General features: G+C 41.3%; 4 protein-coding genes, 2 long non-coding RNA genes and 2 pseudogenes across 7 annotated transcripts in view; 3 read left to right on the forward strand and 5 right to left on the reverse strand.

The window, feature by feature from the left end:
- Positions 1-6,290: 6,290 nt before the first annotated feature.
- LOC118538221 (peptidyl-prolyl cis-trans isomerase A pseudogene) lies at positions 6,291-6,840 on the reverse strand (annotated as a pseudogene).
- A 552-nt stretch (positions 6,841-7,392) lies between these two features.
- Positions 7,393-9,766, reverse strand: LOC118538240 (suppressor of cytokine signaling 5-like; annotated as a pseudogene).
- Positions 9,767-18,155: 8,389 nt separating this feature from the next.
- Positions 18,156-99,769, forward strand: SRPK1 (SRSF protein kinase 1). Of its 2 annotated transcripts, XM_036096696.2 has the most exons (16): positions 18,156-18,292; positions 18,821-18,881; positions 63,225-63,343; positions 64,852-64,960; positions 65,892-65,979; positions 67,709-67,796; positions 74,772-74,878; positions 75,723-75,888; positions 77,372-77,397; positions 77,818-78,031; positions 78,409-78,828; positions 79,225-79,325; positions 86,879-86,986; positions 91,647-91,716; positions 95,764-95,856; positions 97,294-99,769. In XM_036096696.2, the coding sequence occupies exons 1-16, from the start codon at positions 18,280-18,282 to the stop codon at positions 97,476-97,478; spliced, it is 1,968 nt and encodes a 655-aa protein (XP_035952589.1). In that variant the 5' UTR covers positions 18,156-18,279; the 3' UTR covers positions 97,479-99,769. The 2 variants fall into 2 exon arrangements, with proteins under 2 accessions (XP_035952589.1, XP_077911537.1); XM_078055411.1 differs by lacking the exons at positions 86,879-86,986; positions 91,647-91,716; positions 95,764-95,856; positions 97,294-99,769 and adding an exon at positions 86,292-86,450.
- Positions 18,892-22,653, forward strand: LOC144379089 (uncharacterized). Its single transcript, XR_013441280.1, has 2 exons — positions 18,892-21,267; positions 22,155-22,653. It is a non-coding gene; the product is annotated as an uncharacterized LOC144379089 (long non-coding RNA).
- Positions 99,770-103,813: 4,044 nt separating the features above from the next.
- LHFPL5 (LHFPL tetraspan subfamily member 5) lies at positions 103,814-118,253 on the reverse strand. The gene is made up of 4 exons (XM_036096879.2): positions 117,508-118,253; positions 111,887-112,123; positions 105,918-105,943; positions 103,814-104,883 (listed from the first exon to the last, which is right to left on the reverse strand). Exons 1-3 carry the CDS (start codon positions 117,917-117,919, stop codon positions 105,933-105,935), a joined length of 660 nt encoding a protein of 219 aa, XP_035952772.1. The 5' UTR covers positions 117,920-118,253; the 3' UTR covers positions 103,814-104,883; positions 105,918-105,932.
- A 6,470-nt stretch (positions 118,254-124,723) lies between these two features.
- On the reverse strand, positions 124,724-137,092 carry LOC144378992 (uncharacterized). The gene is made up of 4 exons (XR_013440957.1): positions 137,033-137,092; positions 128,799-128,916; positions 127,383-127,503; positions 124,724-126,345 (listed from the first exon to the last, which is right to left on the reverse strand). It is a non-coding gene; the product is annotated as an uncharacterized LOC144378992 (long non-coding RNA).
- CLPS (colipase) lies at positions 128,836-130,791 on the forward strand. The gene is made up of 3 exons (XM_036096889.2): positions 128,836-128,919; positions 129,980-130,102; positions 130,552-130,791. Exons 1-3 carry the CDS (start codon positions 128,836-128,838, stop codon positions 130,681-130,683), a joined length of 339 nt encoding a protein of 112 aa, XP_035952782.2. The 3' UTR covers positions 130,684-130,791.
- A 4,784-nt stretch (positions 137,093-141,876) lies between the features above and the next one.
- CLPSL2 (colipase like 2) overlaps positions 141,877-143,862 on the reverse strand; it is a 2,315-nt gene continuing 329 nt past the window's right edge. The window contains exons 2-3 of the mRNA XM_036096102.2: positions 143,331-143,453; positions 141,877-141,990 (exon numbers count right to left, since the gene is read on the reverse strand). Of these exons, the coding sequence (XP_035951995.1) occupies positions 141,895-141,990; positions 143,331-143,453 (219 nt within the window). The 3' untranslated portion in view covers positions 141,877-141,894. The remainder of the gene's footprint in view (positions 141,991-143,330; positions 143,454-143,862) is intronic.

Consider the following 143,862-nt stretch of genomic DNA (forward strand, 5'->3'; position numbering starts at 1 on the left):
CATAAATGGAATAATACAATATGTGCTTTTTCTGGCAAGGTGGGTGAGCTGGCTTCTTTCACTCAGCATAATTACTTTAAGATTCATGCATGTTGCCGCATGAACCAAAGATTCATCTCTTTTTATTGTTAGTTTTCCATTGTACAGAGAACTCACATTCTGTTTATCCATTCATCTGCTTATGGACATGAGTTGTTTCCAATTGGGGCTATTACAAATAAGGTTGCTATAAACAATAATGCAGAAGTCTTTGTATGAACATATAGTTTCACTTGCCTTAGGAATAGAGTGGCTGAGTCATATGGTAAGTGTGTGATTAACATTTTAAGAATTTTCCAAAATGTTTGTACTATTTTATATTTCCACCAGCAGTGTATGAGAATTCAGTTGCTCCCTATCCTCATCAACACTAGTTATGTTCAGTCTTTTTAATTTAAGACTTTCTAATAGCTATCTAGTTACATCTCACTGTGCTTTTAATTTGCTTTTCTCTAATGACCAATAATGTTGAAAATTCTTTCATATGCTTGTTTTATATTCATGTATCTTTTAGTTTTATTGATTTGCTCTATGGTTTTTCTGTTTTTTTATTTCATTGATTTCTACTCTGATCTTTATTTCTTTTCTTTGCTTATTTGGGGTCTCATTTGCCCTTCTTTTATTAGATTCTTTTTTTTTTAATATTTTATTTATTTATTTGACAGAGGGAGACACAGTGAGAGAGGGAACACAAGCAGGGGGAGTGGGAGAGGGAGAAGCGGACTTCCCGTGGAGCAGGGAGCCCAATGCGGGGCTTGATCCCAGGACCCCGGGATCATGACCTGAGCCGAAGGCAGATGCCCAACGACTGAGCCACCCAGGCGCCCCCTTTTATTAGATTCTTAATGTGGAAGCTGAGGTCATTGATTTGAGACCTTTCTTCTTTTTAATACTGGTGTTAGAATGCTATAAATTTCCATCTGCATACTGCTTTTGCGACATTCCACAAATTTTAATGTTATGTTTTTATTCAGTTCAAAATACTTTATGATTTCACTCTTGATTTCTCCTTTGACCCTGGATTATTTAGAAGTATGTTATTTAGTTTCCAGATATTTGGGGGATTTTCTAGATACCTTTATTTCTAACTTAATTCCTTTGTGGTGAGAGAACATACTTTGCATGTTTTGATTCCTTTAAAATTCTTTGAGACTTGTTCTATGATACAAAAAAGGTCCATCTTGGCAAATGGTCCAAGTGCACTTAAAAAGAATGTGTATTCTGCTGTTGTTGGGAAGTCTATTTTATAAATGTCAATAAGGTCAAGTTGGTTGATGGTGTTGTTCAAATCTTTTAAATCATTACTGATTTCCTGTCCACTTGTTCTATCAATATTAAGAGAGGGGTATTGAAAACTCCAACTACTGGGGCACCTGGCTGGCTCAGTTGGAAGAGCATTTGACTCTTGATCTCAGAGTTGTAAGTTCAAGCCCCACGTTGGATGTAGAGATTACTTAAAGTAATATAAATAAAATCTTAAAAAAAAAGACAAAGAAAACTCTGACTATAATTATAGGTTGGTCTATTTCTCTGCCTTCTGTTAATTTTGTTTAACATGTATTTTGACGCTCTATTCTTAGGGGCTTAATATTTAGCTTTGTTTGTTATGTCTTCTTGATGAATAGACCCATTCATTCCTTATGAAATGGCACTCTTTGTGCCTGGTGATATTTTTGCTCTGTAATTTACTTTGTCTAATATTATTATTGCCATTACAGCTTTCTTTAGAATAGTGTTACCATGGTAAATCTTTTCTCTATCCTTATATTTTTAACATATTTGTATATTTAAATTTTTAAAGTGGATTTCTTGTCAGTGGCATATAATTTGGTCTTGTTCTTTTCTCTGTCTGAAAATCTTACATCTTTATTTGGGATATCTAGACTATTTGCATTTAATGTGATTATTGATATGGTTAGGTTTGAGTCTATCATCTTGCTATTTGTTTTTATTTGTATCATTTGTTCTTTTTTTTCCCCATTTTTCCTTTTTTCTGCTTTCTTCTGGATTAAGTGAATATTTTTATTGATTCAATTTTATCCTTTTTGTTGGGCTGTTAGCTACAACTCTTTGTTGGGTTGTTTTAGAAGTTGCTGTAAGGTTTATAGTATGCATATTTAACTTATCACAGTCTACCTTCAAGTAATACTGTGATTTCATCTATAAGAACCTTACAACTATATACTTCCATATCTTCCCTTCCAGGCTTCGTGCATTTTACTTCCATGTATGTTAGAAGCCCCCAAATATATTGCTATTACTTTTACTTTAAACAGTCACTTATCTTTAAGAAGATTTAAATAAGAAAAAAAAAATTACCATTTACCCACATTGCATTCTATTGTTCTTCATTCCTAGGTATAGATCCATATTTCCACCTGGAATTGTTTTTCTTCTGCTTGAAGGATTTCCTTGAACACTTCTTGTTGTGCAGGTCTTTCAGATTTTTTATGTCCGAAGAAGTCTGTATTTCATCTTTGTGGTTGAAAGACAGTGTTACTAAGTAGAACCTAGGTTTGACAGTATTTTAAAGAGGTTGTTCCACTCTTCTGTGGCTTGAATGGTTTCTAAAGAGAAATCTGCTGTCATCTTTTCCTTGTTTCCCTGTATTTAATGTGTCTTTATCTCCCACTGCTTTTAAGATTTGTTCTTTTGTTTGTTTTCAAGGACTACCAGAACTTTTATTTTTGCTTTGTTTTATTAAGGATTTGTTCTTTATTGCTGGTTTTAAGCAATTTGATTATAATGTGCTTTGGAATAGTTTTTATGTTCTTTTTTTTTTAAAGATTTTATTTTTAAGTAATCTCTACACCCACTGTGGGCTTGAACTCACATCGCAGAGATCAAGAGTCACATGCTCTACCAACTGAGCCAGCCAGGCATCCCTGGTGTAGTTTTCTTCATGTTTTTTTCTGCTTGTGGTTCATTGAGCTTCAGGGATCTTTTGGTTTATAGTTTTCATCAAATTTATAAAATTTTTGCCATTCTTCTTCAAATATTTACTGTCCCTCTCCCTTCTTCTCCAGGAATTCCACTAACATGTGTTATTAGTCCACTTGAAGTCATCCTATAACAAACTGATACTCTAGATTTCTGGTTTTGGTTTTCCCCTTTTCTATTTATTTTCTTCATTCTTTCTTTCTGTGTTTCATTTTGGATAGCTTCTGTAGTTATATCTTTGGGTTCACAGTTTTTTTTTTTTTCTTCTACAATGTTTACTCAGCTGTTAATCCCATACAGCAAATTTTTTCATCTCAGATATTGTTGTTTTCTTTTCTAGAATTTCAATGTTGGTCTTTTTCATATCTTCCACATCTCTACTTAACATATTTAACATTTCCTCTAGTGTCTTAAGCATACTGAATATAGTTACAGTTGTTTTTGTGTTCTTTTCTACTAATCCTATCAAGGAACTTTCTGGTTTGGTGTCAGTTGATTGATTTTCCTTCTCATTAAGGGTCATATTTTTCTGCCTCTTTGCATATGAATTAACTTTTATTGGATAGTGTACTAATCATGTTAAATATTGTAAATTTTACCTTTTGGGACATGAGATGTAATTGTATTCCTCTAAATATTCTTGAGCTTTGTTCTGGGATGTGGTTAAATGACTCAGAAACATTTTGATCACTTTAAGTATTACTTATTTATGCTTTGTTAGGTGAGACCAGAGCAGCATTTAGTCTAGGGCTAATTTTCCCCCTAATATGAGACAAAGTCTTTCTAAACATACCCAATGCTCTGAACATCGGATTTAACATAGTCAAAGGAGCCCCGTGCTTTAATTAATTTCTGTTATTTTATAAATCTGCAAATGGAGACTTTTTTGAGCTCATGATATAAGTTTGTTAAAATAAAGTTTTTCATTATAAGCATAATACTTACTTTTATTTTATTTTTAAAAAGATTTTATTTATTTATTTGACAGAGAGAGACACAGTGAGAGAGGGAATACAAGCAGGGGGAGTAGGAGAGGGAGAAGCAGGCTTCCCGCGGAGCAGGGAGCCCAATGTGGGGCTTGATCCCAGGACTCTGGGATCATGACCTGAGTCGAAGGCAGACACTTAATGACTGAGACACCCAGGTGCCCCCATATAATACTTACTTTTAAACAAAAATCTACAAAATACTGAAAAGCAGGAAAAAAAATCCTTTGGACTTCTACTCCCTAGAGATAAATTCTGTTAACATTCTGGGGTGCTTCCTTTTCTTTACTAGAGAGCTTGGGCATTCTCATGGTAATGGAAGGATTCTCCCCTCCCAAAGTTATAGAACTTTCTAAAATCTCAGCAAATTAGGGAGTACTTTGATTAAACCTAAAAGAGAATAACCCATGCTAACATGCATTTCTTGTTCTCAGGTTGGCTGATTGATAAACAACCTGGGAAGTGCTGCTGGCTGCCCACATCTGGCCCCAGCCCTCCAGGCAGCTCCCAGGCCTGCAAGTTTGTTTCTAGCTCCCTTTCTTCAGATTTAATAAGCTCAAGGAACTACCAGCCAGTAGACAGACACTATGACCATGACCATTCTCTGACTCTCTTTTTTAGGAAGCCTTGGGTCATGTCTGCTCCTCCAGTCTCAGGGCAAGTTGTCCTGGGCCAACCAGGGATGTCAGCAGTTTATCTCCAGATTTTTTTCACTTAGGGAACATTTGAGTGCTTGCCAATTGCTGAGCCTTATGCTTGTCTGGGTTTTTACAGAATGACTCTCTGCTCTGGAGGAAATCATAGGCGAAAGGAGAAGACAGCATATAACCCAAGGACTGTAACGCTAAATACTCTGATACCCTGTTTGAAATTGCTGCTGGGCAAAGCATGAGGCAGGACTCTAAGTCGCCCTCTGCTGGGAGCATCGGGAAAGAATTTTAGTTTTGGTCGGTTGGTTGGTTTCTGTTTCTTACAAGAACACCAAACATACTTCACTGGTACAAAAGTACAGCCATTACAAGGCCCATTAAGTAGGAACATACATTAGCAGTGATAGAGTTAGTGTTATATACAAATATAGCTTTTCTCTTTTGTAGCCTTGGCAATAACCATAGGGATGTAAAATAACATTTTGCAGCAGCAAGTTAGGAAACTGAGAAGCACCCACCAGTGGTTTTGAGCACATTAACAAAAACACACAGGAATGGATTCAACAACTTCAGTGAAAAATGTCTAGGACAGAACTGTAAATTCAATTCAATACTAAGAAGCAAACACTAGAACTCGGTATTACTTCCAAAATAGCTCACTCAAGTAGTATTGCATACTATTCTAAGTGACAAAAATGTGCTAAGTAAACTAATTTACAGATACAATGACTATACAGTACCTTTTTTTTTTTTAAGATTTTATTTATTTATTTGACAGAGAGAGCGATAATGAGAGCAGGAACACAAGCAGGGGAAATGGGAGAGGGAGAAGCAGACTTCCCACCTGAGCAGGGAGCCCGATGCGGGACTCGATCCCAGGGCCCTGGGATCATGACCTGAGCCGAAGGCAGACGCTTAACGACTGAGCCACCCAGGCACCCCTATACAGTACCTTTTAAATCTGCAATTTAGGTTTCAGATTTTCCGTGAAAAATTAACTGTACTGAAATTCTATAGATTGTACTTAAGCAACTCAGCTATGAGAGTTTACAAGCAAAGAGAAATACTGCCATCCAGATTATTAATTACAGTTTAACAATAATCTCAACATCAGTGGCCACTGTCGTTACTATTATCTGACTTGTTTGGGCATCTTCTAGTCTCACTTCCTTCATGGTTCACAAACTCATCATGGGAATAGGAGCTCAGCATGGGAATCAATGATTAGACTGCACATGTCAACTTAAAAGTCATACACCCGGAGCACCTGGGTGGTACAGTCAATTGATCGTCTGACTCTCGATTTGGCTCAGGTCATGATCCCTGAGTCGGGCTCTGTGCTCAGTCGGGCTCTGTGCTCAGTCGGGCTCTGTGCTCAACGCAGAGTCTGCTTGTCCCTCTCCTTCTGTTCCTATCCCCCACTCCCGATCGCTCTCTCTCTCTCATAAATAAATACAATCTTAAAAAAAAAATCACACACAGGATTACATTGCAGCAGCTATTCCAAATGTCTGGGTTTTTTGTGTGTTTTGTTGCTGTTGTTTAGTTTTTATTTCATAATCATAAACTTAACTCTATAATCCAGCTAGACTTGGAGGGGAGTAAGGAAAATATGGAACCCATAGAACTGCAGTGAGAGCACAAAGATTATAGGATATTTCAAGCAGATGGGGGTGAAGGGTGCTCTCCTGAGCTACAGAAGGAATGGTCTGGTAGTTAAGAGAAAACACAAGTCAAATGTATTAGATTTGTCCACAGTCTGCAATGGTGATCTTCTTGCTGGTCTTGCCATTCCTGGACCCAAAGCTCTCCATGGCTTCCACAATATTCATGCCCTCTTCCACCTTGCCAAAGATCACGCACTTGCCATCCAACCACTCAGTGTTGGCAGTGCAGATGAAAAACTGGGAAGCGTTTGTGTGGGGTCCAGCAATTGCCATGGACAAGATGCCAGGACCCATGTGCTTCGGGATGAAATTCTCATCATCAAATTTTCCCCCATATATGGACTCGCTGCCAGTGCCATGATGGCACGTGAAGTCACCACCCTGGCACGTAAATCCCAGAATAATCCTGTGAAAGCAGGAAACTTTATAACCAAATCCTTTCTCCCCAGTGCTCAGAGCATGAAAGTTCTCTGCTGTCTTTGGAACTTTGTCCCCCGACAGCTCAAAGGAGACGGGGCCCAAGGGCTCGCCCTCACCAGCGATGTCAAGGAACACCATGATGGGGTTGACGGAGGCCGGCTGGTGTGGGTGGCTCCGGGGCAGTAGCGTCTACAGGGCCCCAAACGTCTGTTTTAAGTTAAAGCACTCATTACACTCATTAATACCTAACCTATCAATAAAATTTTACTACCAACCTTTTAAATCTGGAATTTTAGAACTATTATTTATAAAACCTGGTTTACAAACAGTACCTTTTGCAGAAGAGACAAGGAGACTGAACATAAACTATATCAACACGTAAGGGAACGCCACTATGCCCTTGTGGCCAGAAAATTGCATTTTTTTTCTAAAAGGAAGACAGTCATTATTTTTTGGACTTTCAAATCTTAATTTACATAACTACAAGCATCGCTGCTTTCAGAAGTTTATAGAAAAATTCTTTAAAAAAAACTTAAATATTAAAGTTGAAATACTCATCCAATCTTAGTAATTCACTCTTCGGTAAGAAATAGAATTCTTCATAGCAAATGCCCCAGAGTTGTCTCACTCAATTACCGAAGACGTTAAAAACCAAATTGTTAGTTAAATCGGCAAAATATTTTTGTAGCCTTACCGAACACCTGTACCCGTAGCTTTATTCTCTGTATTCTCAATAGGCACCACACTTAGGTCAGTAACCGCAGATCGCATCTGACAGATACTAACACCAAGCTTATATACTGTACTGAAAAAAGCCTAAAGGGACATGTGTGCTTATTATAGGTGGACTCTCTGATGCACATAAAAGCAGATCTAGTTAATGCCCTTTGAGAACAGAAGAGTTCTCTCTTAACTTTTTGTTTATAATGATACCTTTTTTTTTTTTAAGATTTATTTATTTAAGAGTGAGCGCAAGCAGGGGAGGGGCACAGAGAGGGAGAGAGAATCCCCGGCAGACACCACACTCAGCTCAGAGCCTGACGTGGGGCTCAATCTCAGCACCCTGAGATCAGGACCTGAGCCAAAACCAAGAGTCTGACACCCAACCGACCAGGCCCCCCAGGCCCCCCATGTAATGATATTCTTTTAAAAAATTCTGTAACATTGATGGTAAAGGAAGTCCATCAATTCCATTTCATGTAGTGCATCTGCAGATTACTGCATGGCAGATACATTGCAGGCTAAAAGGGAAATTCCTGTGATATGGGAAGCAGTGGTTCAAAACACATGCAAGAACTGGGATTGTTTTAATGTTCCAAAAGTCCTGTTACAGCGGAGGAGTGAAATACACACAGGTCATGAACATCAAAACCAAGGTTGTGGTTCAGCTGTTCGGTTTGGGCATGCAGGGATCCGCTGTAGGGACAGAAGCTTACAGAGAAGAGGTAGTCCTCTTGTGCAGAGTCCCTGAGCAAAAATATGCCTGCAGCTTTCCCTTCAAGAAGGGCTTCTGCTTTGTAACGGCCCATCACTCCCCAGTAACAGGGATCACCTGTAATCCGAAGCAAGTCCGACATGAGGCAGTGTATGTAATCAATCTGTGGATAGACTTCCCAAGCTCCCAGTAGGTTAACGTGGGCACAGGTGCCTCCAGATACCTGACGTTGTTTCTGCCTACATGACCGCAAAACAGGGTGGTTGTGTCCTCTTCTGAGTCACAATTAGCTTGTGAAATGGCAAAATTGTCCCCACTTATTTCAGGCATTCCATGAGCTAACTTTGGTCCCAGTTAATATATTGAACTAACCTGTGCAATGGCTTCAGTGTATGTATTTGGGCATTGGGAGGGGTGTCAACCCCTTCCGTAATATTAGGCACCTTCTCTCTCTAAGCTTATCTTTATCCTCTGTAGAAGCCAAATATAGATCAAATGTTTCAAATAATGTTGAATGTGGTTTCATAGAGCCTTCATGCTACGTAATCAAATGCCATTTTGGAGCTAAATCTGAGCCAGCAGATTAATTCAGACAGGTGTATTTTTCTTTTACTAGAAAAGAAGGGCTTAAATTATGGAAAGAGCCAAGATGTCCATCAACAGATGAATGGATAAAGAAGATGTGGTGTATATATATACAATGGAATATTATGCAGCCATAAAAAAGAAATCCTGCCATTTGCAATGACATGGATGGAACTAGAGAGTATTATGCTAAGCAAAATAAGTCAATCAGAGAAAGACAAGTATCATATGATCTGATATGAGGAATTTGAGAAACAAGACAGAGGATCATAGGGAAAAGGAAGAAAAAATGAAACAAGATGAAACCAGAGAGCGAGACAAACCATAAGAGACTCTTAATCTCAGGAAATATACTGAGGGTTGCTGGAGTGGTGGGGGGTGGGAGGGATGGGGTGGCTGGGTGATGGACATTGGGGAGGGTATGTGCTATGGTGAGTGCTGTGAATTGTGTAAGACTGTTGAATCACAGACCTGTACCTCTGAAACAAATAATACATTATATGTTAAAAAAAAAAAAAAGAAGAAGATAGTAGGAAGGGAGAAATGAAGGGGGGAAATCGGAGGGGGAGATGAACCACGAGAGATTATGAACTCTGAGAAACAAACTGAGGGTTTTAGAGGGGAGGGGGGTGGGGGGATGGGTTGGCCTGGTGATGGGTATTAAGGAGGGCATGTATTGCATGGAGCACTGGGTATTATACGAAAACAATGAATCATGGAACACTACATCAAAAACTAATGATGTAATGTATGGTGACTAACATAACATAATAAAATAAAATTAAAAAAAGAAAAAGAAAAGAAGGGCTTTAACTATGTGTTGTAAATTCTCATGGAAAAACACAAGCCCATAGTATCTGGCAACTTTTGCCCCGAGACTGAATTCCTTTCAGGGGTCCAAACAAAGGGACATATTGAAATACTGGTGTCTGGATTGAGAAAGTAAATAACTTGAATGACTTGAATGAACACATCTTTTTGCAAGTCAGATGGTTTCCCATTATTTGATTTTGACAAAATTGAATAAGGACCTCCTGGAATCATCAGCTGATAAATGATTACAATAATCTGAGAATTATATTACTATAGCAAAACCCTTACTATTCCCATCTACTTGTTTTATATGGGCCAGTTTTCTTGGCCACTACTAAAAAAAATTAGAAATGGAATGACACAGGACTCTTTGAGAAAAATCACCTACCATTCTACTGAGATGCATTTGCAATAAAATTTCATTTATCAAAAAATGATGCTATACATTATTTTGATTAATCCTGCAATAAGAATACTTGTAACAACAGGTAAGAAAGTTTTTAGAAGATTATGATCTCAGGAAATGTGTTTTTTTTAAGATTTTATTTATTTATTTGCAGAGAGAGACACAGTGAGAGAGGGAACACAAGCAGGGGGAGCGGGAGAGGGAGAAGCAGGCTTCCCACTGGGACCCTGGGATCACCACCTGAGCCGAAGGCAGACGCTTAATGACCGAGCCACCCAGGCACCCAGAAAATGTTTTTAAATTAAATTTCAGGGGTGCCTGGGTGGCTCAGTAGGTTAAGTGTCCAACTCTTGGTTTCGGCTCAGGTCATGATCGCGAGGTTGTGGGATCAATCCTGCATCGGGCTCTGCACTCAGCGCAGAGTCTGCTTCAGATTCTCTCTTCCTCTCCCTCTTGCTCATGCTCTCTCTCTCTCTCTCAAATAAATAAATAAAATATTTTAAAATTTTTTAAAATTAAATTTCAATGTAAACGCACATTTATGTGGTAGAGAAGTATGATAGGATGATCAATAAAGACTTTTTTTCTCCATTGTAAATCATTTGGATTTTATTTCCAATTCCAGTATTTTGCAGTTATTTTCTTGCCCAGGTGAGATTTTATTCCTGTTTCATACCTCCTTTTTTTAAATTTAAATTCAATTAATTAACATACAGTTTTTTATTAGTTTAAGAAGTGGAGTTCAGTGATTCATCAGTCTTATATAATACCCAGTGTTCATTACATCACGTGCCCTCCTTAATGCCTATCACCCAGTTGCCCCATCCTCCCACCCACCACCCCTCCAGCAACCCAGTTTGTTCCCTATAGCTAAGAGTCTCTTATGGTTTGTCTCCCTCTCTGATTTCATCTCGTTTTATTTTTCCCTCCCTTCCCCTATGATCCTCGGCCTTGTTTCTTAAATTCTGCCTATGAGTGATATCATATGATAATTGTTTCTCTGATTGACTTATTTCACTTAGCATAATACCCTCTAGTTCCAGCCACATCGTTGCAAATGGCAAGATTTCATTTTTTTGATGGCTGAGTAGTATACCATTGTATATATATACCACATCTTCTTTATCCATTCACCTGTTGATGGACATCTGGGCTCTTTCCATAGTTTGGCTATTGTGGACATTGCTGCTATAAACATTGGGGTGCAGGTACCCCTTCGGATCACTGCATTTGTATCTTTGGGGTAAATACCCAGTAGTGCAATTGCTGGGTCATAGGGTAGCTCGATTTTCAACTTTCAGTAAAGACTTTAAAGCATAACATTATATCACTTGAGGATAAATTTCTGTGACAGTAAAATGGACTAGAAACACAAGTTCAAGGAGAAAAAGGAGTAATGTAAACTTTCATGTAGTTAACAAAGTGATTTTACTTTTTTTTTTTACATATATTAATGGATGATGGTGGGTATCAAATTGGCATTCAAAGCTGATGTAACACTTTTATTTCAAAGTGTCAATTTCCTTCCCAGTTTGTATGCTTTTATTTAATTTTCTTGCCTAGTGACCCTGGCTGGTATTTCCAGTACACTACTGAATAGAAGCAGTGAGAATGGACATCCTTGTCTTATCCCTGATTTAGGGGGAAGGCATTCAATCTCTTACCATTAAATATGATGTTAGCTGTCGGGTTTTCATAGATGCCCTTTGTCAGATTGATGAAGTACGCGTTTGCTTCTAGTTCGTTGAATGTTTTGCATGGTGGTAGTTTAAAAGTTATTTCAGCAGGTAAGGGAGCAAAATGTTGGAAGTTTCAAGTTCAAGCTCCTTAGATGCTCTAGCCCTGCTATAGTCCTGCACATAGAAGAGGCCCAACAAACACGTGAGAAGCCAACTCTCTCCCATCCACCCCCTTGCATTTTATTCTCCAGTGGTTCTGTGGTGCCTATGCCCTCCCCCGCCCCACTCCCCAGTACCATGCTGTCTTATCTGGCTGGCGTTTCCTTTCCACTCTCTTCTATTCCCAGCTCCCACCTCTTCATGCTTCCCAACGCTGTCCAGGTGTCATCTCATTCCAGAGAGACATCCTTCCTCAGATCCTGAGCTAAGTGGGCCTCTTTTTTGTGCTCCCATGGTACCTTGCGCTTCTACCATCATGCACTGTGTGAACTATTTATATGTCCATCCCCCACTAAACGAGATAGGTGATATGGTGTGTGGCCAAGAGTGTGGATTCAAGAGTCCGATGGCCCGGATTCAAAACCCTGCCTCTTACTAGCTTGGGTGACCTTGGTTGTGCCTCCGTTTCCTCATCTCTCAGAGATGATGATAATAGCACCAATTTGGTAGTGTTGTTTGACAGCTGAGGGACAACAGTGTCTAGTAAACAGTAATTATTATATGAGTTAGCTATTAAGTCCCATAGGGCAAAGCGTTGGTTTTTTCCCTCCTCCGCTTCTCACAGCCCTGGCCTGCAGCTGGATGCTCAATAAATGTTTGTCACGAGGGTAAGCATGGTGGAAAGTATCTGAAAGAAGGAAAAGTAAAATGGATTCAACATTGCGCAGCAGGTAGAAATCAGAATTCAAGTGCATAAGCCATTTCTATGTATTTCCTACCACTGTTTTTGCTCTGACCCTAAGATTGCCAAGCTGGAGAAATTAAATCCCTGACATTATGTACTTCCTCTACCTGGGGTCCCATGAGAGCCGGGGAGGTTTATGCACTGCTCAGAAAATAGGGAAAATACTTTTGATCTTCAGTCCATTATTTTTCTTGTCCAAGTCTGCACAGCCCCTTGAACATATTTAGTATAGCAGAACATCTTGGCCTGGCCTCCACCTCATGAAGTTTATAATTTGCCTTAAAATATTTTGGGATTCCCCCCTGGAATCAAGGTAAGATTGATCCTCTAGATCATTCTACAGATAGATCCTCTAGGTGAGGATGTTCTTCTGGTACTTACAGAATCTTAGAGAGGATTCGATGTGTCCTTGTTTTGGCAACTCATCTAGAGGGGATGTGCTATGAACTTTTTTAACCATTCCCCTAGTGTTGGACTCCTGTGTTTTTGTTTTTTTTTTTAATTGGCATTTTTCAAGAAACGAATCCACCTTTTCCAAAATAAAATACTTGGGCATATTAAAACTTCTGGCAAAGACCGGATAACATCTGTAGGTGCTCGTTACTTATACTTACACCCAGGTGCAGCTTGCACTCTAATCTGTGATTCCTGTGCCAGGAGGGGCTTGCGAACATTCTAATCGGAAGGTGGCTTTGACAAAGGGGTTCAGAGTCATTGATTACCGCAAATTCTGCCAACGGCCACTTTTTTTTTTTTTTAAATAACATCCATTACACAAATTAATAGGCAACTCATTTCACGAGTCTGATGACACCTCGTGTTGATCAGGTTTGGAACAGCATAAGGAATTATAAAGGAGACTCCATCTCTGGTTCCCTGATGCTGCCTCTGTGGGTGACGGAGTCCTGCCTCTGTGATCTGTTACCCCACCTTGAGTAAAGCAGGAAAGCATTCACGCAGTGGCCAGAGTATCCAAAAGGACAGAGAGACCTCAAAGAACTTAGAGGCATAGGAGTTGTTTTGTGCCCGCCTGCTAATGAATGCTTAACAAAGGTTGTTGGGGGGGGAGGGCAGATTTTAGTCTGCAACATTTTTCTTCATATTCTGGGAGTGAGGATGAGGAGCAGGCAACTCCTCACCGCTTCAAACTTCTCGGGCGGGTATGGTTACCAACAAAAAAGAACGCAGAGTTGGACATGATCAGCTCATTTCAGTTTGCAACATCTTGCTGTCTCCCCGAGCACTTGCAGGGAGCAGAGCAAGGGCTCTACCTGCCTCTGGAACCACCAACTTCTGTCACCTCCTCATTGCTAGAGAATCTCCTCTCCCCTCCAACTTTCCTGCTGTGGGCAGAGCACCCAAAAGGACAGAGTTGAGACCTCAAAGAACTTACTTAGCTTCCCATTCCACCAAGTCAAGGTTTTTATTCTTTTCCCTACCCTCCCCAACCCTTCACTCCAGCACAATTTCCTTGTGAAGCTTAAGCTTTTATAGAAAGAAAAAAAAAAAAAAGGCAGAAAGGGGGTTATCTCCGAGCAGCTTCTGTTCTCAAGCCTCTGCAGGGTCCAGGGAGCCCAAAAGGCTGACTTACTTGCTTGGAAAGTGCTAGGCACTTTGGGTGTATCCTCTAGACTGCCCAGACAGGCTGTGCTGGATATTGTTTGCCCCTCCAGATGAGCCCTCCACCCTTCTCCACCCTCTCTGTGCCCTGGGAGGCTGGCTTGCACTCTTGCCTTCTAACTTCCAGTTGATTCAGTCAGTGGGAGGTGCTAGCCTGAGAGGATGAGGAGTAAGAAGTTGGGCATTGAATTCCCTGCTGGGCAGTGGTTATCCTTTTACCAAAGAGTACAGCTGCCCTCCGGCAGATCTTTCTTATCACTACAATTCTGATATGGGTTGAATTGTGTCCCCCCTCAAAAGAGAAGATATATTGGCGTCTTAACCCCCAGTACCTCAGAAAGTGATCTTATTTGGAGATGGGATCTTTACAGAGGTTAAAGTTAAAGAGGAGTTAGAAGTAAAGAGATCATTAGAATAAGTCCTAATCCAGTGTGACTGATGTCCTTATGAAAAGGGGAAATTTGGACACAGACTGAGACACACATAGAAGGAAGAAAATATAAAGAGACACAGAATCCTCTACAAGCCAAGGATAGAGGACAGATCCTTCCCTCAGAGTCCCCAGAAGGAACCAACCCTGCTGACACCTGGATTTCTAGCCTCCAGAACGATGAGACAATACATTTCTGTTAAGCACCCAATTTGTGGTACTTTGTTATGGCAGCCCTAAGCAGACTAATATATAAGGGATTATTGGGTTCTGGTTAACACCTCCACCCCTTGTCCCTTCAGGCCTAGGGGTGGTGAAGACTCCCACTGTTGCTAGTCCTCGGATGCCTCACCATTCCCTCTTGGTTTCCCTTAACCCTACCCACACCTCAATCCTTTCATTCAATTCTCTTCAATTCTTCTGTTGAACGTGCCATGTGATTCCTGAAACTCCAGCCTAGAATATAATTATTTTCCCAATATACTTCACAAAACTATATAAAATTCTGTCGGGGTTCTCCAATTATGCAGACATCTACTGGGAATCTGCAAAATTAAGCATCTGATATATTTTCACTTTGTTCTGTTGTCCATTTCATCTCACAAGACAAAGGAGAAGCTATAAAGGGAAATGATATTTTGGATTTAATTCAGATCAACACTTTGGATAAAGTGTAGGAGTTTGTGGTAACCAAAGTAGGGAATGTTGGGTTTGATGAAATGTGTGTCCTAAACTTTACGTGATCACATTTCAAAAACTTCAAAGAAGCATTAGGGAAGATCCCAGGGAAGTCTTAATAAATTAGCTCACGGGGAATGGGATGTTTTCAGAAAATAAATTCTGACACTGCTCCTGAACAGTTCTCCGAATAATTCTACTTTTAAAAGAACTTGAGAAACACAGTTGTGCAAGAGGGGTATGCATGCAAGAATGCTGCCACTTGAAGAGGAAGGGTGAAATCCAGAATAGGACAAGCCCTGTGAAATTGGGGATGAGAGGGTGGGGAGAGATTTTTAAAGTTACATTTACAGCAAGAAGCACAAAAAAGGCACAAGCTTTATTTTTTTTTTTTTTAATTTTTTCAAGTTTGTTTTTTTTTTTAATTCCAGTTCATTAACATACAGTGTTATATCAGTTTCAGGTGTAGAATTCAGTGGTTCATCACTTACATACAACACCCAGTGCTCTTCACAAGTGCCCTTCTTATTACCCATCACCCACCTAATCCATCCCCCTGCCCACCTCCCCTTCAGTAACCTTGTTTGTTCTCTATAGTTAAGAGTCTGTTTCCTGGTTTGCCTTTCTTTCTTTTTTCCCCCTATGTTCATCTGTTTTGTTTCTTAAAGGCATAGGCTTTAGAAAGGGGGGAAACAAACTAGCTCATATGAACAACTATACAGATTTTAGAAAAAGTGTGGAGAACTGAACATGCTGAGAGAATGGGGGAAAAAAAGGGAGAAAGGGTCAATTCAGGGAACTCAATCCAGTGAACTTGACATTGACTCTGGAAAAATTCTCAAATGAGTTATTAACAGTAAGCTCTTAGAGAAAGAAGCAGTATCAGTCAGAGCCAGAATAGGTGTGACAAAATCATGCTAAGTTAAACTTATTTCTTTTTTGATGAATCTGCAGTAACCCATTTGGGTGTTAGCACAGCTTCACATTGTCCCACTCAGTGTTTTCTCTCTCTCGTCCAGAATTTCTCATAAACTGCACATCATTTATTCTTTGATCAGACAATATTTAAGCACCTCCTAAGTGCTGGATACTATCCTAGGCACTGAGGACACCTCAAGGAAAATCCAAACAGAGTCCCTACCCTCATAGAGTTTACTTTCTGGTGGAAGAGTACTTTGCCAATTCTGGGACTTTTCATCAGCCACCACAGCTCTCCTGTCTTTTCTAAATCACGCGAGGTTTTCCTGAGCTAGTAGAATCCTCAGGCTCCAGGGCCTCACTATCTGTCCCAACTCTCCTTTTGTTCTCAAGTAGAGTGGGGAGGAAACTGGGACGCAGTTTTCCTTGGCCAACAGGTGCTGTCCTCTTTTGCAATATGTCCAGAAATGCTATCATTCAGGTTCCATGCAACAGATATTAATTATCTAAATTTCAAATTTGGCCAACCTGCATTTCTGGCCTCACGTTCCACTGGATCCACTTCAGTCATTACCAGCCCCGCCCCCACCCTTAAGTTTCCAAATCTGTGCCTTTTTGCTCAACTGATTTTCTCATTCAGGAATGCCTAACATCTCTTTCTCCACCTATGGGAACCCTACACACTTCCCAAGACCCAGTTCAAAAGCTGCCTCCTCCCTGGCTGAATTTAATTACTTACTTTGCTCAATAAAATCCCGCCCAATCCCCCCATGCTTCACTTGTGCAGTACTATTATACTTTCATTTTCCTTTCTCAGTCAATTAATTACTTGTCTGTCTTCCCCATAGAGTTTAACTTCTTTTAGGGAAAGGGTCTTCAAAGCTTACACCCTGTTCAGCTTTAGTACTTTACAACAGGGGTTGGCAAACTAAGGCCTGAGCCAAGAATGATTGAAATAGTTGAAAAAGATCAACAGAAGAATAGTATTTCATGACACGTGAAAATTACATGAAATGCAAATTTCAGGGACCATAAATAAAGCTTTATTGGAACACAACCCCTATTTTCTATTTTCCTTTTGAGCTCCAGGGGCAGAGCTGAAGAGCTGAGAGAGATCTTATGGCCCACAAGCCTTAATGTTTACTATACGGCCCTTTACATAAAAACTTTGCTAACCTTGCTTTACAATATGGGTTTGATGATTGAATCATTGGATCAGGACACCCAAGATTGGGTACACATACACTCCAACTTTTAGTTTCTTTGTATAGTGGAGGTAATATTTTGCTTTAAGTTGTCATAAATATCAAATGAGATAATGCACTTCGAAAAGTATAAAAACATCCTACAAGACAACTATATTTATCACGTACTGAAAAGATGATAAAGTGGTAAAATGAAAAAACACTGTTTTTATTCTCCCCCTTCCTTCCTTTAGAGCCTTCATATAAACGTGAAGTTTTAAGAGAAAATTCAGTTATAAGGTTTTTTTAAAAAAATTGTTTCATTTATTTAAGGTTTTCACTTTTAGAGTGAGGATAAGGTCACAGGCTCCTTCTTTCCAGGCTTTCTTTTGTGCTGCTCCAACTTCCTTTTCTTTCTCACTTGTAATTTTCCCCGCCCGCCCTCATTTTCTTTCTATAGTATCTGAACTGACCCCCACAAGAGCTCAGCAAAGAAACTGGGACATGCCTGATTAAGTCCACTTTACAGAACAGGAAACTGAGGCGGGCTCCTGTTGGCTGCGGAGCACTGACTCAGCACACAGGGAACCCTCAAAGCCACGCTCTTCACCTTTCCTTGGGCGCAAGAGCCCTGCAGAGAGAACGAATCTGACCGCGCCAGGCTTCCAAGCTGGTTCTCAGCACCTCTTTAGCATTCACACTCGGCGTTCTTTCCTCCTCCCATCCCCCGATTCTATACAGCCCCCCCTCTCCTGGCGAGCAGGTGGTAGGCTCCGCGCTCAACGCGCAGGCGCGCGCCGTCGTGGGGCGGGGGCGGGGCGGGAACTGGGGGGCGGGGTGTGCGCGGGCTTGGTTTTGGGCCGCGGCGGGAGCGGGAGTCACCGCCACTCGAGTGCGCAGGCGCCTGGCGGTTACCGGTCTCGCCATGGAGCGGAAAGGTGAGCGGTGGAGCGGCCTCCGCCACGAGGGGCAACGGCCGGCGGGGCGAGGCCCGGGTCAGCGCTGGAGCTTCGCCTAAGCGCCGCAGTCCGGTCCCCGGGCGTCCGGCGCCCCCCCCCCTGAGGTGGCGCCGCCCCTCACCCCCCGCCTCTGGGCTGCGGGTCCGCGCCCCTCAGCCCGGGCGTCCTTCCGCGCCGGCAGTCATCGTCCCTTGTTCCCCGCCAGGCCGGCCCGCGCCTTGGGGCCGCTGCAGGGCCTGGCGCTCGGCGAACCAGACAGACCCCTGCCCGCCGGCCCCCTGACGCGGCCCGAGCCCCCGCCGGCGCACCCCGCCTGGGCGCTGCTCTGCGCCCCGTGGGCCGCCCGCCGCCCGGCCGGCCGCCTCGCCGAAGCCGCGGCGCTCGCCCCGGAGCCGCCTCTCAGGCAGGCCCCGCACCCGGGCCTCGCGCCCCTGCTGGGTCTCCACCCTCACCCTGGTTGCCTCCTTTCCTCCACATTCGCCCTTCATCCATCCCTCTCTCCTGCAGTGCTTGCGCTCCAGGCCCGAAAGAAAAGGACCAAGGCCAAGAAGGACAAAGCCCAAAGGAAGTGAGTCTTGTACCCCAACATCCCATTCTTTGGATTTCCTCCCGCACCTCCTCTCCTCCGGTTTCACCTCTTGAACGTGCGCCGGGTTTGGGCACCGCGCGGCCCCGGCCACATGGCCTCGGAGTGGCCTTGGAGGGTCGCACTCAATGAAGCATGTGGAACGGAGCCGATGTTGCCGAGGGCCAGGCCTGGGTCTTAGCAGCCCCGGGCCTGCTGGAAAGGGCTGTTGGCGGAGGACCAGCGCCCGCCCGGTACATTAGCTCCCCAACTCCGGAGAGGAGGCACCCCTCCCCGAGTGTGGGCCTCCGGGCGGAGCTGGTAGATCATGATCAGTTTGTGGACTGTTGGTCTCTTCCATACCTGCTTCCCCGAGTCCTAAGTGGACTCCTGCGTCGGCACGGTAGGCCGGCAGGGAGTTCTCAGATGAATTTTCCGCAGTTGGCTCTGCCAGCCCACACGCTCCCGTTCGTAAAGGAGGGCACGGAGCTTTCCCCGGGGTTAGTCAACTTCCTGAGCCTGCTCGGCGCGTCGCCTGCCCTGCAGTGTGCGGGCAGACCGCTGTGTATGCAGCCGCCTTCTGCTACTGCTTCTCTTCTCTCGAAACCTCAAGTCCTCGCGCTCGGTGCACGTACCTTCGGGAGCGGGCCTCTCGGTAGTGACGGGAGAGTTCTTGAGCCCCCACCGTTGGCGATTCTGGTTTGGTGTGTTCAGTGCCACATGTCCGGCTTTATCAGCAGGATGCATAACCGTGGTTTAGCGCTACTGTGGGAAACACAAAAGTTGGTCACATCTTAGAAACGCCCAGTAGAGGGCTTCTGCCAGTGAGGCTTAGTCTAAAGAACTTTTAGCTCCGGCTAACGTTTAATTGCACAGTGTCTTGGAAGTTGTCTTTTAGGCAATTTGTATTGAGAAAAACAAATGCATTATTTTCTTGACACTTTCCCATTTACTTGATGTTATGTGGAGTTGCATGCAGCCTCATTCTTCTTAGGCTGATAAAACGAGCATTTCTGAGGTTTTCTTAGGTTACTTTTTCTGAATGATATTACCAGATGGGGTGTGTCTGTCTCGTTTTTGGTGGCTATCTAATGTTTGAGAAGAGCACATAATGACGTCTATCAATAGAGCTAAAGTGGTAGGTGACCTCACGTCTTGCTCCATTTCCATCAGCTGTCTTACGAAGTTTTTTTATTTTGTAAAGTGCTTGGTAACCTACGCATTTAAATGTGAGTTTATCTATGTGTTTGTGTGTGTGTTTGCCTCTTGATTATCCATGTATGGATTATTTCAAAACCAGTTTTTAATCCCAGATTGGCTTAACGGAAACAGCCGAGGAGCTAACCTGGTTCTTGTCTGCAGTGGGAATTTAAATGTTACTCTTTTTTTGTATGTGCCTTAGTTTTGTTATTCCCTGTGGAGCTGATATGACTGTGTTATAAAACGTTATCTTTTCTGCTGATGTAGGGAGATGGTAATTTTATTATTTTATTATATAATAAAATTTATTTTATAATTTTATTATTACTGTATTCTGTCCTGGTCTCTCCACATGGAAATTAATTTTGTATCAACCTGAATAGCCTATAACTTGGGAAGAAAATATATATAGGTGATCTTATTTATTTATTTAGTTAGTTTTAAGTAGGCTCCACACCCTATGTGGGGCTTGAACTCACAACCCTGAGATCAAGAGTCGCATGCTCTACCGACTGAGCCAGCCAGGCACCCCAATCATATATTTTTATTTTTTATTTTTTAAAAAAATTTGTTTATTTTTAAAGATTTTATTTATTTATTTGACAGAGAGAGAGCACAAGCAGGGGGAGCAGGAGAGGGAGAAGCAGGCTCCCCTCCAAGTAGGGAGCCTGATGCGGGGCTTGATCCCAGGACCCTGGGATCATGACCTGAACCGAAGGCAGTCGCTTAACCAACTGAGCCACCCAGGCACCCCGGATCATATATTTTTAGCACTTTGCACATAGATATTCATTACTTTGGATTATGTATTTAGACCATGTGCTTTATTTCTAAAGCGGAATATATGTGCTTTGGATTATCTGTTACTCCTTCACTCACTGCTGGATAATTTGTATTCATTATTTACATACTTGCACAAAAGCAAATGAATAGCACAAGATAATCTAGCAGTTATTTTACTGTTTGATCTTGTACAGCTTTAACTCTTGAACTTTTATGTAAATGAGCCACCCTCATTTACTTGTGGTTTCAGAGGTGCTTTATTTTTGTTTTTGTCTGCAGTTAATAGTTTTTCTTGACAATTTTACCTTTCTTTTTTTTGTTTCTCCAGACTCCTTTTAAGTAGCTGAAATGTCTAATTAACTTGGTTAGAGTACTGTGTGAGAAGTTCAAGCCCCACCTGACTCAGGTAACTTGACTCTGCTCCATGACTCCTGACTGCACTCCTGATTTCCAGTTGTTTTGCAGAGGCACGCTGCTAGTTACCAGATTAGTCAGGGAGAAGGTCTGAAGAAGAAGCATGCCATAAAATTTGGTCTTCGGAGTGAGTCAAATCTGGTTTGAATTGTGATTTTGCCACTTTTAGCAATCTGACCTTGGATAATTTATTTATTTTTTTTTTTTTTAAGATTTTTTTTATTTATTTGTGAGAGAGACAATGAGAGAGAGAGAGCATGAGAGGGAGGAGGGTCAGAGGGAGAAGCAGACTCCCTGCCGAGCAGGGAGCCCGATGCGGGACTCGATCCTGGGACTCCAGGATCATGACCTGAGCCGAAGGCAGTCGCTTAACCAACTGAGCCACCCAGGCGCCCTGACCTTGGATAATTTAGTTAAGGAAATGGTCCTATATATTGTTATGACTAGTAGCTTAGTCATGATGAAAACTGATTAAGAAGTTACAAAAATTAACCATTTAAATGAAAAATTTTGGAAACTTTTGGAAGTACAGCCATAACCGCATCTTAGTAATTTAGTCATGGTATAGTGGAGGTGGAAAGGATTTCAGTCCCCTAATTTTGTAGATCTTAAAACTAGAACCTACATACATGAAATATGTCCATGGAGCTGGAGCTGGTTGTAGCAGGGTCAAAACTGGGATCCAGGGCTCCTGCCTTCCAGCTCAGTGCTCTCTAGTATTTGTTTCCTTTGGGTTCTTTTGCTGTGCTGAAAGATTTGACTTTGGGGATTTTTAATTGTCTTATTTGAAGAATTTTGTCTCCATTTAACTTTTTCAGACACTGTACTCTTATTTACTAACATTAACTAGTGGATGATAATCTCTGTTTTACTTTACAGATAAAGAAATTGAGATTTTCCGGATTACTCCCATAGAAAATTGTAAAGCTAGGATTCGACCCCGGGTACGATAGACCCCAAAGCCCTCGGTACTAACCATTGCTGTCACCCAAATGACAGTTCTTCTGATGTGTCTGAGGACAAACAAGGTAGAAACTGAGCAAACTGGGGCTTCTGCTAAGGTACCTCAGGATGCCTGGGTTAAAATTTAAGTACCCTTTCATGGCCCACTGGCTGTATCTCTGAAAGGGCACAAATCTCTATCTTTCTTTCGTCATTCAGTTTTCAATATATATATCGATAGGTGTGCCTTTATCTGTTTGTCATAAGCTTTTATAATTTAACACTATGTTTGCTTTTGACGTTATTTCTGTGGAACATGATTCCAGAATGGATTTCATATCTAATAATTTTGTTACTTAGCTTAGGAAGTTAGTTGGGACAGTAATTTTTACTTTCTTTGAAGTTAAAGAACTTTATAAATTTGGTAGTAAAATTATTTGCACTGGAAAAGTGATTTTGCTCATTTTAGCACTCCCTGATCTATGGAGTTAAAGGAAAGATGGCTTTATTTCCTAATTTTCCAAAAAAATTGTTGTATTGAAAATTTAGAAGAAAAGATAGTTGAAAATTTCTAACATTTTTATCCAGTAGAGAGTAGAGTACATAAACTTGAATTTTTTAATTAAATGGTATTGGATGCTTTTTACACTTAACAGTGTACCTTGGAAATTGATTCTGTATCAGTTCCTTATAGTGTAGCCTTACTATTTTTTTAGTATGCCTTTTTCACTAAGGCTTAGAAATGGTTCCGTAGCAGGGCACCTGAGTGGCTTAGCTGGTTAAGCATCCAACTCTTGATCTCAGCTCAGGTCTTGCAGGTCTAGATCTCAGGGTCATGAGTTCAAGCCCCGCATTGGGCTCCACACTGGGCATGGGACCTACTTAAAAAAAAAAGAAGAAGAAGAAATGGTTCCATATCAGGACACAGTGAGTAGCTTCATCTAGCATTCCATCATTCCATTAATTGGATGTATCATAATTAATATTTTAGTTCCTATTAAGCATATCTATATATACATCCAAAAGTGGAATCATTGGGTATACTTTTCCCCAGCTAACATTATCATGCATGTTTTTCATAGCATTAAGTATTCCATATCCTTTTCAGTGTTCAGTGTATGTTGTTTCCAGTTTTTCACAATTCACAGCTAAGATGAATAAGTTTTTGGATAACCATTGCTCACATCAGTGATTATTTACTTAGGATAAATTCTTAGAAGTGATATTACTGGTATGTACATTTTAAAGGTTTTTAAATTTGGGGCACCTGGGTGGCTCAGTCATTAAGTGTCTGCCTTTGGCTCAGGTCATAATCTTGGGGTCCTGGGATCGAGCCCCACATCGGGCTTCCTGCTCAGTGGGGAGTCTGCTTCTCCCTCTCCCTCTGACCCTCCCCCCCGCTTGTGCACGCACTTGCTCACTCTCAAATGAATAAATAAAAATAAAGGTTTTTACATTCATGTTGTCAAAAGTTTTCTACAGAGACATTAACTAGTTTAATTAGGAATTAACTAGTTGCATTTTCCTATTCATTAAACAGATAATTTTTGAACACCTTTCATGTCCCAGCAGTTTTCCATCCTCTGATACATCAGTGAAGGAAAACATCTTTGTCCTTGGGAACTTTATTTTCAGGGGGATGGGGGGCAGAGAATAAACGCACATAGTAAGTACATTATGTGGTATGTTGGGCGGTAAGTTGAAAAAATAGAGGAAGATAAGGGGAACTGAGAAGTGGGGATGGGGGTGCAGTTTTAAATAGGGTGATTGAAGCCATATTGAGAAAGTAACACTTGAAGGAGGGGAATGATGGAGGACTGCTCCAATCATAGTGTTGGAAGTGGGAATATTCTTGCACATCCTGCTTGGCCACCAGAACTGGGCAGTGTTACTTTAAAACCTTCCCAAATTTGGTAATCTATAATTGTAATTTTTTTGTGTTGATCTATAATCTATATACCTATAGATAGGTAATCTATAATTTTAATTTCTTTTGTTACCAATAAGGTCAACCATTTGTGGGATGTGTTTATTGGCCTGCTCCTGGCTTTTACCCATTTTTATATTGGATTGTTGATCATTTTTGTGATATTAAGAGCTATTTATTAAGAATATACCTTTGTCATGTGGCAGATTTATATTTCTCAAGCCTTTCTAATTTCATTTATAATGTGTTTTGACGAATTGATTTTTTTAAAATGTGGCAAATGTGTCTTTTCCTTTGCTTTTTATCTTTGAAATTTTCAGTGTCAATTGTCATCTTTAAAAAAGTTTTATATTTGTGATTCCATTAAAGTGCGGTTGCACAATTGCATTTCTAGAATTAGGGTTGTCAGAAATACTTTCTTGTCCTCTTTTCTTCCTCAGTTAGTTTATATTATGTTAGTAAATTTTGTTTACATGTCTTTCTGCTACAGTGAGGCCCAGAGGCTTGCCCCATTACTATGTTCCTCTAGATTACTTGAAACCACCAACTTATAGAAGTGCTGAAGTGGTGGTAGGTACTTAGGAACTCGTTTATCAAAAATGAAGAAAAGACAGGCTGGTCAACTAGATTCAGGTTTTACTATATTTTTACACCTGGCGGGATAACTGTGACAATCATCCCCCCCCCCCCGCCCCCCATCTTAGGGAAACTTTTTGCTCCATGCTTCCCAGATCTTCTCGGTTACTGATGCTAGTTTAGGGGCTAATTTTATTCTTATATTGGCTAACGTATCATTTTAATGCTTCTCTCACTGTAACTGAATTAATTCCAAGCAAGTAAGAAAATTCAGATAGCCAAGAGGTTTTTTTGAATTCTTCGTTTCCGGTACAATGCAAATAATGATTTAGTTAAGGAGAGATAGATAACTAGATGTATTTAAAATCTTGCAGTTTTTTTTCATTGAATTTGAGACACTATCGGTTTTAAATTACACCATCGTATATGTACCATGTAGAGAAAATACTACCAATTAAACTGATACACCATTTGCTGTAAGATGTGTCTTGATTTCAGAGATGTGGGAATGGTGGGAGACCCTTTTTGTGTTTGAATTTGTGAAATGCAGTAATTCCAGTGATGTGTGGAATTGGCAGCATTTTGTCTTTTTAAGCGTTATTGTGGAAAATTTCAAATATATACAGAAGAGAAAATGGCAAAATAAACTTGTGTATCCATCTCAACTTCAAAAATTATGGTTAATGTTTCATCTTTATTTCCTGCTTCTACTCCCCTCCATCTTTTTTTAAAGCACACCGCAGACATCATATCATTATGTAAGAAATGGACTCTTAATTTTCTAAACATAGCTACAGTACTATTATCACACTTAGAGATTTTTGAACCAAGACCTTAATATCAAATATCCAATCAGGGTTCAAATTTCCCTGCTAATTTTAAGTTTGTTTGAATCAGGATTCATAAGGTCATTATATGGCTAGTGTTTGAAAAGTCTCTCTGGTCTTTTTTTTTTTTTTTAAGATTTATTTATTTATTTATTTGACAGAGAGAGAGAGAGAGAGACACAGCGAGAGAGGGAACACAAGCAGGGGGAGTGGGAGAGGGAGAAGCAGGCCTCCCGCCAAGCAGGGAGCCCGATGCGGGGCTCGATCCCAGCACCCTGGGATCATGACCTGAGCCGAAGGCAGACGCTTAACGACTGAGCCACCCAGGCGCCCCTCTGGTCTTTTTATCTATAGGTTCTTCAATCAAATTACTGAGTTTTTTCCCTGCAAATTTGTTTTTGCTAGACTGCTTCATAGGTGGTGGTGTATACTTCTACCAGGAGACGCCTACTGTCGAGTTAAATTTTTGTGATGTTAGTGGCCACTGATCATTGCCTAGATCCATTTTATTTAGGGTTGCAAAGTGGTAATATTCTGTTCTTTATTAATTGTTCTATAAAGAGAAACTTTACCTCATCTCTTTGGTTACCCAGAGAGACACTTCATATATGTAAGACACAGGATAAATACTTTCCAGTTTTCATATAATGAATTAGATTCCTAGCATCCTCCAAAATGACCAATAAAGATTCATTTTAATACAGCCTCACAGATATAAACATATTTGTGTTTCAGTCCTTTGTAGTTGGGTTTTTTTTTTCTGTAGTACAGCTTTATGGAGGTATTATATACCATGAAATTTGCCTGTTTAATGTGTGTAATTCAGTGGTTTTTAGTATGCTCACAGAGTTGTGCCACCGTCACCGTGATCTAATAAGTTTGAAACATTTTCATCACCCCGAATAGAAACCCTGTACCCATTAGCAGTCACTCCTCATAACCCCCCAACAGTACCCCACCTCTAATCCTAGGCAATGACTAATCCACTTTTTTGTCTATCTGGACATTTCATACAATGGAATCATACAGTAAGTGGTCATTTGTGACCGGCTCTTTACCTTAGCATAATGTTTTCAATATTCATGCATTTTGTAGCATGTATAGTCTTTTTTTGTTTTTTTTTTTTTTAGATTTTATTTATTTATTTGACAGAGAGAGCACAAGTAGGCAGAGAGGCAGGCAGAGAGAGAGGGAGAAACAGGCTCTCCGCTGAGCAGGGAGCCTGATGTGGGGCTTGATCCCAGGACCCTGCCAAAGGCAGCCGCTCAACCGACTGAGCCACCCAGGCGCCCTGTATAGTTATTTTTATTGATTGCTCCATCTTTGGCCAGTTGGAGTCCCTTCACAGTGGCCTGGCCCCAAAGTCCGTTTGACTTAATTTGAGGCATCTTTTATGGCTTTTTTGCTATCTGGTATGACAGTTTGTCCAGACTTACCTTGTGCATTTTCTGCCCAAATCAGGAAATAGGCCTTTCTCTAAGAAGCTTTTTAGTGGGAAATGGCATTTCAGGATCACAATCTAGGCACTTAAAGTGCTTATTCCTGCTGAGTTAGTCATTGTTTCTAGGCCTTGTCTGTGATTGGAGCTAGGCAGTAAGTTGTGTTTTTCCTTTTTAAAAAAAATCATGAGTTCGTGTTATACTTAAAAATCAAATTAGGGGCACCTGGGTGGCACAGTCGTTAAGCGTCTGCCTTCGGCTCAGGTCATGATCCCAGAGTCCTGGGATCGAGCCCCTCGTCGGGCTCCCTGCTCTGCAGGAAGCCTGCTTCTCCCTCTGCCCACTCCCCCTGCTTGTGTTCCCTCTCTGGCTGTCTTTCTGTCAAATAAAATCTTAAAAAAAAAAAAATCAAATTAAATGGGCAGCCCTGTGGGAACCCCTCTCACTCTTGAGAGCTTTTTCTTTATCTTCACTTGATAAACTTCATCGCTTTACTCACAAAAAAAAGGGGGGGGGAAAATCAAATGACTCAGGGACTTTTTCTTAAGCTTTGATTTTTCATCTCCCATCTCCTGTCTCCCATACTGGAAACCCCTTATTCTCAACAGCACCAACATGATTACTTGTTTTCCTTTTCCCACAGTATAAATACAAAATAGTCTCAGAATGATAATGCGAACACTACCACCAGCATATGATTATCGAAGAAAGCTAATGATTTTTTTGTTGTTTTTAAACCTTAGGATATATTTCCCTAGGGATGTAGAGTCAAATTACTGAGTTTTGAAGTTAACTTGGGCTAGTTTCTTGCTGTGTAATTATGTTACCCCCTGGTTAGCACAGATTCAGTTGTCATTTTGCTTTCATTTTACATCATCTTTGGCATTTTTCAAGATTCCAAATCTTACAGAATTTGGGTCACCTGTGTTTTTAATTTAAAGTGGATATTGTATGTAATTTGTGATTGTGTTGGTTTGTTTTTAGAATGTGGCTTATAAAGCATCCTCTGAGTAAGCCAAAAGGGAATAGTGATTATTAGAATGTGTGGAGTGGGCCTCCTTGTATCTGAAGAAGAAAAGACTTCTTAGCTCTCCCTCATTGTCCTGTGAGAAGATGAGTCCAGTGTAATCAGATCTTCAGATTTTTCAAGAGACCCTGGAAATCTTTGTTTTCCTGTAATTCTCCAGATTATTTGGTGTTCACAACTATTTTGATTTTTTTTTTTTTTCTTTTTCAACCATTGTAAACAAAAGTTTAGGGGCAGGATTTTGCTTACGGTCTGCAGTTTGTAATCTCTGCCATAGATTTTGAACAGGGTGAGGGTTAGGCATTAATAGCCTAATTAATTGGTTTAATACTATCTCAAGTACCCTTTCCTAAAGTTACAGTAAACACAGTTGTGGAAGAGCCCTGTGGTTCTGTGTACCTCTTATTGGAGAATTAACTTTGGGAATTTGGAAAAAAATATGAGATCAGCTATGAAGACTGGCGTATCCGGTTTTTCAACTCTTTTGACAAAGAATGATTTCAGAAAGTTATCAGAAGCCACAAAATAAGTTAAATATACTTTTTCATTTTCAGAGAAGTAGTACTGGACACAAAAGTCAGTTGGCAGGAGCTAGATAAATAAAAATCACGTTCATTTGTACCATGACAAACCTTCAGTTGTATAGATGAAGATTAAAGTCGGGGGTAATTTGTTGCTATTGGGTATTAAGTTTATTGGTGGCTTAAATGCCTTGGACAATGTGGATAGGTATTTTAGGATAGCTTATCAAGAAGTTTGAGAACCTTTAACACATACGTTTTTTAAAGATTTTGGTTTTTTTAAAGTAATCTCTGCACCCAACGTGTGGCTCAGACTTACAACCCTGAGATCAAGAGTTGCACGCCCAACCGACTGAGCCAGCCAGACGCCCCTTAAATACATATTTTAACTACCATATAAGAATTGTCACCAGTAGTGATGAACAAACATCAGTGTCATGAAGTTTGAATCACGTTGATGACCTTTGTATATTTGATTTACTCAAATTCTAAATTCTTAGTTCTGAGTGGCTAGGCATTTTTTAAAAGGCTGCCAGTACTTTTGGGGGTGATTTTGTGAACTTTTGTTTCTTGAAATACCAACGTAGTCTTTTTTTTTTTTTTTTAAGATTTTATTTATTTATTTATTTGAGAGAGAGAGAGAGAGAAACAGCATGAGAGAGTATAGGGTCAGAGGGAGAAGCAGGCTCCCCGCTGAGCCGGGAGCCTGACGTGGGACTCGATCCCAGGACTCCGGGATCATGACCTGAGCCGAAGGCAGTCGCCCAACCAACTGAGCCCCCAACGTAGTCTTATTTTGTAACTGATTATAAATGTAATTTATGGCAACTGTATCTTCTCGTTGACTTTGTTTTTAATTATGGTGCTGCTCCAGTTTGTGAATGTTCTTGAATGTCCTTTTAACCAAGGAGTTTGATCCAAGATGTCAGGTTCTTTCTGCACATGAGCTTGGTGGCAAGCTCCCTTGATACTCCTTTTCTCTTCTACAACTCTGTATGCCTTTGAGAATAGATTTAACAGAAACTATTTTGCATTTTTCTTTGCTAATAGTAACAATATAATGTAATTAAATTAGTTAACTTGTGCTCATGGTTCTAGCTGGAAGGTTAGTATAGGTATATGCTTATATGCTGTTTACCAAAAAGAGCTTGTCCTTTTTAATCACACAGCCCCAGGTTCCTGCTTTTCTCCAGCACCATTGCTGGGTGAACTTGGACAATGTCATTTGACTTCCCTGAGTCTGACTTGGCTTATCTGTAGATGGTGAGATCCTGAGGGTGAATTTGCATGTGAGTGCCTAGGCTAGTTTAGCGTTAAGCCAGAGTAAAGTACTGGTTACTCCCTTCTTCGTGCTTTCTTACCTTAGATGGGTTTACCTTTGAGTTTTATGTGACATTTCTTATTATTATTCATGTATGAAACTAATTAATGGTTTTAACTTACCTGTTGGTGTTTCCTCTATATGAATCTGTACATGTAAAGTCTGATTTGGGGTATAATTGCCTAAAGGTAAGGGATAATTTACATTTAATTAACATCTGATAAATTTAGGCACTCAAACTTTTATTTTGATGGTGCCAAACCCTAGCTCCAGTTTAGGATTACTGAGTTGAGATTACTACTTGAGTATGTCTCAGAAGTTTTTTTTTTTTTTTTTTTTTTTTAAAGATTTTATTTATTTTTTGACACAGAGAGAGGCAGCGATAGAGGGAACACAAGCAGGGGGAGTGGGAGAGGGAGAAGCAGGCTTCCCGCTGAACAGGGAGCCCGATGTGGGGCTCGATCCCAAGACCCTGGGATCATGACCTGAGCCGAAGGCAGACGCTTAACTGACTGAGCCACCCAGGTGCCCCAGAGTATGTCTCAGAAGTTAAGTTTAGCTTGTCAGTTTGCAAAAGAAAGAAATACCTGTCAGGAAAAACATATATGGAAAAGTAGTGTAGTGGGAGAATCTGAGTACTTACTGAGCTCTACTGTGTGTAGGTGCTGGAACTTAAAATAGTATCTTACTAAATTTTTGCATCAGGGGCGCCTGGGTGGCTCAGCCATTAAGCGTCTGCCTTCGGCTCAGGTCGTGATCTCAGGGTCCTGGGATCGAGCCCCACATTGGGCTCCCTGCTCGGTGGGAAGCCTGCTTCTCCCTCTCCCACTCGCCCTGCTTGTGTTCCCTCTCTCGCTGTGTCTCTCTCTGTCAAATAAATAAATAAAATCTTTAAAAAATAAAATAAAATAAAATAAAATAAATTTTTGCATCAGATCAGGTAACTTCAGAAGAGATGCAAAGATGATTTCAAGCATGGTCAGCTCTTCCCCTCAAGGGCTTATGATCTATTAAGGGAGATGAGTATACAGATGATTTTCTCTTTATCTGTATTAGTTTTCTAGGGTTACTGTAATAAAGTACCACAAACTGGGTGGCTTAACCCACAGAAATTTATTGTCTCACAGTTCTGGGGGCTGCAAGTCTGAAATCAAGGTATCAGCAGGGTTGGTTCCTTCTGAGGGCTGAGAAGAAAGACTGTTTCAGGCTTCTGCCCTTGTCTTCAAGATGGCCATCTTCTCCCTGTGTCTGTGCATCATCTTCCCTCTGTGTGTGTGTCTCAGTTTGTGTCCAGATTTTCCCCTTTTATAAGGATACTAGTAATTGGATTAGGGTTCATCCCAATGACCTCATCTTAACTTGTTCACCTCTATAAAGGTCCTGTCTCCAAATAAAGGCACTTTCTGAGATACTGGAGGCTAAGACTCCAGTGTATCTTTTGGTGGGGACAGGGCGGGGGGCAATACAGTTCAACCCGTAACACAGTCTCTAGACTGCATTAGGAGGAGATCCTACAACTCTTTGTTCCCCACAGTCAAAAGAAATGAAGACTTAAGTTTACAAGTATGTAACCTAGAGTTGCCAGGGTGCTTTGTCTAAGTCAGCTTTTAGTTTGTCTTTTGAAGCCAGAGCTAAATCATTTCTAAGACCCAAAACCCATCATCTTCAAATCAGTTCTTCCTCCTGGATTTCAGTTTTATTTTGAATCATTCCAGATTAAACTCCAGCATCTCTCATCTCTTTACTCAAATGTCACAACCCTATTTAAAATAACATCAGTATGGGGCACCTGGGTGGCTCTGTCGTTAGGCGTCTGCCTTCTGCTCAGATCATCATCCCAGAGCCCCACATCGGGCTCCCTGCTCAGCGGGAAGCCTGCTTCTCCCTCTCTCACTCCCCCTGCTTGTGTTCCCTCTCTCACTGTGTCTCTCTCTGTCAGATAAATAAATAAAATCTTTAAAAAATAAAATAAAATAACATTAGTGTACTCTGTCCCCTTACCTTAATTTTTCTTCATAGCCCTTCTTGTAGCCTGACATTATAGAACTTGTATCTCCTTGAGAGACATTGAGGTAGGACTTTGATGGGACTTTGCTGTCCCAGCTTTAGCTACTCACTGGCAAAAACTCAAGAACCAGATAGATTCAGATTATTTAGGGCTGTTTTTTGTAACCTCATGCTCAAATGTAAACATGATGAAGACCCTAGACTTTTTTTTTTTTTTTTTTTTTGCTCCTGGCTGCATTTCCGGTGCCTAGAAAAGTGCCTGACACAAATACTTAGTAAAAATTAATTGACTAATGAACAGATAATTGCTTATTCCTTTTCCCTTATTTCCTACATGCAGTGCTACAATTTATGTATCAGGCCCTGTACTAAGCATAGGATAAGCATAATCTCTATAAGGTAGATTTTTATGCTGTCCTCTTTTTACACACTGGGCAGCAGAAGGACAAAGAGCTTCCTGAACTAACAGTTTATCCAAAATCATGGAGCTCTGGTAAACTATAGAGCCAGGATCAAACCTAAGTCTCATGGCATCAGAGGCCTTGCTTATAACTACTGCCTTTGCAATGTCTCCTGTATCTTTGCTTTCTGCTCCTGCTACCTTTTACCACCTTCTTGACAAAGGAATTTTTCTAAAGCGCTGTTTTTATAGGGTTACTTTGCTGCTTACATGTCTTGATGACTTCCACATAAAATAATTCAGTGCTTGACATTTAAGGCTCTTCACAGTCTCCTTCAGTTTGGGGACTGGTTTGGGGTGAGGGAGGTGTCATGGACAATCAAAGGATGGTGAGCACTAGCTAGGGATGAAAGAGAAGATACATGCCTCGTTATGTATTCCTTTTCGAAGCATTTGGGATACAGGCATTGAGCAAAATAAAGTTTGTCCTCATGAGACTTACATTCTGGGAGTGTGGAAAGGAAGACAAGAAAATGTCAAGTGCTGAAGAAAAATATAGCAGGGTAAGGGGGTGGAGGGAAGGCATGCAGCCACCTGCTCTTCTATATAGGAGTGTCAAGAAAGTTCTGAAAAGGCAACACTAAACACAGAACTAAAGAGATGTGGTCAGAGAGATGGGTTTGGGGGCCAGTGGAAAATTGGACCATGAAAGGCCTTGTAAGGCTGTTGTGAAAACATCTGTTTTGAGTCTAGTAGTTGCCTGGTATTGGTGCTTATTTAAAAATCAGTTGTGTTTTTGTTTTCTATGTATAATTAAGTCTAAAATGCTGCCTATGGAAACCTAGGCTGCTGAGATTGGGAGATCACAGAGTGCCATCTAGTGGCTGTTTATCATAAATGTGGGTGAGCCTTCCAGACTAAGAAGACTCTACAGTAGTTTGTTTTGCCGGCTCAGTCATATAAGTGGAAAATGTGGCTGCCTGAAGAAAACCTTTGTTTATGAACTATTTGAGAGTAAGTTACAGACATTGTCCCTCGTACCCCTAAATACTTCATGTATTGCCTTAGAATAAGGACATTCCATTATATAACCAGAATTATTAAAATAAATAAAACATTGATACATTATTATTTAATATGGATTTTATTCAGTGTTGCCAACTGTCCCAATGTCTTTATAGAAAAACAGATTTTTTCTGGCTTGGTATCTAATCTAGGATCATTCATTGCATTTAGTTTTTATGTCTCTTAAATCTAGAACAGTTCCATAGCCTACCTTTGTCTTTTCCTGACATTGATAGAGTAAAGTACTGGTTACTCCCTTCTTCATGCTTTCTTCCTTACCTTAGATGGGTTTTCCTTTGACTTTTATGTGACATTTCTTATTATTCATGTATCAAACTAATTAATGGTTTTAACTTACCTGTTGGTGTTGACATTGATATTTTTGAAGAATATAGGCCATTTATTTTCTAGAATGCCTTTCATTCGTGTTTGTCTGTTTCCTCATGATTCAGGTTTTGTGTGTTGGTACCACCTAAGTAAATTGTATCTTCCTTGGTGCATCACATCGTATCTGTCCCAGTATTGGTGGTGTTACCTTTGATTGCTTAATTAAGGTGGTGACTACCCAGTTTCTCCAGCATAATGTTATGTTTTTCTCCTTTGCAAATCGTAAGTTCTCTGTGGGGAGATACTTTGACCTGTGTAAATAACTTTTTCCTCATTGATATTTCACTGTTTTAGTTTCTATTGTTGATTCTTGCCTAAATCAGTTATTATTATGACAGTTGCAAATGGTGATTACCTAATTCTCCCATTTTCTGCTATAGTTATTGGTCAGCATTCTGTTAGAAAAAAACTTGCCCCTTTTCCCATTCATCATCATAGTCCTAATCATTGGTATGAACTTAGGGAGTCTGTTTTATTCAGTGAGTTTTAATCCATTACTCTCATTATTTGATGCTCATATTCTTTCACATTTGGCCAGTGTGAGCCCCTTCAAGCTGGCACCTTGTTTTTCGAGGAGTCTTCTGCATTCTTTGAGCACTATACTTTCTAGCACAACAGAATGTTCCAGGTTCATCTTGTACTTTGCCTGCTCCAACGCTGGGATCAATTCTTTCTCTAAGGAGCCCTGGTTCCTTCCTTTTAGTAAAGACTGGTATTTAGAAACCAAGATTTGGGTATCATTTTAAGGTCCAAAAAATTGTATGTTGGACAGTATGTTGGCATAATAGGAGGTTTCTGTGACATCACAGTCCTTTATTTCCAGTGAAAATCTTAGGTGGCAGAACCTATGATAACCTCCTCACGCCTGTTCTTTTGCATTACCCTACACTGAGTAGGCTATTGGAGCTATGGTAATTAATGTTGTAGTAAAGCTCCATATTTCTATTCTTGAAACAATAACATTGTAGAATTTGTGATTAATAAGTCCCCTAAAATATTGAATACATGAAGACTCATTTAAATAATAATTAGTTCTCCCTAAATTAATACACAAGTGTCCTATCTAATAACAATATTCTGTTAAGAACTGAAGCAGAGGGGTGCCTGAGTGGCTCAGTCGTTAAGCGTCTGCCTTCGGCTCAGGTCGTGATCCCAGGATCCTAGGATCAAGCCCCGCATTGGGCTCCCTGCTCAGCCAGGAGCCTGCTTCTCCCTCTCCCACTCCCCCTGCTTGTGTTCCCACTCTAGCTGTCTCTGTCAAATAAATAAATAAATCTTAAAAAAAAAAAGAAAAAACTGAAGCAGATTTTAAATTTTATGGAAAAATACAAATGTAAAAGTAATAAAAATTGTGAAAAGTATAATAATAAGGATGGGATGGGAACTGTCCAGATATTTTAAATGCTGTGAAGTTATAATAATTAAAATTGCTTGATACTTATACTTGAATAAACAAGACAGTGGAACAGAATAGAGAATCCAAAAAGCAGTAAAGGCATGGGAACTTAACACCATAAAAGTTGTATTTCAAATGAATTCAGAAAAAAATGGATTCCAACTACTGTTGGAAGAACTGGGATTAAAAAAAATATTCTCGTCCTGTTCTTAACACAATTAATTAGAGGTGGATCAAAGATTTAAACATTAAAAAAGAAACTATGAACATATAAGAAAAAATGTGAAAATTAAAAGTGAAATAATCTTGGAGGAAGGCAGGCCTCCTAATAAGCATGACCAAAAGCTGTATCTAAAGATTGAAATATTTTATAAGAATAAAAAATGTATACATGACAAAAGGGAAAAAAAGGAGAGTCAAACCAAAAAACACTGGGGAAAAAGTACTTTTCAACCTGTGCTCAAAGTGTGATGTTCATTTGGCATGCTGTTAGGTTCATTTGTTAGTGTTTGCATTCCATTTTGGGTTCTCCGCACATCGTGGTTGGTTTTATTTTTTTATTTTAGGAGCCAAAGGACACATTACTGTGGTTCTGAAGAGTCAGAGCTATAGGAAAAGATATACTCAGAAGTGCACTTCCTCCTCATCCCGGCTACCCCCTTCCCCTCCTTTTCCACCTCTTTCCCACTTGCCCATTGTTGCTTTAGTTTCTCTATTATTCTTCCTGTGTTTCACTTTGCACAAATGAGCAGGTGCGTGTATTTTTTTTTAATATCCTCTTCTTTCTTCCGTGGAAGGTAGCATACTATAGCTACTCCTTTGCACTATGCTTTTTCCATTTAGCCATATGTCGTGGTTATCTATTACCCTATATCAGTTCATAAAGAACTTCCTCAGCCCTTTTTTTTTTCCTTTTTTGCAGCTGCGTAGTGCTCAATTGTGTGCACGTACCACACTGTATTCAGCAACTCCCATGTGTGGGCATTTAGGTTGTTTTCAGTATTTTGCAATTACAAACAAGGCTACAGTGAATAGCCTCCTGCAGACGTATTTCCAGTTTGTTGAAGGTGTATCTTTCAGGGTATATTCCTAGAAGTGGAATTGCTGAGTTGGAAGCCACGTAGATTTATCATTAAGTATTACCAGATTTCCTTTCAGCAGGATTGTGCTGTGTGCATTCTCACTAGCAGTGTATCAGAGTGCTCATCCTTCAACAGCTTCACCAACAGAATGTGTTGTTATTTTTTGGCAGTCTGATAGGTGAGAAATGGTATCTCGGTATTTAATTTACATTTCTCTTTCAGTGAGTTTGACCTTTTTTTTAATATGTGTGGAGCATCGTTTTTACCTCTTTTTGTGAATTGTCTGATCTCCATTCAGCTTTTTTTTTTTTTAAGACTGTAGCAAAGTTGAAAAAAAATGGTATGATAACCTGTAATTGTCTTCTCCTGTGTTCACTAACTGCTGACATTTTGCCATATTTTCTTCCATCTTTCTATATCAAAGTACACAATTTGATGACTTTTGGCAGCTGTATGCATCCATGAAACCACCACCATAATCAAAGTACAAAAAATTTCGTTGTGCCCAGAAGTTTCCTCATGCTCCTTTGTAGTCCATTCCTTCCTATACCGCTGGCCCCAGGCAATGACTGATTATTCTCTGACACTACACATCAGTTTACATTTTCTAGAGTTTTATATAAATGTAAATACACAGCCTGTGTTCTTTTGTATTTGGCTTCTTTCATTCAGCCTAATGATTTTGAGATGCATCGATGTTTCGTGTGTATCAGTAGCTTATTTCTTTTTATTGCTGCATAATGTTCCAGTGTATGGATTTACCACAATTTGTTTATCCATTCACCTTTTGATGATCATCTGGGTGGTTTCCAGTTTCTGGCCTTTATGAAATAAAGCTGTCTACATGGTAATTTTGTTGCTGAACCATTTGAAAGTTGCAGGTCTCATGACACATTATCTGTAAATACTTCAAGATACATCTCCTAAGAATGACATTTCTTTTAATAAATGCAATAATGTTATTATACTGATATTGATCACACCTAAGAAAGTGAATATTCAATATCTTCTAATACTCTGACCATATTTAGATTTTCGTGTTATCTCAGATATGTCTTTTACACCTTTTTTTGGATCTAGAATTTAGTCAGGGTTCAAGCATTACATTTGGCTATGTCTCTTCAGCTTTAGTTATGTCTAGATTCTACATAAGGAGATACTCCAGGTTCCCTGTGCTTTCCCTTCCCCAGACTGGAATCATCCATTGCTCCAAAGAACCCCCTTGTGTTTTTTAGTGAGTAATTATATTTGGAAACCAAGGTCTAGGTGCTGGTCCTGCTCATTGCTGTTAGGGTTCTGTTGTTTCTAGGCCTTTTCTTTTCAGTGGGCGTAGAGGGTAGAGCTAGGAAATATATTTAAATATATATTTTAATAATATATATATATTTCATGGTAGTTCCAATTCAAGTGTACTACGGGTTTTCTTTACTTTCTCTCATTCTATATTGGTATATCCCTTCTTTGTTCTCAATGAATTTGTATTATTCCTTTTTCTTTCCTCCAGTTATACACAAGTACTTTCAAGATTATGTGTCACTGTCAACTGCAAGGTTTCTTTGTAGTTCGTTAGGTCCTAACAATATATCCCACTTAAGTAAGGATGCATAGACAACTGTCCAAAATTAATTGAATTAACTTTTTCCTCTGTTTTATTAATTTAATATTCAGTTACATTTTTTTTCCATCTGTTTACATCCAAATTTAAGGTTTGCTTTTTTCATCATTTTTTTTCTTTCATTTCAGTAATTAAATTACTGTACATGGTTCAGGAAGTCAGTTCCCATCCATTTCCCCTTTTCCCTGTCCCCCCACCCCCCCACCTAAAGGTGACCATTTCATTCATTTTTTTTTTTTTTAAGATTTTATTTTAGAGAGAGAATGTGTGCACATGGGGGGAGGGGCAGAGGGCGAGAATCTCAAGCAGACTCCACACTGAATGGGGAGCCTGACGCCGGGCTTGATCTCACAACCCTGAGATCATGACCTAAGGCAAAACCAAGAGTCAGATGCTTCATGGACTGAGCCACCCAGTGGCTTTTCTAATTTATCCCTTTTTGTAAAAACAAGCAAATATATATGTATTATTTCTCCATCTGTCTTATACATAAAGTAATAAACATACATTCCTTTGCACTGTGCTTTTTTTTTTCTCCTTAACAGTATATTTTGGAAGTCACTTCATACCAGTTCTTAGAGATCATCATTCTTTTTATGGATTCCCAAGTTTTTTCAAATTCTTACTTTACTTCAAAGAAACCTGAACTGGAAATTAGAGTCGATACATATGGGTGTGATGGTTGCAAGAAAGGTGACTAGGAACAGGAGTCAGTACACCTATATGCAAGAAATGGCCTGTTCGGGCGCCTGGGTGGCTCAGTTGGTTAAGCAACTGCCTTCGGCTCAGGTCATGATCCTGGAGTCCCGGGATCGAGTCCCGCATCGGGCTCCCTGCTCGGCAGGGAGTCTGCTTCTCCCTCTGACCCTCCCCCCTCTCATGTGCTTGCTCTCTCTCATTCTCTCTCTCTCAAATAAATAAATAAAAAATCTTAAAAAAAAAAAAAAAAGAAATGGCCTGTTCACTTACATGTTTTAGGTTATAATAACTATTTACAGTATATATATGATTCCCTTCTTTACCCAGTGTTTTCACTTAACACAACTACCAGTGTGATCAACTTGAATTATAGGGCTTTTACCATCCTTTGAGATTCTGTGTTTCCCCGTCAGGTTGGCAAAGAACAAAAAATAATATATGGTATTGAAAAGGAAATGAAGAGACACAGTCCTATGTTGCTAATGGGAGTGTAAATTGATATAGCATCTATGAAAGCCCATTGGCAGTATTATCAAAAAGTAATTTGCACATACCCTTTGACCTGAGATTTCCTCTTCTAGGAATTTGTTAAACTGATACAGATATACATGTGTAAAAAAGTATTAAATACAAGATTTAAAAGTTTGTGACGGTAGAGGGAAATGTCCACAGAAAGCATACTTTTTAAGAATTAGGGTATATCCTGCTTCCCTTAAAAATGAAGCACCTGCATCCCTACTTGAGGAATTATTCTAAAATGTTACTGAATGAAAAAAAGAATGCTTTGAACATTGTATTGTATGCTAACAATAGTTAAGAATATGTGTATATGTGCTTATATACCCATACATACATTTATTGTATAGAATGATATAGGAGAAACTGGCTTATCCTTTTGGAGAGGGGAAAAGCGGGATGGGGAAGCTGGAGTAAGAGAAAGATTTATTTTTTACAGTGAGTAACAAAAGATCCAAAGTAAATAAGTGGCTGAAACAAGATTATTTCTTCCCAAGGTAAAACTCTGGGGATGTGTCTTTAGCTGTTTACAGTGGCTCTGCTCCACGAAGTGTCGTGGACCCACAGACTCCTAGCTCACTTGTCCTGCCATCCTGGATTTTGGCCTTTGTGCTTAGGGGCCAAGGGAGCATCTTGTTTCAGTCATGGGAAGGGGCATAGGGTACTTACCAGTTTCTTGAGGGGAGTTTCCCTCTACGTGGCCCATTCTGCAAGGGAGACTGGGAAATGTGTCTCTCTCTGGTAGTCCATGTGTCCAGCTTAAAAACATAGTACTACTGTAGAAGAATGAAATGGGAAGTGGTACAGCAGTCTGTGCCATCATATCCTATCGTAAGAGTTTGAAGTTTTGTTGTGTACGCCATCTAAGTTGGTCTGATAACCTAAACCTTTTTTTTTTTTTCCAGTCTGAAGGTTATTAAGCCACATGGCAAAATAGTTAACTAGTATAATAAAGCTTTTAGTTTACCCTGAAAATCCAGAATTACATTAGTTCCTTTGAATGGCTCCTGCTTGAATTCATTTGAGATCATAGAGGGATTTCAAGAGACTAAAGGACACTAAACTAAACTTTAGATTTCTAAAAAGTATTAGGTATGGAAACGTTTTCAAGTAGGTTTTATTAAAAGGAACCCCTGAGGTCATAGAAATTAAGTAGACTTCCAAATTTATGAATTTTTCCTAACTAAATTATGGGAAATCGTTCTGCGACGTATCCTCATGAAGGTCTGCACTTTAGCTGACCCACATTTTTGCTCCTACTTGTTTTTGTAGTTAGCATCCCATTCTTTGTGCTCTTTCAAGGGCCCTTGAAAATTAAGTGCTTGTCTCCAGATCTCCTGTTACTGCTTCCTTTGTCTCTATTGCTGCTCTTCTTGCTCTATTACAGGACCTTTCTTTATGAAGAGCTATTAGTTTGCCACCGATGGCCAGATGGCAAGAACTCTGAATAAGCAAGGAGAATCTCAATTCCCTGGCTTTGTATTAATCCGGGGATAGCTTTAATTTCTATTAAAAACAGAAGGAAGGGAATACCATGGCTTGTTTTAAAGTCCACTCTGTTGAGGTGTAATTTACAAACAATAAAATGAACCCATTTTTAAAGTTCAGTATATTTTGACAAACATATGCCTTATGTAATCACTCCCTCCCCATCCTGACCCTGGGCCAGGTCTTCCTTCTGTTACTGTAGATTAGTTTGGTCAACAAACTGAGATCAACGGAATCATGCAGGATGTATTCTTTAGTGTCTGTCTTCTTTTGATTAGCATAATGATTTTGACATTCACCCATGTTTGTTGCCCGTATTAATAGTTTGTTACTTTTTATTGCTGCATACTAATCTATTCTATGACTATACCTCAGTTTTTAATCTTTTCTCCATTGGTGGCCATTTGTGTTATTTTCTGTTTGGGCCTATTATGAATCAAGTTTCTATGAATTTGTGTATAAATCTTTGAACATATCTTTTCATTTCACTAGGATTGGACTTAGAAACATCAAAGTGTTTTCTTAACAAGAAAACATTCCTTTTCATGGAAATCAGTAGATAAAATGAAACCTTTCGTAAAATTGAAGGATGATTAAGTAAGATTTATTAACAGGGGCCAAAGAAATAAGTCTATTCAATTCAGTAAACTTGTGAATGCCTATGAAATGTTAGGGAGTATGTAAAACAAAAATGGGTAAGACACAGCCCCTGTCCTTGTGAAAATTACAGCCTAATTTCAGATTGGTTGAGGGCAAAGAAAAATTAATATATTTACACAGATATTCTACCTGCTGACTAACTGGTTAACCAGGTGTCAGAAAAAAACAGTTTTCATTGAGGCGCCTGGGTGGCTCAGTCAGTTTAGCGTCAGACTCTTGAGTTCAGCTCAGGTCATGATCTCAGGGTCATGAGATCAAGCCCTGAGTTGGGCCTGTGCTGAGTGTAGAGCCTGCTTGAGATTCTCTCTCTCTTTCTCTCTCTCTAAAGAAAACACACAAAAAACGTATTTTTAATAATTGAACAACTATCTGCTTTATAAAAGGAAATCTCTTCTTTGACACTCTGGTGGCTTACATAAATGGAATTCATAGTTTACATAAATAGAATTCATAACTATACCTGTACTAGATTTTTATAAGCCACAAGAAAATCATTTATTAGTTTATAGTTGTACTATGTCAAGAAAGTGGATTTAATGCTTTCCTGTGTACCCCATTTTTTTAAATGTTTGAAGTTGTTAATCACAGAAACCTAAATTTCCAATAAAGTAGAAATAACAATGCATCTGGGTGGAATATTAATGTTTTTAAACATAATGACTATAAAATGTTGAATAAAATACATATAAAGCATAAGAAAACAGTTTGATTCTATCCTAATCCTTTTTCTCTATTATGAGAAATTTCAAAAATCTAGAAAAGTTGAAAGACTAGCATAGTAAATACTTTGTATATTTATCTATCTAGGTGTATTAGTTAGATATATATATAAATACTTTTTTTTGACTGAACTGTTTGAAAGTAAGTTGCAGAATCTATGACACCATATCCCCAAATACTTCAGCTTGCTCCTCCTAAGAATAAGATGTTCTTTTATGTATTTGTCTTGGCTGTGGTAATGGTATTATGGTTAACAGTAATTCCTTAATATCGTGTCACAGCCAGTTTATAGTCATACTTCCCCAGTTGCCTTATAAATGTTTGCTGTTTAAGTCATGATTAAAACAAGGTTCACATATTTTGGGTGTGTACGTTTACCTCTTTTCATCTAAAACAGTCCCCCTGCCCACCACCACCCCAATAACTGATTTTTTTTTTTTCCACGAGATCAGGCCAGTTGTCTTGAAAAATATCCCACATTCTGGATTTGTTTAACTTGTTCCACTCTCCCTTGTATTTCCTTAAAACTGGAAGTTCAGACTAAAAGATTTATTAGGTTTCAGTTAAACATTTTGATGAGAGTAGTCAAGATGATGCTGTATATTTCATATTGAATCATTATTTGTAATGAGAAGTTTGACCATATGGTTATTGGAATCTAGTTTTTGAATAATTTTTAAGGTAAAACCTTGTTACAGTGCAAATCCCCTTTGATTAATTAGAAAATGTTAATATTTGTGAATATATTGAACCTGATGGCTTTTTCTGTCCCCCAAATGGGAGAACAAGTTTTGATTTTGTTGCATGCTTTCTTCTCCTGGACTGCTATTTTCAGTAGTGCATAAAGAACTAGACAGGAAGTAATAGGCTTTATTTCTGGATCAGCGATGCAATTTTGTTCTGTATTCCCATGTACTTTGGTAAAATACTCAAAATAACTTTTCTTCATTATGTATATACCTATTACATAAAGCAGTGGTGGAGCTTAATATCCTGGTGTTTTGAATTAGACTGAAACAAGGAGGCTTGGTCTTTTTGGTATCACTAATTTGAAAAGTAGATGTGTGTGCAGCTTTAAAGTTGGTATTTTTGTTGTTTAAAACCTATTGCTTCTTCCCCAATGTCTATCACCCAGCCGCCCTATCCCTCCCACCCCCCACCACTCCAGCAACCCCATAGACATTGAGGAGGGGGTGTGCTATGGTGAGCGCTGTGAATTGTGCAAGACTGTTGAATCACAGATCTGTACCTCTGAAACAATAATACATTATATGTTTAAAAAAAAGAAGAAGAAGAAGATAGGAGGGGAAGAATGAAGGGGGGGAAATCGGAGGGGGAGATGAACCATGAGAGACGATGGACTCTGAAAAACAAACAGGGTTCTAGAGGGGAGGGGGGTGGGAGGATGGGTTAGCCTGGTGATGGGTATTAAAGAGGGCACGTTCTGCACGGAGCACTGGGTGTTATACGCAAATAATGAATCATGGAACACCATCAAAAACTAATGATGTAATGTATGGTGATTAATATAACAATAAAAGTAAATAAAACCTATTGCTGCTTTTAAATCTGATCCCTCTTTGAAGAGGGGAGATTTTAATGTGGTTTGTGAGTTGAAATTTTTTTTTTTTTTTAAGAGTTTATTTATTTGACAGAGACACAGCAAGAGAGGGAACACAAGCAGGGGGGAGTAAGAGAGGGAGAAGTAGGCTTCCCGCGGGGCTCCATCCCAGGACCCTGGGACCATGACCTGAGCCGAAGGCAGATGCTTAACAACTGAGCCACCCAGGCGCCCCTGAGTTGAAATTTCTAAACTGTATTCTTTTGGAGTGCAGAAACTGTCCTAGATGGGAGCTGTCACTTGCCTTTTTGATAAGGTTTTAGGTGAGGTGTAATAATTCGAAGTCGGGATATTTTAAGGTTATTGTACCAGCAAATAATTGCACAGCCATGAATGAGTTGACTGTTTCCAAATCAAATAATAAAGGGGAGGAAAATCATATAATAAGTTCAGACTTTTTTTCTTCCTGTTCTTTTTCTACTTTTAGTGAACAACTACACTTCCTTGAGAGAAGCAACAGAATTAATTGTGTTTGCTGGCATGTAGGTGTATGATAAGCATTAGGCACAAATAGATGAGCACAGCTGAGCAACTTCATAAAAGCTCCATCTCTCTCTCAGTGTCAGAGTGCTTTTCATGTACATTATTACACAAGAAGCTTTACTGAACTCAGATATTTTTTTTAAATGGCAAGCAACAAAATAAGACCCCTTATTTATTGATAGGGATAGGGATAGAATCAGTGCATCATGGCTTTAAGTATCCTAATAAGTGATGATTCAGCTATGACAAAAAATGCCACTCTAAAAAGGAAAAAAAAAAAAAAACTTCCATCTAACAAATATTTTCTAAGTCCAGATAGTATTTTTATCTCATAGTATCCTATCTTAAAATTAATTGTACTTAGGTTAAATGCAGGTACCTTTCTCCCAGAACTTTTAAGTTGCATTCCTCAGACTTGGCTGCCAGTGTTTGTTAATATCAAACTATCACAGAGAAAAGCTCCAGCCAGAGAGACCATCTGAATTTCTCTACTTGAAATAATAGTATTTATTGCCAGACACTATCCTAAGCCTTTTATAAGTACTACTAACTCATTTAATGCTCATAGCAACCTTATAAACTTAGTGCTTTTATTTTTATGACTTTATAGGTAAGGAAACAGAGACAGAGAAGTTAATTGCCTAAGATCACACAGGGAATAAATAGCAAAGCCAGGATTTGACTGTAGACAAGTTATGATGCACTCCATGCTCTTACACTCTGTGTTATAATGTCTTTCATGAGATATGATATATGTTTGGCATTGAGGTTCTGGAAGAGGGGGGACAGCAGGGCACGTATGTGTCTGCAGAATCAAAGGTCTTATGGTCAATTCATATAGAGGAAAATCTGTTTTCTTTTTCTACATAATCGGAATTGCCATGAATTCCCTGCTTATTGTCCCTTAATCTTACTGGGACTACGAAGATATAAGAATAATGCTAAACTCCTTTCCTTTTGGCAAGTGTTTGGTATAGAATGTTTCTGTTACCATTTTTGTTTTCTTTTGTTTTGTTTTGGAAAATCTGGACTGGAGCTGGAGGTCAGAGGGCTCTAAGAGGGAGGTCTTAGGGAAACACATAGACAGGAAGGTATGCTTGAGACACTGGAAGAATGTGACCGTATGATAAATTAGCTTTTTAAAAGAAGATAGTAATATATATACTTTAGAAGTTTGTTGCACAGAAACATTTTTAAAAATAGTAAACATTTAAAATGGAATGTATTGGTTAAAGGGTACAAATAGATAATCCTTTCAGCAATTATAATTTTTATGTTAAATGTACCAATTGGCAATCAAATTTTACATAAATCGTGATTTAAACAGCCAGTAAACTTACTTAGCCCTCTCTTGTTGGATGTTTAGGTTTCTAGTTTGTCCCATAAGGAATTATGTCTTTTGGTATTAAAAAAAAATAGAATGGAAGCCCTTTGAATAAAAGCTATACAGTCTTCTCTCCTGCTCTTTCCCCAGTTGTGGGCCTGCTTCCTTAAAGCAACTATTTTGACCTGTTTCTTTGTAGTTGGGTGTTCTGTTTTATTGAGATATAATTGATATGTAACATAATTCATTTCATATTCTTTTGTTTAGTGCATATCTCCATCATGCTTACTGCTATTTCTTGATTGATCGGCTTTAGCTATTACCATCAATTTGTGCTATGATTAAAGAAGATTTAATTCACTTATCCCACCTCCACTCTCCCCTTTCCTACAACAGAGTTGTACAGTCTTACCAATCTAAATTTAGAACATTTTCTCCACCTGCCACCTCCCCCCACCAAAAACAAACAAACAAACAAACAAACTCATTAGCATTATACCCTTCCATTATACTCCTTACCATTATACCCTTACCCCAGATTCTGGCAACTAACCTACTTTCTGTCTGTGAATTTGCCTATTCTGGACATTTCATGTAAAGGAAATAATATAATATGTGGTCTTTTGTGGCTGACTCCTTTCACTTAGTATATAATGTTTTTAAGGTTCATGTTGCAGGATGTGTCCGTACTTCATTTATTTTTTATGGCTGAATAATAATTCCATCACATGGATAAACTACCTTTTTATTTATCCACTCATCAGTTGATGGACATTTGGGTTGTCTCCACTTTTGGACTATTATGATTAATGCTGTTGTGAACCATTGTGTACAATTTTTTTGTGTGGGCACATGTTTTCATTTCTGTTGGATGTATACCTAGAAGTAGAATTATTGGGTCAATGGTAATTCTAATATTTCACATTTTGAGAAACTGACAAACTGTTTTCCAAAGTGTTTGCATTATTTCACATTTCCATGAGCAATGTATGAGTGTTCCAGTTTCTCCACATGCTCACCAACACTTACTTCTTGTCTTTTTGATACTAGCCTTCCTAACAGGTGTGAGGTGTTATCTCATTATGGTTTTGATTTGCATTTCCCTGATGTTGAGCACCTTTTCATGTATCTGTTGGCCATTGGTATGCTCTTCTTTGGGAAAATGTCTGTTCAGATTTTCTGCCCATTTTTAAACTGAATTTTGTTTTTTCCCTATTGGGTTGTATGAATTCTTTAATAGTTTGGATATTAGCCCCTTGTCAGATAAATGATTTCAAATTTTTCCTCCCATTCAATAGCTTACCTTTGATTTTCCTTCTCTCTGCAGTAGCTTTTTAGTGTATGATGTAGTCCCACTTATTTATTTTTAAAAAGCTTTTGTTGTATTTGCTTTGGGTGTCAAATTGAAAAAATCATCAAGACCTTTGTCGAGGAATTTACCACCTATGTTTTCTTTTAGGAGCTTCACTGTTTCTGGTCTTAATGTTTAAGTGTTTAATCCATTTGTGTATGGTGTAAGATAGTGGTCCAGTTTCATTCTTTCCCAGCACCATTTATTGAAGAGACTGTCCTTTCCCCATTGTATATTCATGGCTCCTTTGTCATGAATTATTGACCATATATGCATGGATTTATTTCTGTGTCCTCTATTCTCTTCCATTGATCTGTTTTCTAGTACCATACTGGTTTTTGTTTTTGTTTTGAGAAAGAGAGCGAGCAGGGGGAGCAGAGGGAGAAGGAGAGAGAATCTTAAGCAGATTCCATACTCAGTGCAGAGCCCAATGTGGGACTTGATCTCACAACCCTGAGATCATGACCTGAGCCAAAATCAAGAGTTGGACGCTTAACCAACTGAGTAACCCAGGCATCCCTAGTATGATACTGTTTGACTGCTATAGCTTTGTAATGTAGTTTAAAATCAGGGAGCATGATACCTCCAGCTTTGTTCTTCTTTCTCAAGATTGTTTGGTTATTTAGGTTTTTTTATGGTTCTGTGCAATTTGTAGGATTATTTGTTCTATTTCTTTGAAAAATGCTATTGGAATTTTCATGGGAATTACATTAAATGTGCAGATTGCTATAAGTAGTATGGACATTTTAATATTGATTCTTCCAGTCCATGAGCGTGGACTGTCTTTCCATTTATTTGTATGTTTTTCATTTTCTTTCATTAATGTTTTATAATATACAGGTGTTTCACCTCCTTGGTTTATTCCTAGGTATTTTATTCTTTTTGATACAGTTGTAAATGGCGTTATTTTCTTAATTTCTCTTTCTGATAGTTCATTAGTATATAGGAACACAACCAATTTTTTTTTTTTTTAAAGATTTTATTTATTTGATGGAGAGAGACACAGCGAGAGAGGGAGTACAAGCAGGGAGAGTGGGAGGGGGAGAAGCAGGCTTCCCGCGGAGTAGGGAGCCCGATGTAGGGCTTGATCCCAGGACCCTGGGATCATGACCTGAGCCGAAGGCAGACACTTAACGACTGAGCCACCCAGGGGCCCCGAAACACACCCAATTTTTGTGTGTTGATTTTGTATTCTGCAGCTGAACTGAATTTATTAGTTCTAGCAGTTTTTTGGTAGAGTCTTTAGGTTTTTCTGTATATAATATCATGTCATCTGCAAATAGTGACAGTTTACTTATTCTTTTCCAGTTTGGATGCCTTTTATTTCTTTTTCTTGCCTAATTGCTCTGGCTAGGACTTCCAGTACTGTGTTGAATAGAAGCAGTGAGGTGAGCATCCTTGTCTTATTCCCGGTCTTAGAGAAAAGGCTTTCTCACTGTTGAATACAGTGTCACTGTGGGCTGTGTCATATATGGCCTTTATTATGTTAAGGTATTTTCTCTTTATACCTCCTTTGCTGAGAGTTTGTATCATAAATGGATGTTGAATTTTGTTAAATCTTTTTCTTTATCAAGATGATCATACGATTTTTAGCCTTCATTTTGTTAATGTGTATCATTTTGATTGATTTGCGAATGTTGAACCATCCTTGCATCCCTGGAATAAGTCCCACTTGATTGTAGGAATGATCCTTTATTGTTGAATTTGGTTTGCTAATATTTTGTTGAGGATTTTTGCATTTATCGGGGATATTAGCCTATAATTTTCCTTTCTTGTGGTATCCTTGTCTGGTTTTGTTACCAGGGTAAGTCTGGCCTCATAAAATGAATTCAGAAGAGTTCCCCCCCTTCTGTTTTTTGGACGAATTTGAGAAGAATTGGTATTGCCTTTGACTTTTTGGTAGTATTTACCAGTGAACCCATTTGGTTTTTGTTTATTGGGAGATTTTTGATTACTAATTCAGTCTCCTTTCTAGTTATTGGTCTATTCAGGTTTTCTATTTCTTCATGATTCGGTATTGGTAGGTTGTACATTTCTAGCAATTTATCAGTTTCTTCTAGGTTTTCCAGTTTATTAGTATATAATTGTTCATAGTAGTCTCTTATGATCTTTTGTATTTTTGTAGCACAGTTGTAACATCTCCTCTTCCATTTCTGATTTTGAGTCATCTTTCTTTTTTTCTTAGTCTATTAAAAGTCGTGTCAGTTTTGTTTCTTTTCAAAGAATCAGCCCTTAGTTTCATTGATTTTCTTTGTTGTCTTTTTAGTCTCTATATATTTCTGCCCTAGTTTTTGTTATTTCCTTCCATGTACTAACTTTGGGCTTTGTTTTTCTTTTTCTAGTTCCTTGAAGTGTAAAGTTACGTTGTTTGTGACTTTTCTTGTTTCTTAAGGTAGGCATTTATCACTGTGACCTTCCCTCTTAGAAGTACTTTTGCTGCATCCCACAAATTTTGGTACATTTCAATTTTCATTTGTCTCAAGGTATTTTTTATTTCTCTTCGGTTTCTTTGATTCATTGGTTGTTCAGTAGCATGTTTAATCTCTATTTTCTAGTTTTCTTCTTGTAATTTATTTCTAGTTTCATACCATTGTGCTCAGAAAAGATGCTTGAGGGCGCCTGGGTGGCTCAGTTGGTTGAGCGACTGCCTTCGGCTCAGGTCATGATCCTGGAGTCCCAGGATCGAGTCCCGCATCGGGCTCCCCGCTCAGCGGGGAGTCTGCTTCTCCCTCTGACCCTCCCCCCTCTCGTGCTCTCTCTCCCGTTCTCTCTCTCAAATGAATAAATAAAATCTTTAAAAAAAAAAAAAAAAAAGTGACAATTAAGAAAAGATGCTTGATATGATTTCAGGCTTTTTAAGTTTATTAATTTTTTTTTAAATATATGATCTATTTTGAAGAATGTTGCATGTATACTTGAGAAGAGTGTGTATTTTGTTGCCTTTGGGTGGGATATTCTGTATGTACCTGTTAAGTCCATCTTGTCTAATGAGTGATCTGTCCATTGATGTAAGTGGGATATTAAAATTCCCTATTATTATTGGTGTTTTTTTCTCCCTTGAAGTCTGTTAATATATTTAGGTGCTCCTATGTTAGGTGCATAAATATTTACAAATGTTATATCCTCTTGTTGGATTGACCCTTTATCATTTTATAATGCCATCTTTGTCTCTTATTATAGTCTTTGTTTTAAAGTCTATTTTTTTCTGATAAAAGTGTAGCTACTCCAGCTTTCTTTTGGTTTCCATTTGCATGGAATACCTTTCCATACTTTCACTTCAGTCTGTATGTGTTCTTACATCTGAAGTGAGTCTCTTGTAGGCCACATATAGATGGGTCTTGTCTTTTTTATCCATTCAGCCATTGTGTCTTTTGATTGGAGCATTTACTCCATTTACATTTAAAGTAATTATTAGTAGGTATGTGCTTATTATGAATTGTTTACTGTCTGTTTTTGTAGTTCTCTCTGTTCTTTTCTTGCTGTCTTTGTGATTTGATGACTTTTTTTAGTGGTATAATTATATATTCCTTTCTCCTTACCTTGTTTGTATTCACTATAGATTTTTGTTTTGTGGTTACCATGAGGCTTACATATAACAACTTATGTCTAGTAATCTATTTTAAGTTACTGGCAGCTTAAGTTTGAGCCGATTCTAAAGCTTAAATTTTTACTCTCCCACCCCCATGTTTTGTTTTTGATGTCACATTTTATTATGTATCCCTTAACTAATCAATGCAATCAGTTATTTTTACTGCTTTTGTCTTTTAACTTCCATCTAGCTTTATAGGTGATTAGTCCATTTTCTTTACAATATATTTACCTTTCCAGTGAGATATATTTTTTCATATGTTTACTTGTTACCAATTGGTGCCTTTTCTTTTCAGCTTAAAGAATTCCCTTTAACATTTCTTTTAAGGCTGGTTTAATTGTGATGAAATTTAGCTTTTGCTTATCTGGAAAACTATCTTTCCTTCAATATTGAATGATAACTGCTGGATAGGGTACTCTTGGCTGGAAGTTTTTTTCAGTACTTTGAGTATATTGTGCTACTTCTTTCTGGCCTGCAGAGTTTCTGCTGAACAGTCTGCTCATAGCTTTATGAGGCTTCTTTTGCACATAATTAGTTATTTTTCTCCTGCTGTTTTTAATTTTCTTGTCTTTGACTTTTGAGATTTTTTTTTTAAAGATTTTATTTATTTGAGAGAGAGCATGAGAAGGGGAGCACCAGCTGGGTGAGGAGCAGAGGGTGAAGTAGACTCCCCACTCACTGAGTAGGGATCCTGACACAGGGCTCGATCCCAGGACCCTGGGATCATGACCTGAGCTGAAGACAGATGCTTAACTGACCGAGCCACCCAGGCGCCCCAGCTTTTGAGGTTTTAATTATGTGTCTTGGCGTGGCTCTCTTTGGATTCATCTTTTTTGGAACTCTGGGCTTCCTAGATCTGGATGTCTGTTTCCTCCCCCAGGTTAGGGAAGTTTTCAGCCATTATTTCTTCAAACAAGATATCTGCCTTTTTTTCTCTCTCTTCACCTTCTGGAACCCCTATAATGCAAATGTTAGTCCATTTGATGTTGTCCTATAAGCCCCTTAGGCTATCTTCACTTTTTTTTTCCTGCTCTTATTCAGTGTATTACCTTTGAGTTGACGGATACTTTCTTCGGCTTCATCTAGTCTGCCTGTTGCATCTAGTGTATTTTTCAGTTCAGTTATTGTATTCTTCAGCTTCGTGACTTCTATTTGGTACTTTCTAGTATTTCCTATCTCTTTTAAACTTCTTACTGCGTTCATCCATTTTTCTCCCAAGGTTGGTGAGCATCTTTATGACCATTGTTTTGAACTTATCTCTGTTTCATTAAGCTTTATTTTTCTGAGGTTTTTATCTTGTTCTTTCATTTGGAACATATTCCTCTGTTTCATCATTTTGCTTGGCTCTCTGTTGGTTGGTTGGAAACAGCCACCTCTCCAAGTTTTGAAGGAGTGGCCTCATGGAGGATATGAACCTTGTTGTTTAACCCTGCCCCAACTCTTTGTTGTCTTTTAGACCTTTGTGGTTGTCCAAGCAGCCTATTATAATCTTAATAGATCCCAGTAGTTGAGGATATGCCAAACAATTTTTAATAGCTCCCAGTAGTTGAGGATAACCCTAAGGGGAGGATTTAAGCACCTAGAATCAGGCTCTTTGAAAGCCAGACCCTCAGACAGCAACTTCTAAATGTGTGCAGATGTATACATTTCCTTGGGACCACAGGCATAAGCCTCACTGGCCAGGCAATCTGGCAGTGTCCCCTGGGCAGCAGTTGAAAAATCAGGCCTCCAGATGAGTGTATAATCTCTTTTCTGGGAGATACTGACAAGCTGGAGCATGGCAGAAGAGTGCCAAGAGGTGTCCACAGCTGTTCTTGAGAGCAGCTACATAGTCTACTACATGTTTGCCAAACCTGAAACCTACCTCTCAGACGAAAGCTCCAGGACAAGCCAAGTGTCCTTCACAGAAAGACTGGGGGTTGTGCCTGATATGCAGTCTGCACAGTGCCCTGGAGGTAGCTTCCTACCAGGAACCATCTCTTTGATCCATGGGACCCAGGAATGCAAGCCCCACTGGCCACCAGAACCAGGTGATGATGGAGCATCCTCTGGGTGGCAGCTGCAAAAACCAGGGTGCGAATTGCATATAAAATTCCCCTCTAGGAGGTAGTGGTGCTCCAGAGCATGGCAGGAGAGTGCAAAGGTGTAATGCCCATCCTCTGAAGTCTCTGGGAAGGACGAGTCAGCCCCTAGATTCATGTTTAATTATGTTGGTTTTGAAAGTAGAAAATCAATAATCTATTAATGACTTATGTTACTTTAACTATTATGCCTGTAATTATATATACTTTTTTGTTTGGCTTCTGGTGGTTTTCTAGAATTTTTATTATTTTCGCCTTTGTGTCATCTCCTCTTATCATGTATCTCCAATGTTTCAAGTATACTTTCCTGTCTGTGTGTTTTCCCTGAAACCTCCCTCTTAGAGCCCTCCAGCCTCTGACCGTAGATTAATCTCAGAGTAAATGCATTTCCAGTATAGTTAACATACCCAGTGTGATTAGTTTCAGGTGTATGATACAGTGATACAGCAATTCCATACATGACCTATTGTTCATCACAAGTGCACTCCTTAGTCCCCATAGATTTTCTTTATAATTGTTCTCTTCGAACTTTTTTTTTTCCTGTCATCTGTTTTAGATTCACTGTTTACCTGGATCTCATGTCTTCTATCTTTAACCTTTTGTTTCCTGCCCTCAAGTAACTTCTTCAGAAAAGGTGAATGATAGATAAGTTCTATATCCCTCCATATTTAAAAGACTTTGCCCTCAGGGCACCTGGGTGGCTCAGTCGTTAAGCAGCTGCCTTCGGCTCAGGTCATGATCCCAGGGTTCTGGGATCGAGCCCCACATTGGGCTCCCTGCTTCGTGGGAAGCCTTTTTCTCCCTCTTCCATTCCCCCTGCTTGTGTTCACTCTCTCACTGTGTCTCTCTCTCTCAAATAAATAAATAAAATCTTTTAAAAATAAATAAATAAAAAATAAAAGACTCTGCTCTCAAATGCTATTCAGAGCTAGATTGGATTAAAAAAAAAAAAGGTTATTTTCCTCAGAATTTAGAAGTCATTGTCTCATGGTCTTTTCATATCCTGGATTTCTTTTTTTTTTTTTTTTTTTAATTTATTTATTTATTTGACAGAGAGAGACACAGCGAGAGAGGGAACACAAGCAGGGGGAGTGGGAGAGGGAGAAGCAGGCTTCCCGCGGAGCAGGGAGCCCGATGCGGGGCTCGATCCCAGGACCCTGGGATCATGACCTGAGCCGAAGGCAGACACTTAACGACTGAGCCACCCAGGCGCCCCCATATCCTGGATTTCTAATGAGACATTTGATGCCGGTGTGATTATTGCTCTTTTAAACCTTTTTTCCCCCTAGATGCTGTTAGGCTCTTAATACTGGATTCTAAAATTTCCCTAATAATATATCTATATGTAGGTGAAAATAATCCTGTTTAGCACCAGGAGGGCCATTTTGATTTAAATGGAAATTCCATTTAATCCCCAGACATTTCTTTTTTTTTTATTTCTTTTTTTAATTTTTATTTATTTATTTATTTTTAAAGATTTTATTTATTTATTTCACAGAGAGATAGCGAGAGCAGGAACACAAGCAGGGGGAGTGGGAGAGGGAGAAGCAGGCTTCCCACCGAGCAGGGAGCCCGATGTGGGGCTCGATCCCAGGACCCTGGGATCATGACCTGAGCCGAAGGCAGACACTTAACGACTGAGCCACCCAGGGCCCCTCCCCAGACATTTCTTGTATTCCTTTAATAATATCCTCCCCTCCAAATCGAAAACTCTTGTTCTGCAACTCCCATTATTCAGATGTTGGACCTTCTGAATTGATTGTCTTTGTCTCTTATCTCTTTTTGGTGCATCTTTCATCTCCATAGGTGATTTTTCCCCCCACACTTAGAAGACTGTTTATATTACAAAGATTCTTTCCCACATTACTTATCTTTTAGAACACCTTATTCCATTTGGAAGTCAATATCATTTAAGATATTAAATCTCTCTATTCACATAAATTATGGTTGACCCTTAAAAAACAAAGGGGTTTGGGATGCCAACTCCAACACTGAAAAATCCATATGTGTTTTGACTCCCCAAAAATTCAGCTACTAAAAGCTTACTGAAGCCTCACCTTGCCAGTTACGTAGTTGACTAACACGTATTTTGTATGTTGTATGTGTTGTATACTGTATTCTTTTAATACAGTAAGCTGGAGAAAGGAAAATGTTACTAAGAAAACCGTAAGGAAGAGAAAATACATTTACAGGACTATACTGTATTTATCATAAAAAATTTGCATATAAGTAGTCCCATGTAGTTCAAACGCATGTTGTTCAAGGGTCAACTGAGGTTTCTTTGGTTTGTTTTTAAGATTTTTATCTATTTATTTGAGAGAGAAAGAAAACGAGCAGGGAGGAAGGGCAGAGGGGGAGAGAGAGAGAAGCAGACTCCCTGCTGAGCAGGGAGCCTGACATGGGGCTCGATCCCAGGACCTGGAGATCATGATCTGAGCCAAAAGCAGACGCTTAACCAACTGAGCCACTTGGGCACCCCCAACTGTAGTTTTAAAAATTGTCCTGAGATCAAACCCTGTGTCGGGCTCCCAGCTCAGCAGAGTCTGCTTCCCCTCGCTCTCCCTCTGTCCCTCCCCCCACCCCCACCTAACCCCCTGCTCGTGCATTGTGCTCTTGCACACTCGCTCTCAGAATGAATGAATGAATGAATGAAAACCTTTTTTAAAAAAATTGTGTTCTTCCTGAATGCACTTCTCTCAGATCAGTTTTCCAATTATTTATCTTGGTCTCTATCTTTGGGGGTTGGAGGCTTTCCTCAAATGTTTACTAATACTTGGTCAGCTTGTCATATTTATGAGATGAGCCGTGAGAGAACTGATTGAAAGCCTTGTGTCCCCAGAAAGGATTTTTCTTTAAGGTGAATAAGTAGAGAGTCATCCGTGATGCTGGGCACCAGAATCTGGAGAACTTTACTCTGGAGTACCAGCATCCACACTGATAGTCTTTGTTATTCCATTTGTGTTCATTTTCTTTAGAGAATAGCCCTACAGGATAAATGCCCGGCTGTCTACTATGCTCTGTTAGGGTGTCAGTGTTATTTTACAAACCTTCAGTTAATTTCTTTCTTTATCCCTCATCTCATACCTGCATTCCATCATACCTATGTATTACAGGTTGGCTGTCTCCCTCCACCACTGTAGCTCATCCTACCTTTGTCTTTCTGGGTTACCAGGACATTGCTCTTTCTGTCTCCACATCGTTTTAGATTTATAACCTTATTCCTTTATTTTAGTTTTGTTGGCTTGGAGCAGGAAGATGATATAAATAGTTGTGCAATCCGTCATCTTAAAGTTTGTTTCTAGTTTTTGGCTATAATAAATGCTGTGATAACCATCATTATGTCCAAATCTTTGTGCATATCTTAATTTTTTCCACAAATTTTTAAAGCTTTTTAGATTTTAAAATAGGGGCGCCTGCGTGGCTCAGTCATTGGGCGTCTGCCTTTGGCTAGGGTCGTGGGATCGAGCCCCACATGGGGCTCCCTGCTCGGCGGGGAGCCTGCTTCTCCCTCTCCCACTCCCCCTGCTTGTGTTCCCTCTCTCACTGTCTCTCTGTCAAATAAATAAATAAAATCTTTTAAAATAAATTTTAAAATAATTGCAGATTCACAGGAAGTTGCAAATATAGGGAGGTTCCAGTTTCCCCCAATAGATTGCTTCTTTTTTTTTTTTTTAAAGATTTTATTTATTTATTTATTAGAGAGCGAGCGAGAGAGAAACAGCATGAGAGGAGGAGAGGGTCAGAGGGAGAAGCAGGCTCCCCGCTGAGCCGGGAGCCCGATGTGGGACTCGATCCCATGACCCTGGGATCATGACCTGAGCCGAAGGCAGTCGCTTAACCAACTGAGCCACCCAGGCGCCCCCAATAGGTTGCTTCTTATGTAACTATTAACAAAACTAGGAAGTTGACATTGGTATAAAGTGTGTGTTTATCTTAATTTATAGGATAAATATTTAGAAGTGAAATAATTTAAAATTGTTGTGATTATTGTCTAATTATGTTTATGTGTCTTATTTAGAATGCTTCTTGTTATAAGTACCCAAATTCAAACTCACTTAGGCTATATCCAGAGGGATTAATAGGTAGGGAGTTGTCTGTGGACCCTGGAGATAGATTCAGTGCCTATTTTTCTCCACCACTAAGCCAATAAATATCTTAGCTTTATTTTTCTTTATTTTGACTTCATTCTCAGAATTCTCTGCCAGCTTGGCAGCAGTAATCATTTTGGACAACTCCTTGGTCCTTATTGCTTAAGATTTCAGAAATAGAGCTCCCAGCATCCATCATTTCCCCCTCAAAAGGATCCTAGATCTTGCTTGGATCATGCATCCACCCCTGTAGGGAGATAGGGTGGATAGGGCCATATAATTGCAGCCTTGGCAAATAGTAGAGGGTAGTTTCCTGAAAGGAAGTGATGCTGGACAGATGAAGCAGAGTATGAAAGTAGCAATCTTGTCCCTGCACTCTTACCAACCTAACAATGAGTTGTATCTTTTTAATTTTATTTATTTTTTAAATGATGTGAATATTTCATGAGTAACAGCTTTTGTTTTATAATTGGTATATTCATGGTTACAAATTTTTCTCAAGTGAAACTATCACAGATTTTAACATGTAATATGGGGTGAGGGGCAGAGGGAGAAGCAGACTCCCCACTGAGCAGGGAGCCTGATGCAGGGCTCAATCCTGGAACTCAGGGATCATGACCTGAGCCGAAGACAGACGCTTAACCGACTGAGCCACCCAGGCGCCCCTACTTTGAAATTTTAAATTTCATTTCCTCTTTAAATCAAGATCTAAGATATTTTTATTGTGTTTTATGGTATGCCCAATTTGGGGATCTTTTTTTGGATGTGTTTGGGAAACTAAATATGAAGTTACACATAGAAGTATATCAATTTAATGTATTAAATTATCATACAGTTGATGAGCATGTGTACTCCTCCTTGATCATATCCTTGTATTGTAGCTCCACTGTAAAATTTATAGTTACCCTGAATTTGTTTTTTTTATCTTGTTTTAATTACTTTTTTTCTCAGCTTTTTTTGAGATATAGTTGACATATAATATTGTGTAAATTTAAAGTGTAAAACATATTTACTTGATACATTTGTATTGCAGTATTATTGCCATTATAGCATTAGCTAACATCTGTTGTGTCACATAATTATCATTTCTTCTAGTGGTGGGAACAATTAAGATCTAGTCTCAGGGCACCTGGCTGGCTCAGTCCTAGAGCATGGGAATCTTGATCTCAGGGCCATGAGTTCAAGCCCCCATGCTGGGCTAGTTTACTTTAAAAGAAAAAAAAAGAGCAAAAGGGTACTTAAATGTTTTAAATTAAAAAAAAAAATTTTTTTTTTTTTTAAAGATCTTGTCTCAAGGTGCCTGGGTGACTCAGTTGGTTAAGCTTCCAACTCTTGATTTTGGCTCAGGTCATGATCAGGGTCATGGGATTGAGCCCTGTGTCAGGCTCGGCACAGAGTCTGTTTGAGATTCTCTCCCTCTCCCTCTGCTCCTCGTCCCACTCATGCTCGCTTGCTCTCTCTCAAATAATAAATGGATAAATCTTTTAAAAAGAAAAAAGATCTAGTCTCTTAGAAAGTTTAATGTTTGGGGACACCTGGCTGGCTCAGTCAGAGCATGCAACTCTTGATCTCGGGGTGATGAGTTCAAGTCCCACATTGGCTGTAGATGTTACATGAATAATAAACTTTTTTTTTTTTAAGAAAGTTTAATGTGTGTAATACAGTTTTGTCTGTAATCACTCTAGTGTATATTAGATCTTTACTAGTTGCAGTTCTGTATTTCTTTATATTTTAACTATATATTGGCCATTTTGTGTGTGTTTTAAATTTGGTTAAAGTGATGTATATATTCTGCATCTTGCTATTTTCACTCCATCTTGTTTGTGCAATTCCTTCATGCTGTTTTATGCATGTAATTCATTCATTTTTTTGGATATAATATTTCATTATATCAAAATACCATGACTTACCCATTCTTTAAAAAAAAAAAAGATTTTATTTATTTATTTGACAGAGACACAGTGAGAGAGGGAACACAAGCAGGGGGAGTGGGAGAGGGAGAGGCAGGCTTCCTGTGGAGCAGGGAGCCGGATGAGGGGCTCGATCCCAGGACGCTGGGATCATGACCTGAGCTGAAGGCAGACACTTAACGACTGAGCCACCCAGGCACTCCTATCCATTCTCTTCTTGATGGAGATTTAGTTTCCTGCTTTGGGTTATTACGAACAGTGCTGCTGTAAACATGGTCACATGTGCTTCTTCTAGGGTGCTCATAGCAGTGTGACTCATAATAGCCAAAAAATGGGAACAACCCAAATGTCCATCAGTTGATGAATGGATAAATGAAATGCGGTCTAGCCATATAATGGAATATTATTCATAAAAAGTAATGATGTACTGATACATCCCGCAACATGGGTGAACCTAGAAAAACGTTATGCTATGTGAAAGAAGTCAGTTAGAAAAGACCATATATTGAGTGGTTCCATTTACATGAAATGTCCAGAAAAGTCAGATTCATAGAGACAGAAAGTAGAGTAGTGGTTACCAGAGTCTAAAGGAAGAGTAGAATGGTGAGTTACTGCTAATGGGATTGGGTTTTTTGTCGGAGTGATGAAAATTTTCTAAATTCAGATTGTGGTGAGATTGTACAACTCTGTAAATATACTAAAACCACTGAATTATATGCTTTAGATTGGTGAACTTATGGCATGTGAATTATATCTCTAAAGAAGTTAAAAATAATTTCTGGGACAGTGTTTTTCAAACCAACCCACTGGTAGGTTATAAACCAATTTAGTGGGTTAGTAATAGACTTGGTAAAAAAAAAAAAAAAGGCGGGGGGCAGTGGGAAGCTCATGTAGCTAATGTTAATATATAAATTCATGAAATGTATAAGTGAAAACTCACAAGTAGCATATTCTTTATGGCAATTATGAATATATAGTATTTGCTCACAAAAGACCGTAAATTTTTGTTTGGCACTTTGGTTTTACTATTTATTTGGGTGATTCAAGATTGGGGTAAAGGATGGTTAGGAATGAGGATTATACCAGAAATGGAATCTGAATTGAAAAGATCCTTGAAGTAAGGGGGAACACCCTGACTAATATGGTTATCATTTGTCTGTTCTTACTCCTTCTGTGTCAAGTCTGGCTTGGAAATATGAGAGGAGCAAAACTGTCAAACTTTTCCACTACTTTCTGCCTTCCTCACAGATTTTTGCCTTGGCTTCATTCTGTACCCTAGCCAAGTATATTGCTATTTCTAACAGTACTGCTGTTTGGATCAGGTTATCTCTTTTGAAATCATACTGCTATTAAAATTTGATCCATTGTCCATTTCAACTAATATGAGATTTTGTAGATGTACTGGGTTAAATTTTATATGCTTTGAGAGCTTTAAAGTTCTTCAAAGTGCTGACATAATTTTTTTCTTCTGCACACGAATAGCAAAATTTGAGACCTGAAGTGTAGGTATGAGGAATTTAAAAGCACAGACTGAAACTATTTTAGAACTCCCCTTTTTTGTTCTAGGAGGAATGGGTTTTAGTTCCTAATATTAATAAGCTGAAATTTCTTTCTGTAGTATTACTCTTTATTCTTAACGCCCATCGTCAATGAAAGTTTCAGTGATTCTGAATTCTTTAATCATATCACCATATTGTCCTCATTATCTAATAGTAACTGTCTCTGTTTCCTCAAAATTTTTCTTTTGTTTTTGTCTTTTTATGACAGAGACTTTTTTCAGTTGTCTGATACTCCATGATGGACATCATTTACAAAAGTATGGCATTAGTAAAACATGGGTAGTTTGAGAAAGCCAAGATGATACAGGATCAGAAGGAAACATAAAACTATTAACTAGTATCCTTAAGGGAAAAGACAGTGCGTCATTGAAACTATGCAGGAGTCTGTGAAAAAGGAACATTCAGGAGCAAAAATGGGGTGCCTGGCTGGCTCAATTGGTAGAAATAGGATTTTTGATCTCAGGGTTGTGAGTTAAAGCCCCATGTTGGGCATAGAGTTTATTTTTTTAAAAAGTGTAGGAAATTAAAAATACGGAAGAAATGTAATAGACAACACAAGTTAGATAAATCTAGAAAGTAGAACAACAACACAATCTAAGGAGATAGAAAATGTAAGAAAATTAATGTGGTGAGTCAGAGGGTCCAGCGTCTGAGAAAACATGCTCCAGAGAGAATAGACAAAATGAAGAGGATTAAATTTACATTGAAATACAGGAAATTTTCTCAGAACTAAATCTCTGTCTTGCAAGTAATTACACAGAAAGTACTTTGCAAGCTGGATTTTTTAAAAGCCATTCAGGAAATTTCAGAACATGGGGATTAAAGAGAAACTCCTTAAAAAACAAACAAAAAACACCGAGGGAGGAAAACAAGTCCTGTTTGGAGACTCAAGAAATCAGAAGGCATTGGTTGGACTTGTCAACAGCACCACTGAAAGCTAGAAGGCAACAGAGCATTTATTTTATACCCAGACCAGCAATCAAGGGTGAGGATAAAATAATAAGAGAGATCTTAAACTTAACCTACCATGCGCTCATTCTCTAGAAGTTACTGATAAATGTGCACTATGAAATGAAGGAGTAAATCAAGAGAGGAAGACTGTGGGACTGAAGGGATGGGACATCACCACAGAGAGATGACTACATATTAAGACATTATATGTTTGAAATTAAAACTTAAATGTAAATTTAGTATATTTTTAAAATGACATTTAAAAGTTAAAAAATAGGATTCCCCCCCTCCCCCCCCCCAGCCTTAAGTAATCTTTCTCTATTGTTTTTAGAGTAAGGAGAGTTTCTTCTGTCCCAACACATGTCAGGGTAGAGACTTGTATTTCACATTGTGACTTGCAATTCGTAACTCTTGAACCTGGAATCCTTTAACTGGGAATTCTACTTATACTAAAATACTCTTCACAAATATTTGCTTCCAAGAATGTCCAAATCTTTTAAAAATAATTTTTTAACATTATGAATCCCATGATATTTGTAGGATTCTAATATTTCAGCATTTTTATGTCTGGTTTTCCTACTTATATTTCACTGCTTTTCAAAAGTTTCACAATTGTAGTTCTCATAAAATTGTAATTTTATTTTATTTTTTGTAATTTTAATTGTAAAAGGCACAATTTTGAAATCAGAGAATCTGTTTTAGAAATTCATCTTAATCTTAAATTTAGGAATATTCATTCAGACTCATTATTTCTACCTAGGAAAGTGGGCCAGTTAGTTCTTTACTAAATAAGTTTTCCAAAGACCTGTTTTCACTAAAAATGAACACATTTTGAATCGTGTGGTTGATAGCTACTTTTGCATTCCTGGAAGACAAAAAAGTACCAAGAATTGAGGCAGGTTGGAAAGGTCACCAAAAATCTAAATCTGAATCATTAGTTATGCTTGCCAAGGTATTTCTTATGTCTCAATAGCCCATATAACTGGTTTTGCTATTAAAAATTTTTTTAAGTTAAATTGTATCTTTTGAAAATCTGATGAAACAATGATGAAAAGGTAAAATATTGAAAAAATAGGGATTAAAATTCCTTTTCCTGCAACTACTAAAAGGAATGTTGTATACCCTGCTTATTTTGCTTAAAACTATAATTTATAAAGCAGGCAACTAATAAGTGTCAAACCTGAATACAAATCCAAGTCTTTCTGCCTCTGACCTTCGTAGTGCACAAAAATTTTGATACAACTAATTGATGGCATGTAGAGAAAGGAATTAGTAAAAATTTTTTATTCATTATAAAATGAGAAACCCATTTTTACCTATCAAATAAGCTAAGTTTCCCAAACCTGTTAGTACTGAAGTACCAAAAGCCCATATATGGCAGGAAATGTAACTCAGCTCTTTAGAAAAGTCATACTTACATAATAATTCTAAAAGCTGTTCATGGCCACAGGCTGGAAGGAAATAGTTTAAAATATTAATTTGTTCAGAATAGAAGTGTTTTAAAACAAAATAATTATTTTCCAAATTTTCTATATTTAACATGTTGTTTTTATAAATAAGGAGAATGTTTCTATCCTTACCTGGTGGTTTAACTTCAGGGAAGTAATTCTGAATGCAGAATAAAGATTATCCAAAAATACTCATCAGCTTTATTTTTAGTGGTAAAAAATTAGAAACAAGTTAAATGTCCATCTGAGCAGAATGTGCCAAAGTAAGTGGTGATACATCTAAGGAAAATATGTAAGATTTAAGAGATTGCATAGGAATGAGGAGAAAACTTTAAAATATAATAGGAAAAGCAGGATACCAATTTGTTTATATAGTATGTGATTACAGATACATATTTTCATAAAAATATAGGAAAATACTGAAAGAAAATATAATAGTTTATCAGCAATTTTGTTTGGATATTGAGTTTCAAGTAATTTTTTTCCCTTTGTACTTTTATGTATTTCCCAGATTTTATTTAATCGTGTACTGATTTTTATTTATTTAGTTAGTTACTTACTTACTTATTTTTTAGTATTCTTTTCCTGGGGCATCTGGATGGTTGGTTAAGCGTCCAACTCTTGGTTTTGGCTTAGGTGATGATCTCAGGGTTGTGAGATCCAGCCCTGCGTCAGGCTCAATACAGAGTCTGCTTGAGATTCTCTCTCCCTCTCCCTCTGCCCCTCTCACTCGTGCGCACTCGCTCTCTCCCTCTCTCTCTCAAATCTTTTTTTTAAAAAATACTTTCCTAACATAAGATAAAGTGATAGCTAATATTTTCTTAGGCTACTTTATCTGTTAAGTGGGGAGACATTTTGATAATGACATTTTCTTAATGTCCTATTTTATTCTGCCCATATGGAATGAACATATTTGTATTATTTCTTAGATCTGAAACTCAGCACCGAGGCTCTGCTCCCCACTCTGAAAGTGATCTACCAGAGCAGGAAGAGGAGATTCTGGGGTCTGATGATGATGAGCAGGAAGATCCCAATGATTATTGTAAAGGTAAGGCTTTGATAAGGAGATACCAAGTAAGACATGATTCATGTATATATGTATAGTATATATATATATTATCTCAATACAACACTTATTCTTATTCACTTGAATATTTGGTCTGTGAGTGTAAGCTGTTTTGATGTTTTCTGCTTTTTGCATCCTTTACTTGAAGTATAAGAAATAGTATTTCTTCTCACTTCAATTTAATTTAGTAAACCTTGGTTTTATATTAATCTATTTTTACCCTTTTTTCTACTTAAAAATGATAGTGCATATTTACCGTAGAAAATTTCAGAAATACATTAAACAAAAAGAAAATAAAAGCCATCTGTAACACTGTATCATCCAGAAGTAACCAATGATATTTGGTATATAGACTTTTCAGAAAACCTTTCATTACTTTTTTCTCATAGTGATGATTGCTAAGATAAGTTGAACGGGAATTATAGATACTTAATATTAATAGCAAGTGATACCAGAATGTATCTTACGATCTGGGAGAACCTGGTTTGTATTATTCTCAGCAAGCAAAGATGTAAAAATACCTTGATTCCTGCCACTGTTGGCAGCCTTTTCAGGCTTTCCTTGTTTTTGTTTTGTTGTGTTGTGTTTTAGAAAACAAACTATTTTCTTTTTTTTTTAAGTTAAATAAATGGAATTCATTTATCTCTCTCATAAAAATACATCCTGAGACTGCAACTATAAACAGATTTTATTTATAAACATTTGTATGTTTAGATAAATCTATTAAATTATTGAGGGGCAAGAATAATTGTGATACATAACCTTATTTTTGTTTGAGAATGACTTATTTCGGGATGCCTGGGTGGCTCAGTCAATTAAGCATCTGCCTTCGGCTCAGGTCATGATCCCAAGACCCTGGAATCGAGTCCTGTATCGGGCTCCTTGCTCATCGGGAGCCTGCTTCTCCCTCTGCCTGCCGCTCCCGCTGCTTGTGCACGCACTCTCTCTCTCTCTCTCTCATACACACACACAAATAAATAAAATCTTAAAAAAAAAAAAGACTTAATTTTTTAAGTAACTTGGTTGTTCAACAAAACATCACTTGCTTACTCTAAATCATTCTTATTCTCTAAGATTTTTTTTTTAAGATTTACTTATTTTTAAAAATGAAGATTTATTTAGAGAGAACACGAGCACACACGCACGCAGGGGGTGGGGCAGGGGCAGAGGGAGAGAGAATCTCCAGCAGACTTGCTGCTGAGCGCAGAGCCCAACGCAGGGCTCTGTCTCACAACCCCGAGATCATGACTGAGCTGAAATCAAGAATTGGGTGCTTAACCAACTGAGCCACCCAGGGGCCCCTAAGATTTTTTTTCATAACATGAGTTCAGTAATACTGTGTGGCTTACTTAAAATTTTTTTCTGTTCAATTGATTATGTAGAAGAAACCATTTTTATTTGATAAATGGTGTATAGATGTTGAAAAATGGAATGTGAGATATCTTTTCTTACTACTTAAGTGACTGTTTCCTTCTTGTTGTTTCTTCCAGGAGGTTATCATCTTGTGAAAATCGGAGATCTATTCAATGGGAGATATCATGTGATCCGAAAGTTGGGCTGGGGACACTTTTCAACAGTGTGGTTATCATGGGATATTCAGTAAGTTGTAGTGGTCCTGCAAAAGAATTAGTTAGGCAATGCCTAAGGGTTTTCATCTGATTTTCCAGAGATGATCTAGCCTCCAGTCTAGCTCTAGACCAATTTCTTGATCAGAATTTTGTTGTTGATAATCTTTATGTTCTTGAGCAAATTTGTCTTTCCTCTGGGGAAGAAGCGCCTCAGAGACAAAAGATTGATTAAATTAGTATCCATAAGGCACTTGGAACTCGGAAATTCAAAACATTACAAATATTCAATGGAAGTATGGTATGTAAATTCATAGGGTATTTTTGAGTTTTTTTAATTGGAGTAAAGTTTTAGATGATGTCTTATACCAACCTATGTGAAATTATTTTCTTGTAGTTTGTTCTGGTAAGAGATTTGCTCGACCATACAGTCTAAAATTTTTCCTACATAAAAATCACATAATGAACATGGGATGTTTACCTACAAGTGTACTGTCTGTCTTTGATGAGACAGTAATTGAGATCTATGCACTTTGTTTTTTATCAGTTTGGTTTCACCCCAAGTATTTCTTCTGGCCTCTTCTAAACTTTTAACCTTTTAGCTTTTGACATGCAGATATACAGGACACTTCTGGTTTGATAAGGTTTTCCCCCTGTATTTATTACCATTTCATGGTTTTACTTGGATTCAGAGAGGCATTCAGAAGGTAGACTTTAACTCGGAGAAAATGTGTGCTGACTGAGATTACCCGAGAACAGATTTTCTTCCTCCTATAAATGAAATCTGGCCAGTTAGTACGGTTAACAGGTACACATGATTGCATAGAAATAGCCTATGTTTAAGAACAGGGATACATGGAATCAGTATTTGTACTTTTTGTCACTGCCTCCCAGTTATCACTAAATTTTACCTTCCTAAAGTGAGGATAGGGCATTAGTCTTAACTGCCTGTGTTTGTTTCTTAGGGGAAAGAAGTTTGTGGCAATGAAAGTAGTTAAAAGTGCTGAACATTATACTGAAACAGCACTAGATGAAATCCGGTTGCTGAAATCAGTGAGTATTAATTAGATCATATGTGTGAACGGAAAAACATCGTAAGTTTTACTGAATTAAGACATACCAAATGTAGACTCTTTGGCGTGACTAATTTTTATTGTAAAGTTCCAGTATCCTTAAAGAGATAGAGGAAGATAACAGTATTTTTTTTTAAAAAAAGATTTTGTGTATGTATGTATGTATTTGTCAGAGAGAGAGAGAGAGCACAAAGCAGGGGGAGGGGCAGGTAGGGGGAGAAGCAGGCTCCCTGCTGAGCAAGGAGCCTGATGTGGGACTTGATCCCAGGACCCTGGGATCATGACCTGAGCCGAAGGCAGATGCTTAACTGAGCCACCTAGGCGCCCTAGAAGATGACAATATTTATAAATTCTGTGCTTGTGGTAGGGGAAGTGGTGGATTCCCATCATAAACCCTAAAAAAAACTTTCAAATAAGTGAAAATATTTATCGAGCATGTTTTATGTACCAGATAGCACAAAAAATGTTTTACTTTCCTACTATGGTTAAAAGTAAAGTTGTCTGACAATAGCCAAAATATCCAGATGTCCATTAACAGTTGAATGGATAAAGAAAATGTGAGATAGATAGATGGCTATAATGGAATATTACACAGCCATCAAAAAGAGTGAAATCTTGCCATTTGCAGTGACATGGATGGAACTAAAGGGTATTATGCGAAGCAGAATAAATCAGAGAAAGACAAATACCATATGATTTTAAGAAACAAAACAGATGAGCATAGGGGAAGGGAAGGAAAAATCAAATAAGATAAAAACAGAGAGGGTGGCAAACCATAAGAGGAAACAAACTGAGGGCTGCTGGAGGGGAGGTGGGTGGGGAGATGGGGTAACTGGGTGGTGGGCATTAAGGAGGGCTTAATGAGCCTCCTTGATGTGATGAGCACTGGGTATTACATGCAACTGATGAATCACTAAACTCTACTTCTGAAAACTAATGAAAAAAGTAAAGTGTGAATAAGCATATAACATCTTTTTTATGCTTTAAAATATTATAAAAATATATAACATAAAATAAGCACTGTTTAATTCCTTCTTTATATCTTAAAACTTAAATTTTAGAAAAACTTTTTGTTTTGTTAAAAATTAGGAAGTTATGGTAGGAGGAGCTTAGACTTAGAGTAAGAAAACCTGGGCTTTAAGACCAGCCCTAGTCCAGTGTATCCTCCAGCTCATCACTCCATTTCTTCTGAGCCCTTGAGTTTTCATTTGTAAAGTGAGGATGTTAGACCAGGAGAGCTCTTAAAGTAATTTTCAGAGTGCCAGTCGGACAAGATAGGAGCCTGTGCCAAAAGTTAAATCAATACTGCTTGCTTCCTTCGTTGAGAAGGTTTTTTATGGAGGGGAAAAAAGTTTAGCTGAGTAAACTGTGATGAATGTTGGTTCAGTGGTTGTTTTGCATCCTATAAAAGCTCCTTAATTCCTCATGGTCTGGTAACCAGCAATTAATTTGAGAGTCACACTTTTAGTAGAAAAATGGTTGAATTAGAGCAATAGTCTTTGTCAGTTGTATTTCCTTTTGTGCACTGTTTATTTCTTTGCCTATTTGAGCTATTAAAATTTTAGTATGTTTTTCTCATAGATGTGTGTGAGCTCTTTCTTGGGAGTAATTAATCCTTTGTTACATATGCTGTAGGTTTTCCCTCCCCCACTATTTGGCTTATTTCTACGCTTTCCCTGTTGCTAAATACTGTCTCTTTCCCACTGTAGGTTCGTAATTCAGACCCTAATGATCCAAATAGAGAAATGGTCGTTCAACTACTAGATGACTTTAAAATATCGGGAGTTAACGGAACACGTATCCTTTTAAGAACTGTTTGAAAATCACAAAATAACCTTATCTCCAAGAGAGGAAACCAGATTTATATAAATAGCGTTTGGCTCTTTTCTCAAGGCAAAGTATAATGAAACTACTTTGGGTTATTGTAAACTTCTGAACACTAAGATGTGAATAGTGTTTATCTTTATATGTTGTGACTTGTGAGGGGATTGCTTTAGGCTTTTTTTCCCCTTTCCAGGCAAATTAAACCAAAGTCAAAAGAAAATCTTTTTTTTTTAATTAGCCTTGTATTAGTAAAGGTTCTGTGATTTTTATCAATTAGCACAGAAATTTTAATGGAAGTAATTTTTCATGATAAACACTGGATAAAGAAAAATTTAACACAATGTGTTATCTACCGGCCTTCAACATTGAAGAGGCTGTGCATATAGATTATGCTTAGAATCTAAACAGGTGTGATTGTGTTCTATTAAGATGAAAAAACTGACTTGTTTAATGTTTTTATCTGGATTTTTAGAGTTTCTAGAGTTGAAAGGAACCTTACCTGATTTTTTTCATAAGTTAATATCAAAGTGACATGTGGTGAACTGATTAAGAGGTTGTTGCAACAGCCTTGCTTATGAAGGCTTATCAGACTTTTCAGAATAAAAGAGGAAGTAAAATCTCACTTGGATTGGAGAGTCTAAAACCACCTGTTCATAAACTATTTAAAAATGTAAAAGGAAAGACATTTCATCTCTCATTCTACTTTTCCTGCATATTTAGCTTCTCTTAACGCACACTGTTAATTGCCAATTATCTCTTTCTAAGGAGGTGGGCTACGTATGGTTCTGGCATCATGTGGACTATGGTAAGAGATTTGAATGGAGGAGAGAGAACAGGTGATAATGTGAAACGTTTTTATCTGTCATTCTGAATTTAGTTGCGAGTTATTTCCTTGGAGAAGTACAAATCACATATCCCTGATGTCTGAAGAAAACTGCTTCAAGAATCATCCATTTTAAAAGAGTCTTGTGACTATTGTGGTCACTTTGTAGGTGGCTTACTCTGTGTGTATATAATAAGGCTAATAACCAAGACATAAAAACATACATAGGATGCCATTAGATTCTGTTTCCCTGTTGTTTGATCTTGTAATGTTTGTCATGCCAACTCTCTCTGCTAATTTGGGAAAGTTACAAATAAAACTAGAAATATTCTAAATAATCTCCTCAGTAATGCTTGAGTACCTTTATTTGACTCTGATGAAGAAGGGTGGTTTTTTTTTTTTAACTATTGAAATCTTAGTGGGTTTGAATTTCAAATTCCAAGGTATTTTCCAAATATTACCAGGTGGTTTCTCTGTAGTTTTATCCACTGAGTTCCTCTTTGCCCTAAGCCCATTTCTCTCTGCTCTTCCTCCTACTTGTCTCCCAGCTGTCTTGGCTACTGCATTATTTGCTGCTACTAGAGATTGAAAAGGATAAAAGTCAGAGCACTGAGTTAAGGGTTAATGGATTATGCTATTCTCTTCTCACAACATAAGCATGTCTGCATGGAGCCATGTATCTGTATTTTTCTTTGTATCTGAGCATCTCCAGAGCACTGTCCTTCTCATACTGAAATATAAGGGGCCCTGAACTAGAAAGTTATGTAGACTTCAGTATACTTCAGTATAGTTGGTTCATTCTACTTCTATAGGTGGTAAGGGGTGGGGAGTGATTAAAGAAGGACAGCTGTTCTATATATACTATTGACATTAGCCAGTGAGTATTCTTTTCGGCCATCTATGTGACCACCTACTATGTCTTTAGGATACTTCTTATTTCTAGTATGTATTTTACCTCTTTTCCTAGCTCCTCTTACTTATAACGTGCTCTAAATGTGACCCTTATTAGTGTTCAGCCCTTTGTGTTTTTTCTTTACACCATCTACCCAAGAAAATTTTTTCATGTATCCTTTTATCCAGTTCTTTTTGTTTCTTAAGCTGCTAAATGCTTGGTCATTTTTATATCACTGCTTACAGATTAAAATACCATTGTCAAATTGTAATGCTTCTCTCAACAAATCAAAGATTGAAACTAGGAACATAATAGAGTAACTTAAAAATTCTGTTTTCTGGGTGTGGTTTTTTTTTTTTAAGCAATCTGCATTTTTTAAAATCCTGTTTTGGTATATTTCATGTATACAAAAGTAGAATAGTTTAGTGAATCTCCACAGACCCATTACACATTTTAGGATCTTGTTTAATCTTGTTTTGTCTCTACCTCCTGCTAATTTTGTGGGCAACCTTAGATATATTATTTCGCCCATAATTCTTTCAGATTGTATCTCCAAAAGACAAGGACTTTTAAAATATAACCTCGGGGTGCCTGGGTGGCTCAGTCGTTACGCGGCTGCCTTCAGCTCAGGTCATGGTCCCAGGGTCCTGGGATCGAGCCCCGCATTGGGCTCCCTGCTCGGCAGGAAACCTACTTCTCCCTCTCCCACTCCCCCTGCTTGTGTTCCCTCTCTCGCTATGTATCTATCTGTCAAATAAATAAAATCTTTAAAAAAAATAAAATAAAATATAACCTCAATACAATTACCGTACCTAAAAAAAACTGGGACCAGTTTTTAGTCATCCAGTATCTAATCTGATAGTGTTTCAGTCTCCAAATGTCGCATACTTCTTTTTCTTTCAGTTTTTCATTCTTACTTGGGTGTTTTATAGATATATAGATGTATATATTTTCTGTGTCTCTACTTTTTAATATATGGACTATAGCTGTAACTGCTTAATTTCCTTGTCTGCTAATTCTGACATCTATGTCACTTCTGGTTTAGTTTTGAATGATTGATTATTGTAATTTTCAACTATGTTTTCGTGCATCTTTCCTGCCTGTAATCTTTGATAGATACATTGTGATTTTTCATTTGGCTGCTGGATATTTTGTATTCCCATAAGTCTTGAGTTTTGTTCTGGGATGCAGGTATATCACATGGAAACAGTTTGATCCTTTTCGGATTTTACATTTATGATTTATTAGGTAGATCCAGGGCAGTGTTCAGTTGAGGACTAATTATTGCCTGTACCGACGCAAGACCTTCCTGAATAATCTACCCAGACACCCCATGACTATGAATTCTTCTAGTCTTTATGTTTTTTTAATTGAGATAAAATTGACGTAGAACATTGCATTAGTTTTGGGTGTACACATATAAATGATTTGAAAAATGTGTACATTGCAAATGGTTACCACAGTAAGTTAACATCCATCACCACTCATAGTTACAGGTTTTCTTCTTGTGATGTGAACTTTTAAGATCTACTTTCTGAGCAACTATCAAATATACAGTTGGTATTGTTAACTGTAGTCACCATTCTGTACATTATATCCCCAAGACTTACTCATCTTAAACTGGAAGCTTATGCACACACACATCTTTATCCATTCTTCCATCGGTGGACTGTGTCTTGGCTGTTGTAAATGATGCTGTAATGAGCATGGGGATGCTGGTAACTTAATGAATTTGGGGTAACAATTCCATTTCTTTCAGATAAATACTCAGAAGTGGAATTGCTAGATTATATGGTAGTTCTATTTTTAATCTTTTGAGGAATGTTTGATACTATTTTCCATAGTTTTCTGCACCAACTTATGTTCCCACCAACAGCACACAAGGGTTCCCTTTTCTCCACAGCCTCACCAACACTTGTTATCTCTTGTCTTTTTGATAGTAACCATTCTAACAGGTGTGAGGTGATACTTTGTTGTGGTTTTGATTTCTGTTTCCCTGATTAGTGATGTTGAGCACCTTTTCATGTCCCTGTTGGCCATCTGTATGTCTTTGGAAAAATGTCTATTTACATCCTCTGCTCATTTTTTAATAAAATTTTTTCTATTGAGTTGTGCAAATTCCTTATATATTAACCCCTTATCAGATATGTAGTTTGCAGATACTTTCTCCTATTCAGTACATTGCCTTTTCATTTTGTTAATGGTTTCTTTTGGTGTGCAGAACAGTTTTAGTTTGATTTAGTCCTATTTGTTCATTTCCGCTTTTGTTGCTTTTGCTTTCTTTTGGTGTCAGATCCAAAAAATCATTGCCAAGACGAGTGCCAAGGAGCTTACTGCCTATTGCCTATGTTTTTGTCTAGGAGTTTTATGGTTTCAGGTCTTAACATTCAAGTCTCCATTTTGAGTTGATTTTTGTATGTGGTGTAAGATAGTGGTCAAGTTTCATTCTTTTGCATGTGGCTGACTAGCTTTCCCAGCACCATTTATTGAAGAGACTTGTTCTTTCCCCAGTGTATATTTATGGTTCCTTTGTCATAAACGAATTGACTATATGATGGGTTTATTTCTGGTCCACGACTATGACTTTGAATTTGTCTAGCCTTTTTGATGAGAACAGACATTGTTGGAGCCCTTTGGGAATGCTGGCCACTATTCCCTCTAATCCCCTCAGATGATATTTTCCCCCTGCCTCCTTGTGTTTCCTTGTATACTTATGTTGGTTAGTACTCTGCTAAATTCTTGAGGGGATCCCTTTGCAGATCTCCAAAATTCTGTTTTTCTGTAGCTGCCTTGGTCTCCCAAGACTCTTAACTCCTCTTAAACAAGGAATCTGGAAAGTCTCAAGGCAGTAACATGGGGCAATCATAGGATTCAGCTCATTTGTTTCTCTTTTCTCAAGGACCACTGCCTTTATTGCCTGATGTCAGGGTCAATAAATCTGTTGTTTCATGTATTTTGTCTGCTTTTGTTGTTGTCATTTTAAGCACGAGGGTAAATGCATGCCCTGTTAACTCCATCTTGACAGACGCAGAAGTTCCTAGGTACGTTTAACTTTGAGAAATTGCCAGCCAGTTTTCCAAAGTGGTTGTACCATTTTACACTTCTTTTTTTTTTTTTTTTTAAGATTTTATTTATTTATTTGACAGAGAGAGAGACAGCTAGAGAGGGAACACAAGCAGGGGGAGTGGGAGAGGGAGAAGCAGGCTCCTGCTGAGCAGGGAGCCCGATGCGGGGCTTGATCCCAGGACCCTGGGATCATGACCTGAGCCGAAGGCAGACGCTTAACGACTGAGCCACCCAGGCGCCCCCCATTTTACACTTCTATTAGCAAATATGAGAGTTCTAATTGCTCCATATCCTCCCCTACATTTGGTCATGTTAGTCTTTTTATTTTAGTCTAGTGAATTTGAAACGCTATCTTATTAAAATTTTGATTGTGTTTCCCTGAGGTAGTATGTCCCTTTAATGTTCTTTAATTTAGAACACGGCCTTCCTTTAATGGCATTGACTTTTTTTTTTTTTTTTAAGAATCCAGAGCAGATATTTTGTCTCTTAATTTGGATTTGTCTAATGGTTTCCTGAAAATTAAATCCAGGATAATGATTTTTGTCAAGTATACTACATGGATGATGTTCTATTCTTCTCAGTGTATTACATCAGAGGGTACCTGACATTAGTATGTGCTTTATCATTAGTGGGTAATAAGTTGGATCACTAGATTAAGGCACAGTCTTCCAGATTTCTGTGTTTAGAAGTACCTTTTTCCTTTCATAATTAGTAAGCAGTCTGGGGTGATACTGTGACATTGTGATTTTATTCCCAACAATCTAACACAGTAGTTACGGTGTTCATTGATTCTTACTTGAATCCATTATTACTATAGTAAGTATAAAATGGTGATTTTCTATTTCTGTCTTTCTTTGTATATCTATTACTTGACTTTTTCTTTAAAAAGGATATTTCCAGGGGCACCTGGATGGCTCAGTCTCAGGGTCATGATTCTGAGCCCCATGTTGGGTGTAGAGATTACTTAAATTAAGATTAAAATCTTTAAAAAATTAAAAAGATTTTCCTATCCACACACATACTTTTTAAAGTATCTGTTTGGACTCATTCAGTTTTTATTTTTTATAAGTTAATTCATAACTTCATTTTTAAAAATGTTTTCAACTTGGCCAGTAACGTCCTCTCCAAACTGTTCCTCTTGACATGTTCCATTACTGTTCACACAGCACGGTTTCTAGGTTCATCTGGAATTTGGCCATTTCTTCAAGGAGTCCAGGTTTTCCTTTAGTGGCGAATCTTATTTAAAGGAAAAGTCTAGGGGCGCCTGGGTGGCTCAGTCGTTAAGTGTCTTCCTTCGGCTCAGGTCATGATCCCAGAGTCCTGGGATCGAGCCCCGCATCAGGCTCCCTGCTCCGCGGGAAGCCTGCTTCTCCCTCTCCCACTGCCCCTGCTTTTGTTCCCTCTCTCACTGTGTTTTTCTCTGTCAAATAAATAAAATCTTAAAAAAAAAAAAAAAAGGAAAAGTCTGGGCACTAGGTCATTATTACATATGTATATCTCAACTTTCCCCCTATGTAGTAATTTCTGGAGGTGCAAGGTAGCAACATACTACTAAAATCCCAGCAGTGCCCTGCACACTCGTAGGCTCATAGAGTTATTCCTGCTTATGGTGATTGGGATGTTGATACAGAGAGAGAACACACGGTGGCACTAGAATCACGATTAGTTTTGTAAACTACAGAGCATAAAGCAAGTCATTTTCCTATTTTTAAAAAATGTTGGCCTTCACATTTTTTTAGGTTAAGTTTTGGTACATTATCTCCTGTAGTTAAAGCAGAAGTTATTTTTTTCTTGCTTTGAGACCATGAGAGTAGGAGTTGTTACCCTGAGCATTAGTTTTGCATCAGGGAAAAGTAATCAACAACTTAAGGCTAGTGCTTTCACTAATTGAATGTGCAGGTTTCACTTTTCTTTTACTACTGTTTTAATATGCATAGTTTTATCAGTAAACCGGCACCCCCGAATTTTCCATTTCTTGGGTGTTTTCAGTAACTTAAGCATTCTTTAACCTTTGGAATTCAGAATATTGACAGCTAGTTATTTTTTTAGTCATACTGTATAACTTTTTATAGTGAAAGAATAATACAGTAAATTTCATTGGGGTAGAACACATTTTATCTTGCCTCTTCTCTTGTGCCTCCTTTTTCCTTCCTTAACAAACTCCTAGATATCTGCATGGTGTTTGAAGTTTTGGGGCATCATCTGCTGAAGTGGATCATCAAGTCCAATTATCAAGGGCTTCCACTGCCTTGTGTCAAAAAAATTATCCAGCAAGTATGTATCCTAATATTTTCTCTGTGGTGATTGTTTTATATTCTTAAAATGTCAGGGGTTTCCTATATCAAATAGAATTTTTTTTTTTAACTAGAGATTTTTTTAATTGCTAAAATTAGGTGTTTTATTCAGTCCCTAGTGTTCATTCTGTCTTTAAGTGTTTTAGCAATAACCATTTTTCCCAGATTCATCTCCTGTAATAATCATTAGAGGGGAAGATGTGTTCAGTGACTGGTGTTGGAAATTTGGAGCCCTTATCTGGAAGTTCTGGTTACAAATATTGATTATTAATAGAGAATTGCTATGTCAAATTACTACTGTCTCTTTATAGAACATTATTCAAGGGTATTTTCTAATATTCTAAATAGCTTTCAATATACAGTAAAGTTTACTCTCAGGAAAATATACTTCAAAGGGCAAATAACTTGTTTGGATAATGTGTTTTAGTGGAAAGAGCTCTAAACTGGGAATCTAGAGACCCAGTTCTTTATCAACAAGGAAATTTGAATTAAGAGATACTAAATCTCTTTCATCACCTATATTTCAACATTTAAAGAGCTTATTGACTTTTATTCTCGGCCTTTATGTTCTTCATTAAATATCTCCAAATACAATTAGCTTTTTAACTTTTTATTATAGGTAAACTCTTGCCTTTGCTCATAGTTTACAAGTAATCTTTCTGGGGAAGTTTCTTTGTGCCTTATCAAAAGTGCTTTATTCTCTGTTGAAAACTACCATATTGTTTTTATATTTTTATTTTGTAAAATGTTATATTGTGATTTTCTCCTTCTCCAGAAAGACTTGTATTCTGTGTTTGCAAATCTACTGCTCTATTCCCATCCAGGTGTTACAGGGTCTGGATTATTTACACACCAAGTGCCGTATCATCCACACTGACATTAAACCAGAAAACATCTTGTTGTCAGTGAACGAGCAGTATATCCGAAGACTGGCTGCAGAAGCAACAGAATGGCAGCGATCCGGAGCTCCTCCACCTTCTGGATCTGCAGGTATGTTTTCTTTGAGGACTTTGGTCTCATTAGAAGTTAAGAGAAGTTCCAGGGCACCTGGGTGGCTCGGTTGGTTAAGTGTCCGACTCTTGATTTCAGCTCAGGTCATGATCTCAGGGTCCTGGGATCAAGCCCTGTATCAGGCTCCCTGCTCTCTCTCTCAAATAAATAAATCTTTAAAAAACAAAAAAACCTGAGAAGTTCCTATTTTTATTCTATTACCAGGCAGTTAAAGTAAAGCATACTCACTCATTTAACAATAAGATACAGTAAGTACTTATGTGTAAGAAATAGTCTCAGGCTTCAAGACTTTTTAATCTTCAGTATTGCTCTCCTGTAGAAAGAAGTCTAGAAATTGTGTCTTCTGGGTACAGATATTTTGTATACTATAAAAGCTGATTTATGTTCTTGTTTTAAAATATTTTCTCTTGTGATTCAATGGCCATCTTTGATGTGTTTACCTCTTACCATGATCATACATACATGCTTGCTTATAGATCAGTGTGATCTGTGCAGGGGCAAGATAACTTTGCTATCAAGAACTTGAGTTTAAGCACTGGAGTGGACAGAGCTGGTTTGAATCCTGGCTGCATCATTGGCTAGGTGTTTTTGAGCAAGTGCCTTGACTTCCTTTTCCCTCATGCAGGAGTTCTTGGGATTAGTTCCATGTTAAAGCAGTTAATAGGTTGCCACATAGTATTATGTGGTACATAAATGATGGCTATGATTATGATGATTTTTTTTGCCATTTGGGGTATAGATTTTAATTTTAGTAGTTTTATTATATTTGAGGAACTTTTTTTTTTTTTGAGGGACTTTCTTGATCCTCAAGTTGAAATGTCAGTTATCATAGGCTTCCTTTAAAAAGGAAGACTAAAGAAGCAGGGGAAATGAGAAGTTGTTTAATGGGCATAGAGTTTCATTTTTCCAAAGTGAAAACATTCTAGAAATATTACACAACAATGTGAATATAAATAACACTGTTGAACTGTACACTTAATGGTTCAGAGGGAAATTTCACCTTGTGTGGGTTTTACCACAATTAAAAAAAATTTTTTTATGGAAGATTCTACCTCCCGCCTAATCTGTGCTATGCTATGATACAAATTACTGTATAACTCTTAATGCCATGCTCCTTTTAAAACTGACCAGTGCCAAGGGGAAGAATTAAGAGATGGGGGTTCTTGGGGGGTTGTTGCCTATCATTTTCTATTTTAAGCATACATGGGAATGAGATATTTGCAGCATTAATAGTGGAAACCAGAAATGGGGACTTGGCTCCTTGCATATATGGATTTCATCTGGAGAAGAATTTAGTTTATTTAAATTTATTTTATGTTTGCCAACTTTTATATGCATTATTCTTTTTTAAAAGATGGTACTTCTACCAAAGTTGCTTTTAAAAACAGTAGTTTTCTCTATAACATAAACTTATATGGCTGCTGAATGCCAGGATTCTTACTTGGTTTTCTTTTCTTTTCAGTCAGTACTGCGCCCCAGCCTAAACCAGTAAGTATAAGGTTTCTATGTTTAATTCTGATCTGTGGGCAATGGGCAGGGATTCTTCTGTTAAGGATCACAGTTTGTGTAGAGTTTGAAAACCAAAGAAAAAATATTCCTGCGCTTCTATATTTTCTCCTATAGATGCCCATGCATCTTTAACAAGTTTGTATTGGTGAGGCTTCTATAAACTTGAGTGTGTCTGAGAATACACCAGCCCCACAGAAGGCTCAGAGGACCAAAATTTATTGTTTGTTTCTATTTGGTTTCATAAGAGTATCCACATTGTTTAAGTTAATGAGAAACTTAAGTGCTATCTTAGGAAAAGAGTGAAATTTAATTAGGAAATATTAAAGTTAACAGTTATCTCCAACTGGGGGTAATGGATTAGCCACCTGAAGGCTTTATCTGTTTGTAATCTCCGCCCAGGCTGACAAAATGTCAAAGAATAAGAAGAAGAAATTGAAGAAGAAGCAGAAGCGCCAGGCAGAATTACTAGAGAAGCGAATGCAGGAAATTGAGGAAATGGAGAAAGAGTCGGGCCCTGGGCAAAAAAGACCAAACAAGCAAGAAGAATCAGAGAGTCCTGTTGAAAGACCCTTGAAAGAGAACCCACCTAATAAAATGACCCAAGAAAAACTTGGTATAAATAGAGCATACACAAAAATTTACTTTAACATTAATTTATCATTGTTCTATAATATAGTGGTTTCATGCATACAACACATCTCTGGGGGTGTCCTTATACAGTAAGAGTACAGAACCTTCATAAATGTCAGGCAGGTAATAGTCAAATGTAATTTCTGACTTTTCTATGGAAATGCAACATAGACTTCATTTTGCACTTGAGTAAGGATAAGAAGATCTTTATCCTTCCATAAATAGGTCTTAGATGTTCAATCATGTTTTTATGTCACCCTGTATAAGTTCTAGAAAACGTTTTTAATCTTGTGGAGAAATTTTTTTGTTCTTTCACTCATACACATACACATACATCCTTTTTGTCTGTTTGTTCCTTAGAAGAGTCAAGTACCATTGACCAGGATCAAACACTTATGGAACGTGGTGTAGAGGGTGGTGCAGCAGAAATTAATTGCAATGGAGTAATTGAAATCGTTAATTATACTGAAAACAATAATAAAGAAACATTGAGGCTTAAAGAGGATCTACATAATGCTAATGACTGTGATGTCCAAAATTTGAAGCAGGAACCTAGTTTCCTAAGCTCCCAAAATGGAGACAGCAGCACATCTCAAGAAACAGACTCTTGTACACCTATAACCTCTGAGGTGTCAGATACCATGATGTGCCAGGCTTCACCAAATGTAGACCAGTCATTCAGTGAGCAGGACATCAGCCAACTTCAAGAAAGCATTCGGGCAGAGATACCCTGTGAAGATGAGCAAGAGCAAGAACAAAATGGACCATTGGACAACAAAGGTACTTAAACAGACATACTTCCCCAGTACTCCTTCCCTAAATAGCATATTCTTGAATTTCTAGTCTAAATCTACCATTGTTTTTATAAATAAAGCTTCATAGCAGGTTCCCAAGTTACCTTCAATGTGTAAATTTTTAGCTAATTTTTTGAATTGTATTGGTCATGTAGTGGGTGCACAGCATTTCACTTGCTCTGAAGGCAGAAGTAGGTTTTATTGTGTAAACTGAAGGTATTGCTGTATTCTTTTTTTTTTTTTTTGGTACTCTCTTATCTTACAAAATTTAATGAAGTTTGCCAGTCGGAGGCCTGGGTATATTGCTTCAGAGAGTTTTATTAACCTTTAGGTATTTCTGTGTTCACTAAACAGTCTTATTAATGATACCCTTTGTCTATAGGAAAATCCACTGCTGGAAATTTTCTTGTTAATCCCCTTGAGCCAAAAAATGCAGAAAAGCTCCAAGTGAAGATTGCTGATCTTGGAAATGCCTGTTGGGTGGTAAGTTAAACTTAGCTTAGTGCTGTGTTATGAAGTGACTAGGAATGAATGAAAAGTTGAACTTTAATTGTGCTAAGGAAGAAATCATCTGCAGGTCTATACCTAGATTGCCAGTTAACATCTTTGAATATTTTTTCACTTTTTTCTTTGAATATTTTTTCACTTTTTTCTTAATCTTCTATTATAGAAAAGTTCAAATATACTTAGAAAAGTAGAGAGAGTGGTATAATAAAACAGCCCCCACTCCCACTCCAGGTACCTATCACCCAGATTCAGTAATGTTAACTCCTGGCCAATCTTGTTTTATCTGTATCCTAATTCACTTTCATACTCAATGATGCTTATGTTCATACTTCCCTGTTATTTTCAAAATTGGTATCTAACTTATTAATTGTAAACTTTTAACTCATTTAACATATTTTGGACACTTTTCTTTGTCAACCAGAAAGTTTTATCAAATTCAGTTGGTTATATAGTATTCCCTAATGTACTTAGTTTTTACACATTTTTGATAGCTCTTTGTGATGAGCATCTTTGCTCATGAATCTTTGTGTGGTTGTCCTTAGGACATGACCTATTGTGATGAGCATCTTTGCTCATGAATCTTTGTGTGGTTGTCCTTAGGACATGACCTAAACATAGAATTCCTAAGTCAAAAGTTGGGTTCTTTTTTAAAATGGATTTTTGATGTATAGTGTCCTGTTGATACTGTTGCTTACCTAGCTAAGAATTTGGGGGAGGGCATTATTTTTAATGGACACCTCAAAAATCTACAGTAGAATGATTTGCACATAAATGACACTACTCGGAGTCATATACTTTGTAAACAGGAATGTTGAAGATTGCTGAAGCAAAAACTATGCGTTATCGAAACTCCACTTTAATAGGTTTTACGTTTATTTTTATACTTCAAATTCTCTATTCCGTATGGCATCCTGTACCTAATGGTTTATACTAGAAGGATCTCACTTCTAGGATATTGTGATAACCTTTTAGGAAAAAAAATGAAGTCAGAGCTTAGCACTGACTGGTAGGAATGGGGAAAAACTTTTCAAGTAATTAGAATTACTCTACCGTACCATGGTCTGGTCTAGGCCAGCCAGTCTTCACCTGGATGACTGCAGTAGCCTACTCAACTCTCTCCCTTCAGCTGCCCATGCCCCCTACAGACTGTTGTCAACACAGCTATCAGAGTGATCCTTTTAAGTGTGAGTCGCAGTGACTTCCCTCAAAATGAATGCCAAAGTCTTTACCATGTCCCACACACCACCAAGCAAATAGTGTCCTCCTTCTGCCTGGAATTCTCTTCCCAAGATAATGTGTACAACTCACTCATTTTCTTCAAGTTCCTATTCAGCTGTCATCAGGGAGATCTTCCCCTGAACACCTAACATAATTAGCAAACCACCACTCTCCAAACCCATGCACCTTTATTATATGCATTCATGTATTGTCTCTTTCTTCCTCTCCCCCCCTCAATTTTTTTTTCTCCATAGCACTTATCACAGTCTGATACTGTATAGTTGTTTGCTTACTATCCCTAAATGTATGTCCCATCACAACAAATTTTTTTGTTCACGGCTGTACCTACAGTACTTAGAACCCGGTACCTAGGAGGTGCTCAATAAATATTTAAGTAAATGAATTGTGAGAAACTCATTGGCTCTGTCACAGATATCACATGGTACAAACATCAAATGCTTCAAGCTTCTGGGCCTTTGTGTTTAGAACACCTTCCTCCATTATTTTCTTACCCAGTTGGCACACTTTTCTTTATTCTGCTACAATTTTTCATGTCACTTTTACTACCACAATTACTCTGTTTTTGTCCGCATGTCTCTTTTTATTTTATTTATTTATTTATTTTTTAAGATTTTATTTATTTATTTGACAGAGGGAGAGAGAGCACAAGTAGGCAGACAGGCAGGCAGTGGGAGAGGGAGAAGCAGGCTCCCTGCTGAGCACAGAGCCTGATGCGGGGCTCGATCCCAGGACACTGGGATCATGACCTGAGCCGAAGGCAGACGCCTAACCAACCGAGCCACCCAGGGGCCTCTCTTCTCTTTTTAAAAAATGTGCCCTATGCTAAAATGACTTTACCTTGTTTTCATTCATTCACTCCTTCAGCCAACATAGGCACATGCTCTGACCTTGGTACGAGGACACAGTGTGAACTAGACATCAGTGTCTTGTCCTGCTGGGTCCTAGTCAGGACTAAATGTCACATCTTACTGATCTCCGCAGCAGAACAGCATCTGGCATTCAGTAATAAAATTGTATATGATTTTCAGATTGCTTGATTTTTTAAAGTATTATATTCTTTTCAGTTATGCATGTATATAATTTATGTCGATTCAAAAATCTGTCCCCTCCCTTTGCCAATTTTTTTACTCCCCACACATCAGTATTTACCTTCATATTGCTAATAAATAACTTGGCTATACTGCTCCCAATTTTTTTTTTTCCAATTTTAGGCATTTTACTACAGGATTTACGTACCATCACTGCATCCATCCCCCATGTTCCCAATTTAATATGATTTTGGCTACTTAATCATTCCGTGTTTGCATTATTGGGACCCAGTGCTATCTTGAGCATAAATTGTACTGATTCTTTTTCTGTTTCTGCCTAACACTGTGTTTCATTTGCTTAGTCATCTTTGTACTATTTATTAATTAATTCAATCCCACGCTTTCACCCAGTGGTATAAATACGTATACTTTAATGCATACAGCTACCTTGAGTACTCTTTCAACTTCTTCCCGAAGAGCTCTATCTGGAACCTGGAGTCTTCTAACCTGTGTTCGCCTGTTGGATCGCCCCGGAGGCCTGCGGCGTCACCGCCGTTCAGATTTCCTTTCACCATCATCCTGGAGATTATGTTTACTCTCGCTTTATATCCCCTACTTTCTGTCTCTTTGATCTTCTTTCTTGGTTTACTGTAAAATGATTGTTTTCTTTGTTTGTGGTTTTTGTTTTGTTTTGTTTTTTGTTTTGAAGTATATACAACTTGTAGTGGCTTCCTAAGAAGGGGTGTGTGAGACTGGGAGGGGGGCACCTTGCATGTCTGCTAATGTCTCTGTCCTACTTTCACACTCAGTTGGCTGCATGCAAAGTTTTAGGTTGAAAACAATTTTCCTTCAGAATGTTTGTCATTGCTCTATTATCTTCTAGTTCCCTGACTTGTTGCTGCTAAAGACCAGTGCCATTCTGATTCTTGATCCCTTGTATGCAGCCTTTTCCCCTCTGAAAGTCTCTAGGATCATTATTTCACAGTGCTATGCCTCACTTGAGTCTGTTTTTATCCATTAGATTAAGGACTTGGTGTGCACTTTTTTTTTAAGTTTATTTATTTATTTAAGCAATCTCTACACCTAACATGTGGCTTGAACTCACAACCCCAAGATCGAGAGTCAAGCTCTTGCATCTGAACCAGCCAGGCACCCCTGGTGTGCACTTTTAATTTTGAAACTCTAGTTCTTTGGTTTTGACTTTTTCTTTGTTGTTTGTTTGGTTGGTTGGTTGGTTTTTTGTTTTATTTTCTTTCTGTCCTCTAGCTCTGAAATCTCATTATTCAAATGTTAGACCTCCTGTGCAGGTATTATCTTACCTGTCTCCTATTTTCTGTCATTTTCTTTTTGCTTTATTTTCTGGGCTATTTCTTGACTAGTTATTATAAGCTTTATTTTTTCTCATTTCTCTTACTACATTTTTACTTTTCAAGAGTTCTTTGGTTCTCTGATTATCTCTCAGAGGCTATAATTTACTATCTCATTTTTGACATTTTTTCTTCCTATGTGATGTCAGTTGCCTTCTTTCTGCAGGAAAACAGGGTTCAACATGCAGTTACATAGTCACTTAACTTCCCTGTTTTCAGAATGGTACTCTCCCCTCAATTATGTGGCGCATCCTTCAGAGACCCAAGGTGTTAGATTGCATCATGCCCTGTGTTCTGGAGCCCTGTTTCTTTAAAAGATGTTGTTGTTGTAAGATGTTATTTAGTTGTTTTAAGATTTTATTTATTTACTTTAGAGAGCACGCTAGAGAGCACAAGGCGGGGGGGAGAGGGACAAGCAGACTCCCCGCTGACCTGGGGCTTGATCTCAGGGTTGTGAGATTGTGACCTGACTCGAAACCAAATCAGATGCTTAACTGATTGAGCCACCCAGGCATGCCATCTTTAAAAGATGTTTAAAGCAGTGTTTCTGGGTTAAATCCCACCCTCACTTGGCAGTGATAGCCGACACTGCCAAACCCCAAGCCCTGAGGCAAGGAGTACTATGGTTTACATCCCAGCGCTTCTCAGCTTTCACCAGTGGCGTATTCAGTTTTCCTGGATCCACTAAGATGTTTACCAGTGATCTGTTTTTCAACTTGTAAATTTTATTGCTCTAACTTCTTTGTCATTCTGTGTCAGTTTATGCTTTAAAAATTAACACTGAATTCTTACTAAGGTGGAGTTTTAGGAGTGAGTGTGTGTTTGTATCTGATCCACCTTCTTTACTTTTAGGATGTGTGTTTGTATCTGATCCACCTTCTTTACTTTTGCTGATTCTTGACCTCATCATTTACAGCATCTTTTTAAGGCAGTAGTGAGGCACAAGGAGTAAAGACAACTCCCTTGAACAGCATATCCATTTTTCTAAATGTGTCACTGAAAAGGATGCCTGGATCCAGTTGTGTGTGTGTGTGTGTGTGTGTGTGTGTGTGTGTGTGTGTGTGTGTGAAGGCTTTCCCACACCAAGCAATTCTTGGACACTAGTCTGAGAATTCAACTCAATTCTGACATTATCTACCTGGAGAAAAATAAGATTCCACAGATAAAGGGCTCAGTCCCACAAGACCTCCCTCCACTTCAGATGCCAGTTGCAAGCCCAAGTTACCTTTGCTTTTGACCAACCAGCTATAAATTGGAGGTTCCAACAACCCCCTCCAATTCAGGATGCCAATCACATGTCCAGATTATCACCTGTACTTCTGACCAACTGGCTATAAATCAGATTCCACACCCCTTTCCTTTGGTCTGATTGATTTGCTAGAATGGCTAACAAAGCTCGGAAAAGCCCGTTTAATCACTACATTGCTGATTTATTACAAAGGATATTAAAGGGTACAAATCAATAGCCAGAGAAAGAGATACATAGGGTGAGGTCTCAAAGGAGCTTGTCCTCATGGAGCTTGCAAGGGCCTGTCCAGTGGCATGTGGAAGCATTCTGGTTCCCCAGTGTGGAAGCTTCCCAAACCCCCTCCTTTTGCGTTTTTATGGAGGCTTCATTACATAGGCATGATTGATTAACTGACTGACCATTAGTGATTATTCAATCTCTAGTCCCTCACTCCTCCCCTCCCCAGAAATCAGGGAGTAGGAATTTTCAGTCCCACCCTCTGTTCATGGTTAGTTCCTGTAGCAACCAGCCCCCATCCTTAGGTGCTTTTCAGAGTCAGCTCATTAACATAAACTCGGTTGTGGTAGAAAGGGGCTTATGAATAATAAGACACCCTAAGTTTTACCTTTACAGCTCTGAACGATTTTCAGGAACCGAGGACAAGAGACCATATATACAAATATACTCCCTCATTTGCTCTTACTGCTCCAGAAATTCCAGGATTCCAGGGGTTTAGGGAGTTGTAGCCAAGAAGAGTGGATAAAGACCAAATACATATGGATATAGAAATGCATTTTGAATGACGCATACACCTGAATGTTGTATATGTGTTACAGTATCAGAATCCCCTGCAGTATATTTTCACTTCAAACTAAATATCCGAGCCCATTGTTTTCCTGTAAATCCACTTCCCTAAGTCTCTCACTCTCTGTTTTTGTCAGCAAACAGCTAACCCATTAGGCCTCTGCCACGGAGTTCCTTTTGGCTGTTCCTACCATCTCCCACATATAGCCATTGAATTTTTAAATTCTGCTTATTCTTTCTTGGCTCTCCTTGAGTTTACTCTTCCCTCTCCTATTTCCGCAGTCAGTGTTCAGATTTTCATTCCTGGCCACCAGCCAGAAAATGACTGGAATGATGTTCTCAGATGTCTTGTCATTCTTCCTACAGCATACACTTCTGTGCATTAACATGGAGTGGTGCCGAATGAAATCCAGACTCTATCCTAGCAACTAGCTGTATGTGGCTTTAGCAGATGTCTTCTGGCCTTTGTTGGTGATGCTCTCTCTACCAGGAGTACAAAAGTGGTGCTTTTTGATCAGTCTTTGTCTCTTTGGAGCTCTGGTCAACACTGGTTTTCTACCTGAAGCTTTCTCTGCCTAATATCTCCTCTTCACAAATGTTCTTCCTTGGGGCGCCTGGCTGCTCAGTTGGAGGAAGATGCGACTCTTGATCTTGGGGTCATGAGTTTAAGCCCCACCTTGGGTATAGAGATCACTTAAATAAAACTTTAAAAACAAACAGAAACAGGTGATCGTCCTTGTTTTTGAATTCCAGTAGGATTAGAGAATCATCCTCCACACTTTTTTGTTATACGTTTCTTAATATTATCTGGATTTTGTTTTGTGTCCATGACTCATTCTAAGCTTTTTTCTGCAATATTTTTTATTATGGCCAACTTCAAACCTATACCCAAGTAGAGAAAATAGAACCCTGAAACCCTGTGTCATTATACTAGCGCCACCCAGTTATTATCAACTCATTGCCAGTCTGTTTTCATCTATACCCCCCACTCTGCCACCCACTCCAGATTATCTTGAACTATATCCCAAGTATCTTATTTTCATTCCCAAATATGGCTTTCTAAAAGATGATTCTCTCAGGTAACCATGACACTGTTGCTATACCTAAAAAGTTGGCAATTCTCCGGTATCAAGTATTCAGTCTATTTTACCAGTTACCTTGTAAATATTCTTTTGTTTGTTTGAAACAGGATCCAAATAAAATCCATGAATGCAAAATCGGGTACTATGTCTCTTAAATTGCTTTTATTATAGTTTTCCGTTTTCTTCCCATACAGTTTTTGTGTTCAAGAGATTCCGATTGTTTTGCTGATTGCATTCCCATGGTACTTAACATGGTCTCTGTTTCGCCAAGAATCATGTTTGAGTTTTTTGGAGGAGTGAGGGGGATGGAGGAGAATGGGGCCAAGAATTCTTTATAGATGGTGCTTGTAAGTTTCTTGAAACTTGAAGCCTAATCTTTTATTTCTTCATAATGAGCACATAACAAGGAAAGTTTGAATTGAACGTAAATTGGTGTCATTTATTTGTTGACGCACTTAATAACTATAGACAAATGACCAGCTTAATTTTTGCTTGGGGTAATAGTTTTCCATTTCTTAAAAAGTGATTGTTATTCCCTAATCCGTGTATCTATATTAAGGTTAAATTTATATGTTTGCAAAAATAATTTGGAGTAGACAGCATATTAAAGCAAAGTACTGTTTGGAGCTAATAGCATCAAACTGATACTTTTAGGAAACTAGCTAAATGAAGACTGGTTTGAGGCAAACTTAAGAGACTTATTTTAATCTTTTTTTTCATGATTTGTTACTTTTTAGAATAAGTGATTTTTAAAATACTGTTTCCTTCTCCATTTACTCAGCACAAACATTTCACTGAAGATATTCAAACAAGGCAGTATCGCTCCTTGGAAGTTCTGATAGGATCTGGCTATAATACCCCTGCTGACATTTGGAGCACAGCATGCATGGTAATGTTTTTTCCCCCTTGACCTTCACTGTTCGCTAATTTCAGTAGACCAGCAAATTTACAAACAGGAAAAGAAATTTTTTTGTGATGTACCACTGGCACTCTAAATCTTATGTCTGGAGAGGTAGGAATATAAAAGCTAGTTAAAAACATCTGGCATTCTGTGGCACCTGGGTGGCTTAGTCGGTTAAGTGTCCAACTCTTTGATTTCGGCTCAGGTCATGATCTCAGGGTCGTGAGATCGAGCCCCCGGGTTGGGCTCCATTCTGGGCGTGGAGCCTGCTTGAATTCTTTCTCTGTCTCAAAAACAAAAACATCTGGCATTCCATTTTGTTGTGCCAAATTGCTATTGGTTGAAGGCACCAAATGTTTCTTAGTATGGGCTTCAGTGGAGGGGATTAAAATAACTGCTCTAAGGTGATGCCACTTTTGATGTGGAGATTACCAGTACCCTTGCCCTTTCAGCTCTGATCTGTTTTCAGATTAGGGAAACCCCTGGAAACTACTTCATTCTGTATAGTTTGACAGTTCCTCAGGCATCTTTGCACCTCAAAAGATGTGAAAGAGTCTTAAATTGCTGCTTTGTCCCTGTCAAACAAGTACTCAAGTAGTCAGATTTAGTTGATATTGAACGGTTTCCCACAAGTAGCCTTTGTTGGAATGTGTTATATTGTTTCCTGAAATGGAGTGTACTCTTCAATTTGTAATTGTGTGTTTCTTTACTTGTTTCTCTCCCACTAGGTTGTAAGTGCCATGCTGACAGGAACCATGTCTGTGAACTATAGCTAAGTGTCTGGGTCAGGGCCTGGCACAATCTGAGTGGGTGCTTACAGGGCAATTCTAATGCTAACTACCCAGAGTTTTGGCAGACTTCACAGGTTAAGGGCATAGTTTCCCAGGAGCCCCCTCCCTTCAGACACCAGCTGCAAGCTCTGGAGTCCACAGGCCACCTGCATTTCTGACCACCTGGCTACAAGGGGGGTTCCATCATCCTTTCAGATTCAGTAACTTACTAGAATGACTCACAGAACTTGGGAAAGTGTTAAACTGCTATTGCAGTTTTGTCATAAATCAAAGAGTTGGACACTTAACTGACTGAGCCACCCAGGTGCCACAGAATGCCAGATGTTTTTAACTAGCTTTTGAATTCCTACATATCAGAACCAGTCAAATGAAAACATGCGTAGGGTGAGGCCTAAGAGGGTCACAAAGGTGAAGCTTCTGTGTCCTTAGGACATGTCACTTTCCCAGCACATCAGTATGTACCACCAGCCAGGGAAGTTCACATGGGCTTCAGGTGCCAATTTTTAATTGAGGTTTCATCACTTAGGTATGATTGAATGAATTGTTGCTCGTGTGGTTGAGCTCAGTCTCCAGCCCCCTCTCCTTCCCTGGAGGTTAGGATAACACTGGCTCAAAGCCCCAATCCTCACACAGTTGGGTCTTGTCCAATTAGAGGCATATCCAGCCCTCCTCTTAAAACTCTCTAGGGAGCCCACCATGAGTCACCTCATCGGTGTAATGATAAGGCGGTAGGGGTCCAACGTGAATGACAAAAGACATCATCACTTGGAAATGCGAGGCTTTTAGAGTCTTCCTCTCAGGAAACAGGAACAAAGACCAAACAAATTCTTTATTATATAGCAGTACTTAATAAATTTTGGTGGACCATCAAGTGAGTAAACTAAACCAGAAACCTATTAAACTGTCATTTCAGTTAACATTTTTCACAGTCAACTTGGGGGAAAACTTGAGAAACTACAAACTAGAAACCCCAGCCTATTTTAGGTCATAGATTTCTTGAGACCCACATTCCTAAAAAACTTTGTCTTCCAGAGGTAATAGAGTTAAAACCGTGTTAATATGGCATGACCTTGTAAATCATTGTGTTATGGCATATCAACAGTCTGTTAAGATGGTGGACTGTGTGAAATGTAAGGTTTGGTACTGTGTGCACAAGATGAAAGAACATTGGAATAAAATCTAAATTCTTTCTTGCCGTACTTTAAAGCTTTGTATTTTGAGGAATTAGATTTGCTAGAGAAAATAAGCGATAGAGATGCCACCAACTACAAAATATAACTAGTTTATAGATGACATCTGATTTATTATGATGTGGTTCTTAGTAGTGGGTTAATTGTTTGGGGGCAGTAGGTCCTGCTTGCTATTTAGTATATTAATACTAAGGCAAAAAGATAAAAGGGGAATTAACCTTGTCCCCTGTTTGGACCAGCTCACATGTAGGAATTTTCTTGACTGAGGGAGGGAAAGCACTTCTCTCGCATGAGACAATTATCATGAAAATTCGAACCCCCCTTTGTTCCCTTAAGTTTCTCTTACTTTGCTAATAGACATAGAAATGTTGCTTTCCATTTAGCCATAACCAGAAATAAAAATAAATCTGGAATATCAGAAGTATCTGGAAAGATGGATCATCCTGCATAATTAGTTATGCAGTTAATTGATGGAAAGATTGGAGCCCTTTCTGAGAGAGAGAGAGATTGCCTGCCACCTTAGTGATTGAGACTACCAAGTTAGATGGCAGTTATAAAAAGGGAGGGTTCCATGAAGACCATTTTAGAGTGGATAAAGAATAGATGTTTTTAAATCCTCCATTCTATAGATTTTAACAAATGTATAATGACTTGTATCTAACCACTGTAGTATCATACAGAATAGTTTCACTGCCCTAAAAATCCTCCAAACTCTGCTTATTCATCCCTCCTTCTCTACCCCCAACACCTGGCCACCACTGATCTTTTTATTGTCTTCATAGCTTTGCCTTTTTCAGAATGTCATAGAGTTGGAATCATAAAGTATGTAGACTTTTCAATTGGCTTCTTTCACTTCATAATATTCATTTAAGGTATGTCTATGTCTTTTCATGACTTGATAGCTCTTTTGCATTTTTAGCACTAAATAACACTGTGTTGTCTGGATATGTACCAGCACACTGGATTTCATAACTGGTGTTGCCTCTGGTTGTCAGCATGACCCTGACTGTGGCAGAACAGGCTCTTTGGTCAGTGTGAGGCCAGCACAGGAGTGGGAATCAGGGACCCTGGATTCTAGGATGGGCTTTCTTGCCTGTCAGTTTGGGTTACAGTTTTCTCATCTATAAAGGGAAGGGTGTTCAACTAAGTGTTTTGTTTGTGACTAGAGCTTCTGCTAGTTTTCACTTCTGACATTGTGATTGTTTGGTTTGGTTTGTGTTTTTCTGCTGTTATCTTACTTATAAAATTGTAACTACTAGCAACTATCATATATGTTCCAAAAAATAAAGTTCTCTCAGAGAACTTGAGGTAACTAGTTATAAGCGTGTAGGTGAAAAAATTTAGAAAATAATTAAAATCTTAGAAAATTTTCTTTATTTCCTCAAATTTTAATTTCAGTGTTTTTACTGAACTCTCACTATGAGGCTTTGAAAAAGTACTGGTTTCAGAAGAGATTAACAAATTCTGATGAATGAGAATCACAGTTTGTTTCTTTTCTGCTTTGGGACTATAAGCCTCAGGACGATTAGAGGGTAGAGCAAGTACCAGCTTCAGTTCCGTAATGAACTGCTAGAATATAAAACCAGCTAGGCCTGGTCCGGGATAGTACCGTTCAGGTAATATAGTTTTGAGAAAAGCTGTCCTCTCGTGAAACTGCAGAAGCCGACTCTGGCAAGCCACTGAGACCTAAACCTAGGACTGAATTAGAGAGTGTGCTCCAGAATCCACCCCACAGTTCCTGAAATTGTCTGGACCATTGACTTAATCAAAATTGACCTGTGACTGGCACTTGACTAACAACTGTACTTTTATACCAATATGGTCCTTTATAAAATTGCTGTTACATTACTTTTTTTAAACCCATTTTTTAATCAGTGAAAGATTAATATAGCCCTGTCACTCAGATGCTGTCTTTCCATAATGCTTGGCACATATTCTAAAGGAAATCACTTTCTCATGCTTCTTGAACACTGTTTACAAGAGGTTTTCGTGTAGAAGACATGTGCCTTTCTTTTCCTGGTAGGTGAATGCCAAACCTGCCAGTCACATAAAACATGAATGGCTCTTGACTGCATTTACACTTAATCTTTTTCTGATTTTCCTATAGACCTAGGAATTGGGGATTCTACTGGAACAGTTTAGGGAGTGCTTCCCAAAGCAAAACTTAAAAATATACTTTTTGCCAAATAATTAAGTCATAGGTAGAGAGATGTCTGTCTTGAGTTTTTTGGTTTTGATTTTGTGTACAGAATCTTAATTTCTAGCCATGTAAAATTATAACAAGAAAATAAGACCTGCTCTTCTCACGAATAATTTAATAACTTAGAATCACCTTAATATCCACATGTGGCCCTCGCTAAGCAAAAAGAGAAATTCAAGAGCTGAATTGCTGATAGGGGGATGGAGTGGAAGAATCCATATGTTGATGTTAACAGTTTTTGCTGTTTTCCTGCTCCATTTTACTAAGAAACAGGTGTGGAAGGAAAACTCCTTAGGAATAATTGCAGACATTTTTTTAAATGATCATGTGCAGCTTTTTCAAAGAAGAAAAAAATTACTTCATATTGAGCCACATAGTAAGCAATAAGCTTCCCAAAGGCTGCTTTTTTGTTTTTGTTTTGTTTTGTTTTGTTTTAATGCTTTCATGTGGTGTCCTCTTTTTCTTAGGCCTTTGAACTGGCCACAGGTGACTATTTGTTTGAACCTCATTCAGGGGAAGAGTACACTCGAGATGAAGGTGAGTCTCCTTAACCGAGGATCTCTGTGCATGGCAGTTACACTTTCCACGTGTGGCTAACACGGTTTGTTAGTACTGAAGAGCTTAGTCTTTTTAGTGTGCTAAGAATATATAAATCCCAGAAAAGATAGAAATATAGAATGTTTTATATTAAGTATTAGATACACTAGATATTTTATAATAGCTATTAAAGAACTATATGAGGATTAGAGAAAAGCCACAGTTGGTTAAACTAAAACTTGTATTTGCCGGGTAATTTCTTCTAAAACCTCTGGTTATCTTCCTTTCTATATAGATCAGTGCTTCATTCTTTACCCACTTTGAATTACCTGTTCATCAGCTTGTTGCTCAGTTAGGCCTGCAACTTTATTTGGAAATCAGTAATTTTATATGCAGACTACTTGAGTGGTGTTTGTGAATGCAGGCACTATATCCTATTTGTCTATATAAATTCTACAGTTTTTAGCATTCTTTTTTCCCTTTCTAAAAATTAAAACCATACTCTTTTCTTTGTAAATGATACTTTTTTCTTTGTAAATGATTACATTTAGAATTCCATTTTAAAACAGTGTTATTGGGTCTCCTGGGTGGCTCAGTCGGTTAAGTGTCTGCCTTCAGCTCAGGTCATGATCCCAGGGTCCTGGGATCGAACCCCCGCATCAGGCTCCCTGCTCCATGGGGAGCCTGCTTCTCCCTCTGCCCCCCCCCCCCCCGCTCATGTTCTCTCGCGCTCTCTCTCTGTGTGTCTCTCTCTCTCTCAGATAAATTAAAAATCTTTAAAAAAATAAAACAGTGTTATTGATTTACATTCTGTGATAGCTGATGGGAAAGGCCCAAGCTGTCAGTTGCTCCATCTGAGAGGCTGTGAAAGCACACAACTGAATATGTGATTTTTTTTTTATTATGGTGATGTCCAAATAACTTAGATAATAATGGGAATGAAAGAACAATTAAATGTTTTACCTTCTTTATTATACAGTTTCGGCAGGTTTTGCTTTCAGGATTAATGGGGATTGCTTTGAGAGAGCACTAGCAATGTACCCTCCCAATGTGGAAAATATGTCCTTTACTTTCTGTGCTTTCCTCAGTTCTTAGGGGAATCAGGTTGGTTCTATGGAACCAAGAATGCTCTCCATTTCTTAAACCCCGGTCCCTTGGGATATTAATAGGCAATATTAGTAGGGCCTGCTGATATTCCTAACACATACTGTTTGGAAAAAGTTACGCTAATTCCGATCACCAAATGCCTATTTCAGTGGGTACAGTTTGGATGTGTTTTCTATATAAGCCCTTTTAAGAATATATGTAATTACTATCTGTGTATACACTTAATTTTCCCTAACCTCTGCTTCTTTTTTTGCCAGTTATAAGTTTGGGGCTTTGAACTTTCTTAGAAATGCCCTACTATAACTGTTTGAGCAAGTAATTGATTTTTTTCTCTTTACTTTCCTAGACTCCCTGTAAATAGTGTGTGGTACAGAACACATATAGCAGCTGGAATTACACTCTGTAGGGTCTTATGCTACCAAAGTGTATATAAAAAGTCCCAAGTAAGGGGCAAGGGAGAATTGTCTATTCTAGATATTTAGATCCAAATTTTATTTCCTCCTATACTAGTCAGCACTAATAGTCCTTAGATGAAACTTCAGACTACTGCAGTTTGGCCCATAAGAGCAGAAAAAAAGCAAGCCCTTATCCCCTAGCTAGTATATGCATAGTTTGTTATAAGTCATGGTAGGGCTGGGGCCCACCTAAGAAGCATTTTTTCTGATGTTGTTGATGTTCTACAGCTCTAACTCGGAATAATACTTGATAATTTTGCCTATCAGGTATATCAGTCCTATGATTAATTGATAAGCCAGAGACAGGCTGCTGGAATTAAATGTAAAATAACACATTCAAGAGAAAAATAATTGGGGCGCCTGGGTAGCTCAGATAGTTAAGCATCTGCCGTCGGCTCGGGTCATGATCCCAGGGTCCTGGGATTGAGCCCCGCATCGGGCTCCCTGCTCTGCAGGAAGCCTGCTTCTCCCTCTCCCACTCCCCCTGCTTGTGTTCCCTCTCTCGCTGTGTCTCTCTCTGTCAAATAAATAAATAAAATCTTTAGAAAAAGAAAAAAAAAAATAATTCCTTGGTATAGGAAAAATATTAAAAGAACCAATATTTCACTTGGAAGTTTACAGTAAGATAAACTGTAGTCTCATTTCTACAAAGACATTTATTTGCAGGTTTTGCCTAAAATGGGCAAAAATTTCATGGTGGCCAAGTCTTGTTAGAAAACCATAAATTCAGTCAAAACTGCCAGAAGGTTGTAGTGACTTGATGAACGTAAAGCTGTTTTAAAATGACAGCACTGAGTCCTTTACTTGAGAAACAGATAGGACCTGAGACCGTCACAAATTCCCAGATATATTAATGTCTCTGGCATATTATTATTATTCCCCTGTAAGATGATATTATTGGAAAGGTTATAGTCATTCCTTTTGACCTTAACGATTCTATAACTACAGGATTAAAGTCATTTATAAAGCTCTTTTGTGGCTAACAGCCATCGCTTTTTAAAATTTCTTCCTATTCTTAGTTGCTGTCACCTGCAGAGTAAAAAGCTAGTAGAGTTGCCTGTGAATGTGGATGCTGCCTGGTCCCAGGCTCCCCGCGTGGTGCACACTTCGCTGGCAGTGCTCATAGTCCGTATTCATGCAGTGACCGTTACAAGGCACTGCTATGATATGGGTATCTTTTAGTGGCCTACAGAAGTCAAGTAGCTGTATTTTAAAATGTCTGTGCCAATTTCTACTTTAAAAGTGTGATTTATTTTAAAAAAAACACACAGCTCTCAACTACACATGATAAGATGTGGGTTCATTTTGAGTTCTAGCTCCTGGTTAGCCCTATACCTTCAAGTAGGCCATTTATTCTCTCTGAGGTTCTGTTTTCTGATCATTAAAATGGGGTATCTGTTGGGCGCCTGGGTGGCTCAGTTGGTTAAGCGACTGCCTTCGGCTCAGGTCATGATCCTGGAGTCCCGGGATCGAGTCCCGCATTGGGCTCCCTGCTCGGCAGGGGGTCTGCTTCTCCCTCTGCTCCTCCCCCCTCTCATGTGCTCTCTCTCTCTCATTCTCTCTGTCTCAAATAAATAAATAAAATCTTTAAAAATAAATAAATAAATAAATAAATAAAATAAAATAAAATGGGGTATCTGTTAATTTTGACCTGTTCTACAGGGTGATTGTAAAAACTCAAATAATTGTATGTGAGTGCTTTAATTGTTGTGAACTTTGTTATATATAAAGTGATATTATTACTACTTGAAGCCCAGAGCAGTACCATAAATAAATAACAGTCTCTAAAGCATATTGGTACAGTTTTTTACCTTATCTGAAAAACCCACCTGAATCTAGATGTATAGACAAAATAGAAGTAAAGATATAGATAAGCCTCCAAACTCTAGAGTGGGACTTGCCAGCTACTATCAGGTGACCAACCACCTGAAATAATTCTTGACCTTCCCAGTCTCCCCTGGAGTATCCTTGGTTATATTTGTAGTTACTCTTAAACAGCTAGGCCTGAAAAAGCTATTCATTAAAAAAAAAAAACTTCTACAGCTTGTCCTTGATCCTGTTCTTCTTACCCTTCTATTTTAGACCACATTGCGCACATTATAGAGCTGATAGGCAGAATTCCAAGACGCTTTGCCCTCAGTGGGAAATATTCACAGGACTTCTTCAACCGCAGAGGTAGTATTATTAACACGAGTTTTCATCTAGGCCCCAGGGATACAACTTCAGGAAGCAGAGCATTCACACCAAGATTGTTTTTAGTTATCACTCAAGTCCCACTGGAGTGGGCGCCTGATTTTTTTATGGTTTTCTGGATTCTCCATTAGATGGATAGAGTCCTCTTCCTATTTAGGACAGAAAGTAAGGCTGAAATGTTTTACAAAGAGGTGTGCATGCTACTCTTTCTGCCATTGTCTAGAACTGCATTTGTTACTCCTGTTATGTATGTCTTTTTTTTCCCCTCTCCTGAAATGTTTGAAACATACAGATCACATTGCATTGATCATAGAACTTCTGGGGAAGGTGCCTCGCAAGCTCATTGTGGCAGGAAAATATTCCAAGGAATTTTTCACCAAAAAAGGTAAAATGAATGTGTTTGTTCCCAGCCATTAAGGGGGCAAAGTGTTTAAAAGTGAAGAGGTAAGTACAGCCAGGTACATGTTCCCAACACCTACAGAAGAATGGTCCTGCCTTGGATGCTGAGCTGTAACAGCAGAGAGGTGAAAAGCAGAGACTGGAGCCACCCTATCTGGGTTCAAATCCCAGCTGCTACACAACCTCAGTCTGCTGATTTCTAAATGGGGATTTTAAGTGTTTACTTAACACTAAATAAGTTGCTGTGTATGTAGTACCTGGCACATAATTGGTTGATTACTCCTACTTCTGAAAAATGGGCAGATTTTTGCTATCATTTGATCTAAGAACTGCCTCTGTCAAAGGGCAAGTAGTTTAGTTTAAGCTTCCTAAGGGCAGGACTCACTCATCTTGTAGCCCAGTGACACCTAAGATAGTCACTTAAGCACATCAGTCCTACAAATTAACTTTACCCTTTGCAGTTTTATAAGTTTATGTTATCACCGATTAGCGAAAGAAACAAAGATAATACTCTCACCTGAAATTTTGACTCGATAATATATGTTGGCATAGTTAAGTGTGTATTTAAAAGCTGAAATTTGAAAACCTGACCTAGGAGGGACTAGAAAGGAGGGACCTTTTTTCCCTGTTAGCCATGGTTCCCTTTTTCCTTACGACCTCTACACTTGACAGCAAGCATCCTCAGAAGCATTTCTTAATGTTTCTTTTTGGCAGGAAAATAGTGAAGTGTTTCATAGGAGTTCCTCCTTGTGCAAAGACCAATTAATGGCATGTATATACCGAGTGGGTAATTAATCAGGCACTCGCTGCACACAGAAAGAGACTTCAAATAAGTGTTGTGTAAGTTAAAATGGTTATGTCAAAGAAGCAAGAATTAGAATGACATTTTAGAATAGTACAAAGTGTTGATGTAGCTATATCTGAAAGCTGTATGGGGTTTGTTGTTGTTTTAGTCTTGTTGCTTTTATATAGGTTGGACATGGTCTTAGCTCTTTATTTTTAAATTACTGCCTTATTTGGAAGCAGCATTTACTAGAATGTTAAGCCAAAAAAAAAAAAAAAAAATTGTTCTTGGTATGTGATGATAAACTGTCTTTGAACACCACATGAGACCATGTTGCATATATAGGCATTTAATATTCATTTTAGTGAATACCTAGTTCCTGCTAGGCCTATCCAATTTGACTGGGACAAAATATCCTAGAATGGTGGAGCAAACAAATCAAGATTTTAGGCCTTCATGGAAAATGGAGACACTTCCAAGGAATGTGTTAAAGAAGAGCTTTGTGAATAGAAAAGGATTAGATTCTGATGGCAAAATTTGGTTCTTTATAGAGCACCTGGATTAGTTCCTGGATTTCCACAAAAGGATCTTGTCACTTGTCAATGTCGGTCAGTTTCTTTTGTATTGTCTTTACTGTAGGTGACCTGAAGCACATCACGAAACTGAAACCCTGGGGCCTTTTTGAGGTTCTAGTGGAGAAGTATGAGTGGTCTCAGGAAGAGGCAGCTGGCTTCACGGATTTCTTACTGCCCATGTTGGAGCTGATACCCGAGAAGAGAGCCACTGCTGCCGATTGTCTCCGGCACCCTTGGCTCAACTCCTAAGCCCCAGCCCAGCGCCGCAGCAGAGATCACATGCTGACCCTTGCCCCTCCCTGCCAAGCATTTCCCTCTTCCCTTTTCAGGGTGAAGCTCTTCCTTCAAGGGTTTCCTAGGTTTTTTGTTATTGTGGGTTTTTTGTTTTGTTTTGTTTTTTTAATCCAACATGTTCATTTGGGTTTGCTTACTTGACCCTGTGGAGATTCCCCCACAGCCATTGGGCATCCTAGGTGAATTTGGCCTTGATTGGGCTCTGCCAAAGACTAATATACTAAGATGTGAAACAGCCTCTCACCCTGTACCCTTGTCTTTCCATTAAAACACGCTTTGAATTATAAGCATCCTTTTTAAAAAGAGCTATGAAGATGATGAGCTCATCCTTTTATTCATTGACTCTAAGAGTCAAATTTTCTAGTGCATCTCCTATTGCCAGCATAAGGATGAGAAGGGGAAAGGGTGTTACTTCTGTGTACAGCAGAGACATTAAACTTGCTGTGTCCAGGCTGCATCATCTTCCTGGATTGTTTCTGTTGTTCTCTATGTTCACATTTTGTCCCATGACTTTGAAGTGACTATCTTTTTAAATGAGCTGTATCAACACCAAATTTGGATACCATTTTATCACTGTTCAAAGCACTATCAAATTCCTTTCATCGTCCCATAACTCTAAGATCCTTGAATCTTTGGTCTGATTTTTGGTGGAAACAGACAACGGAACCATTGACTAGTGATTTCTTCAGAACTAGATGTTCTGCAAAAACAGTCCTTTCCTGTGTATCTTCTGTCACCCTAACTGCAGAGTTATTTTGATTGGCTGTTTTGGTTTTTGTTGTTTTAATCCCTGGCTGGCACTTTACTCATTGCACTTGAGTTTACTGCCCCATAACTAAAGAATTCAGGATGACTCCAGAAAGGAGATCTGGGTTTCAGAGATTTCCCCTCTAAGAAGAAAATTTCCTAGAATTCCCAGTTCTTTTCCAGTCAGTCCCCTACTTCTATTTACAGCTTTTTCTTTACCTTGTCCAAAATTTAACCTTGAAGCAGTTTTCCTCTGTGGCTTTACCATTCTCATTTTCTCAGAGGCTTCAGGTCTTAAATGAAATCCCAGCATAAAAGAGCCAAGGGAAAGGGTGGGGGGATGGCACTTTTGGGGTGGGGTGGTTTTTTTGGGGGGGGTTGGTTTTAACATTAGCCATTCTCTGCTGCTATTTCTTTGTATAATGTAAGTTTTTAACTGCAATTTTGAGATAATTGAGATGTACTTGAGGCTTTTTTTTTTTAAATGAGGAAAGGCTTTGTGAATCTTATTTTAGAAGGGGCCTCTCCTAGACCTGCCCTAGACATTACATATTCCTCCAGTCATATTGAAAAGCAAAAGAGGGGCAGGTTTGGGGTCACAGCCACTTGTTCAGCACGGACCAAGTGGGCCTTGGGGATTACAGCATTCTGCGGAGACGGCTCCAGGACTGATCTACAGAAAGCCAAGGAAGTGCGACTTGAGGCTCTACTAGCCAAGCTGCTGATGAGACTTTCAGGTAGCCGACTCTCTGTATGGGAGATTGGAGTCCAGATTCTGCCATTTTTTCCACCAACAACAGCAAAGGAAAAAGTGGTGCAATTATGCAATCCATTTAACTCATAAACATAGAACCCTGTTGGCCAGCCATTCATCGGATCCTTGATTGGGTAGTCCTGAAATCAGACATGTTCCTGTAGAAAGAATTTTAAGTGAGGCTGTCTATGCACCTATCAAGAATAAAGAAAATAGATTGTATCCAACAACGGCAGGGAAAATCCTTCGGCAATTCTAATCCACTTTGGCTTTTCAGCTATATATATATATCTAAAGCAATAGCAGACTAGAACTGAATTCTTGTCTACACTGTAAAATAACAATTGCGCAATTACAGGAATTCTGGTGACGATATTAAAATGAAATAACCAAAACACAAATAGAAGGCCCCATTTTAACAACTGATGTGAGAAGAAATTTTAATAGAGAATCTTACAACTTCTTTCTGGAAACGTTTTCCCACCAAATAAGGGCTTTCCCCCCTATCATTTAAGGAGCCACATGAATTAGAAGCCGTAGAAAGAGGCAGCTATAGAATTTGATCTTCCAAGTACCCCATGTACCTTTATTGAACTTAATCATAATACTGTCAAATTGCCACGATCTCACTAAAGGATTTCTATCGCTGTCAGTTACAACCCCAAATGCATTTTTATTCTTTCTACTGGGTTCATTGTCTGTTTTCTTTATAAGTGCAGTACAATAAACAAATTATTTAATAACCTATATGTCTCCAGAGCATTTCTGTTCCTTTGTTGCCCAAGTTGATCTGACCCAAGCTTCAGAATGGAGGGAAGGATTGGTTGAGTATGCTTTTTGAACTTAAATATGCAGTGAAACTGGCTGGCTGGAACACAAGCCACCACTTTATGGCATTTGTAGCTTTGCTTCTGTCCTTTAAATTGGGGGTAGGTGAGAATAACAGCACATTTCTTAGGAAAGTTGTCACTCCCTATATCTAGTAGTATTTTCCCAGAATATTTGTGGTGTGTCTTTTACCACTCCCCCCTCAGATTACAGTCACAGCACTGTAGGTGCAAAATGCCAAAGATTTGTGAACTCTGCCTAAGGCACCGGCATGACAAACCCTCGTACACAGGCTTTCATGGATTTGTCTGATTCGTTCCTTAGGATAAAGTCTTCGAAATAGAATGGCTGGGCCAGAAAGTAAGCACGTTTTCATGGCTTGTAATAAATGTCAGGTAACTGATGTAGAGAACGGTTAGGGACTGTTTTTGCTGTGACCAGCAGTGCTTGAATGGGCCTGTTACAATCACACTCGTTTTATTCCCAATAGCCAGTTTGATTGCCAAAAAACAAGAGCGTCTTGTTTTAGTTTGCATATTGGATGAGTCGTGAAGTCAGAAACTTGTTTCATGGGTTTTATTGGCCATTTGTATTTTCTGGTTATTTGCTACATTGCCCAGCTTTCTTTTGGTGTACTTCCCTATTTATTTGGTAAGGATTTGTTCTCTATTAAAGATAATGCATTTTTGTCGTTTTTCCATCATATATTTTCCAGTTTTTAATTTGCCTTTCATTTTTATTCGTGGTGTTTTTTAGTGTTATTCAGAGAAAGTCTTTCCCCACCCCTGAGCTACATAAACTCTTCTAGTTAATTGCATCATACTTAAGACATACGTAGTGTGTACATACTGTGGTGTTGACCAGAAGAAAATGTAACACCTTTATAAAAACAACCTAGGGGCGCCTGGGTGGCTCAGTTGGTTAAGTGTCTGCCTTCGGCTCAGGTCATGATCCCAGGGTCCTGGGATCGAGCCTCGCATCATGCTCTCTGCTCAACTGGAAGCCCACTTCTCCCTCTCCCTCTGCCTGCCGCTCTCCCTGCTTGTGCTCTCTCCTGCTCTTTCTCTGTCAAATACATAAATTTTTAAAAAATTGCATGTACTCCAAAAATAAGGCCTAATGACACCAGAGGAGCTTGAATAGTCCTTTGTGTTTTGCCCACCAATTTGGTGCCTTTGGAGTTAGCAAGGCATTGGTAACTACTAGATCTCTTGCATAGTCTTCAGTATATGAAGATTAAATATATAAACTTTTATATATAATCTATGAGCCTTGGAGACCTCCTGAGGAGGAAGTTTGTTTTTATGTCACTAAAGTCTTGGGGGTTTTTTTGTTTAAGATTTTGTCAGAGCGAGCACAAGTAGGCAGAGCGGCAGGCAGAAGGAGAGGGAGAAGCAGGCTCCCTCCCGAGCAGAGAGCCTGATGCGGGGCTCGATCCCAGGACCCCAGGATCATGACCTGAGCCGATGGCAGACGCTTAACCGACTGAGCCACCCAGGCACCCCTAAAGTCTTTTTAAAAGTTGGAATTTAGAAACTGCATGTATGATACACATTTGTCTTCAAGTCTCTGCACAGATACTAATCCACACCAAGTCCTTGTGACATCAGATATCCCAGTTAAAAAGCCAGAAAATTTGAGATCATTTTAAGTGTTTGGAAGTTTTAATTAAGCAAGTTTACATTAGTATGTCGTTGTGTTGCTGGCTGTACCATTCCTTATACGGGAGGAGGCTTTTTTATCACAATCTTTTGTCATTAATTCAGATCTAGTTTCTGCCCACTTTAACACAATAACAAGCCTTGCCCTGCACTTGACAGAACTGGACTGTTGTACAAGCGCACCAGTTGCCCGCAGCTGAGCTATGTCCTAGAAGTTGTGCCCCTAAGACCGTGCACTGGTTGCTTTGGATTTTGTAAATGTAGAGCAAAGTACCATTGCTGTGGGAAATTAGTAGACCCTACTACAAATCTTGAGGTTAGATAACAAAAGTGGGATGAGTTTCGAGGGTTAGGGCCCTTGTTTGATCTTTAGGCAAAAGTACCCCAGTGATTCCCGCCTGATACTAACACACTTGTATAATCCCCTCATCTTGAAGGTGGGCTGGACTTGCTGACTGTTCTAACAGATTAAGGCAGAAGTGACGGGTGTTACGTCTGAGGTTGGGTTACAAAGGGCTGTGGCTGCTGTCTTCTGTGCCCCCTCTCGCTCTTCTGGGGACGCAAGCCACCGTGTGAGTTGCCTTATGGAGAGGCCTGCAGCCCAACTGCCTGTGAGAAACTGCGTCCTGCAGACAACCACTGAGCTTGGAAGCAGATCAACACCTTAACTGCAGCCCTGTGAGAAACCTTGAGACAGAGGCACTTAACTACCCTCGCCAGATCCCTAACCTACAAAAACTAAAACGTTTTAAGCCACTGAGTTCTGTGGCAATGTGTTATGTATACAGCAATAGGTAACTAATACAGGGATGTAAGACAATGAAAGCATTTAAAATATCCTTCCCCTTCACCTCTCGGAAATGATTAATCCTCTCTTGACCATATCTGCTCAGGCCCAGTCATTGTTGGTAAAGTGTGGGCATCACAACCGTCCCAACAGCCCAGCCCAAGGCAGAGGCAAGCCAGAAGAGAGCAAGGAATAAGGCGACTTGGTTAGAGGAGTGCTGATTTTATTGATTTTCTATATACTTTCAAAGATGAGATTCCTGCCTTTAGGAATTTATGTAAAAGTAAAGCCACTTGAGCTGATAAACAGTTACTAGATAGCAACCAAAATCAATACTGTGATTGGAGAGGTTGAATTCTGAGTTTCTTTGAAGATAAAGCAAAAGGTCATCTGGGTCATCTGACTCATAAACAGATTTGCAGATCCTTCCCCAGCACCGGGTCATTGGTAAACCCACCCTAAGCGCTTTGGTGAAACATGCTATCCCTGGCAAGAGCAAGGTGCAGGCTGTCGGCAGATGCACCCTAAGTCCCCCAAAACCTTCTGTGGAACACCATAGTTACTATTTTAGCGAGAGATCTTTAGAAGGTAGGACTTTTAGAAAAGTTACTTCTTATAAAAAGTAAAATTATGAGAAGTAAACAATTACAACTAGAAAAGGCACTAAGCTACAGAATTTGTCTGATTCTGTCATTCATCAGATTTGCATAAAGTAAGTGCTTGACTGAAATAATTTTATCAACACAAGAAAATATGAATGTAATTATTAAGTCCCATTCTAATAGTTCCTGTTACCAACAACAGGACAGTGTTGGGGTACTCATTCCTAATCCATCTGAACTGTACAAGAAACCACCCTCACTGGGCAGTTGGTCAAGGTATTGGTTAAAAACCATGCTCTACAGGGGCACCTGGCTGGCTCAGTCGGTAGAGAATACGACTCTCACCTAGGTTGTGAGTTCAAGCCCCATGTTGGGGATAGAGTTTCCTCTAAAGAAAAAAAAAAAAGCATCCCTTACGGCCCAGGAATGAGAAACCTACTGTTTACTGTGTCAGTGACTACTCCTTGATCAAGTAACAAGATCCAATACATTTTTTTTTGTATTTTTGTATTTTATTATGTTATGTTAATCACCATACATTACATCATTAGTTTTTGATGTAGTGTTCCATGATTCATTGTTTGCATATAACACCCAGTGCTCTATTCAATACGTGCCCTCTTTAATACCCATCGCCAGGCTAACCCATCCCCCCAACTCCCTCCCCTTTAGAACCCTCAGTTTGTTTCTCAGAGTCCATAGTCTCTCATGGTTCGTCTCCCGCTCCGATTTCCCCCCCCTTCATTTCTCCCTTCCTACTTTTTTTTTTAACATATAATGTATTATTTGTTTCAGAGGTACAGGTCTGTGATTCAACAGTCTTACACAATTCACAGCGCTCACCATAGCACATACCCTCCCCAATGTCTATCACCCAGCCACCCCATCCCTCCCACCCCCCACCACTCCAGCAACCCTCAGTTTGATCCAGTACAGTTTTGTTCAGCGTTTACCTCCTCTCCTCTCTACCAGCACCCACTTTTTCTCTTCACTGGGTGAATGCACAAGACCAGGAGAAAAACACCTGTTCATCAGGTTTATCCACTGCGGATGATCAACAAAACCTGGTTTCTATGCACCATCCCCAGGCAGGAAGTAGCCTAAAGAACCTGTTTTTGTCTTGGCATTTGCTACAATGAGGTATCACCTAAACTGAGTTCCCCTCTGGAGGCTGGCAGAAGATGCACCATTTAGAGTGCCAAATCGCAAGTATTTTTTTTTTTACAAGAAATGTAATCTAACAAATTACTTGGACACAAGTAAATTTCTCAAGCCAGTGGCCAGTTCTGATTGGGTCAATGTAGGTACTAAGGGAATGTAATGTTGGGGTCCAAAGAAGAGAGAGTCAGTTTAGTCTCCTGAGTTTTTAGATCTTGTATTCACCCAATTATAGGACTTCCTGAAGGATTCAGGTTCTGGTGGCCCCTCCATTCCTTACCCACCCCGATCATCAATAAGACAACAAAATGTGAGAAAGGAGAAACAAAGACCCCCAAACCTCCACTGAAATGGTCTAGCACGCTTACAACCCCTTCCTCAGCTGCCCCTTTAGAGCTGGGTGGCAGTTTCTAGTGTGCCTTCAGACAAATGTATCCTCAGGCAGGCAGGCTGTGGGAGACTCAGACCTGGGAGGTCCCAGACGTGGACTCATTAGCCCTCTCGTTTTACAGAGGAGAGGCCTCGAGAGGGTAAAGTGATCGCTGGTGTAAAGGGGATACAAAGAGACCTGGGGCCCCATCAGGAGAGTACCACCCGTGTCTCTCTGAATCACTCTGATGTGGGTCACTGCAGTTCTGCTTCCCCTGAAAGTCTTCTGTATACAGTAGGAGGCCTTGTCTCAACGTCAGGTTCTAATCCTATAGTGAAAGGCTTCAGAACATCACATCTACAGTAGCCAGGGACAGAGAAGCATGGAAGGAACAAGTTTTTATCTTTGAAGAATTCGATTTCTTAATTTTCTGTTGTCAGGGAAACAGTTGACCTGTGGTATTAAAAAAAAATTGCAAGAGTATAAAATCTGACATTTAAAAAAAGCCAATCAAACAAAAAAACCTTACCCATGTATGCCTCCATACGCTCTAACAGTTTGCTACTCAAAGTGCGACCATTATGAGAAGCAGGTTAGAAACACACGGTGTTTCCCCCCACTCCAACTGAATCAAAATCTGCATTTTAACAAGATCCTCAGGTGGATTGTATGCATATTTGAGTTTGAGTTTCTAATAAGTATGGGGGGGCAATGCTAATTTATAATTATTCAGAAAAGTGTATCTATGTGGTCAAAGATCGGATTAATTTTTACTTTGCAAAAATTAAAATAGTTGAAATGGAGATAATCCCTCCTCCCCACACAAAGTGCCTGGCCTGCTGGAGGTCCTCAATAAAAGGCAGCATTTTTTTTTTTCATGTATTCCTTATTATTCTTGTCAAATCACATTTTGGAACTTAAAAGACAATAAGGAAATTGATATGTTATGCTTCCTTTTCAACCAGACATTAAAAGGGGTTACATCATATTTTTCTTTCTGCCTTGGCTATCAGGAAGCATAAAGCTAAATTTAATACTCAATACAGTATTACTATTAGCCTAGCTTTCTGGAATATTTGTTTTCCTCTCCGTGACTTTTATTTTTTTATTTTATTAAGTTCTCTATTATGTTTCTTACAAATCACTTAAAATCTTTCTGAAAATAAAGGCCCAAATTAGAATGCCAACTCGTAAACAGTCTGTTCTTGTTTGCCAGGCTCCAGAAAAAGATGGGTTTATGAAACCACCTGCCTGTTTTAAATTATTTCTTCCTGTTTTTTTTTCTACTTCTCAAGACAGAAGTAGAACTAGAGGGTCTCAGATGCCAGCTAGCTCCTGCCAGGGTCCTTGCTCCTCTTCCCAGGCCCCACCGCAGCCCCTACAGCCCACCCCCCGACCAGCCACTCAGCCCGATGAGTCAATAAGGAAACAGGGAGGCCACAGCCCTTCCAGAGGCACGCAGACCACCCAACAGTGCAATTACTCACCGAACTTCAGCTGCTTCAGACTTCCTCTGCAAGGAGAAAGAGAACACTATTTGTTTACAACCCAGCCTTGTTTTCAGGATAACCCCCTGCACACTACTCCCTCTTCAAACTAGATCAAATTTCTTTTATTCACTGTCAAGAAGGTTTTTTTTTTTTCCTAACGTTTATCAGCTTGTAATTCCATATTGCATGTGGCGTCCCTTATCAGGTGGTAAGTCCCAATGAGACTTCTTCCCTCACTGCTGTAGCCCCCGTGCCATGTCTTTTGCACTGCTGTACCCCCCGGGTCGGTGGGCACGTGGAGCACAGGAGCTGTTACTGGGTGGGCAGGTGGATGATGTCAAAAGTTGGAGATCCTGGGAGGACAACAGGGGGAGGGAACTAAGAGTTAGTAATCAGCTGTCTAACGTGCACGCACTGTTACTGCCTTACACACACTACCTAATCATTCATACTATCTTTTATTTTTTTATTGAGGTATAATTCACTAACAAAATTTACTCATTTAAAGTATACAGCTTGGTGGGTTGTCAGTATAATCACTGGGTTGTGCAACCACCACTGCTATCCAATTCTAGAACATTTCCATCACCCCAAAAAGAAACCCTATGCCCATTATCAATCACTCTCAATTTCCCCCTCTTCACAGCCCCAGGCAACTGCTAAAATCTACATTCTGTCTCTATGGATTTGCCTCTCCTGAACATTTTATATAATTGGGATTGTACAACATATGGTCTTTTGTGCATGGCTCCTCTCACTTACAACATCTTCAAGGTTCATCCACATGGTAGCAATTATCAGTCCTTCATTCCTTTTTAGAGCTGAATCATATTCCTCTATATGGATATACACATATCATCTATCCAAGTCATCAGTTGATTCACATTTGGGTTGTTTCCACTTTTTGGCTATTATGAATAATGCTGCTATGAACATTTGTATACAAGTTGTTGTGCAAACATGTTTTCAGTTTTCTTACATACATACCTAGGAATAAATTGCTGAGCCACATGGTAACTGTATGTTTAACCATTTGAGGAACTGCCCTTCTGTTTTCCACAGCAACTGCATAATTTTGCATTTTCACTAGCAGCGTATGAGAGTTCCAATTTTTCCACGTGCTCACCAACACCTGTTACTGTTCATCATTTTTTTTTTATCCTAGTGGCTGTGAAATAATAGCTCATTGTGGTTTTGATTTGCATTTTCCTAATCACTAATGATGATGACTATCTTTTCATGTGCTTATTGACCATTTGGATGTCTTCCTTGAAGAAATGTCTATTCAAATCCTTTGCCCAGGGGCGCCTGGGTGGCTCAGTCGGTTAAGCATCTGCCTTCGGCTCAGGTCGTGGTTTGGGGGTCCTGGGATCAAGCCCCACATCGGGCTCCCTGCTCAGCGGGAAGCCTGCTTCTCCCTTTCCCACTCCCCCTGCTTGTGTTCCTGCTCTCACTATCTCTCTCTCTGTCAAATAAATAAATAAAATCTTAAAAAAAAAATCCTTTGCCCACTTTAAAAATTGGGTTATCTGGGGGCGCCTGGGTGGCTCAGTTGGTTAAGCGACTGCCTTCGGCTCAGGTCATGATCCTGGAGTCCCGGGATCGAGTCCCGCATCGGGCTCCCTGCTTAGCAGGGAGTCTGCTTCTCCCTCTGACCCTCACCCTTCTCCTTCTCTCTCTCTCTGTCATTCTTTCTCTCTCAAAAATAAATTTAAAAAATTAAAAAAAAAATTGGGTTATCTGTATTTTTATTTGTTAAATTGTAGGAGTTCTTAATATATTCTGGATACTAGAATCATGATTTGCAAATATTTTCTCCCAATCTTTGCATTGTCTTTTCACTTTCTTGTTGATGTCCTTTGAAGCAGTTTTCATTTTTTATGAAATCCAATTTATATATTTTTTTCCTTTGGTTGCTTGTGTATTGGGCATCCCATCTAAGAAACCTCTGCTTAATCCAAGGTCACAAAGATTTTTTTTTTTTTAAAGATTTATTTATTTATTTATTTGACAGAGAGAGACACAGTGAAAGAGGGAACACAAGCAGGGGGAGTGGGAGAGGGAGAAGCAGGCTTCCTGTGGAGCAGGGAGCCTGATGCAGGGCTCAATCCCAGGACCCTGGGACCATGACCTGAGTCAAAGGCAGACGCTTAACCACTGAGCCACCCAGGCGGCCCGGTCACAAAGATTTATACCTATGTTTTCTTCTAAGATTTTTATAATTTTACATCATACATTTAGGTCTTTAATCCATTTTGAGTTAATTTTTGTATATGATGTGAGGTGAGTAATCCAACTTCATTCTTTTGCCTGTAGATATCTGGTTGTTCCAGCATCATTTATTGAGAAGACTATTCTTTCCCTCCACTGAATGGTCTTGGCACCCTTGTTGAAAATCAATTTGCCAGAGGCGCCTGGGTGGCTCAGTCAGCTGAGCATCTGCCTTCAGCTCAGGTCATGGTCCCGGGGTCCTGGGATTGAGCCCCATGTCCATCTGGCTCCCAGCTCAGCAGAGAGCCTGCTTCTCCCTCCCCCTCTGCCCTTCCCCCTCACTCGTGCTCTCTCTTTCTTTCTCTCAAAATAAATAAAATCTTTTTTTTAAAAAAAGGAAATCATTTGCCATAGATGCTTGGCTTTATTTTTGGACTCTCAATTTTATTCCATTGATCTGTATGTTTGTCCTCACACCAGTACCACACCATCTTGATTACTGTAGCTTTGTAGTAAGTTTCAAATCAGGACATGAGTGTCCTTCAATTTTGTTCTTCATGATTGTTTTGGCTATTCCGGGTCCCTTGCATTTCCATATGAATTTTAGAATCAGCTTATCAATCTCTGCAAAAAGCCAACTGGAATTTTGATAGGGATTGCACTGAATCTGTAGATCAGTTTGGGGAGCATTGCCATCTTAATATATTAAGTTTTCTGATCAATGAATATGGATGTTTCCATCTATTTAGGCCTTTAATATCTCTCAACAATGTTTTTTAATTTTCATGTACAAATCTTACACTTCTTTTGTTAAATTTATTTCTACGTATTTTATTCTTTTTGATGCTATTATAAATGAAATTGTTTTCTTAATGTCATTTTCCGATTGCTCATTGCTCGTGTATACAAATGCAATAAATTTTTGTATACTGCTTATATCCTACAACCTTGCTGATGTTGTACATTAGCTTTAATAGTTTTTTAGTGGATTATTTAGGATTTTCCATATGCAAATCATGTCATCTGCTAATAGAGATAGTTGTACTTCTTCCTCTCCAAACTCGATTTCTTTTCTTTCTTTTTCTTGCTCAATTGCCCTGGCTATAACCTCCAGTACAATCTTCAACAGCAGTGACAAGAGCAGACGTCCTCATCTTGTCGCTTAGCCTTATCTTGTTCACGATTTTTTGAAGTAGGTATTTTTTACAAATGAGAAACCTGCCACCTATCTCCATAAAAATGAGGCTCAGATGAGGAAACTGAGACTCAGAGAAGCTGAGTAATCTCTGCAAAGTCACGGCTAGATAACAATGGAGCCCAAATTTTATTTTTTTAATTTTTATTTAAATTCAATTAACATATAATGTATTATTGATTCCAGTGGTAGAGGTCAGTGATTCATCCGTCTTATATAATGCCCAGTGCTCATTACATCCCATGCCCTCCTTAATGTCCATCACCCAGTTACCCCATCCCCCCACCCTTCACCCCTCCGGCAACCTTCAATTTGTTTCCTATGCTTAAGAGTCCTTTATGGTTTGTCGGAGCCCAAATTTTAAACCTGGGTCTGAATCCAAAGCCCACTCATTCTCTGCCTCCTGAACCCTTAAGCAGTGGATCAACAACTATGTACTTGTGCAAGGTTTCATTTCTGCTTTCATAGTTTCGTTCATGCCACACAATAATGGAGGTGGCAGAGCAGGAGTCCCCCTTTTTACCTTGAAGAAAGTGACTTGAAAGAACTAGGACTCAACCTCTGCCCTCCTGATCCAATTCTGTGCTTTGACAGAGACAATAACTACTTCACTGAGTAGTTAGATGTATTCAGAAAGATTATGTGGGTGTTTTCTAACAGGTAATAAAAGGATGAACTAAATGCTGCATGATAGTGAAGGAACTAAAATATGGAGAGAAAAAATCTGAAAAGATTGAAGACAGGTGCATGGGATATGAAACGAGAAGGACAAGGAAGGAGAAGAGAGCCGATTGACATTTTGATTTGTAAAGAAAAGTGTCAAAGGGACAAAACCATCACTTCATAAGAAAGCACTTCCCTTTAGAATTATGTGGGGGCGCCTGGGTGGCTCAGTTGGTTAAGTGTCTGACTCTTGATCTCAGCTCAGTTCTTGATCTCAGGGTCGTGAGCCTTGGGCTCCATGCTAAGCGTGGAGCTTACTGAATGAATGAATGAATGAATGAGTGATGTCAATAAAATTTCTTTCCAGCTGAAAGAATCCCTTCTGAAAAGGAAAGAATACAAATGAGTAATGTAAAAATATTCTCTGCACATGTGCAGACAGATTTAAGGTTGGCCCTGTCTTGAGGCTGAGAGCTGAACAAAATGCTTCCAGCAACTCTGCTAAATGAAGCCTCCCTGAGAAACCCTCCATCACTGGAGAAAATGCTGGTCATACAAATTGCTGCTGGACTCCCCCATCTCCAACCTGCCCTCACAGGGTTGCTGTGCAGATTAAATAAAAATGGCTCCTATGAACAAAACTTACATCACTCCTGCGCATGGAAATGGCTCAGTAAATATTAGCTCCATTTCCCTTCCCTTTATGGGGTTTGCAAGGGACCCAGGCCTTAAGTGTTCTCAGAACCTAGAAGCTATAGGCCCCTCCTACAATGGAAAGATACCTCTGTCTTCTCTCCTCCTTGACCCAGCTCATTCTAGTAATTTGCTTTTCATAACTTAGGTGTGTGAGTCACTCTTCTTCCACTTCCAAAGAGGGCAAGATGTTTGATTACTTCCTTATGAAGAAGTGGGCCCTGGGCTGAGCCAGAGAAGACCAGAATTCCGGGTCCTCCTTGCCACCACCTTTTCGTGTACCTCTGGGTGGGTCTCCCTTCCAGGCTTCAAGTTCCTTATCTAAGAAAGGTCCTTGGTCACAGGGGGCAAGGGAGTTGACCTCTTTCTTCTAGTTCAGGTCAATGGGGTGAAGACAACTGTGGGGAAAGGTGACTGGAGACGTCTCTGAGGTGCAACAGGCCCCTCACAGTGGCCACCTGCTGGGTAGGCATTTTGGGATTCACAGTGGTGTGAGACAGGACTTGCCCTATGACTAGGAGATAAAATTTATGCCCCGAGAAAGCCCCTTAACACAGGGGAAGAGCCTAATGACAGAAAGGAGCAGAAACTACTCCTGGGAGGAAAAAAGGTCAATGGGAAACAGTCAGAAAAGGCTGAAGGGTCTGCCTGGGCTTTGGGTCAGCTACATCTGACTCTTAAAACTCAGGGATAGGATTTGGGCCAAAGGAAATTGAAACAGGATGGCATACAAAGAACCCCAAGGCTCTCTCCCCAACTCAAGGGAGCACCCACCATCTGTACTCCAGGAGCTGTCACGTCTGCCCCCAACCTGCCTTTCTCCTCCTGCCCCAACAACTCAGCCCCTCTGCTAACCTGTTGTTCCTCTCTCCACCAAACAAACCCCCTGTGAACTTCCAGACCCAGCCTCAGTGCCACCTTCTATAGGAGGCCATCCCTAGCTCCCCAGGCTGGATCAGGGTTCTCTCCCCTGTAGACCCTGACAGGAGTGGGGGTTTGAGGGAGGCAAGAGGACACCCTTCTGTCACAGACAACCTCTGTCATTACCTCATCACCTGCTGGCTTGCAAAACCCCACTGGCCCTTGGCCTCTGGAATAAGGGCTGTGCCTAATTGGTCTTGATGTCCCCAACCCCTGGGCAGGGACCAATCCTCTGGTGACTGGCTGAGAGGAAGCCCCACCTCCCTGGGGGATGGCGAGTTACCTTTTCCATCTGCCTTGTAGTCATCAGGAAGGAGCTTGTCCTGCCGGTAGCCCAGCACAAAGGCCAAGAAGGAGAGGATGAGGGCGTCTCCGATGCTGAGGATGGCCAGCATGAAGGCCCAGCGGATGGTGCACTGACCCAGTGTGTACTTGCCCGTCTGCTCCCCACACATGCGCCGCACCTCACTTGAGTCCCAACCATCTGGGTAGACCAGGCAGCCGATCATCAGGCCTGTGGCTGAGGGGGTAGGAGGGGGTGCAGATGGAGTCAGGCTGGGTGTGCTCAGCCTTCTACCGCCCACCTTGCACTACTTCCGTCTTGTCACCTCCCTTCTCTTTGTGTTAACAGCCTTGAGAGGTATGGGGCAGCTCCTACCAACATTCTAGTAGAACCCAGGGGAGAAAATTGAGGATCCAAGAGCTAAAGCGACTTGCTCTTGGTCAGGAGTAGAGGCAGAAAGTGGAGCTCCTCAGCCCAGGGAATATTCTGCCATAGCACCAAGTGGTCCTACCAGGCCCTCAGCCTTGCCCCTCTCTGGCTTCAAACCCCTCCAAAATCTGATCCCAGCCCAGAGAACTCATCATTTCTAAGATGTACAATTATTCATACTCCAATATCTCTGAAATAAGTATAATAAGAAAGCTTCAGGCCATGGTTTGAGTAGAAGTATTTTTCCTAGGCGCCTGGGTGGCTCAGTGGGTTAAGTGTCTGACTCTTGATATCAGCTCAGGTGTTAATCTCAGGGTTGTGAGTTCAAGCCCCGCATTGGGCTACTTAAAAAAAAGAAAAAGTATTTTTCCTTTTTATAGCACATAGAATAATGGCATGTCCTACAACTTGGAATCTTAGATTTAATGAATACACAAAGTTTTCCAGCCCCATCTCTGGCTGCTTCCTTCATGAACCTTTCATTCAAGCAAATAGGTCTCTTCATCCTGAGCCAGTACAGGTCAGTGCAGTTGCTCACACTTCCCTGAATTTAAGAACCCCTAATATTTATTTAAAATACTGATTTCCAGGCCAGGGTTGGGCTCAGGAATCCCTGTTTTTAAAAACCTTCTTTCAGGTAATTCTCTCAATAGGAAAAGCTGGGAAACACTAGCACAGTCTGCCTGGATTTCAAGCCCAGCTCTTTGCTAACTGTGTGGCTCAGAGCAAGCCACTTAAGCTTCTTTGGCTTCAGTTTCCTCATCTATAAAGTGGGGATGTGAACAGTCCCTACCTGTCTGGATTGAAGTGAGGTTCAAATGGGTTAATACTGGAAAAGTGCCTGGCGCATACTTAGTACTTCATGAGTGTTAGCTACGATTATCCCATCCTGTGCTTTTATTGACTTAGTATTTACAGCCAAAAATGTCATTTTCCCTACCTTCTCCTCACTTCTCCCATGCCCTCCCACCAATGACCACCCCACCTTCGCTGCACAGATAGGTGACATAATCCTGGAATGTCACCAAGGCGACCCCAAGGACAACCACCATGTAGGCAGGGGGTACCTTCCATTATCTGTGCCACTTTCCCATTCCTCACCCTCCTTCCACAGGCCTGGAGGCTCTTTAGTTCCAAGACTCTGCCCCACCCAGGAGCACCTGAGAAGCACCTCACAGGACCCAGTTACCTACCTTGGGCTCAGCTTGCGCTTGCAAGGAAGGTCAGCAGATCAAATGAGCGCATAGAAAGTATAAAGATCAGGATCCCACCTCCCCACCTAAATATATCAACTCTCCTTTCATTTTATACAGGAGAAGATTATTTATATAGTTCTCTTATAGGTCACAAAATATTTCATGTACCATTTTTCTCTCGATCCCGACAACAGTTCTGTGAAGTAGGCCATGTATTAATATCCCATTTTACAGGTTAAAAAACTGAGGTCTCAGAGAAACCAAGTGAATTGCCCAGTCATCCAGCTACAGCAGAGCCAACACCTGGCTTCTGACTTTTTTGACCTCAAAGTTAATTCCCTCAACTCCCAGACACACCTCTCCAAAGAGCTGAATGTATTTAGTGCTGACATTTCAGACTTAGTGACAAAATGAGAAGTGTTTTAGGAAGATACTTAGGGGAGGGGAGCAGGAACCCTCCCAGAGCTTTTTGGTAAAACCTATGGCCTTCCCCAGTTGGTATAAGACCAGTACTTTGGTGCCTTAACCGTGGTGGGGGAGGGGAACAGTTCAATGTGGAAAGGAGCTGCCCTTTTGGACTTTCCATTCTCCCCATCTCCTCCCCTTGGCCCCATTCTCCTTCCATAACATCTCTGGAAAATAGCCCAGGGCCTCTAACCTGGAAACAGGTTGTTACTACGGGTGCCACGGCCCTCTGTGAGCACCTGACCCAGGGGCCTGGGCACAGTGGGGGTCACCCCCATTGGTAGTATCTCAAGACTCTAAGGGGAGTTTACTTACCCTTTCTGACTTCCAGTCTCTCATCTGTAAAACAAGGATAACAATGCCTGACTCATAGCAGAGTTATGAGGATTAAGTGTGGTCAGGTAGAGAAAACGCTCACTGCAGCGTCTGGTTCATGGCAAGCAGCCAGTTACTGTCAGTTGTGATTATTATTATTGGCACTGAAGCCAATGGAAGCAACCTCAGTGGATGTGGGTGTCATTAGAGGTGTTCACAAATGTTTCAGGTACATAGTAGGATTATACTTCCTAGCTCTCCTCTTTTCAAGTTAGGCAAGGCCATAAGAGTTCCCTTAGAAAACAAAACGTGAGTGGAGGGGCGCCTGGGTGGCTCAGTTGTTAAGCATCCGCCTTCAGCTCAGGTCATGATCCCAGGGTCCTGGGATCGAGCCCCACATCGGGCTCCCTGCTCCGCGGGAAGCCTGCTTCTCCCTCTCACGCTCCCCCTGCTTGTGTTCCCTCTCTCGCTGTGTCTCTGTCAAATAAATAAATAAAATCTTTAAAAAAAAAAGAAAACAAAACGTGAGTGGAAATGTGTGCATTTCCAGACCAGAGCATTTAACTGCTAGGGAGAGAGCTTTCAGAGCTCCCTTTCACTCTGCCATGATGACAGCCAGAGGACAGCTGATGCTCCATCAGCCAGGGTTCCAGGAGGGAACAGTGAGAGCCAAGCCCCCCAACTGATCCTCAATGAGCATGTACCACAAGCAAAAAATAAAGCTTTGCTTTAAGCCACTAAGATTTGGGAGTTATTTGTCACCTCACCCATCCTGACTGATAAAGTTGCCTTTGTGTTTTTCACATTAACTGAGCACCTACTATGTGTCAAGCACTGTAGAAGGTGTTTTATATGCATTAGACATCCTATCCTCACCAGAACTTTGTGATAGGATGTCCTGTTGCTACATTCTACAGATGAGGTTACCAAGACTCAGAGAGACAAGCAACTTGCCCTACCTGTGTTTCTAGGAGCTGGAACCACACACAGCTTACACCTGGCATCCAGAAGCTCAATTAACATTGTTAAATTACTGCCCCACACTGCCCCCATCATCAATCCTCTTTCCTTTCTTCTGCTCCCCTCCCTGGTCTCAGGCTTCTTGGCAAGGTTAAACTAACTGGTTTAAGCATCTTCAAATGGATGCATGTCCCAGCTGCTGTCTGCAGAGCACATAGCCCTCTTCATCCCTCCCTTTGGCTCATCTTCCATTCCCCTACACTAAAGAATGGAACATGACACCACCTTCACTCTCCCCCATCATAAATGTTTCATAGGGTGGCATCTGGCCACCTCTGCTATCAGTGTCTCCAGCTCCATGACCTGGAGTCTAATTCAAATGGCCTGCCGATGCCTACCCCACCCAGGCCTTCCCAAGCACTGCCTGTTCACCAAATGGTACCTGTTGCCAGAGGCTGTGGGAGGGGACAGTGTGGAGAATGAGAGGAGTGGTTGTGTTTCCAGCATTCCATAGCTCTGATATGGAGGACCAGCTGGTAAGCATGACAGGGTCCATTCTACTCCTCTTTGTCACAAAACTGCCAAATCTTCATTCCCCCTCCTACTCCCCACTGCTCACCAAGATTTACCTCAGCCTTGCCCCAGCCTCTCCCTCAATGTATAGAAAGACGAGAGGAGAGGGAGATGGTAGATGGATTGGGGAGGTAGCTCTGGAGCCAGGTGAGTGGCCTGAGTACAAGATTTTGAATCAAAGGTTCTGTCTATCACTACCTGTGCTAAAAGACAAGTTACCCACTAAGAGCCTTATCTATAAAATAAGAGTAATATCTCCCTTGCTAGATAGGGATAGGGCTCCTCCAGATGATATATGTGAAAGTACTTTGTAAGTCATTATACTTACGTAAATGTGTGGCTCAATAAAAATGTCTTTGGAATACATCTAGTTTCTTGGAACCCACTGCCTTAATTCTCCTTGGTCCTTAGTTGCCAGTTGATTTGCTATAGCCTTGGTCAAGTCGTTCCCTCTTTCTCAGTCCCAGATTCCTCATCTGTAGTTGGCGGGGGTACTTACAGCTCTCTGGGGTCCCCCTCCAACTCTGACAGAGTGTTGAGTCTATGTGTTTGGTTGTCTGGGATTCTGATCCCTGCTCATTCCCCCTGTTATGGATAATACTTCTCATTTTAACCAATAATGTCAGGATGATTTTCTCTCTAGTCTGCAGTGCTAGCACTGCTCCTGGACATTTCCTAGTATGGACAGCCTGTGCATGGCCCTTGGGGTAGGAAGGGACCAAGGGCTGCTGGACAAGGCTTTAGAGAATAGGACCAGCTGGCTCAAGGACTGAGAGGCCTGCCTGGGCCAGGAGAAAGACAAAGGGACAGGGAAGGCCTTATTTCTGGGCACCATAAGTAGCCACCTACCCCACATAGTTTTAAAAGACCCTAGCCACCACCCTACTCCCCCACCACAAAATAGCACTCCCATTTATTGCCTCAAGTATGGAAACCTGTAACTAGGGAACAAAGACTTTCACTCCACCATGAAAGAGGGAACTTAAATGCAAGTTTCTATGGGAAAGGTCACAGCATAGCACTCCAAATCAATGACCTGGGGTGGGAAGGAAGGAGTGAGGGCAGGGATCTGTGGATCCTTAAAGGAGAAAGAACAAATGCCTAGAAGTGGGAGATGGAGACACCTAGGATGTGCTTGACTATTTTGCCCCGGGTTGGATCCTATTCCCACAGGGCCAACAGTGGAGGTTTCCTTCTTTTTCCTTCCCAGAGCAACAACAACCTCTGATGTGGTGGCCTGGGAGTCAGGACACCTTCTATCAACTAGCTGTGTCCTCCTGGGCAAGTCACTTCCCCTCTCTGGACCTCAGTTCCCATCTGCAAGATGAGGGGGTTGAATAATTCGATCTCAATGATCCTTTAGGTCTCAGCCATTCTAAAATTCTCTACTCCTAGAAGCTTCTGCAGAGTACTAAGTAGGGCTGGGCTAAAGGAGAACAGCTGAGGGGCGCCTGGCTGGCTCAGTCGGTGAAGTGTGTAACTCTTGATCTTGGAGTTGTGAGTTCGAGCCCCATGTTGGGAGTAGAGATTACTTAAAAAATAAAATCTTTGAAAAAAATATAATGTAAAGGAGAGCGTCTGGGTAGGAGACCCAGAGCATCCACAGAGGGTGGAATGGTGCAGCTTCCCCTATGGCCTGGGGGGGTGGGGGTCCCTGCTTGTCTTCCCATTAATCCTGCTCACCTGCAGCCAGCTGCATCCATGCGCAGATCTTGTAGACAGTGGCCGTGTTGCAGACGAAGAAGAGGCTAAAGCAGATGATGGAGCCAATGATGAGGAACATGGCCAAGGCCACAAAAAACATGGCAGTCTTGAAGGCTCTAGAGGGAATGGAGGAGAAGTCCAGCGGGCCACCCTTGCAGATGAGTTCAGAGGATAGCACGTTGCCCACACAGTAGGAGAAAAGGCCAAAGTAGCCTGCCTGGGGTGTGTTAACACTGTCACCAATCCAGTAGGGCTGGATGAAGAGGGCCATGACCAGTACCGAGAAGCAGATGGTGAGCGTGCCCCACATCACACCCACAGCCCTCGAGTTGCGCACATAGTTGGTATGGTAGATCTTGGCTGCCTCCTGGGCAGGCAGCAACTTCACCATGGTGAGGATGTAGGCCCTGGGCTGGGATCCTGTGGGCTGTAAGCCAGATGCTTTGCAGACAGAGGCCTAGGAGTGGGTCACTCCTTAGCCAGGTTTGGGGAGGAGGCTGAGGTAAGGGTACAAGGTGAGGGTCCCTCCAAGGTAGAAGAAAGAGGATTAATAAATAAGACCAGTAACACAACCTTGGTTTCTTCAGGGGAAGCTTGTCCAGATGCCTTTGTCCGCTCTAGCCAGGCTGTCTCCGGTCTCCTGCCTCCTCTCCAGCCTGCCAGGGTCTCAGGCCTACTGGCGCCGCCCTCCCCCTCCCCCCGTTTCCAGCTTAGAGCTCCAGAGAGCTCCGCCTCTTCGCCGCGGCCCGGCCCCTCCTTCCTCCCTCCTTCGAGAGCGCTGTTTCAGCACCGCGGCCAGCGCCTCGGGACTCCGGTCCGAAGAGGGAGTGGAAACTGAGACCCCGCCCGGGGAGGTGCGGGGAGCGCCCGGCCCGCCCACCGCGCACTCCCGCCATAGGGAACTGAGACCCGTCTTCACCCTCCTGAGCGCGAGGCGGGGGGGACGACAAAAATTGGAAGGCTGGGCCTGCGACTGTCGCTGTCACATTCCTCCCGCTCAATACCTGCCTCAAAACCAAAACCTCCTCCTGAGCACTGTCGTCCCCCCACCTCCAGCCTCAGCCTCAGCCTCACCCCCACCCTCACTCCCACCCCCACCCCCACCCCCACCCACACCCACACCCCGTCCCCATCCAACCCCTCCCTGGCTCCTTAGTCGCCCTCTCAGAACTCCCAACCCCCTGGAGTCCAGCAAAACCTTTTCTGATTGTGTCTTCCGGTCACCGCCTTCTCGTCTCTGTGGTTTCTCTCATTCCACAATTACTAAGAGCGTATTATGTCCTAAGCCCTATGTTGGAGGATATCTTCCCTAAGCAAAACCACAGAGATAAAAATGACAGGGCCCCTGCCCTCAAAGACAGTGAGATATTTACATATATGTATATGTGTATTTGCAATGCAGACTGATAGTGTGATAACAAACAACTACAAAGTACCGCAAAGGAAGCTCCCAGACCTTACACGTGTTTTTGTTCAATACAGTATCTTTCTCCTGTTTATATGTTTTTGTTGCATATTTCTTTCTTAACACTCTTTTTCAAAATATGTATTTCTCCTGACTGCATAGGTAGATACATGTTTGATGTAGAAAGGACAATTCAGGAAAGTTACATAAAGGAATATAAATCACTCAGGGCGCCTGGGTGGCTCAGTTGGTTAAGCGACTGCCCTCGGCTCAGGTCATGATCCTGGAGTCCCGGGATCGAGTCCCACATCAGTCTCCCTGCTCAGCAGGGAGTCTGCTTCTCCCTCTGACCCTCCTCCCTCTCATGCTCTCTGTCTCTCATTCTCTCTCTCGCAAATAAATAAAATCTTAAAAAAAAAAAAAAAGAATATAAATCACTCATAGCCCCAACATTGGGAGCTCAGGAGAGCCAAGATCATCTTAAAAACACAGACTTTGGCTTTAGACCGATCTGGATTGCGTTAGCCACTTACTACCTATGTGACCATCCATGGAGTTAACCTACCCAAGCCTCAGTCTCTTCATCTATAAAATGGGGAGGATAGTATCTATCACAGGGTCTCCTGGGTAGCTCAGTCGGTGGTTGAGTATCTGACTCTTGGTTTCAGCTCAGTCCTGAGATCAAGCCCCATGTGGAGCTCCACACTCAGTGGCGAGTCTGCTTGTCCCTCTCCCTCTACTCCTCTCCTTCCCTCAAATAAATAAAATCTTTTAAAAAATAGTATCTATCACATAAGGGTTAGGTAAAATAATATATGTATTGGCCTCAAGGCCTCACATATAAAAGTACTCAAAATGTTTATTTGGTGTATTTCCCTCTTTCTGAATATACTGCTTTACACAGTTGGACAATTTAGTATCCAATTTTTTTCACTTAGTATTACACCACTAATATTTTCTCATATTACTATTTTTTCAAAAACCTGATTTTAATGCTTGTATATTGATACAGAGTATGTAATCATTTAATCATTTAATTATTTAATCATTTCCCTTTTTTTAGGGTATTTTAGCCGTTTCTGGTTTTTCACTACTAAAAAACCCCAAAACCCTGTCTTCTTTTTTTTTTTTTCCAAAACCCTGTCTTGAACATATCTGTGCCATTACCTACATTTCCTATTTCTCTCAAATCTCTTTAGTTTTGTAACTAGTCTTCCCATCAGACTGGAGGGTCATTGAGGGCACAGGCTGTGTCTCCACCATCGGACTGGCAGCTTCCCTAGAGCAGGGACCGTGTCTTTCCCCACTCAGAGAAGGCCAGAGGCTGGGGCCATATTTGGCCTGCCCAGCACAAGTTTCCCTGCCTCTGAGAGCAGCCTCTCCTGCTTCCTGAGGCTCTGGTGAGACAGCCAATCACAGGGCTTGCAGATTCTAGAGACAAGGATGGGTGGGTGACCCAAACTAGGCCATCTGTCTCTCCCTGGAGAATCTGAATTGGTGGTTAGACTGACAAAAGGAAAACAGCTATTGCTTAGTCAGGTCTTGGCAACATCCTTTTTTTTTTTTTTTTTTTAAAGATTTTATTTACTTTTGACAGAGAGAGAGAGTGTACAAGCAGGGGAAGAAGCAGGCAGAGGGAGAGGGAGAAGCAGATACCCCACCAAACAGGGAGCCCAATGTGGGGCTCGATCCCAGGACCCTGGGATCATGACCTGAGCCGAAGGCAGACGCCCCACCGTCTGAGCCACCCAGGCGCCCCAATCTTGGCAACATCCTTAACAAACGATCCATGAGCTCCTATTGTGGGAGCTTCAGAGCCACCCCGATTCCCACTCCAAGACAGGTTACCCTGTTCCTTCCTCAGCTCTGTGACCCACCCAATATCCTTCTATTTCCTTCTCTTTTTATTTCATTAGCCAGGGTAGGTTTTGGCTGTTGGCATCAAAGAGCCCTAACTGATCCAAGTATTGGCACCAGAAAGAGGGCTTCAGGTCCAGGCTTTAGGCAAAAGTTTCTGAGATTCCTGTTTATGGTCAGTATTGAGAAAACAGCATCCCACAGTACACAGAGGAGAAATAGCTAATAAAATTATCAGTGCGAACACCAGAGATCATGTGTCCTCTGAGGGTCAAGTTCTGGGAGCTGAGTGGCTTTGGTCAAAACAGATTTGAAGGGAATAAAGAAGGGGCTCCTGGCTGGCTCAGTCCATAGAGCATGTGACTCTTGGTCAAGGGGTTGTGAGTTCAAGCCCCATGCTGGGTGTAGAGCCTACTAAAAATAAATAAATTAAATAAATAAATAAATAAATAAAATAAGGGGAATGAAGAAATTAGGAACACAGAGTGGGGTGGCTGCTTATAATGGCATTGAATAATATCAAGCAAGGTAAACTTAAATAATCTAGATTATTGATTCAAGAAATAAAATAAGGGGTGCCTGGCTGGCTCAGTTGGAGGAATCTGCAACTCTTGTTCTCAGGGTTGTGAGTTTGAGCCCCACGTTGGGTATACAGATTACTTAAAAATAGAATCTTAAAAAAAAAAAAGAAAGTCAAGACCTTTATGTGCTATAGCTCAAAGAATCTTTTAAGGTCTGTTGCTACAAGGCATAGGACCATTAAAATAAGATTCAGGGGGTGTGAGAGTACAGAACTGCAAGGCATGAAATCCATCCTATGTTCCTCAGGAACTGGTCAAATCCTCACCTGGGCCCCCTGATCCTTGAACTAAAGGTTAATGTACTAGGAAGAACTAAGTGAAAGTCCTTGGCTCCCTCTTACTCCCCAAATAATAAATCAAAAACAGTTTTATGTCCCAGGAGAACTGTAGAAATGAGTCACTATCCGTGACTCAAAAGATGCAGGCAGAGGTGGGGGGGACTCCTATCTCTAGTGGGCATCTGTCACATTGTTTATTTTTGGTTTTGGCCCACCAGCATCTTAACCCCCTTCCTATGTGGGGGTGATACCCTGCTGTTTGAGTCCTGGGAGACAGTGGAGCCTCTTCTCCCACTCCAGAGAGAGTTCTGATGGTGTGCTGGCCAGATGGCAGTGGCCTGCTGGGGCATGACAGCCTCACGCAGGACAGCCCTGGGGACAGCGAGGAAGGGAAACCTTCCTGGAAGGTAGAACTTCTAGTGCTATAATTATCTACCCCCAAAGAACCATATCCTAATGCCCAGAACCTGTGAAATTTACCTTATTTAGAAAAAGGTTCTTTGCAGGTATAATTAAATTAAGGATTTTGAGATAACGAGGTCCTACTAGATTATCTAGGCTGGCCCTAATTCCAATGACAAGTGTCCTTCTAAGAGACACACAGAGGTGACATAGCCATTGAGGTAGAGATTAGAATGATGTGGTTTCAGCCAAGGAAACTGGCAACCACCAGAAGCTAGAAGAGGCATGGAACAGACTCTCCCCTAGAGCTTCTGTAAAAAGCACAGCCCTGCTGACACCTTGATTTCAACTTTTGGCCTCCAGAATTGTAAGAGAACAAATTTCTGTTGTTTCAATCCACCAAGTGTGTAGCCATTTGTTATGGCAGTTTCAGAGAGTATACCACCTCTCCTGTAAGGAGAGAGACTCAGCGGGGAGTCTGCTTGAAGAGTCTCTGCCTCTGCGCCTCCCCCAACTCTCTCTCTCTTTCTCTCTCAAATAAAGAAATAAATCTTTAAAAAAATTTTTTAAAAGTCAAAACCAAAAAAGACAAAAAACAAAAAACAAAAAATCAGCAAAGCCAAGTGCTGGTGAGGATGTGGAAAGCAATTAGAACATTTTTACTTTGCTGGCAGGAATGCATATTGGTTCAGCCCCTTTGGAAAACAGTCTGACATATTTTGGAAATTAAAAAAACATTTGCCATGAGATTCAGCCATCTCACTCCTATTTGTCCCAGAGAAATGAAAACTTGCACACACACAGAAACCTACACATGAGTATTTACAACAGCTTTATTTTCTCTCTCTTTTTAAAGATTTATTCTATTTATTTGAGAGAGAGAAAGCGAGCATGAGGGGGAGGGGCAGAGGGAGAGAGAGAATCCCAAGCAGACTCCCTGCTGAGCGTGGAACCCTATGCAACACTTGATCCCACGACCCCGAGATCATGACCTGAGCCAAAATCAAGAGTCCAGTGCTCAACCGGATGAGCCACCCAGGTGCCCCTTTTTTGTTTTGTTTTTTTAAGTAGGCTCCACACCCAGTGTGGAGCCCAACACAGAGCTTGAACTCAAGACCCTGAGATCAAGACCTGAGCTGAGATCAAAAGTCAGATGCTTAAACCACTGAGCCATCCAGGCGCCCCTATGTATAACAGCTTTATTAATAATTGCCCAAAACTTTTCAGAAATAATCCAACTGTCCTTCAGCCTGGGAATGGATAAATGCACTGTGGTTCCATTGACACAACAGACTACTAGTCAGCAATATAAATGAACTCCCTAAACCTGCCACAGCATGCGTGAATCTCAAATGCGTTATGCTAGGAAGCCATGCCAAAAAAAAAAAAAAAAAAATTTAAGTACATACTGTGTGATTTCATCTCTATTACATTATGGAAAAGGCAAAACTATAGAAAATAAAGCATATTTGCCTTTGCCAGCATGGCTCTGGCAGTCCAAGGAAATTTTTTAGGACAATGGAAGTGTTCTGTATCTTGGTTGTGGTGGTGGTGGTGACATGATGTATGCATTTGTCAAAACTCATAGAACTGTACACTGTAAAGGGTGAATTTTTCTGCGTTGATAATAATGTAATATTTTAAAAGAGATTACTAGTTATGGTAGGGTGCTGAATCCTGACAAACCAGTGGGGGAGAGAGTGCTAATACACAGAGGGAGCAGAAGGAGTGCACGTAGAGCTCAGGAAATGCCTGGGCTGCCTCCTGTTACTGTCACATGCAGTTGTAAAAATTAATGGAAGTAAAGAACAAATTAATAAAGACTTCAGTAACCCAATACAGGGGCAGGCCCATCAAGACCCAGATATCTCAGGAATAGAAGGTCGGGGCCACCGTATAGCCCAAAGAACTCTAATCAGCAGAGATCCTGACCAAGAGCAAAAGGAACATGGGATCTGGGGCTCCTGACTGTCTCAGTAAGTTCCAGCCCCACCTTGGGTGTGGTATATATATATTATATATATATATATATATAATATATATATATAATATATATATAATATTACTCAGCCATCAAAAAGAATGAAATCTTGCCATTTGCAATGACATGGATGGAGCTAGAGTGTATTACGCTAAGCAAAATAAGTCAGTCAATGAAAGACAAATATCATATGATCTCAATCATGTGGAATTTAAGAAACAAAACAGATGAACATAGGGGAAGGGGTGGGGGGGAGGGAGAGAGGGAAATAAACCATAAGAGACTTTTTTTTTAAGATTTTATTAATTTATATATTTGCGAGAGAGGGGTGGGGAGAAGCAGACTCTCTGCTGAGCAGGGAGCCCGATGTGGGGTTTGATCCCAGAACTCTGGGATCATGACCTGAGCAGAAGGCAGACGCTTAACCGACTGAGCCACCCAGGCGCTCCCATAAGACTTTTTTTTTAAGATTTTATTTATTTATTTGAGAGAAAGAGCCAGAGAGCACAAGCAGGGGGAGCAGCAGAGGGAGAGGGAGAAGCAGACTCCCCACTGAGCAGGAAGCCCAACTCAGGGCTCGATCCCAGGACCCCAGGATCACAACCCGAGCTGAAGGCAGCCGCTTAAGCGACTGAGCCACCCAGGCGCCCCAAGAGACTTTTAACGATAGAGAACAAACTGAGGGTTGATGGAGGGAGGTGGCTGGGGGGTGGGCTAGATGGGTGATGGGTATTAAGGAGGGCACTTTTTGTGATGAGCACTGGGTGTTGTACATAAGTGATGAATCACTGAATTCTATTCCAGAAACCAATATTGCACTGTATGTTAACTGAGTAAAATTTAAATTAAATTAAATAAAAAATAAAATCTTAAAAAAAAGGAACATGGACTGGGGGATAGAGGATGAAAATCATGAGTATTATTTACAGCCACGTGGCGTCTGCAAAAAGGACTCTACTATCTACCCAGATTTTCTTCCTTGCTGTGTCACGTATATTTTTATATCTCTTACCAACAATCTTTTCTTTCTTCTTTGACGGTCACAAACTTTACAATTTAGTCCCGAAATTTCAAAATATCGAGATGTGATCATGACCAAACTAAAAGAGGGGTGACATCACACAGACATGCAGGACATAACGCTGGGGCAGTGGCTGGTGAGACCCCGGGGCCACCTCCCTAGCCACCTCCTAGGTCGGACACAGGAGAGTTGCAACGTTTGAAGGGAGCACTGGCAAGGGGTGGGGGTTATAAATATGGAAGAAAAAAAAAAGGAGTTCACATGGTTGTTGGCCAGACAAAGGGAGGGACTGTACTAAGAGAACAGATCACAAACTCAGCAGGACCAGAAAGATGAGATGGAACCAGAGATATGCTCATAGCAGCCACTGAGGGCCCAGATCATAGAGCCCCCTGCCTCTGCTTCCTTGAAGCCACCTAAGTTCCCTCTATTCTCCATCCCACCTTGGTCAGGAGAGAGGGATGGTGAGAGGAACCCTAGAGGCTGAGTATGGAATTAAAGAGATTGCCAACCTGACAGTCACTGCATGCCTCACTTCCTACCCTCACCTAAACATGATGGAGATCGGATAGCCAGAGAAAATTTGGAAGTCACAATTGTCACACACCCCAATTGTAACTTGAATCTACTTCTTGGGATTATCTGTGGGCTAGGCAGCCACCAGTGGGATGGAGGGGGTATCCATTGTTCTGATTTGCCCAGAATCCTTCCCCTCTCTTTGGTAACAAAAACCCACTCTCTGTTTGGAGGATTGTCCCTCCCCATTTCATGAGGACCAGGTGGGGCTGTCCACCTTAGGGCTCTCCCCAGTGCAGATCATGCGTAGGGGGTTGGAGGACACAAGCTAAGTCTCTCAATGGGGAATTTGAATCTTGAGTGGATTGCACATCTGCTCCCTGCTCTGACCCCAGAGTTGTCGCACATCTGACCTTGATCCAGAGCTCTGAGCCCCTTCACAGAATTGAGTTGTCTGTGCTTGTGGCTTAAGCAAAGGGGATGTGTTACAGGAATACAGGGGAGTTTCAGGCCCCACAGGGGCAGGGATGCAGCCAGCCATGGAAATCCATCAGAAGTCAAGGTATGGCTGCCACCGCTTCTTCCTGAATGGCTGATCCATTCATCCACTCCTCTGCAGACCAGCTTTCTCCATTTCTTCATCAGCACATCAGAAAACTGCCTTCCTGGGCTTCACTAGTTTCATGTTCCAGATCAGCTTGAAGGCGAGCTATTGGATGCAAGTCTACATCCCAGGAGAGGCGCTTGGGTCAGGTGTCCATCCCTTGTACAGTCCACTATGGTGGAGAGCAAAGACGGGCTCATTTATTAGCATGGCTGCTAGAGACCCATCCTTGTGTGTCTGGGGAGATCTTGCAGAACGTAGAGCAGGTGACACCCAAGAGAAATTGGCCACATTTTTAGGTCTACAGCCACTGTGCCCCAACCCCACTCATCAGGAGGCATGACACCACCTCAACCCTCACCATCCACGTGGTAGGACTTGACCAGGGGGAATTCTCCTTTTTAAAAACATTGAGGTGTGGTATCTACATTACATACAGTAAAATACTCAAATCTTAAGTGAATCACTAGATGGATTTTTACATATGTGTTACCAACAACCCAAAGCAAGATTTAGAACAGTTCTAACATTCCAGAAGTCTTCCTCCTGCCCCCTCCCTGTCAACTGCCCTCCCCAGGGGTAGACCTGCAGACTCTCATCACCGAAGGATAGTTTTGCTTTTTTTTTTTTTTTTTTTAGATTTTATTTATTTATGTGACAGAGAGAAGCAGACTCCCCATTGAGCAGGGAGCCCAATGCAGGACTGGAGCCCGATGCAGGACTCATGATCCCAGCTGGGATCATGACCTGAGTAGACGCTTAACCAACTGAGCCACCCAGGCACCCAGTTTTGCCTTTTCTTGAACCACATGTAAATGTAATACACAGTCTATATGTTTTGTCTATGGCTTTCCTCACTCAACATTATGCCTCTGAAGTTAATCCATTGCATGTGGGGTTCCTTTCTGAAGGGGACAAACCCAAAGCACAACACTCTTTAGATTGGGAAAGGGGTGGTTAAACCTTCTTAGGTTTTGGTACAAAAAGCATCTAATTGGAGCACCTGGGTGGCTCCATCAGTTAAGTGTCCAACTCTTGATCTCAGCTCAGGTTTTGATCTCAGGGTCGTAAGTTCGGGGCCTGCGTGGCGCTCCACACTGGGCGCGGAGGCTCCTTAAAAAAAATCTAATTTTTGCTTATGTTTTGGAAGCACTAACATTGGTCAAAGTTCTCTTTGCTATACTCTTCCTTTAAAAGGGAAAAACCCACTCTTTCTCCTCTGGGAAGCTGACTGTGACCAGTTGGGGACAGGACTGATGCATTTTTCACAGCTCCCTTCACAGACGGAAATAGCTCCTCCAGTTCCTTCCCCAGCCTCCCGGCCTTGAACCTGTGAGAAGGAAAGCGTAATTACCCTCCCTGTGGCTCAGCTCACAGGGGTATTGGGGGGGGGGTAGCGAAGAAGGGGCCAGGATGAGCTCATGGGGGAGAAGTGGTTTTAAACACTGAGATCCACAATATAAGAGAGAACAGTATTTCTTTAATCAGTGGTATTTCTGTGTCTAGAATTGATGAGTTTCTCCCATTTTGAGGGTCTCCTGGCTGGTTCCTCGAGCTGCTCCCCTATATTCCACCCTCTCGTGGTGTAAGGGGGACGGGAGGGGGCTGGTATTACATGGGCGGAGCACCTACTACCCGCCAGGCACTCCCACATACATTGTTCAATCCTGACCTTACAGAGAAGGAGCCATCATCTTCCTTGGGTAGATGAGGTAACGGAGGCTCAGACTGCTTACAAATTAAAATGACTTGCCCAGGGCCACATAGCTTGTGAGTACTGAGTTTGGGAGCCAAGTCTGTCTGGATCAAAGCTTTGCTCTCAGCAACCCAATCTGGGGCCTGCGCAGTGGAGCGGTCTTCCACGCCTTGGGATGGGGCGGCGGGGGGAGCTCCTTGGCCACAATGACCAGTCCTCCAGGGAAAGCCGCTCTGGTCCCACACCTGAGCACACTCTGGCAGCTGCGCCCTTCCCAGCCTCCAGCCCGGGGCCACCTGAAGCTCACCAGACCTCCTCGTTCTCAGCCAGGACTACTACTGTTCGTGCTCACATGTGGCCTTGGGTAGTGGACGGGGTGAGTGGAAGCCTTCACTGAAGGGGTGAGTCTTTAATTCTGGGATTGCAGATATTAAGGGAAGTGCAAAGGAAACAGGAAAGAATTGTTTGAGGAAGACTATTCTAAGGGCCCCTGAGATCACTCATGGAGGCAGCCCCCTGGTTGAGGGCAGGAGGGAAGTACACCCAGAGTGAGATATATGTGTGTTAAGATATATCCAACATATTCATTCCCTCAGCCTCCCCCCTCCAACTCTTGAAATGATTCCCAGTTGACATAAGGAGAGACTGAGACTCAGAACAGATAGCTTGCCCAGCTTATAACTTATACAAGTAAAAGTGTTCCAGAGTCCACACACAACCACGATGCAGTATCACCCCCCCACACACACACACACAAAAGGTGCCAGGTGCTGCCCAGTCTCTTTATCACAGACACTCCCCCCAGGTGACTGGCCACAGCTGGGCCTCTGCTCACGTCAAGCCCTGTGGGATGGGGAAGGAAGGTCACATGTGGACAGGGCCCCTTTTATAGCCCCATCACCCTAGCTGGCTGTCTTCTGCCACCTGACCTGCCAGTGGCTCCCTTATCCAGCTGTGCCGTTCATCATGGAGAAGGTCCTTGCCCTGCTGCTCGTTGCCCTCGCCGTGGTCTACGCAGTTCCTGACCCTCGGGGGATCATTATCAACCTGGTAAGACGGACGTCAGGGGAGGAGTCATCTGAAGATCCAGGTGGGGATTTTTGAAACTTAGATCTTCACCTCTAATGTCTCCACCTGGGGCTGCCCGGAGGCTGAGAGGTGAGCATCTCTCCCGTTACTGCCCGTGTCTGCCCTGTGCCTCTTCCCTGCCCCCCGAGGTCCTCAGACAAGGCTGATCAGGGGGGAGTATGCGCAGAGCAGTGGTTTGACCTGGCTGAGGGAGGCTTCTAAAAATCCAGAGCCCTAGGCTCCTGCCCTGGAAACCTGGCTCCAGCAGTTTAAAAAGTTCCCCCAGTGATTCTGGCTTCTGACCTCGAGTGACACACAGACACAGCTCTAAATGCCTCAGGAACATTTACTCACTTGGTTCTCGTACCAACCACGTGAGACAGGTACCGTTAGCATCTAACCCGTATTCCGATGGAAAGCAGTTGTAGAGAAAGGTGAAGCCACCTGCCTGCCTGAGGTCACGCGGCTGGAAAGCATTGAGCGGGGATCGGAGCCCGGACTGGTGGCCCCAGAGCCGCGCTCTCCCACTGCCCCATGCCGCCTCTCTACCCAAAGGTTCTTAACTCAGGGCCTTGCAGGGCTCAGAGGGGCCAGGATCCGCCTGAGGTTCTAGGTACAAGTCTTCCAGGGAGGGAGGGAGTTTTCCAGGGAGATGGTGTCCACCTTCACAGGCTCCTCGGTGGACTGCGGCACCCAGAGACGTCTGGAGACCCTGTTCTGGGTCACCTGGGCACATTCCCAGGGACCACTGAGGCAGAGGGTGGGGCAGTGACTTGCCCGGGTCACCCCGGGAGTTGGTAGTGCGGCGGGTACTAGAACCGGTGTCCCGTCTCGCAGCCACGCCCCTCCCCGCGTCTCCCACGAGTGCGGGGGGCGGTGGGGGGAGGCAGACGGGCCGCCGGCCCCACGGGCTGGGTTCCCCTACACACGCCCGCGCCAGGGGACGCACTGTCAGCGGGAGACGGTGGCGGCGTGGGGGGGGGGGGGGAGGTGGAGCAGGGACCACGGGGAGGGGCCCCGGGCTAACCGGCTGCCGCGGCAGGAAAACGGCGAGCTCTGCCTGAACAGCGCCCAGTGTAAGAGCAAGTGCTGCCGCCACGACGCGTTGCTGAGCCTGGCCCGCTGCGAGCCCAAGGCCAGCGAGAACAGCGAGTGCTCTCCGAAGGTGGGTGCCGGCGGGAAGAGGGGCAGCTCGCAGGAGGAGGGCCCTCCGGCTTCGGGGGAGCATCAGGGAGGGAGGAGGGTCAGCCTGGACGCTGAACGCTGAGACTGAGACAGGGAGATTAACAGGCTGCACTTCCCCAGCCTCTCGTCTCTTTTGAGCCTCCCAACTGGCCAGTGAGATGGGTGCGGTCGGGGATTTGTCACCCCCATTGCGCGGATGGGTAAATAGAGGCTCTCCAGAGAGCTCTAGTTAGTAAGCGCAGATGAGGCTCAGAGTGGGAACCAGAACCTGGGTCCTCCAGGCCCACAGCGCCCCCTCGCGTGGGAGTCGGGAGGAGACAGACTGAAAAGAGAGACTGGCCTGGGGCTCTCTGGGTCGGGCCCGGGGGCAGGCTGTGCCCAAAGTGGCCCCCCACAGCCTGTGGCTCCACTGGCTCTGTGTCTTTGCAGACGCTCTATGGGGTTTACAAAAAGTGTCCCTGTGAGCGGGGTCTGACCTGCGAGGGTGATAAGACCATCGTGGGCTCCATCACCAATACCAACTTCGGCATCTGCAACGATGCTGCACGCTCCAGGGAGTAAAACCCTGAAGGACGCTCCTCCTCCACCACCTCTCCCTGGCTGCCCGCCCCCCTTGACCAGCACCTGCCTTTTCTGATGGGATTCTCTGCAATTAAAGCTCTTCCTGCAACCTTCCCCCGGCTCCTGAATATTCTTGCTGAGTCAGTGTCTTCCTTGATGTCACATCAAGCCTTTGCCTCATCAAGGCAGTTGTCAAATAGGTCAGAGGAAGGACGGATGGGTCTGGGATCAGGTGGAATGAGACTGGGTAGCCTGGAGACAAGGTTGTGAAGCAGCCATGCTGGGAATCTCTCCATCTGGGGACCAATCACACCTTCCTGGGATGCCCTTCTTGGCCCTCAAATTCTCAGACAGGAGCATGTGCACGCACACACATGCACACACTTCTAGTGGGGAGTTAGAACGGTCCATATTCCTGCCCTGCATCAAAACTTCCCAGTCCTTGTCCTGGGCTCATACCTTCGTTCTGGGCCCAATTCCCAGATGTGCCCCCCTAGCTGACACAACCCATGTGTTAAGGGCTCAGACCACTAACAATTGCTTCGGGCTGACTCTGTGCTAGCAAATTCTCACAATGATCCAGGAGGGAGAATTTATTTTCTTTATAGATGAACTATTGTTCAGAGAGGTTCAGTGACTTGCTCAATGTCACATAATTAGAAAAAGTTGGCTCTACACCCATCTAACTCCACCCCCCTACCCTTTCTACAATTCCTCGTTCTTTCCCAACTACTCAGACAAATGGGTGGAATTGTAGGGAATTTGGTTTTGGTTTAATACAAAAATGTTATACCCCCTGGAGCCACCAAACCTGGGTTGCCTTAGGCAGTACTGAGGTCCCCGTCACCGAGATATGCAAGTGGGGGTTCACTGACCCTCAGTGGGGATGCAGGAGAGAAGATTCACACAAAGAAGGAAGAGAGTGAACTAATTAAAACTGAGATGCTCTCCCAGCCCCAGGATTTTGTAGTTTGTGATCAATGAAGCCTCAGAGTAACCATTAGGTTTCTGAGTTAGGACTGGATTTACCTGAAAGGAACAAAAAATCCATGTCATTATGGCTTAAACGACTAGGGACACACATCTCTCACAAACCCAGAAGTCTGGAGATGGGAAGTGCTGGCGTCTGTTTGGATGCTGGCTGCCCTGCAGTTCTGGAACCTCCTCCCAACTGGCAGATGCCTTCACAGCAGCTCCTAACGTCATGTTCTCTCACCATATTCTAAGTTAGGAAGCATGGAGTAGAGGGTGGGTGCATAGGGGGGTGAGGACAGAGTGTTTCTCCTAGCATGCCTTATCTCACCCGAAAGCCTCCAGGCTGACTTCTCCTTATCGCAATGGCTCCAACTGGGTCACATGACCAGCTCTGGCCACAAGGGAGGCTGGGAAAGCAAGTGCTGGGCATAAGGAATGGGATCGCCATGACTGGCTTGGATTGAGCCCTGTGTCAGCCTCCGAGCTGGGCATGGAGCCTGCTTAAGATTCTCTCCCCTCTCCCTCTGCCCCTCCCCACCCCACCCCACACCCCCACTCCCGCATGCTCACTCTCTCTCTCTCTAAAAAAAATGTCCCATAGGTTGTAGCCTTGCCATTGACATGTCCCACCTTAATATCCTAATAATCCTAATAATATCCTAATAATATCCTAATCCCAGGAGCTCCCCATCTTGCTGTAACTTTTTTCCTAGATCTGCTAGAAATTCAGCTATAGAAGCAGGCAGGGGTATTGGCAGGCTTGAATCCATAAAAAAATTCCTAACACTGGACCTTGTAGACATATGCTGTCTAATATGGTATCAATTAGCCACATATTGAGCCCTTGACGTATGGCTCACTTGAATTGGGGTAAGTGTAAAGTACAAACTGGATTTGGAAGACCTATTACCAAAAAAAGACGTAAAATATCCCAAATGTTTTACAGGTTGAAATAACATTTTTGATTGGGTTATAATTAAATATATTATCCTACGACCCAGCAGTTGCACTACTAGGTTACAAACATAGTGATTTGAAGGGGCACACGCACCCCAGTGTTTATAGCAGCAATGTCCACAATAGCCAAAACAGGGAAAGAGCCCAGATGTCCATCGACAGATGAATGGATAAAGAAGATGTGGTGTACGTACACACACACACACACACACACACAGGAATATTACTCAGCCATCAAAAGGAAAGAAATCTTGCCATTTGCAACGACATGGATGGGACTAGTGGGTATCATGCTAAGCGAAATAAGTCAGTCAAAGACAAATACCACATGATTTCACTCACATGTGGAATTTAAGAAACAAAACAGATGAACATAGGAAAAGGGAAGGAAAAATAAAATAAGATGTAAACAAAGAGGAAGACAAGCCATAAGAGATTCTTAACTATAGGAAACAAACTGAGGGTTGCTGGAGGGGAGGGGGGTGGGGGGATGGGGTAGCTGGATGATGGGTATTAAGAAGGGCACATGATGTGATGGGCACTGGGTGCCATATGCAACTGATGAATCACTAAATTCTACCCCTGAAACTAATAATACAGTATATGTTACCTAAATTGAACTTAAATAAAAGAATTGTTTTTAAGATTTTATTTATTTATTTGACAGAGAGAGAGAGACAGCTAGAGAGGCAACACAAGTGGGGGAGTGAGAGAGGGAGAAGCAGGCTTCCCGCTGAGCAGGGAGCCCAGACACAGGGCTCAATCTCAGGACCCTGGGATCACGACCTGAGCCGAAGGCAGCTGCTTAATGACTGAGCCACCCAGGCGCTCCTTAAATAAAGAATTTTTAAAAATAAATAAATAAAATATATTATCAAAATTGGTTCCACTTTTGAAATATGGCCATTAGAAAATATAAAATTACCTATGAGGCTCCCATTTCACTTCCACTGAATAGTGCTGCTATTTTAAAGCTGAAGGCATATTGAGAACAGGCTTTTTTTCTGAAGCCCCTTATCTGCCTAAAAGTAGAGCCTCCCAAAAGAACTCAACTCATAAATTCCCTCCTGGGGAGGTTTCTTGCAACCAGGAAAGATTGAATCTTATCACTGGAGTCTTACCATTGGAGAAGTCAGCACCACACCTAAATAGACATTGTCACAAAACTATCGTATCTGTTGTCATCTACTCTCCTAAGGGCCCATTTATCTTTCTTGAAAGTAATTCATTTTCCCCTAAGGGCCCTTTCTTCCCATCCCTCCCCCGCTTAAGAAGCCATTTTCCAAAGTGTCCTTTTCCCACTCGCCTTCTCCAGTTAAGATGGTATATATGCCCCAAATTCCAACTGCTTCATTGAGTCACTTTTTCTGTAAATTCCCCCCACATATGTATGTGAATAAAAATCTGTCTTAGGGCACCTGAGTGGCTCAGTCAGTTAAGCGTCCGACTCTTGATTTCAGCTCAGGTCATAATCTTGGGGTCCTGGGATCAAGCCCCACATCGGGCTTCCCGCTTGGCAGGGAGTCTACTTGTCTCCCTCTCCCTTTGCCCCTCCCTCTGCTCACTCTCTCTCTCACAAATAAATAAATCTTAAAAAAACCCACAAAAACCAAAAACATGTCTTTTCTCTTGCCAATCTGTCTTTTGTCAGTTTAATTTGCAGACCCCAAAAACTGAACCTAAGAGGGTAGAGGAAAAGTTTTCCTCCCTTGCATGAAACTAGTTGAATCATATCAGCGGCGTATCTTTCCCCTCCCCTTCTAAATTTGAAGACATTGGTATCCTTGGAGCCTGGGTTTCCAGCCTGCAATCTCTCCTTGCAAGGGCGTTTCATAGACTTTCTCCAAATAAGGGGAGCTCGTGTACCACGATGGACTGTAACCCTGTGTCTTTTTGATGTACACATAGCACCGAGTATCTGTCTGATACATCGAGTACAGGAGCAATTTCTACCAAGACATGGGTTACAGTGTCGCTATGACTTACAGGGGGTGCTCTAAGTAAACCTCAGCTTCCATCTCAACTCCCGAGCTCTTGCACCATGAGCCTGGCATCCTGGAGGGCACCCTTGGCTCAGGTCTGGGGCTCACTTAATCAGAAGTGTAGCCGAGTATGGAACTTTGGGTCCAAAATCTGAATTATTTATCTCCAAAATGTCACCCAAATAGAGCAGGGCTGCCTGAAGCCTGCTTCTGCTGAGAACTCACGACACACAGCCGGAGAGCTAGCATCTGGCTCGAAAAGCCTCACAGCCTGCCATACGACTTCCTGAAACTCCTCTTGATTCATTCTTTCCCCGCATATCCCCACAGCACAGCAGGTGCTCCAATCTTTCTTTTCCTCAAGCTCTTTCCTTGGCTTTCCTTTCTTTCTCATCCCTCCTTTCTCTTCTGCTTTCCCAGAAGAGTCCGATTCATCACTTTCAAGCTGTGTGACTGGGAGCAAGTTGTTCAATCCGTCTCGGGCTCCCCCTCCCCCCTGTAAAATAGGGGTGATAACCGTTCTAACCCCTCATAAGGTTTCTTGTAGGATTAAATGAGATCATATATGTAAGCATCTAGCACTGCCCCTGGCATATAGTAAATGCCCCATAAACACGGACAAATCTTTTTTTTTTTAAAGTAATCTCTACACCCGATGTGGGGCTCGTACCCATGACCCGGAGATCAAGCGTTGCATGCTCTACTAACTGACACTGGCAGTTCTTTATACACATTTGTCTTGTACATTTCCTTTCACATTTCTGATACTTAAGGTCAGGGGAACCAAGAGTTCAGGTATACACTGAACTTTTGGAGGGTGGATTATGGAATGGGCTGAAGCCCATTGGGATGGGGAGGGGAGCTCAAGTCTTCTTCTCTGGGGGACTTTCATTCATGCCCCAACAGGGGAAAAGCCCGAGCCTAAGCTTCCTGTCTCTCTGACCCTTTAGCCCCGGCAATCTGTGCCATACCCACTCCAGCCCGGCCTCCCCAGCCCCCAGCACCAGGGGCAGCAAATGTTGAAAACCATTTCAATGATGGTGCATCATCCCTCCATCCCACCCTTTTGTGCTGGTGGAGGCTCTGAGGGCCAGGGGCAAGAACATCGTTTTGGGTGGGCATGGGAGTGGATGGAGAAAGAGGGGGAGGCAGCAAAGAAGAGGGAGCATTAGAAGAAAATGTTCTTAGCTGACTTCTTTTTATCAATTTTCTTACAACGGCCATAGATGATTTTAAATGATTTCTCATTCTTCAGAAATACACAAGTCAGGTCCAGCAGACAGGAACAACTCAGTATACAGGTCCAGGAATGTCTGGGAAAGGGAGGACTTTGACCTTGACCTTGGGGGTTGCTTCGCCCTCAGCCCTAAGGAGCAGCCCCCACTCCCACGCGAGTCTAGCTCTGGGGCCCATCTGCTTGCACACAGCAGAGGAGCCTGGGCTGAAGGGAACCCGTCAGACACTGTTCAGTCTCTGCCTCTGGTTGCCTCCTCCAGACTGCCCCCTGGGATTGTTGGTACCCTCCTAGTTCAATCTCTGGCATCACCTTTCCTGTCATTAACCCAAGTGCCTATCCTGAGTGACTAAACACCCACCCACAGGGGGCCTCCATCTTTTCTCCTTAAGTCCTTTCACGGGCAAACCAACTCCCCTGTCCTGCACACCCAGCTCAGAGGCTACCTCAGCCCACCACCTCGGGCCAGGAACACCGGGAGCCATAGCAGAACCCCTGGTTGAGAAGGGTAGGCCGAAAACCATGATTAGGACCAGACCTTCCAGCTGTGCCCATTTGCAATGCTACTTTCAAAGTTTGCTGAGCTGACCCCTCGAGAGCGGGTACTCATATTAGAAAGAGAAGCCTCGCCACGCCCCACGCCTCCCACCCGGGATTCCAAACCCTTGGGGTGGGGTGCCACCTTGGGTCGGTCCACGGGCTCCCCCAGGCGGCTGGGAGGTGCAGTCGCGGCAGACAATTCCCGGCTCCGCGTCGTTGCCGCCCACCTCCCGTCCGCTGCTCCCCCCAGGGCACCTCCTTTCCCGGGGGCCCTCCCCGCTCACCCCCCACCCCCACCCCCACCCCCACCCCGGGCGCCGACACACCTGCGTGCGACACCCGCTGCCCTCGGACCCCTGGGCGGCGCAGTGCGACTCGGACGCCCGGCGGCCGCAACTGCTCTTGCACTTCTTGCTCCCCGGTGTCCTGCGGGGAGACGGCGCCCCCGGTCTTCCTACCTGCAGGCTCCCCCCCTCCCAATCCCTGCGCTGCGCCCTCACCACCGCCCCCACTCCCGCCAGGCCCGGCGGCCTGGAGCTGGGCACGCGGGATGTCCACGCGGGGGGCGCCGGCGGGACCTCCCCTGTGCCAGAAGGGGCTAAAGAGATTTTACAGGTTTGCCTTTAGTGTCCCCCAAATAGGTTACTTCTCTCGCACGCACCTGCTGACCCAGGCCTTCCTGCCTTTGCTCCGGCTGTTCATTCCGCTGCACAACCTTCTCTCTGCGAACGCCTACTTACCCTTAAAGCGGAGCTCGCCTGTCACCTACAGGCTCCCTCCTCCAGCACACACACACATCAGTGATCCCCAGTGCTGGGGCTTGGGACATTATACCATCTCTCACTGCCACCGTCATCTGTCAGACAAATTCTGTAGTCATTCAACAAGTGTTCAGTACTGAGCACCTGCTGTGTCCAGGCAGCGTTTCGGGCACTGGGAATACAGCGGAGAACCAAACAAACAGAAACGCCCAGAAATGCCATGTTCTGCCCTCCTGGAGCTGACGTTCCAGAGCAGCTGTCCCATAGAACTTTTGGCAATGACAAAAATGTGCTTTTTTCTGCATGTTCCAATTTGGTAATCACTGGCCACATATGGCTAATGAGCACTTGAAATGGGGCGAAGGGGACTGAGGAGCTGAATTTTCAATTTTCCTTAATTTTAATTAATTGTGACTTAAGTAACTCGTGGGACTCGTAACTACGCTATTGGACGAAGGCATGCGCAGCTCTAGGGGAGAAGACAGATAATAAAAAAGTGAAATAGATAGGGTGTCACAGACAAAACATTGAGCGAAGGAAACCATAAACAAAAAATACTGTGTGATTCCATTATATGAAGTTCAAAAACAAGCAAAACTAATCTACAACAAAAGAGGTCTGGAGAGTGTTACCTTTGGGACCTAGTGACTGGCAGTGAGTGTAGGGAGCCTTGTGGGGTGCTGGAAATATCTTGATCTGGGTGGTGGTTATGAGGGTGTTTGCATGGGTTTTAAATTCACTGATTTTAATGTGAAATCAAGATTCGGGCATTTCACTGTACATAATTTTTACCTAACATATATGTGTTAGATAGTATTAATTAATAATTACTACTTATATATGTATGACCATATCTATTATGTTTGACTAAGTACTGTAAAGGAAATAAAGCAGGAGAGGACTGGATTGGCAATAGCCTCTTACTGGTCTCCCTGATTCCACTCTTCCTGGTACCCCAGCCCAGGACTCTGACCTCCACCTCGTAAGGGTCTCCCCCACCCCCACTTTCCCCAATTCTTCCCAGAACAGGAAGAATCTTTTTTTTTTTTAGTTTTTTTTTTTTATTTATTCATTCGAGATACAGAGATACAGAGAGAGAGAGAGAATATGAGCAGGGGGAGAAGTAGAGGGAAGGGGAGAAGTAGAGGGAAGGGGAGAAGCAGGCCCCCCGCTGAGCAGGGAGCCCGATGCAGGGCTCGATCCCAGGACCCTGGGATCCTGACCTGAGCCGAAGGCAGACGCTTAACCATCTGAGCCACCCAGGTGCCCCAGGAAGAATCTTTTTTAAAAGGTAAAACCCATCACATCATTCCCTTGCTTCAAAGCCTCCAAGGACTTCCCAGGGCATTTAGATACCGAAATGCTTTATGGGACCTGCAGGGCTTCTTCATCCCAGGGCTGCCTGTCCATCACTAGCTCTCTTGCTGCCTCACCCCCAACACACACACACACACACACACACACCCGGCAGCCACCACTGGGGCTCTGAATCCACCAGATTCACCTGGCCCCCGGCCATTTGCATTTGCTGGTCCCTCTGCCCAGAACACGCTGTCCTGTGAGCTCTGTCTGGCTATCTCCCCCTGAGGACTCCCTGAACACCCAGCTACCGCAGCCCCCATCAGCTGGCCTCACTATGTTCACAACACTAGGATTCTCTGAAATTATTTTCATTTTTCTCTCGCTCTCTTTTTTTTTTTTTAACTTTCTACCTCCTGCTAGAACTTCAGTTCCAGGGGGGCAAGGCTCTTTCCCTATTTTGTTCACTGCCATATTTCTTAGCCCCTAGGGCTAAAATCCTCACACACAGTAGGTGCTGAATGCATAAGTGCTGAATAAGTGAGAATATTATAATATTCTATACCTTTAGGTCTTTCTTGAAATTTCACTTGATCCGTAAGCACCGTGTTTCAAACTGCACCTTCTCCTTACACCCTGACACCTCATGGAGGGGGAAATCAACTCTCATCCCATATTGGTTTGGATGTTGGGACAGATCACGCACATACCAAGATCAAAGGAAAAGATTTATTACTCGAACACAGGAGGAGGTGCAAGGGGGTGTGAGCAGCAAGGATGAACGGGTGTGTGGCTTTGGTTTTTACCGTGGCTAGGCGATGGGGCCAGACTGAGGGTTCCCCTGAGCAGGCCGGGGGTTGTGTGGTCTGCACTGCCCAGCAGCGCCAAGGGAGGGGGCATGTGCTTTTCTATCGGCTTGCCTGGATGTGGCCAAGGGGCTAGAAAGCTGTCACTGGCCAGTCATCAAAACGGAATCTTCCTTTTTCTTGTGTCACACTTGGGCTTCTCTGCTTTGGCCCAGAAGTTACACCTGTCACTTCACTGGCTAGAAATGTTCACACAGCCCAAGCAACCTGCAGGAAAGCAATCCTTCTGGTGCCAAGGCTGAAGAAAATGAAATGGGACTTGAATTCATAGCATTGTCTCTTGCCTTGTATTGGGGAAAAAAAAAAAAAGAAGAAGAAGGAAACTATGTGGGGTAAAGACCTCACCTTAGAAATAAGGCTTCTGAGAGAGAGGATGAGAGCCCGTGTCTGGGCAGAGAAAAGGCTGATCAGATGGGAGGGAAAAGATGTGGTTATATGAAGGTGGCCGGGAGCTTTGCCTTTTCAGCATTAAGATTATTCCTCTAAAACCTCCATGTGAGGAACAGGTTAATATTTGAATGTCCAGATGCAGAAAAACAATGCCTCTGATTCTGCATATTAACTCCTATAAGTCAACAAAGAAAGAAACAAAGGGGAGGGGGAGGAGGGGGGAGAAAGGAGAGGAAGAGGGGGAAAAGGGGGAGGAAGGGAGGAGAGCAGCAGATGGTGAGCAGGAAGATAGAAGGCAGTGGACTCAAGGACAACCTCACCCAGCAGAGCCCTCATCCACCAGCACGTGTGGGAGAAATCATCTACCTTGCTTGAGCTATCATTTCAGCAGGGTTTTGTTTCCTTAGCCAGAAACTTGTATCCTAAATGATTGCTTTGGATTTGGAAATGATCTTCATATCTACCCAGAGAGAAATGGTTGAGCAAGATATGGTCCACATAATACAATAAAATTAGGCAGTATTAATGTTTTAAAGAAGACTTCAGTGACATGGGGGAAATGATGGAGATAAAATAATATAGGAAAAAGCAAGTCCTGATTTCTGTGTGAGGCAAAGGATCTCTGAGCTACACTGTCCTTATGTCAAATGATAGGTGGCGAGCGCGTCCGGGGCAGGGTGGCTCCCAGGACAAACTGAACTTGGGGGCGAGGCAGGGTCCCAGGGTTCCAGTCTCACCCCGGTGAGTGGGTCCAGACATCCAGAGCTGAGGCCAGGCATCTTCATCAGGATCTGCCAGGAACGGGGGTGGGGCTCCGAGTAGGTGCCCTCTCAGCTGTGGGGACACCAGGTAAAACCAGCACCCACCCCCATCAGAATATTCCCAGGGAGGCTGACTCCACCCCCACATGCAACCCAGGTGAAGCCTATCAGCTAATTCTCCCACAACGATTGGTTCAAGGGTGAACATGCGGACTGAGCCAATCCAGTCAGAATCAATCTCAGGTGGTTTGCTGCAAAAGTGTGGGACAGAGCTGTTTCCTTTCTCTGGAGGGCATGATGTGCATGTGAGGTGGATCTGTGATTAAGAGCCTGCCCTCTGGAGCAAGACAGCCTGGGTTCAAATCCCAGCCCCATCCCTTACTCTGAACCCGAGAAGGGTACTCAACACCCTATTTGTAAAATAGGTTTATTTATTTATTTCTTTTAGTGATCTTTACACCCAACATGGGGCTCCATCTCATGACCCTGAGATGAAGAGTCGTATGCTCTTCTGACTGAGACAGCCAGGCGCCCCCCTATTTGTAAAATAGGGATAATTATAGTACCTACTCTAAAGTTGTTGTAACAATAAAATGAGTTAATATAGATAAGAAAGCACTTTGCACAGTGTGTGGAACATAAGTGCTCAAGAAATCCTAGCTGTTATTGTTAGGAGACACCTGGAACTTTTGTAGCTACTGAGAAGGAATCCATCCTCAGGGCCATGGAGCTGCTGGATTCAGCCAGACCTGAGGCCCACCTGCCATTGAACTCCCAGTTCTGACCACCGATGAATTTCCTGATCATCTAGACCAGTTTGGGTTGTTTTGGATACTTGCAGCAGAAAGACTCCTCATTGATTCCCCCATGGTGTGACCTTGAGAGTCATGTAGCTCTCTGAGCCTCAGTTTCTTTACCCATAAAATGGAACTGATAATATCTCAGAGAGTGGAGACCTCAGTGCACCAGGTCTTTCCTACCATAGGCATGAACATTTTTGCATTTATACTTTGCACACATTCTCATCAACATTCTCTCAATGATCTCCACCCTTGTGCTCCCCTTGGAAAGCATTTCAATATTCCCTTCCAGTCCTTTCTACCACATACTTATCCATGGGCACCCCACCATATTCCTCAACCCTGCCTTTTCCATACAGCCCTCCATGCCCTTCCTGGACCCAGCCTCTTCGCTCACCTACCTCTACCCCGTTGCCTTCCTGCAGTTCCGCCCTGAGACCACCCCACCTCCAGATAGAACTGAACTTTCCCGCCCCCAGACTGGAATAATCCCTACCAGGTTCCCTCTCCCAGAAAGTGCAGACAGAGGCCAGAGTCAGGAAGTGACTTTAATGTCTCAGGAGCTGGACTGTGAGCAAGATGGGGGCTCTTCAGGCCCCTGGCCCCGACGGAGGGAAGGGGGTCAGCAACCAGCCTGTGTCCGCCTCTAAATCAAATGGCACCGGCGGGAACAGACTGGGTCCTTGGATATGCAGCTCAAGCCGCTTTGGCAGGGGCATATGATGTTGATGGCTCCCTTGGTCTGTGGGAAATGCGAACAAGAATTGGGAGGGACCAAGGTGCAGGGAACAAAGGGGTTGTCTCGGGGCCAGAAGCACGAGTGAAGGTGAGCCGACCTGAGGTCTGTCAGCTCTACAGCAGATGGCTTTATGACCTCAGGCAGGTTAATGAGCTTCTTGGTTTCAGTTTCCTCATCTGTCGAATGGGGATAATAGTAGTAACCTGCCCCACAGGGTGACCATGAGGACTAAATAAAATAGAGCAAGGGCCCATAATGAAAAGACCCTCTGGCCACCCCCGCTGTAGAGTCAGGGCCCTGGTTGCTTCCCTGGGCATTGGCTGCTCCCCAGACAGGGACATGGAGGCCAAGCCCATTCTTCTAGAAAGGTCTGGGCCCAGGGCCACATAAGAAATGACAAGCAGTAACAACATGTACGCTGCATTCTGCATATCTGCCGGCTCATAACCAAGCTTGGATGAACACTGTCGTTGCCAGGACAACCCGGTGAGGTTGTCGCTTTAGCCCCATTTTACAGATGAGGAACCTAAGGCTCAGAGAGCAGAAGTGACCTGGCTGAGGTCACAAAGACAGGGAGTGGAAAACTCAGGATTTAAACTCAGATCCAGGGGCGCCTGGGTGGCTCAGTCGTTAAGCGTCTGCCTTCAGCTCGGGTCATGATCCCAGGTTCCTGGGATCGAGCCCCGCATCAGGCTCCCTGCTCAGCGGGGACCCTGCTTCTCTCTCTCCTCTGCCTGCCGTTCCCCCTGCTTGTGCTCTCACATTTGCTCTCTCTCTCTCTCTCTCTCTGTCAAATAAATAAATAAATAAAATCTTAAAATAAATAAATAAGCCAAACTCAGGTCCCACCCCAAAGCTGTGGTCCAGCCACCACAGCACCGTGCTCCTCTCAAAAAATTAGGGAGGTGGGGATTGGTAGGGAAAAGTCTCTTCCCATCTACTTTGCCTCAATGCATCAGAGTAGAGATGTTCATTCAACAAACATTCGTTGAACACCTACTATGTGCAGATACTAAGTTGGGAGGTAGGGTGTTCAAAGATGAACATGCTGCAAGCCCGCCCTGGAAGAGCTCCAGCCGGTGGTGGAGGCAGACAGAACACTAGGCAAACTGGGGGGAGATCCACACTGCGCTGAAGGTATGAGCTCAGGGGAGCTCCGAGGAGAGAAGGCTTCCCCGAGGAGGTGACTGGAGTTGGACTGCGGGACGAATAGGAGCTGGCCGGGTGGAGGAAGGGGTGAGGGCACTCCAAGCAGAGGGTGGGAAAGCAGGGCAGCCACGTGGGCTTCTGTAACCTCCCCGACCCTTCATGGCAGAGTTGGCCGCCCCCGCCCAGAGCCTCACCTGGAACAAGCACAGCATGGCGATTCTGGCCTTAGGGGCACAGAAGGCACCAGCACGGTCCAGGTCTATTAGGCAGCAGTCACTGGAACACTCAGAGTGGTGGGAGCACTCAGCCCCATTCACCTGTGGGGACAACTCTCGTGTCACCAGCTCTCTGGCTGTGTGGGAAGGGGAGGGAGGATGCGTGGTATCGCCAAGGCCCCAGGGGTCCAGGAAGAGAAGCCACGAGATGGTGACCACCAGGTGCCCACCCCCCTGCACCCGCCCCAGAGGAGCAGGAGAGGGGGGGGGGTTAGTACTTCCTTCCCTGGGCCCCCCCCGCCAACCTGTGCTAGGGGACAAATGCTCCCAGATCACACTTTGGTGGGGTGGGTGGAAAGAAAGGGAGGGCGAGAGAGATGGGGAAGGGAAGGAACAGTGATTGTGCTCAGGAGAGGGGGGAGAGGGGATTAGGGTGGGTAAGGCACGGCTGGGGGGGCCAGGTCTGAGACAGCGGTGTGGGGGGGGCGTTGGCTGAGTGGGGAGGGCATGG

The sequence above is a fragment of the Halichoerus grypus genome, chromosome 9, assembly GCF_964656455.1.
Source record: "Halichoerus grypus chromosome 9, mHalGry1.hap1.1, whole genome shotgun sequence".
Classification (NCBI taxonomy): Eukaryota; Metazoa; Chordata; class Mammalia; order Carnivora; family Phocidae; genus Halichoerus; species Halichoerus grypus.

Excerpts from the sequence above, each read along its gene's own strand:
- SRPK1 (XM_036096696.2), top strand. Across the intron at positions 86,987-91,646 it reads TTTGGAGCACAGCATGCATG|GCCTTTGAACTGGCCACAGG; the intron begins GTAATGTTTTTT and ends TCTTTTTCTTAG. Across the intron at positions 95,857-97,293 it reads GGAATTTTTCACCAAAAAAG|GTGACCTGAAGCACATCACG; the intron begins GTAAAATGAATG and ends TCTTTACTGTAG.
- LHFPL5 (XM_036096879.2), bottom strand. The coding sequence starts at position 117,919 with ATGGTGAAGTTGCTGCCTGCCCAGGAGGCAGCCAAGATCTACCATACC. Across the intron at positions 112,124-117,507 it reads ATGGATGCAGCTGGCTGCAG|CCACAGGCCTGATGATCGGC; the intron begins GTGAGCAGGATT and ends CTACCCCCTCAG.
- CLPS (XM_036096889.2), top strand. The coding sequence starts at position 128,836 with ATGGAGAAGGTCCTTGCCCTGCTGCTCGTTGCCCTCGCCGTGGTCTAC. Across the intron at positions 128,920-129,979 it reads GGGGGATCATTATCAACCTG|GAAAACGGCGAGCTCTGCCT; the intron begins GTAAGACGGACG and ends CTGCCGCGGCAG. Across the intron at positions 130,103-130,551 it reads ACAGCGAGTGCTCTCCGAAG|ACGCTCTATGGGGTTTACAA; the intron begins GTGGGTGCCGGC and ends GTGTCTTTGCAG.